At 41.2% G+C, this 144,179-nt stretch overlaps 1 protein-coding gene and 1 long non-coding RNA gene across 2 annotated transcripts; one reads left to right on the top strand and one right to left on the bottom strand.

Moving 5' to 3' along the window:
* Positions 1 to 14,311: 14,311 nt before the first annotated feature.
* On the top strand, positions 14,312 to 20,709 carry LOC126188241 (uncharacterized). Its single transcript, XR_007537837.1, has 2 exons — positions 14,312 to 15,000; positions 20,245 to 20,709. It is a non-coding gene; the product is annotated as an uncharacterized LOC126188241 (long non-coding RNA).
* A 42,874-nt stretch (positions 20,710 to 63,583) lies between these two features.
* On the bottom strand, positions 63,584 to 124,620 carry LOC126187558 (integrin-linked protein kinase). The gene is made up of 9 exons (XM_049928712.1): positions 124,333 to 124,620; positions 118,497 to 118,662; positions 111,810 to 112,002; positions 92,198 to 92,278; positions 89,318 to 89,513; positions 88,953 to 89,196; positions 87,223 to 87,322; positions 72,717 to 72,847; positions 63,584 to 64,179 (listed from the first exon to the last, which is right to left on the bottom strand). The coding sequence occupies exons 1-9, from the start codon at positions 124,419 to 124,421 to the stop codon at positions 64,033 to 64,035; spliced, it is 1,347 nt and encodes a 448-aa protein (XP_049784669.1). The 5' UTR covers positions 124,422 to 124,620; the 3' UTR covers positions 63,584 to 64,032.
* Between the last annotated feature and the right edge of the window lie 19,559 nt (positions 124,621 to 144,179).

Here is a 144,179-nt window from a genome sequence, read left to right as displayed (position 1 = left end):
CGTCTAGATACGGCATGGGCAACTTTCGGTGATTCGCGGGCCTGATTCATTTTTTTTTTTTTTTTTTTTTTTTTTTTTTGGTTGGGTTTAAGGGCGCTCAACTGCTGAGATCATTAGCGCCCAGTCACTGTTGTTAAAGCACATGGAATCTGGTAAAACTCAAGGGGATGGAGGGGACACAAGAAGGACCTGTCAAAGATGCAGACAAAATAAGTAAAAAGATTAAATGTCTTTGGACAAGCCAGTTAAAGTTATAAAACGCAGAATACGAGCAGCTGCTCGAGCGTCATCAGCTAAAACATCCGGTAAAGTAGATGGCAGGGACAGGACAACACGAAATTGACTAAAACGGGGACACGACAATAAAACATGGCGCACTGTTAATACCTGACCACAAGGGCACTGCGGGGCTGGGTCACCGGAGAGCAGGTAGCGGTGGCTAAACCGGCAATGCCCAATCCGCAACCTGGTCAGAAGGACCTCCTCGCGCCGAGATGGTCGGGAGGATGTTGTCCAAGCAGTTGGTAGCGGTTTCACTGCCCAGAGCTTGTTTCCTTGGAGGGATGACCAAGCATCCCACCACAACGACACAAGCCTCTTACAGACATCCCCACGAACGTCGGATGACGGGACACAATGGGAGGCTGGCCGAGGCAGGAGGACTGCAGCCTTGGCCGCAACATCTGCAGCCTCATTCCCAGGCACTCCCACATGTCCGGGAACCCACAGAAAGCTGACAGAACCACCGTTATCAGCGAAATAATAGAGGGACTGCTGTATCCGTTGAATCAAGGGATGGACCGGATAGGGAGCTCCAAGGCTCTGAAGAGCACTGAGTGAGTCAGAGCAGAGTACATATGATGAATGGTGGTGGCGGCGGGCATACTGAACGGCCTGATGGAGAGCAAAAAGCTCGGCCGTAAAGCTGGAACATTGGTCGAGGAGCCGGTATTTAAATGTGGCGGCCCCGACGACAAAGGCACAGCCGACACCATCGTCAGTTTTGGAGCCATCGGTGTAAATAAAGGTGTGACCGGCAAGTCGAGCACGAAGTTCGGCAAACCGTGAGCAATACATTGCAGCCGGAGTACCATCCTTCGGGAGTGAGCTGAGGTCGAGATAAATATGAACCGGAGCCTGGAGCCAAGGTGGTGTCGTGCTCTCACCCTCTCTGAAGGTGGTAGGGAGGGCAAAATCCAATTGTCGAAGCAGGCGACGGAAGCGGACTCCGGGGGGCAGCAGGGCAGACACATATAACCCGTACTGATGGTCGAGAGAATCGGCGAAGAAGGACTTGTAAGAGGGGTGGTCGGGCATAGACGACAGCCGGCAGGCATACCGACACAGCAGTACGTCGCGCCGGTAGGTCAACGGTAACTCGGCAGCTTCAGCATAAAGACTCTCGACAGGACTAGTGTAGAAGGCTCCGGTCGCAAGACGTATCCCCCGATGGTGGATGGAGTTGAGCCGGCGTAAGAGGGACGGCCGAGCGGACGAGTAGACGAAGCTCCCATAATCCAGCTTCGATCGGACTATGGACCGATACAAGCGAAGCAGAACAGTGCGATCCGCTCCCCAAGATGAACCGCTAAGAACTCTGAGGACATTAAGGGAACGTGTACAACAGGCCGCCAAATAAGAGACATGTGGAGACCAACACAGTTTCCTGTCCAACGTGAGCCCTAGAAACTTTGTTGTGTCCACGAATGGGAGAACAACGGGACCGAGATGTAAGGATGGCGGAAGGAACGCTTTATATCGCCAAAAGTTGATACAAACCGTCTTTTCTTCAGAGAACCGGAAGCCATTTGCCACGCTCCATGAGTAGAGGCTGTCTAGACAACGCTGAAGGCAGCGCTCCAGGAGGCATGTTCTCTGGGCACTGCAGTAGATCGCGAAGTCATCGACAAAGAGAGAGCCTGAGACATTAGGTGGAATGCAATCCATAATTGGATTGATCGCGATGGCAAAAAGGGCTACGCTCAAGACGGAGCCCTGAGGCACTCCGTTCTCCTGGAGGAAGACGTCGGACAATACGGAGCCCACACGTACCCTAAACTTTCGATCCGTTAAAAAGGAATCAATAAAAAGGGGCAGGCGACCGCGTAGACCCCACCTGTGCATAGTGCGAAGAATACCTCCTCTCCAACAGGTGTCATAAGCCTTCTCCAAGTCGAAGAACACGGCTACCGTTTGGCGCCTTCGCAAAAAGTTGTTCATGATGAATGTCGACAAGGTCACGAGGTGGTCAACAGCGGAGCGGCGGCGACGAAAGCCGCATTGGACATTAGTAAGTAGCCGTCGAGATTCAAGAATCCACACTAACCGAGCATTAACCATGCGCTCCATCACCTTACAGACACAGCTTGTAAGAGAAATGGGGCGGTAACTAGAAGGAAGGTGTCTATCCTTCCCGGGTTTGGGTATAGGAACAACAACGGCGTCACGCCAACGCATGGGGACTTGACCTTCGGTCCAGACGCGATTGTAGGTACGGAGAAGGTAGCTTTTGCCCGCCGGAGAAAGGTGTGCCAGCATCTGAACGTGAATGTCATCCGGCCCCGGAGCAGAGGACCGGGACAGTGCAAGCGCACGTTCGAGTTCCCGCATAGTAAAGGGGGCATTATAGGTTTCCAGATTCAGCGAGTGGAAGGAAGGTCGCCGAGCCTCTTCTGCCTCTTTCCTGGGAAGGAAGGCAGGATGGTAATGGGCGGAGCTTGAAACCTCCTCGAAAAAGCGGCCAAAGGCGTTGGAGACAGCCACCGGATCAACAAGGACCGCATTACCTGAGGTCAGGCCAGGTACCGAGGAGTGGGCCTTAATGCCCGACAGCCGGCGCAGGCTACCCCAAACGACGGAAGAGGGAGTAAAACTGTTAAAGGAGCCGGTGAAGAGGCCCAACAAGCTTTTTTGCTGTCTTTGATGACTCTACGGCATTGCGCTCGGAGTCGTTTGTATTCAATACAATTCGCCAGCGTAGGATGGCGGCGAAAGGTGCGTAAAGCACGTCGTCGAGCACGGATAGCGTCCCTACAAGCCTCGTTCCACCAGGGGACGGAAACGCGACGTGAAGAAGTAGTACGAGGAATGGAACGTTCGGCAGCATGGATGATAACAGCCGTGAGGTATTCGACCTGACCGTCACAACTGGGAAAATCGTGGTCCGGAAAGGTCGCCAGGGATGAGTAAAGTCCCCAGTCAGCTTTCAGTATGTTCCAGCTCGAAGGACGTGGGGATGGGGTGTGGTGCAGGAGACGAACGACACAGGGGAAGTGGTCGCTCGAATAGGTGTCAGAAAGGACATACCACTAGAACCGACGGGCAAGAGTGGTAGAACATATCGAGAGGTCCAAGTGGGAGTAGGTATGAGTGGAGTCCGAGAGGAAAGTCGGGGCGCCGGTATTGAGGCAGACAAGATTGAGATGGTTTAAGACATCTGCCAAGAGTGAGCCTCTTTGACAGGATGCAGGAGAGCCCCAAAGGGGATGATGGGCATTGAAGTCGCCAAACAATAAAAACGGTGGGGGAAGCTGAACGATCAGGTGCATCATGTCAGCCCGACTAACAGCAGACGACGGTGGAGTGTAGATGGTACAAACTGAAAAAGTAAAAGCAGAAAGAGTAATGTGGACAGCTATTGCTTGGAGTGGGGTGGTCAATGGGATGGGATGGTAATAGACGTCGTCCCGAATGAGCAACATGACCCCACCATGAGCTGGGACACCGTCCACAGGGGTGAGGTCATACCGCTCCGAGGTATAGTGGTTAAGGGCAATACTGTCAGTCGGGCGCAACTTGGTTTCCTGGAGTCCAAGGACGAGCGGACAGTGCAGGCGGAGGAGCAGTTGTAATTCCTCCCGATGAGATCGAATACCTCTTATGTTCCAATGAAACAACGCCATCGCTAGTCAAACAGCCGGGGGAACGAGACGGGGAAAGGGCTGGTCACCTCGACGGCCGCGGAGGGCCAGGTTGCGAGGGAACAACGCTACAACAGACGGGAGGCGGATCCGGTTCCATCGACTGGTCGCCAGCTGCGGCCGCTGTCCCTGGTTGTGTAGGAGGGGCAGCATCATTTGCCGACAAAAGGCCAGCTGAGCGCCTGGCAGCAGAGCGTCCCGGCGAAACTGAGGACGGCCGGGAGCGGCGACTCACGGATGGAGCGTCAGTCGAAACGCGCCGGGGTGGAGAAGGGGATAGAGACTTCTTCTTAGAGGCCTTCTTGGAAGGCCGAGGAGGCACAGGGATGGTGGGCTGGACCCGAAGAAGGTCCTCACGCGCGGGGTCCGTTTTGGAACGCCGGACCTCGGAAGCCGGGGTCCGGAACGTTTCCCCGATGGACGCCTGAGAAGAGGATCGCTTCTCAGGTGGCGTGTGGGGAGAAGGAGGAGGAAGGGTGGCCCCTGGGGCAGAGGGGGTGGGGGCCACGGGGGGGGAGGATTTGGAAGGGAGGGATTTGGGAGGCGGAGGCAGAGCCCCCTGATGGGCGGAGGAGGCGGAGGGGGGACAGGAGAGGGGTGAGGATACCGCGGAAGGAGTGGACACAACTGAGGCAAACGAAGTGGTCAATGGCACGGGATGGAGGCGGTCATACTTCTTCCTGGCCTCAGAATAAGACAGCCGATCCAAAGTTTTGAGTTCTTGTATCTTCTTCTCCTTCTGATATGCGGGGCAGTCTGAGGATCTAGGCGAGTGGACGCCAGGACAATTTACGCACCGAGGTGGTGGGGTGCATGTATGTTCCTCACGAAGAGGACGTCCACAATCGCCACAGAGGGGCTCAGCCTCACACCGTGACGACATGTGCCCAAAGCGCAAACACCTAAAACAGCGCATAGGAGGTGGAACGTAGGGTCGCACGTCACACCGGTAGCACATTACCTTTACCTTCTCCGGGAGAACGTCCCCCTCGAAGGCGAGGATAAAGGCCCCAGTGTCGATGCGACGGTCTTTGGGGCCGCGCTGGACTCGCCGGACGAAATGCACGCCTCGGCGCTCCAGGTTGGCCCTGAGCTCCTCATCAGATTGTAGCAGGAGGTCACGATGAAAAATAACCCCCTGCGTCCTATTGAGTGCAAGATGTGGGACAATGGAGACTGGGATGTCCCCTAGGCGGTCGCACGCCTGGAGCGCCGCCGACTGTGTGGCGGACGTGGTCTTGATAAGAACGGACCCTGAACGCATCTTGCTGAGAGCCTCGATTTCCCCGAAGATGTCCTCAATGTGCTGAACAAAGAACATGGGCTTGGAGGTGGCGAATGTCCCCCCATCGGTTCGAGAACAGACCAAATAGCGGGGGAAGTACTTCGCTCCAAGCCGGCGGGCCTGTCCCTCCTCCCATGGAGTGGCCAAGGAGGAAGGGGCAGGAGAACCAGAACTAGAAACGGTACCTTTTCTTTTGAAAGACTCGGCCGCAGAGCGACCCGATACGTGGTGACGTTTCATCTGCGAAACGTCCGCCCCGATACCACCCACTCCGATCAGGGGCTCTCCCCACGGGCGCCACCCAGCCGCAGCAAGGGCCACCTGGCAGGATGACCATTGCCGGGAGTCCTGATGCCCCAAGGGGACGGGCATCTACTCCTTGGCCGACGTGGGGAGGGTGCAGCTCAGGTATCGGCAGTACGATCCCTGTGTTGTCAGGGGGCTACAACCTAGAGGATACATGACGACCCCACCACAACGGGCTGGCTACCGTGCTGGATTTCTGGTGCCATGGAAAGTCCATCATGATCGCTGGTGCAGATGGAGACGCACTATGGGCGTAACTGGGACAACCCAAAAGGCGTTTAGGCCCAATTTGAGTAATAGTGGGTATGGTTACAACGCCGGTGCAATGCTGAGTGCCAAGGTCTGAGTGCACTTAGGACCAGTGGTACACCACGTAAGGTGTCCTTCCCCAAAAGGCTCGTACTTCTGTAGAAATTTAGAAAAATGGAGGTCAAACCCCAAGGGGGACCATCACATGGAAGGCCGAAACGGTTGAAACTCCTTTTAGTCGCCTCGTACGACAGGCAGGAATACCTCGGGCCTATTCTTACCCCGGACCCGCAGGGGGGGGGGGGGGGGGGGGGCGCCTGATTCAAATGCTTGCAAGCTCGGAGCTCACCTCGTCACGTGACTCGACTATAGTGTCCGTGACAATAATGTATATGGGTTAAGGCACCCATATTAACGGCACCCTTTCCTCGACACACTACGCCAACAAACTATGCTTCAAAACATGCGTTTACGAGGGAACAACCATTACGTTCACCCCAACTTCAAATGTTTACATTTCAGCATCATGGACACTGTTTCTTTACTTACGACGTTTTACAGTAGCTGCCTTAAATATTTCTGTTGCAACATTTTGCAGCGTCATTAGTAGAGAAACAATGTTCCTTTTAATGACTAATGCTAATAATTCGTCCGTTATGTAGAACACATCTACACCACGAACAAAACTGCTAACTGAGCTTTGTCTGACAAACCAAGGCGACCGCAAATGCTTCGAATGTGGCTGCACGATCAGGCTGTTTTTAATGTCACCAGCCATCATACCAATTCGGCAAACAACTATTCGTCTCGATAAATTTATTTGTTAGAACTTCTTAAAAAACAGATGGGGAAATAGTACATCTGCAATGTCCAGGCAGCTCTTCAACAATAGGATTTACCGGTCTGGCAATTTTTCTACTCGCTATAAAACTAGCTTTAATCGAATTGAAGCACTGTGTTCTCGGTCTGACAAACATGTGCTGTTACTTGCTTAAACTGGAAATTAATACCGTATTTTAATTTTGCCTTTCCAGAATTTCCTGTAAGCTGTTACTGAGCAACTTGTTTAGGATAAAATTATCTTTCCATATTATATTGCCTCACAACAGGTAGTGAGTGACTATATGACAAGCAAACAGGTGTCTCTTTGTACACGGTAAAGAAATAATCCTCCGTCCATTTGTCCAGGAATTGGCGACATTTATCATACACTTCTCCCTGCTCCCCTTCAAGACAGTAAGCTGTTTCCCTCACTCATCGCACACTCATGAGCACATAGGCCATAACTTCGCGCTCACACTGGAAATGTGTCTCTCTCCGTCGTTCAAGTCCTGTGGCGGCAAAATGGCACTGCTTATGTACAGATTAAGCAAACTTTCAGTGACCAGCGTCATGGTCTGCAAACCCTAGGAGAGCCGAACTTCGACGCACATTTCAGGTGTGTCCCGGACTGAGTACAAAGCGAACGCCTCGCTACCTCTCCCAAGAATGTATTCCACAGGCTGCCGGTTGCCCACCCATAGTCGAGATACGTGTACGCTATCGCCTGCGATCGGTAGCGATATAGCTGCACTGCAAACGTCGAGCAAGTCATCGACACACACACACACACACACACACACACACACACACACACATACGTATCCACACACACTAGCCTTTCATTTCTTGTATTGGGGATAACGTCTCAGAATTAAATTAGCATTACTTCTCATTCCCCAGTCCCGACCAAGGTTTTTCAGAGATATCCATTGATTGTAATGCAAGTGCCGGAATTGGAAATCCCCTTCCAAAATTTTTCAATTCGGACCACCTGTGTCACCGTCAGTTCGCCTCGTATTTGGCTGCACAGTGACTCATTCACACTACAGTCCGTTGTAGCTCCAATAACCTGTTCTACCTAGAGAATGAAAACAAAATGATTTTAGCGAAATATACAACTGACGAAAAAGAAATTCCGTCATCAGCTGCAATGGCGCACTGAAATAAATTCAATGGCGACAAGTGAAAATTTGTGCCGGACCGGGATTCCAACCCGGATAGGAAAAACCGAGACGTTGCCTCAACAGCCGACTATCCGGGCATGCTTCCCGTCCAGCTCAAATTCTCTTATGACGCACACTACAAACGTAGTGTCCCCTGTCCATTATCCTCATTGCCCGCATCCTCACCTGATTTCCGAAAGTTGTCGAACGAAGAGCGCAGCCACACTGAAGGTATCATTATTTGCCGCCAAGGCGCATATATTTGTATGTGTGAAGTCTGTTCTTTCGGGGGCTTCTGAAAGAACAGACGCCACAGATAGAAATATACAACTGTTATTTTATGGAGGGGTTAAAAAATTACGGGACATTGGGAAGTGCGTATCGCTAAAAACTGGGCTACATCGAACAATAATTAGTGTCTGAAAAAATGAAATCGTCATTCTTAAGACAGCTACTACCGGCAAGGCCCCGTATGAAAAGTTCCGTCCAGCTTACTTCCCGCTAAAATGCGTTATTCTTGAATGCAGGTGCACCGCCCTTCTCCTATACTTCAAGTGGACTTTCCTCATACAGCCACAGATCATAAACTGAATAATGACACTTTCATCAAAGACGAACACCCCAAGAGAGGATACGGAGGTGCAGACATCTGCAGAATCAGATCACACAACGCTCACGGCGAGACGTCCCAGAGTGGAGTCCTGTTGCACTGACGCGCGACGCGCCGTCAGCATTGCACACGCGCGGTGCGTGGTCCTTCTACCACGGCACTGAACACGTCTCAGCCGTGTGTAGTATAGAATCTCTGACTTTCCATGTGCCCAGAGATTCAAAACCATGATTTCTGGCAAAAAAAACATGGCATCAAGGTTTTGGGATCGAAAAGGCAACATTTCGCTCGAATTTCTGCCTCAGGGGGAAAGCATCAATGCACAACGACACTGTGAAAAAAGAAAAAGAGGAGCATTCAAAACAAGGATGAGAATGCTGACTACAGGAGTGCACTTGTTGTGTAACTACGCCCGTTCTCAAACAGCTTTATTCAAGAAGGTGCTCTTGGACTCATTTGGTTGGGATGTTTTGAACCCTCCCCCCAATATTCCCCTGACTTGGCGCCTTCTGATTATCATATTTTGACGTCCCTGAAGCCACACACAAGTGGAATTAAATTTTCAAACGACGAGCAGAGGCAGGAGAAGGTTAAAAAGTGGGGGAAGGACCTTTCGGAAGAGTTCTTCGAGGAGGGCACAAAGAACCATGCGTCACATATCACCACATGCACTGCACGGGATGGCGATCACGTAGGAAAATAGTGAACAAGTGTATCAATAATAGTCTGTAATTTTTTTTTCAAATATACTTCAAAAAATTAGTACATTTACTTTAAGGGGGCCGCGTATTTTGAAGGCTCCAAAGTAACTATAGTGATTTATTTAGAAATGTAGTCTTACATCCAATTTAGCCATGGCTGCTCAGTAAGGAGAAGCGAACAGAAGCGTGCCCACAACCATTTCCTACCCGTTCTACGGCGTGCGACGACCAGTACCGCGCGTAGCGCACGGATTACACCAGCGGTGTTTTCCTGCCCAAGCAGCGTCCGGTACGCCAGCTAGCGATCCGGAATGCGCTACCTTCTTGATTGTGTATTTCCTTCAATTGACGTTGACAACTACTGACTCTCCTACCAATCCTTTCAAGCTCTTTTTGTTTGTTTGTGACGGACGCCTTGTTACAGTGCAAGTAAACTGCTAATGGAAAGTGACTGACACTACAGTTGTGTGTGTACATCAGTTATCTGAGTAATGCAGTTTATCTCTCTAGGCTATGCTTGCATTAACGAAAAACGTATTGCTGATTTATCTTATATTGGCTGCTCTTACATGTTGGTATTAAGTTAAAACCACAGTGACTAGAAATACGTCATATTTAGGTGGTGCTCAAAAGAGAAAATTAAAAGCCTGCCCATACGAAGTTTGTTAAAAGCACAAAGACAAGCAAGGTCTTCCAGCGATCAACTGCACACCCAGAAAAGATATGTACTAAGACTAGTAACAAAAGTGAAATTTAAGAAATGTCAGACTCTTAAAAAGTTGAAAGTGAAAGTCAGTACAGTTGCAAAAACGAAATAGGGGAAGATTCTGACAGTTCGCGATTTCATAGAGCACATGAAAATGGATCAGGTGCAAATTCTGAGATACACAATTTGAAAACGGACTACCACCAACAGATTGTTCTTCTCAACTTCAAGGCAATCAGCAAACTGCACCTTTTTAATATTGATAGGTCTCGTAAAAAGAGCTGAAAATACCACATATGAAGAGATCAAATACAAGTAAAACCAGGGAATCGTGTAGTCCAAATAATGGTACCAAATTAACTAAGTCATTTCCTCTCGAACCCTTGGCAGGGATGCACTCAGTTTGTACACAACAAGCACAGCTATGGCTCGTCGAGCTGAAATCACAATCATTCAACGGTCCACCGACCAAGTTTGACATGCATCATTTGCTCAAGTTCATGTCACGAATCAGGCGGTGTTGGAACAATATACAGCTTAGGCAATGAGTATAGGCAAACACAGCTACATAACGATGTCAACCTTAGCTGTAATTCTTAGGCTTAATAATTTTAAACTTAACTACATCGACACCAGGTTGTATTTTGTAAGACTGAATTACTGTTACATCGGCTGAGAGACTCGGGTAGGGTTGTCCAAACAATGGAACAATAAGAGCGTGCAGAATGGCTGCACAGAATAAACTGAGCCCTTTCGAGTACCATGTGAGGTCGTAAGGTCATAGTTGCCCATTATGCTGCAACTTTAACGTGATTCTGAGAGTGATACGGCATCCAAGAACCATGTTCGGATCCAAGTCAGAGCTCTCTTCAAATTAATGAAGTATGGCCGGTTCGACTTCAATACTGGGCTCTTTGATGGGCTTAGGTGGCTTCATTAACGACACCTGTCTCCTGGAATCGTTGATTAACTCTTAGAAAAACAGCGTATGTTGGAATCAAGTAGCGTGGAAATCGTTGCTGATCACTTCGACAGCTTTGCCACTGCATTCGGCTTAGAACAACAACAGTACAAGTTTTCAGAATGAGATTTTCACTCTGCAGCGGAGTGTGCGCTGATATGAAACTTCCTGGCAGATTAAAACTGTGTGCAGACTGAGACTCGAACTCGGAACCATATAAGTTTCATATCAGCGAACACTCCGCTGCGGAGTGAAAATCTCATTCTGGAAACATCCCCTAGGCTGTGGCTAAGCCATGTCTCCGCAATATCCTTTCTTTCAGGAGTGCTAATTCTGCATGGTTCGCAGGAGAGCTTCTGTAAAGTTTGGAAGGTAGGAGACGAGGTACTGGCGGAAGTAAAGCTGTGGGGACTGGGCATGAGTCGTGCTTGGGTAGCTCAGTTGGTAGAGCACTTGCCCGCGAAAGGCATTGGTCCCGAGTTCGAGTCTCGGTCCGTCACACAGTTTTAATCTGCCAGGTAGTTTCAGTACAAGTTTTCACTAAGAGAGTTAATTTCAAGGGTGGCACTAAAAAGAAATTCGAATGTATAGAATGCAAGCCCATTAGCTAGGTGAGTACTGCTTCAGAAAACCGCTTCTATCGCTGTTCGGACCTCTTCTAATACAGTTTCATACAGTTTGCGGGTTGTCAGTATTTGACCAGCACGTATGACATGTTTTAAGATAACGCAGATTATCTCGCGCTGCTTGTTACATATGGCTGCCTGGTATCTCACATCGTAAGCTGCATACTGCTGCAGCATAAACAGATGTAACTCAGACACGGCAAAATCGACCGGACGGGTTGGTGCAATGGTGAAGGCACGAAGCTCGTGTGCTTCAAATACCCGTCCGCGCACGCAGATTGGTTTTGCATGTTACCGTGTAATACACTGCTGACCAATACTGGGATAGTTCTTCCGGCGAATGATACTTCCTCGAATCTTCTCCAACTGAACTACGGCTCCGACTCTATTGACCACCGTCTCTAATTAGAAAAAGCGCAAATGCAAAACTGTATACTGCTCTAATTTTGATAAATATTAGTAACTTCAAAGTAAAAATAAAAAATCGTTCGACGATGCCATAGCAAAGATGAATCAAGTTTGCTAAACATACAGAAATCTCTGGAAGTCGTAGCATCCCAAACACCGTGATACACAAATATGAAAAAACTGAGTGCAGCTGCAGATGCACAATACTAATGTGTTGAAAATGTGTAACCAAGTGTTAGTATTGCAACTTCCGTCACGAAAGTCTGTGGCTTCAAAACTTGATTAAGGCAACTCGTAGAAAGTACACACAAACGCAGTCTTGTGTTCTGGGCAAATCTCGTGACCATCTGTCTAAAGTCAAATGATTCTGCGGTGTTTCTTTAGGGGATGGATGGCATATAGGGTCCTTACATACAGGCTATGCAAAATAAGCTACATCTTTATTGTAATACGTAATTTCTGCGTGGGATGAACTCAGTTTCGGAAATGAAAACTTTCCTGAAGGTCTATGACATTCGTGGTTGGACAGGAAGTGAAGGTCAATTGCAGGATTTGCTTGCCACCTTGATGATATGCCGACTTGGTGGTGCCTCGGCAGTCTTCCCTATTTTTTGTTTTTATGTTTAACGTTCTGTCGATCCCATCATAATTTCGAACGAAGCCTGACTCAGCCACTGCAGGCAGCGACAATGACCACGAAGAAGCCACCGTGAGTATCCCTTCATTGCTTCAAGTCATAAGGGATTCACATAAGAGGTACAAAAAATTGTAATGCAGAGTGGTAGGGGAGGGATGATATTTTAAGTAACTAAATCAAAAATATTCAGGGGGAGGGGCGGAGGGAGCGCACTATACTATACTCAGCAAACTTTTTGGGCGGTGAACCACTACGTGCGATGTAAAGATAAGGTCTTATGGAGTTACTAAAGTGAAGAATTAACTCACTTGTATCTAGTTTCGAGAAGCGTAAACTATCTTATGGCGTATATCACTATTAATAATCATGTCTTTATACCGATCCACAGTTGCTTGAAATTGCAATAAATGCATTTCACGTGTTACAGTTCTGCAGTGAATACTACAGCACGTGACTCGTCAAATTCGTTTGACATGGACCACGAACAAGCGAATGGATTATGGTACCAATAAGGCTATAGCAACTGATGTAACAACGTCGCCATAATAGGTGAACACACAGAAATTTAGCAAACTGACTCTCACGTGGTACAGTCATACTAATAACATTATTGGGTATCATTCGTAGTGTTCGTAGATAATGCGAAGCATTAAGTATATGAAACAGCTAATTTCATTGAGTGACAAACTTAACAACCGTTAGGTGAGTCTGGCTGGCATGAAATGTAACTCAAAGAAGATGAGTATTAAAAGAAGCGCAGGGCTCTTCACAATATCAACATTGACACTCTCAGTACTGCTTCCTAAGATTGACAAAATATCCTTTGGTCATTATTCACAATAGCTCCTGGAAGCTATTCTGCCTACAACAAAAAGCTGTCGGGGAAAGGTGCAAGTTGTGTAGATAGTGTCGGTAAACGTGCATGTAGCTCAAGATAATGCTGAAGGACAGTCTATAATGAATGCAAAGTGCACCTTCATTCGAGGCGGAAGTTACTGCAGTTTTTCGTTGCGTCGCTCATGACTAATGGAAACATTAAACAAACCAAGTATTCGGATCTACGTTACTAGGCACAGAACTGGTAGCGTTCCCTAACTCCATGAGCAATAAAGGCGCTGTTAATCGCTGGCAAAACGTCGCAAGCATGATGGGTTTTCATGAACTATATACTATTAACGTATCATCGAATATGCACAAAAACATCTCTGCTGGTAGTCAATTATCACTGGGAAACCACTGGCGCATCAGTACACGTGTTTAGTCGATTTACCGGTATCCAAAAAGCGCATTTTGATATACTGATGATCCAAGGAATATCGCAAAATCAACAAGAGAAACTTCACTTGTAAGTCCATTGTCGCCACTGTCCTACAGCCAGAGCCAGAGCAATCGTCATTCGTAAAACGCAATGTATCGGTGGCGCGTGCTTGGTAATTGTCTTGAAAAACGGGATTTGTGGTTGTTATGTTTAGCCAAAGTTCTTTTCAGAATGGGCTTCTAAAATCCGACAAGGCCAACAGCAAGCAACACATCCAGTTCATTACTAATTTGCATACGGTACTTAAGCTGCATATACCAGTTCCGGAATAATCTTCGTTGATGAAATGATAAAATCACTAAATATGTAATATAAACAAGAGACCACTGATCTATCATCATACAAACAACACAAAGATAGATAAACAACTGACAGCAACCAACTGCGTCTTCAGCAGTCGTGAACGCACCGCTCGCTAAACTCATGTTTGGTTGGGATGACACACACAGATTTGAGAATAACAATTCACACTAACATTCCCATGTATCTTTTGTGGTTGCCTTGAACAGATCTCGATGAATTGTGCTCGTGGTAGCTGCACATGTACAGTAATTTCCACTCCCATGCACTGCATTACAAGCAAATTCTGTTTTACTTACCAATTAATGGGAGTATACTGGACTGTTCCAATAGTAGTTTCAAGTTACTCTGCACAATAGTAGGTGTGTCGGCTTCCTTGTCGCTCATTTCACGCTTTTCTGTGAGTTGTTACCGTTCACTTACGGAATAACGTAAACAAAAACACTCAAGACGGCGAACACGCAGCTACGCCTGTAGCAGAACACCGACGAGTAACTCGACTCTCGTAATTCCTTTACAGTGGTGCCAACTGCAACACTCCCAGGGTTTTTTAGCCAAACGACGTATTCACATTATCGGTCTGTAACATGCCAAATAGTTCCTCTTGTTTCCCACGTGATGTGGCTTTCAGGCCTATTTAGGTCCATGCAGTTGAATACAAATTTTAATTAAATAATTTTGTAATAGAACCCAGTACAAAAATATTGCGCCAAACGTTTCTTCTGTAGTGATCTTGTAATGGTTTTACTTCGTCGAAAATAGAAATATCGGAGGACATTTGCATTAGTTTACTCTACAAAATTAACACGTTAACGAAGAAAAAGGCAAATTATTATGTTGTATTGACAAATCTGTTTGTGACTTACTACCGCAGTTAGTGCGCACAGTCATTAATGAGAAATGTTACAGGTTACGGCATCAGAAAATGCTAATCTAAAATTCACACGCTGCAAGAACAGCAGGGGCGTATGCGTGATTAAAAGAAAAGGTATTCTACGAATAAGTCTATTTCTATTGCCCATACTATTCACTAATGAGGTGGTGTTTGTTGCCCTCAGTGCCACCCTTTGATTTCTCATGGTGAATAGAAAAAAAAACTTTGGACAAAATGCTTGTTGTGATTTGGTGTTTCTGTGTAACAGGCCAGTATTAAACCTAGCAATGGTGTAGTGTACTTTATGCCCACCTTTTGAAAATATTGTAATTTAGTCATGTATTATAGTTGAAAATAATTTTGAAAAAAATATTAGTTTTTAATGCATTCTTGTACCAAATTGCATAATTGTATAAATTTTTGGGTTCTCTCTCTCTCTCTCTCTCTCTCTCTCTCTCTCTCTCTCTCTCTCTCTCTCTCTGCCTGCTCTTGGTAGTACATGTTACTGAAAAGATGTTGGTCTTTGCTAAGTGTGTGTTGAAAAATATTTTCATGTTCTGTAGCCCACCTGCACATTAGTGCCTGTGTAAAAAGTATGTCGTAACAAAGAGTTAACAGTAATTAACGACATTTTTGGTTGTGGTCGTAAACTACCACCCCACCGTCTTTGTAGAACACATTGAAAATGTGTTGGTATTGCTTGCATTATTCAGGGTGGCTCCATTAAAAAATAACACAGACAAGGTAGACATGTAGTTTAAATTTAATGACAATCATTTACAGAGTCACTCTTATAACCAACGTTACTCAGGCTACTAGATCATCATTTTCACTTTCAGGCATTTGGTGTGACACCTGTTTGATCTTAGTGAGTCAGTCTTCTTTGTGCCATCTCATTTTGGTTCTTCCATGACTCATTCTCTGTGGCATACATTTCATTGACACTGCAGCTATCTTTCCAAATTATAATTCCTTATATATTTTAGGAATGACATACATTCTTTGTTTTTTTGTTACAGGTCCAGCACTATGACAGTTTTATAATTTGATTTCCAGGATAGTTAGAACATAGTGCTTGCACTACTATCTTGTCACAAGTGACAATTTTTGATTGTATATGTTCAACTCCTTACTTTTGTCTTATCAGTAGTGATTTGACAACTAATTCAACTATAAAATCCAAAGAAATTTCACTTCTAAAGGCAAGTCCTGTATCAAGAAAGTCAGTATAACAGACAAATCAATCCATAGTAAACTTTTAGACTGATGCCACACCTCACACACTTGCTGAAAAATTCATTGAATACTGACTTTGCCATCAGTAATTAACTCAATATAAACAAGGTCTCAACACACTTTTTGTTTAGTTAGCTATGCAAAGTTTAATGTATTTTATTTGTTTATGATAAACTACTGTGACGGAAAAAAACGAGTGGAGAGTTTTTCAATAACATGGCTTACCAATGATCACATGAATATTTTACCTAGCTTATTGCACAATAATAATACTAGGTGGAAATCTGGATCCACACCACCTTGCTGTTACACACAAATATGGTATAAAATGAAAATATTAAGCAAATTTACTCTTACCCTCCTGTTGATCTGCTGTATTAAGAAACAAAAATGCTTCACTGATGTAAGATCCAGTGATTTTTAAGTCTACTGGTCCTGATTTTCGTATAATCACTTGTTTCACTATTGGAGAGGAAGGGTGCTTTATAATTGTGAGTATATTTCTGCTAGTAGTAAAAGTATTTGTATAACATTTCTTCATTTTCAGACAATATTTATAAGAAGTTGTTACAAAGGTTGTATTTAACTAGAAGGTTCACATAGTATAATGACACCATCATTTTAGATATTTTGACTAGAGAAAATAAGGAAAAGAATAGACATGTACCAACGACACTGTCAGTAAAATATTTTCTTGTTCTCTTCTTTGAAAGACAGAACGACACTGCCTGTTACAGTACTCTTGTCATTTGCACAGAATATGGCATGTGAACACAAGCTGTTTAATTTAGACGCAACTACATAACGTCTTACTATCAGAAGACAACTTTCAAAACAATTGATCAGATCAATCTGAGAACTATAATGCTAGGTGTAAACCGTCATCCTACATTCCCTCATTTCACTGTTACTTCTTTCATTGCATGTCACTTACGTAATTCTCCTAATGGTTATTCAAAATTCTTTCCTTCCTTCCTCTGTCAGTATATTATGGTCTCATAGTTTTACAAATTTCCTAAGGAAGCTCTTATTTTTATGATATTTTGTAACATTCTACACTGCGAGTCCCCTAAATTCTCCTCGAACAACAGTATTTCCTCTTGTATCACGGAAATAGATACATGTATGTAATTAGGGCCTGCTTCCATCATTTCATCCATAAATATACAAAGACTTACGTGAACTCTACAGTTAACAAGATTTACTCTCTTAAGTAGTTAGTTTCTCACTTGACAACCAACAGTACACAGTGAAGAGTCAAAAACTAGAACAAAGAGTAAACATAAAGCAAATCCAACTTGTCACCCAAAGAATAATACATGTATTCTCAATTACTGTCCCAGTTCAGTGCTTCCCACACAGAATCCCCACCCCCCTTTGGTAGAGCGGTGCTCCTGGGTTGTGCAGGAATTTTGAATTTTTGTTATACCCTTCGACCCACCTTGTGACAAAGAGTGTGCATAGCACATCAACAGTGCAAAGTTGGCAGCGTGCATTCAACCCAGTAGGAGACATTCCTGAGACAACAGGCCATTTCTCTCACATGCATATAGACTTCATGAGTCCACTTTTGCCATCAGAAGGATATATAATAACATCCTTCTGATGGCAAAAGCGGACTCATGAAGTCTATATGCATGTGAGAGAAATGGCCTGTTGTCTCAGGAATGTCTCCTACTGGGTTGAATGCACGTTGCCAGCTTTGCACTGTTGATGTGCTATGCACACTCTTTGTCACTGGCGAAAAGTCTTTTTTGTACTTAGCCATACAAATTTCTCCATCATCAGTTGAATGGTGGCATTAACATTAGAATGGGCAAGGTTGTGAACACTGTCAAAAACCGCTCTTTGTAGCATTCTGGGCATGAATGATCTAGATGAGCATCTAGACACTACCAAGTGAGGTCCTTTGCATCTAGCAATTTCACTTGTTTGAGCTGAAGAGCTGTTGAACCATCGTGCAGGCATTGTTGCAACTGCTTGTCTGTAGCTTGTGCAGCCCCAAGTTGACTGTAATTCATTGTGAAAGAGATTGCGCTGACTCGTCATTTTATTTATTCTGTCAAACACTAACTTGAGGTGTTCCTCATGTAATTCAGCTACCAAAAATGTCTTACAGGTAGACAAAACATAGATCAAAGCCCTTTGTTACTTCATTTGAGTGGCATCCTTGAAACCAAATGGCACGTATAGGTATTCGAAGAGACCAAAAAGCTCTTATTATGGCAGTCTTTGGAATATCTTCCCTTGTGACAGGACTCTAATTATAGCTTTCATGCAATCCAACATGCTGAAAGTTGTAGCTCCAGCTAAAATGTTCATGAAATCCATTATGTTAGGTACGGGATGGCAGTTGGGGAATTGTTTGTGCGTTTAGATTGAGGTAATCCCACGGCACCTCCAGGTGTCATTCTTTTTAACTAGGTGTAACGGTGATGCCCACGGGCTGTCAGATCTTCGTATGATTCCCACCTGTAATATCTCTTCAGATTCTTTTGTAGCTCCTGAAAAATGGTCGGGTGCTAGTCTCTGTGCCTATCGATAGACTGGTTATCATCTTCATGTGGTGCAACATGGTATGCAATACTTTCTGTAATTGACCGACCATCTCATGTCTGGCTTATGAACAAACCAAACTACTGGGTGAGGCGATGGAATTTATTAGCTACCTCGCCAATATGATAGGTGCGATAAGCAATCACATTATGAGAATCAAAACTCCAACCCAGTAGCAGTAGGAGCACTACTACCAGTTCCTACAATGGCAACAGTACACCAACTATTACCATGAGTAAAAGTATCATTGTTAACAATACTAAAATTAAATTTACAGCCCAAAAATACAAAAACCCCCATCAAGACAAACACTCAAGTGCCACTTTTCATTTCTTTATTTATAACTGACTTGATGACAGTAGCATGATGATGCACATGTCGACAATGCCCCTAGGGCAGCTTGGCTCAGTAGCTCCATTCAATGCAGTTGTCTGTGCAGCAGCTGAGTGATTCACTTCCCCAAAGGAGAAGCTATTGAACCATGCCACACTATGGGTGTCATCGACGTGCATGTTATCGCACTACTGTCTTCAAGTCAGTTATAAACATAGAAATGATGAATGGCACTGAAGTGGGTGTCACAAAAAATAAATTGTAAAGAGCTGCTTCTCCCTCCATTGTTGATGACCCTTCCTGATTTGTGGGTTGTAGTTTTCATTTTAGTATTGTTAACAATGATACTTTTAGTCATGATGACAGTTGGTTTACTGTAGCCATTGTAAGAACTGGCAGTGGTGCTCCTGCTGCTGCTGAATTGGAGAGCTTCGATTCTCATAATATGATTATTATTATTCTCATAATATGATTATTACTATTCTGATAAGGCCATGACCCTCTCCCCTGCCTATTGTAACAGTTATCACTTCATTGTTACTAATAATTTGTGCCATACTTAGCTTTATCTTCAGTCCTTAGTGAGTATGAACCTCCACTTGAACTACCTACTGAAACTCAGGACCAATGTCACATTACATGCGTCATAAGTTGTAATGGGTGAGTTGTTACCTGCTGTAAGGTGGAGAGTTGCACCCATTGCTGCAGTTTTACTTTCCTTGATGGCAAGGCACTTAAGCCCGAGCCCGAATCAATAAGATACCAGCTTTCCGCCTTCTTGTCTTTCACATACAAATGGCACGATAATGTGAGCTTTACTGTGTGTGGATGTGGTCAGTTTGCGACAAATAACTGGATCAATCTGGAGTGCTAGATCTTAACAACTCCAATTGTCTCTGCAGGTGTCTACAGAAGTAGCGACAACTGCTTCATCTACACTTTGGCACTGTTGTGGAACTGTGCAGCCTGCTGCAGCTACTGTCCATTTGCGAGTGAGAAGGAAGATGTGCATCTCATGAGCTGATTCCAAAAATGCTTGTGGTACCAACATATCCTGTGATTTTGTCCTCCATGTACCGTCTGGCTGCCTGTTTGATTCTGCTGGGTTGATGTATACCCCTCTTTATTATATTTCCTTGTGCAGTGCCACCAATTGTTTCTGCATTGTGTCCCTCTTGTATTCCAGATTACAGAGCTGCTCACTGATATTTGTCTGTTGCTTGTGCCATATAGCTACTGCTGTGTCATCCAAACAAGAAACAGCCAGGGGAAAAGCACCACAGGCACAAAGATGTGAGCGGGTGCCAGTGCCATAGAGACTCACCACTTCTGTGAGTTCTGTCATTGCCACAGGCAGCGCTGAGGATGAAGACAGGCGGCGCTGAGGATGAAGGTTTCGACTTTGCCTTGGCCAATTACTGGCAGAGTACAATTTGCCAATGACCATATGACAACGGACAGAAGCCTAACTTGGAAGATAGAAGCACAGCTTTGGCCCACTCGGTTATAGACCAGCGTCCGGGGCTGACTTAGACAGGGAATGTCATTTGTTGTTAATTGCATTTCCTATGTACCGCAAAGTTTACCTACAATTATTTGCACTTAGCCATTGAGGGTCATTTTGTGTTGTATTACAGGCAGTGTTGCAGACTTAATTATTCAACAAGTCACAAAGATAAATAAAGTTTTTAACTCATTTGTTTGACTTTGTTACTAATTTGTAGAACCTTCATTTTTCTACCTTGTTACCTGACCATGGGGCATAGCAGTATAATAGTGGCATATAGAAATTGTCTTACAGGTGTTCAGCACCAGAAGCCATTTCCTGAGCTCACAACCTTGGACTACTGTAACAACAGTGGCAACGCGGCCTCCACAGCAGCAACAACGAAGGTTTACAAAAGCTACGGTCTCCACAGTGATGATGTTGGTAGCTACTTGTATTATTGCCGAGGTACTTGCCTGTCCCACTGTACCACACACATTTTCTGCTACTACCAAAACAGAATTAATATCATTCTTCCTGCACCTCACCACTGCCATTTCACAGAAAGTGATAGCTGCAATAGCCATACATGTCGTAATATTTGATCTGACATTTCTTCATCTTCCACCAGAACTCAGATGACATTCTTTGCTTGAACTAAAGCATTTGTTGCATTCATTGGTCCAACGACTTTCACACATGTTAGACCAAAGTATCCACTTAAGGCCCAGCAAGCAAACTGTCTGTCATATTTAACATCAGTTGGTATAAATTTATATCATTTTGCACTGCAATTTCATTTTGCAGATCCCTAATCTACAGTCTTTTTGTAGACATAAAAGCTGTTTTTGTCTGGCTTCACTTAACATCACTATGCGTAGTCACTGTTCCACTCAATAGATTCTTTACAGTCTCTGCTTTTTCACGTAATTTTGGAGTCACCACTTTATAGCCTGCTTCTATCATTTCAGCCAAAAATCTCATAATTAGATTCTCAGTTGACAACCTACAGTAAACAATGAACTGTTGAAAACTCGAACTGAGAATAAACCCAAAAACAAAGAAAACCCGGCTGGTCAGCCAAAGAATAATTCATGTGTTCTCAATCACCGTTTGAATAGAGCACTTTCCAAATAATTAATCCCTGGCACACACTGTTCCCACAGTATCTCAAACTACATCAATTAAACACTTTTTGGGTATTTATTTCAATAACACAGTAATTAAAATAGTGATATAAGAATCATAGTATTCATTCACCAAAAATGGTGCACTCTCTCTACTCCATTTCTCTTCGAAAGAGAATAGTCAACTATAAAATCAATAGTGTGAGAGTTATAAACTTTTCTATTTATGGGAAACCTATCTTTTTAAATCTTCTCACGTTCAATTAGAATAAGACAATACCTGTGGAAATGTCCAGACATAAAAGTTTGCATCGCTCGCTCTCTCTCTCTCTCTCTCTCTCTCTCTCTGTGTGTGTGTGTGTGTGTGTGTGTGTGTGTGTGTGTGTGTGTGTGTGTGTGTGTGTTATACTTATTTTAGATGTGCAAACACTTGGTGTGAGGTCCAACTTAAAATGAACAGATTCATAAGAAAAAAAATTTACAAGACCTAAAGATGACAGCAAAGTCCAGTTGTTTTAAATAATGAAATATTTATGCGATCTTGGCTTTAGAATGTTTTTAGCAACTTTAATGGATTGCTCCTTCTGTCTTCTCAAAATGGGAAAATTGTCACATGTTATAAGACAGTAGCAGATCAAGGTGTATGTTCAGTATCAATGTTAAAGAACCGGTGTAGGGAGACCTGAAGAAATTTAACATTAAAAATGAAGACAGTGATTATTTGGTAATCACAATCTTCTTCAAAACTTAATGAAACAATTTTTTGGAGGAGGGTGTGTGTGTGTGTGTGTGTGGGGGGGGGGGGGGGGGGATCTGTCATTTGACTGTAAATTATTATTCTTCTATTTGACAATGTTATGATTTCAGCTTTATAGCCGTTCTCAAGTGCAAATTGAAGTCTCACAAAATGTGAGACTTGCCTAAATGATGCGTGAAATAAATAAATAGCAACTTACAGTTGAAAGTCAGAAATTTATTTCGAAAATTTCTACATGAGGGGTCCCACACACAGGAAAAATCATGACTGAAAACTAATAGTACTGGTGGCAACACTTCTAGAGGAAGTTATGGCCACTAAGTAACAAAACTACTCTACACTGGACTTCGGTCCGTTAATTTATTATTTTCATGAAGTGAGGTTCTGAGAGTTAATTTTTCATTTGTGATATGTAGGTTTTTGGTCAGTATATTTATACATTTCAGAGGCTAGGTATAACATATTTCATATATCAGTGTGGTTTTGTCTATTTAAGCCAGTTTTGTAATAATACAGATTTACATAAAATTATATTTGTCTAGATTTTATTCATATACTCATAAGATGAATGCACTAATTCATTTTGCAACATCATATACTTAAATTGAACTTTTTTATTGTTAGGTTGAAGTTGATGGTCTATTAAAGATCAACTGTGTTGTTAATATAGAAGTTACAATGTGAAGAAATGTGAGAAGTTTTTTTCTGTTCAACAGTAGATATAATGGTCAGGTGGTTCAAATGGCTCTGAGCACTATGGGACTTAACATCTGAGGTCGTCAGTCCCCTAGAACGTAGAACTACTTAAACTTAACTAACCTAAGGACATCACACACATCCACGCCCGAGGCAGTATTCGAACCTGTGACCGTAGCAGTCAGGCGGTTCCAAACTGAAGCGCCTAGAACCGCTCGGCCACAGCGGCCGACGGTCAGACATAACTGTGAGATAATGTGCATTAATCATCTATAGTACACAAATAGAAGGCTTCCATGGCAAGCATTCTGTTAGCCTTTGATGTATATCCAAAGACAGGTTACAGAAGATATCCATGTGTAAGTTACACATTTTCTTTAAATTATGAGATATTAGTTAGATTAGATTCAGATTTCGTTCCATAGACCCGAAAATTTGATGATTCTCGTGGGTGTGGGACATGTCAGAAAGTATAACATAAAAACCATAAATATTTGAATATAATAGTTACTGCCCTGATCATTTGTCAGGAGATTGTCAAAATAGGTGAATACATTGCAGTAAGCTGGAACTACTAATATTTACAGAATTAGTACACTGCCAGAATAAAACATTGTTATGCATTTAATAAATTTATCATACACAAAAATACCTAATCTTCACTGTTGTGACCAAGTGCTGTCAAAACTGAAATATAACAGACATTTTTAGTTAAGCTTGTCTAACAGTCTCTGTTAAGATATTTATCCATAGAGTAGAAGGAATGCTTATCAAAAAGTCTTTTAAACACTGTTTAAACTGTGCTTCATCTGAAACCAAGTTTCAGAGCTAACTTTGTGAGTTATGTTTGACCTGAAATTTCAGATATGGCTCTCCTGTAACAAATTTCACTGGCACAACTGGAATTAACTGTGCTCCTCGAAACACAGAGATGTGACACTGGCCTTACTATGTGCACAGTTGATCCTCTGAAAATCTTGGGAGGATAAGTAAGCTGAAATATTTTGAATATGTACATTCAATAATGTCCTATGGAATAATGTTCTGGGGTAGCTCATCTTCAAGAAAGATAGTCTTCATCGCACAAATAACATGCATGAAGAATAATATGTGGTGCTCCCCCTCAATCATCTTGTAGACATCTGTTTAAGAAGTCAGGCATTCTGACTACTGCTTCACAGTATATTTATTCCCTCATGAGTTAGTTGCAAACAATCCACTGAAGTTCAAAAGAAACAATGAGGTACGTAATTACAATACCAGAAGGAAAAATGATATTCATTACTCCATATTAAGTTTGTCTTTAGGACTAAAAGGAGTGCGCAAGGCTGCAACAAAAATTTTTGATAGCTTACCTAGTGTTATAAAATCTCTGATAGGCAGCAAAGTAAAATTTGTTAATAAAGTGAGAAAGTTTCCTCTTGACATCTCCTCATATCAAAGAATTTCTATTTGTGTTATGAGTAAAAGGTGGTGAGTAGGAATTACTAACAAACATCTGTATATCTTTCTTTCTTTCTTTTCAGAAAAAACGTAGCCATGTGTACAAATTAATTTGTGATGTGAATGTAAAATGACTCGTTCTACATCACTACGATGTATCGTGCAAAGTGATCCATGGGACATGTAACTAACTATGTAACTGAAAAATGCTATGTCCAAAGGAAGAAGACAACATCCATGAGACATGCAACTGGTCAGCTGTAATTTTCCTGTAGGTCACCATTTTCACTATGCTTTGTTTAACCATCATAGGTCTCAGCGACTACAGTACAATACTGATGCCACTAGTGTGTTTATTTCCTGCACACACTGTCTTGACTAGTCATTCTTCTGGGATATTAAACAGACCAGGCAACTACAGCAATTGTAAATGATGATGTAGTTGGAACAGCCATGTGTGTGTATCCCTGGATGCTAAAAATCACCTGTGAAACATGCAACTGGTGTGCTCTAAAGCTTTTGTACCTCTCTTTGAATTACATTTGGCTGACAGTTTGAAACAGATTACTAACTATTGTACTTTACAGAAGTCACAGCAGTTTCAACATAATTTGTTTACCAACAAGAAAACATCTCAAGAGAGGTTCTTGATACTAATTACAATGCACAATGGGGCCTCCATTATCTGCCCTTTCACAAATTCCCTTAAGTCTTAAATTTTCAACATTCTTAACACATGGGTTTTATGTCTCAACAACATTAGGGTCATTAAAGGTGGAGCATGAATTTGATGGATAGATGATTCATATGATTTCGTGTTTGTTTTGAATACAGTCAGAGAGAGTCCCTTTAGTCAGCCATAGTGCCAGTAGTGCCAGTGTTTGTTTTGAATACAGTCCAGAGACAGGTAGTGCTATTTTCATTGTTTTCTACAAGAAGTGTCTAGTAAACACAGTTTAGTAAACTATCAGCCGCCTTTAGTGAATTAGCAGTCTGGTTAAAAGTTGATTAACTCTCTACAGTAAATTGATTTCTTAGGATGGATAGGATGTGTGACTGCTGTGTACGGACGCAAGAGGAGCTGGCCACTGTTTGCGAACAGCTGAGCGTGTTGATGGCCGCGGTCAGCCGTCTTCAGGCTGCTGCCTTGGAGTGTAGCGGCAGTGGGGAGTCTGGTGTGTCGCATGGTACACCCCAGGTGTTACATGCTTCACGCACTGTCCCTGCTGTTCAGACGTCTTCGTGGGTACCACCTCTCCCACCCTCTCCCCAAGGGGAGTGGCAGGTTCAGCGGCATTTGCATCGCACGAGGCGGAGGGTCAATGTGGAGGCTGGCCGTGTGGCATCTCCCGCTCTGCCTGTGAGTGGACATGTGGCCGCTCCTTCAGCAAGGTCCGAGCAGGCACACAGGGGGTGGGGTTTATTAGTGATTGGGAGCTCCAATGTTAGGCGGGTGATGGAGCCCCTTAGGGAAATAGCAGAAAGGTCAGGGAAGAAGGCCAGTGTTCACTCTGTCTGCTTGCCGGGGGGTCTCATCCGAGATGTGGAGGAGGCCTTGCCGGCTGCTATAGAGAGCACTGGGTGCACCCGACTGCAAACTGTTGCTCATGTCGGCACCAATGACTCCTGCCGTCTGGGTTCAGTGGTCATCCTTAGTTCATATAGGCGGTTGGCAGAGTTGGTGAAGGTGGAAAGCCTCGCTCGCGGGGTGGAATCTGAGCTAACTATTTGTAGTATCGTTCCCAGAACCGATCGCAGTCCTCTGGTTTGGAGCTGAGTGGAAGGCTTAAACCACAGGCTCAGACGATTCTGCGGAGATCTGGGGTGCAAATTTCTCAACCTCCGCTATCAGGTGGAGAAATGTAGGGTCCCCCTGAATAGGTCAGGTGTGCACTACACACAGGAAGCGGCTACAAGAGTAGCGGAGTATGTGTGGAGTGCACATGTGGGTTTTTTGGGTTAGAGAATTCCCTCCCTAGGCCCGACAAGACGCCTCCTGAGACGCGGCAAGGTAGGAGTAGGCAAAATGCAACAGGGAATAACAATATTAATGTGCTAATAGTAAACTGCAGGAGGGTCTATAGAAAGGTCCCAGAATGGCTCTCATTAATAAACAGTCACAATGGCCACATAGTACTAGGGACAGAAAGTTGGCTGAAACCAGATGAAAACAGTAATGAAATTCTAAACTCAGATTGGAATGTATACCGCAGAGACAGGCTGGACAGTGAAGGGGGAGGCGTGTTTATAGTGATAAGAACTGCAATAGTATCGAAGGAAATTGACGGAGATCCAAAATGTGAAATAATTTGGGTGAAGGTCACAGTTAAAGCAGGCTCAGGCATGGTAATTGGATGTCTCTATAGGCCCCCTGACTCAGCAGCTGTTGTGGCTAAGCACCTGAAGGATAATTTTGAGTAGATTTCCCCACCATGTTATAGTTCTGGGTGGAGATTTTAATTTGCCGGATATAGACTGGGAGACTCAAACGTTCATAACAGGTGGCAGGGACAAAGAATCCAGTGAAATTTTTTAAAGTGCTTTATCTGAAAACTACCTTGAGCAGTTAAACAGAGAACCGACTCGTGGCAATAACATATTAGACCTTCTGGTGACAAACAGACCCGAACTATTTGAAACAGTTAACACAGAACAGGGAATCAGCGATCATAAAGTGGTTACTGCATCGATGATTTCAGCTGTAAATAAAAATATTAAAAAAGGTAGGAAGTTTTTCTGTTTAGCAAAAGTGACAAAAAGCAGATTTCAGAGTACCTGATGGCTCAAAACAAAAGTTTTGTCTCAAGTACAGATACTGTTGAGGATCAGTGGATGAAGTTCAAAACAATCGTACAATATGCGTTAGTAAGTGGTAGTACAGTTCACAGCCCAACTTTTTATTATATACGTAAGTTTTGAGTGCAATATATTGCCCGCACGTTTTTCTGTGAAATGCTAAGTAAAGTGCTGTATGGCAGCAGGGAGCCAAGATTTTTGTGGTGGTACTTAAGTGCTATGGCAATCGAAACATTGCTTTGAATATAGTCATGTGACAGCTCAAACTACGGTGATTTTCATAACAGCATCATTGTAGGTTGTACAGTTGCTATTAGGTATATCAAATTAATGTGTGGTGTAAATTAAAAAGATAATACACAGGCATTCTTACTCTTTTAGTTTGGTTGATTGTTCAACTTTTGAAGAAGAGTTACTGTTTTTGCATTTTTAGAAATTCCTGTACAGAATAAAAATTTTACTTTTATAAGGAATTCCTTTAGTTTTCTGTTAACTGGTAGCTCTGAAGCAATTTATTTATTCTGGTGTCTTGTTCAGTATTATGCCTCGATGGATTACACTTTGCTAATAGCATGGTGATCTGAAATACATTTGGTGGAAATCGGGTTGCCCTCTGAAACCATAATTGTGTGTATCCTTGCTCTGCATTTAATTATCTATTTCGTAGTCTTACCTTAGTGAATCAGATTATTTCAAGGATAAACAAACGTGAAAAATTTATAATGCCAAGATCAGGTAATTGAGGTTTATAAGTTACCACTTTTTAAGGCCACAATTTATCATCTATGATCTTTTTTTCATTCTAAAGACATTGATGAGCGGAGTGGCATTTCACTAGAAAAATTTATTAGCAAAGCATTCAATAGAACTGTGCGTAATGTGCCTGCACTTCTGTTTACATGTTGAAACTTTCAGTAACCTCAGAGTTTACACCTTACCTTACAGGTGTATCCTTTTTTCAGTCCTGTGTAACCCCTAGAAAACAAAGGAAATAATAATAATTTAACACTAACAGTTTCTATGCTTTCTGCTTTTAATCTTCCTTGGATATGTTTTTTCTTCTATTGGTGAGATTAGTTATAAAGTTGAGGTGTACAATACTTTTAGCATTTAACTACAGTTTTTGTATAATCATTCTGCAAGCACTGACAGTTTTTGCTGTTGAATGCACACGTCGTTTACTGGATGCAGAGAATCATACACTTCTATCACCATTGAAGGGAACAGATTTTTTAGGGGCTCATATGTTCTCCTAGGTCATCCACATAAATCAGAAAGAGTGATGGGTCCAGGATCGAACCTCTAGGGCTTCATGTTTTATTGATAGCATCTCTGAATACAAACTGTGTCCAATTTTGTTGAAACATTTGACCTATCTAAAGTGATACCTTCTGTCTGTGCTTTCCAAGATATGAGCATAACCAGCTGTGTGCTACACCTCTCATATTGTGTAGTTCTAATTTTTCAAGGAGGATTTTATGATACAAGACATCAAAGGGCTTTAAAAGTTGTAGAAAAATTCCTGCAGAGTGTTCATGTTGGCCAAAAGATTTTCAAGCATGATCTAAATCCTCAAAGATTGACCTGAAGTGGAACTTATCTACGTTCATACTACATGTGACTGACTTTGCCATGTCTAATACACTTTTTATTATAGAAACTAAAACTGCAAAGCCAGTTCAGAAAACCTACAGAGCTTATTACCTAAAAAAGTCTGACAAGTACTTTGGTCATATTATTTAATGTATCATACAAACTATGAATACTTTGAAGTCTTACCTTGGTAATTTGCAGTTGTCTGATGGATAAGCTGACTGTTTTAGTCATTAATTGTTGTCCTCACTTTGTCTCAGTTCTGTTCGGTTTGAACCAGCCCCATAGATGTACAGTTACATAAGACTAATTAGATCAGTTGTGTAATTTTTCTTAGTATGTGGTTCTGTACATATCTTTTTCCCCAGAATGAATTTAGTGTTGGATTTTTCCAGAGATTACAGTGTAAATAAATGCTGAGGTGATTCCTTTGAAAAGATATGTCATGCCCAATTCAGCTTATATGCTCAGTCTAATAACCTTGATGTGAATATATAAAGCTCTAGTCTTCCTGCATTTTCTGAATTCTTATTTTTAGTGGTAGAAATAAAGCATTCATAGGTAACAATGGTGGAGTGAACATTGTTTCTGTAATACGAACATTGATAAGATAGGGTACAACGTCCTGGTTCTTACTACTTAGAAGCCATAAACATTGAAGACAATGGAAAAATGGCAGGTGTAACAATAATCTAAATTATTGAATATAAAATAAAGTTGTCCAACAGCATGCTTTACCTTAATTCTGGAATCTGAAATGAGGCAGTGAAACAAATTTAAGAGGAAATAAATTTTTTAAACGGAAAGAAGTATCGCAAAGATTTCTCTTTCAACATATTTTTGGACATGTCATCAGCTACACTCTGTACTTTCAGAATCTAGTTTCAAGCAAGGGAACGAAAACAAAGGAAGTAGGTTACAGTACGCTTGTTTGCCCACTGCTTGAATACTGCTCAGCAGTGTGGGATCCGTACCAGATGGGGTTGATAGAAGAGATAGAGAAGATCCAACGGAGAGCAGCGCACTTTGTTACAGGATCATTTAGTAATTGCGAAAGCATTACGGAGATGATAGATAAACTCCAGTGGAAGACTCTGCAGGAGAGACACTCAGTAGCTCGGTACGGGCTTTTGTTAAAGTTTCGAGAACATACCTTCACTGAAGAGTCAAGCAGTATATTGCTCCCTCCTACGTATATCTTGCGAAGAGACCATGAGGATTAGATCAGAGAGATTAGAGCCCACACAGAAGCATACTGACAATCGTTCTTTCCACGAACAATACGAGACTGGAATAGAAGGGAGAACCGATAGAGGTACTCAGGGTACCCTCTGCCACACACCGTCAGGTGGCTTGCGGAGTATGGATGTAGATGTAGATGAGAGTGTACCAAGCAAGATCGTAAGAGATGGAAAAGAGCCACCGTGGTACAACAACTGAGTTAGAAAACTGCTGCAGAAGCAAAGGGAACTTCACAGCAAACATAAACATAGCCAAAGCCTTGCAGACAAACAAAAATTACGCAAAGCGAAGTGTAGTGTGAGGGGGCTATGCGAGAGGTGTTCAATGAATTCGAAAGTAAAGTTCTATGTACTGACTTGGTAGAAAATCCTAAGAAAATGTGGTCTTATGTCAAAGCGGTAGGTGGATCAAAACAAAATGTCCAGACACTCTGTGACCAAAATGGTACTGAAACGGAGGATGACAGACTAAAGGCCGAAATACTAAATGTCTTTTTCTAAAGCTGTTTCACAGAGGAAGACTGCACTGTAGTTCCTTCTCTAGATTGTCGCATAGATGACAAAATGGTAGATATCAAAATAGACGACAGAGGGATAGAGAAACAATTAAAATCGCTCAAAAGAGGGAAGGCCGCTGGACCTGATGAGATACCAGTTCGATTTTACACAGAGTACACGAAGGAACTTGCCCCCCTTCTTGCAGCGGTGTACCATTGGTCTCTAGAAGAGCGTAGCATTCCAAAGGATTGGAAAAGGGCACAGGTTATCCCCGTTTTCAAGAAGGGATGTCAAACAGATGTGCAGAACTATAGACCTATACCTCTAATGTCAATCAGTTGTTGAATTTTGGAACACGTATTATGTTCGAGTATAATGACTTTTCTGGAGACTAGAAATCTACTCTGTGGGAATCAGCGTGGGTTTCGAAAAAGACGATCGTGTGAAACCCATCTCGCGCTATTCATCCACGAGACTCAGAGGGCCATAGACACGGGTTCCCAGGTAGATGCCGTGTTTCTTGACTTCCGCAAGGTGTTCGATACAGTTCCCCACAGTCGTTTAATGAACAAAGTAAGAGAATATGGACTATCAGATCAATTGTGTGATTGGATTGAAGAGTTCCTAGATAACAGAATGCAGCATGCCATTCTCAATGGAGAGAAGTCTTCCAAAGTAAGAGTGATTTCAGGTGTGCCACAGGGTAGTGTCGTAGGACTGTTACCATTCACAATATACATAAATGACCTTGTTGATGACATCGGAAGATCATTGAGGCTTTTTGCGGATGATGCTGTGGTATATCGAGAGGTTGTAACAATGGAAAATGGTACTGAAATGCAGGAGGCTCTGCAGCGAATTGACGCATGGTGCAGGGAATGGCAATTGAATCTCAATGTAGACAAGTGTAATTTGGTGCGAATACATAGAAAGAACAATCCCTTATCATTTAGCTACAATATAGCAGGTCAGCAACTGGAAGCAGTTAATTCCATCAATTATCTAGGAGTACGCATTAGGAGTGATTTAAAATGGAATGATCATATAAAGTTGATCGTCGGTAAAGCAGATGCCAGACTGAGATTCATTGGAACAATCCTAAGGAAATGCAATCCGAAAACAGAGGAAGTAGGTTACAGTACGCTTGTTTGCCCACTGCTTGAATACTGCTCAGCAGTGTGGGATCCATACCAGATAGGGTTGATAGAAGAGATAGAGAAGATCCAACGGAGAGCAGCGCGCTTTGTTACATGATCATTTAGTAATCACAAAAGCATTAGGGAGACTATAGATAAACTCCAGTGGAAGACTCTGCAAGAGAGATGCTCATTAGCTCGGTAAGGGCTTTTGTTGAAGTTTTGAGAACATATCTCCACTGAGGAGTCAAGCAGTATATTGCTCCCTCCTATGTATATCTCGCAAAGAGACCATGAGGATAAAATCAGAGAGATTAGAGCTTACACAGAGGCATACCGACAATCCTTCTTTCCACGAACAATGCGAGACTGGAATAGAAAGGAGAACCGATAGAGGTACTCAAGGCACCCTCCGCCACACACCGTCACGTGGCTTGCGGAGTATGGATGTAGATTTAGATATGTCATGAGCATTATTCACAATCTTGAAGTGAAAGTCATAAGCAAAAGACAGTAAAATTATGAAATATATGTTTGGACAAAATATGTAAATCAAAACTTAGCTGACAACCTGGAAATTTGTCATAAATGACATATAATATTAAAAGAAAACCTTTTTCCACCTTGTCTAAGATGTTTTGACAAGCAAATATATGCTGGAAACAGCTTCTAGAGGTAATTACTTGCTGTTAGCTATTAGGATCCAGAAGTATGGTCTTGCAGTCTCATAATTTCATGAGTATATATAACGCACACTAACTATAAAATGATGTGTATTATGTACAATCTTTTGAGTTAATAAAGTTACATTTTCTGCTGTGTTTAAAAAGATAAAGAAGGCTGTTCTTTTATTGCAAATAACCACATAAAATTCTCATTGTGGGTGTGGAGTGTAGTTTTAAGGTTGCCCTTGTAATAAGTGATTAAATCTCAATGAAAAGTCTCAATGTGTTGTCTTTAGAATCGCCACAAAAAACGCAGCATCAGCTATCGTTTATGTGAACATTCTACTTTTTCCTGTATTTAACACAAGATGATGTCAGGTTCCATGCAAACTAAATTCCACGTTGGGAAGCTCACTGGGTGTGAGTTGGAAGTTATCAGAACAAGAATATTTAGAATATGTTCCGCTCTTGATTGTTTGTGCGGTACCAGCACTGATCCAAAGAAGATGCCAAGGAAAAATCGAGTTTCTTTTATAACTAGATCTGATCAGTTAACCTCCTGCGAGTCCGGGGATTAGAATAGGCCTGAGGTATTCCTGCCTGTCAGACAATGCGACCAAAAGGAGTTTCACATGTTTTGGTCTTTGTTTGATGGTCCCCTGTAGGGTTAGACCTCCAGTCTTCAAAGTTTTCCCGAAGAGCAAGCCAATTGGGGAAAGGCGCCTTACAAGGTGCATTGTGTCCGTTATGCATTGAGATCTTCAGCCCACTTTCTCGTCATCACATTGCAGTCCTGCCTGTTCTCCATCTCTTGGGCGAGGACACCTTCCTGGGTGCGTTTTCAACCATGCACTGTCGATTTCTGTGTCGACGATGAACATGGACATATTTCCACCTGATATCCAGCACGGTAGCCAGTCCGTTGTGGTGGGGCCGCCATGTACCCTGTTGGTTGTATCCCCCTGACCACATAGGGATTGCTCTGCTGATGCCTGCGCTGTTAACTCCCCACATATGTCAAGGGGTAGATGCCCATCCCCTGGGGCATCAGGACTCCTGGCAATGGCCATCTTGCCAGGTACCCTTTGCTGTGGCTGGGCGGCGCCTGTGGGGACAGCCCCTGGTCAGAGTGGGTGGCATCAAGGCGGATTACATGCAATGAAGCGTAGCCCATCATCTCTTGCTGGTGGTGACACACCAGCAGTCTCTAAGCGATCACGAGCTCAATTCAATGCACAGAAGTACGACCCCAAATCGTTCCCCTCCCTGGCCATACAATGGGAGGAACGTCAGGCTAAGGATGGCAGCGGATCTTATTCACCCCGGTACCTTGTATGTTCAAGGGCTGATTGGGAATCTTTCATGACGATGAAGCCTCAGTTTTTTGTTGAGCATTCAGAGGACGAGTTCAGGGAGGTGGAGGGCTTGTCAAAAATGAGATCTGGGTCAGTCGTGATCAAAACAGCATCCTCTGCCCAGTCACAGGAGTTACTCACTTGTGACAAGCTGGGGGATGTTTCTGTAACCATCACGCCCCATAAGAGCTTAAATATGGTCCAGGGTATCATAGCTCACAGAGACCTTCTTTTGCAGTCTTGCGATGAGCTGCACACCAATTTAGAGCAGTGAGGTGTACATTTCATTCGGCGTGTCCACCGGGGTCAGAAGGATAATTAGGTTGCCACTGGTGCCTTCATCTTGGCAATTGAGGGTGATACATTGCCCGAGAAGGTCAAGGTGATGGTCTACCAGTGTGATGTAAAGCCCTATATCCCTCCCCTGATGCGGTGCTTTAAGTGCTGGAAGTTTGGTCATATGTCTTCCCACTGTACTTCCAGCGTCACATGCCGAGATTGTGGAAGCCCATCACATCCCAATACTCCATGTGCCCCACCTCCCATCTGTGTCAACTGCGGAGAGCACCATTCGCCTTGCTCGTCTGACTGCAGGATTCTCCAGAAAAAAAAGGAAAATCATGGAGTACAAGACCCTGAACAGACTGACCTACACTGAGGCTAAGAGAACATTTGAACACCTGCATCCTGTGCATATGACATCATCTTAAGCTGCCGCTGCAACAGTTCTGGCACCAACAGCTCCGCCAGCCCAGGTCACCTCTCAGAGCCAGAAGACTACAGCTGCCCCCTTGATGATCGGGGGCATTTTCCTGCGTGTTGCTCCTGCACCAGCTACTTTGGGAGAAACACCCCCCACCCCCAACCACCGGGGACATCAGTCCCCACATCTATGCCAGAGAAGCATAAGTCTTCTTCGGCTTCTCTTGCTAGGAAGGGGCCCCTTGGGTCATTCCCTTCCCAGGTTTCTTCTAGTGGGAAAGACGACACCTGCCAGTGGCTGAAGAGCCCAAGAGCAGCTGGTCGGTAGGGCTTCATGTTCATCCTCAGTCCCAGAGACTGAGCCAGTGAAGTCCTCCCAGCCAGGGAAACCCAAGGAGCAGTGAGAGAAATCCAAAAAGAAAACCCCTAAGACCAAGGAAATTGCGATGGCACCCACACCACTGCTACCTACATGCTCTGTGGCTGAGGATGGGGTGGAGATTTTGGTGTCTGCTGAGGACCTAGACAGACCCTCAGACACAATGGCTATCGACTGCTCAGGCAATAAATCAGTGGCAGCAGGTGACTCTGACAAGGGAACCTCCCCATCTCACCCCCCTCAGATTTAGTTATAAGTTGGCACAGTGGATAGGCCTTGAAAAACTGAAAACAGGAAGAAGTTTTGTGGAACTATGAAAAAAATAAGCAAAATATACAAACTGAGTAGTTCATGCGCAAGATAACCAACATCAAGGAGCATGTGAGCTCACGAGTGCCGTGGTCCTGTGGTTAGCGTGAGCAGCTGCGGAAGAAGAGATCCTTCGTTCAAGTCTTCCCTCGAATGAAAATTTTACTTTCTTTATTCTCGCTAAGGTATGATCAGTCCGTTCGTTCATTGATGTCTCTGTTCACTGTAAGAAGTTTAGTGTCTGTGTTTTGCGACCGCACCGCAAAACCGTGCGATTAGTAGACGAAAGGACGTGCCTCTCCAATGGGAACCGAAAACATTTGAGCTCAGGGTCATAGGTCAACCGATTCCTCCACAGGAAAACACATCTGATATATTCTATACGACACTGGTGACGGCATGTGTTTCACATGACAGGAATATGTTGTCGACCCATCTAACTTGTATACTTCGCGAATGGGTAAAAAGATTCTTCTACCTTGCCCGATTTAGGTTTTCTTGTTGATGTGATAATCACTCCCAAAAAAGTGATGAAAACATAAGAGTTTTTCACATAAACTGCAACAAATGAATGCAACAGTTTTACAGTCGCACAGTTTTCCCTGTGCTCTGTCAAAACATATGTTTTCAACGTTTTCAATCTTTTTCCGTGTGTAGACCGTCAAATCCTGCATATGTCCAAGCAAATCTGAACATGCCCTGGAATTTTGGAGTGCAAAGATGATTATGTGTGAGTGCCTGAACTTTGATAATTGTCTGAAAATAAGAAATTAAATGTTTCATTCAAGGGTAGACTTGAACCAAGGACTTCTTCTTCCGCAGCTGCTCACGCTAACCACAGGACCACGGCACTCCTGAGCTCGCACAATCCTTGATGTTGCTTATCTTGCACATGAACTACTCAGTTTGTATATTTTGCTTATTTTTTTCATAGTTCCACACAACTTCTTCCTGCTTTCTCGATTGATCTGTATTCAGTTTTTCAAGGCCTATCCACTGTGCCAACTTATAACTAAATCTGAGGGAGGTGCAATGGGGAGGTTCCCTTGTGAGGTGTAAACTGACTCATTGAATGTTCCATGCCCACCCAGTCTCACGATGTCATCCTCCAGTGGAATTGCGGCAGTTTTTTCCAGCGCCTGGCTGAGCTACGGCAACTGTTAAGCTTTGCACCTGCTATCTGCATTGCCCTCCAGGAAACCTGGTTCCCAGCAATGCGGACCTCTGCCCTTTGCAGCTGTAAGGGATATTACAGTAACTGCAGCGACTATAATCGAGTGTCAGATGGAGTTTGCATTTATGTCCTAAACTCGGTCTGTAGTGAACATGTGCCCCTTCAAACCCCTCTTAAAGCTGTGGCTGTCAGAATAAGGACAACGCAGGAAATAACTGTCTGCAATGTATATCTTCCTGCAGATGGTGCAGTACCCCTGAATATATTAGCTGCACTGATTGATCAACTCCCTAAACCTTTCCTACTTCTGGGAGATTTTAATGCCCATAACCCCTTGTGGGGTGGTACCATGCTTACTGGCCGAGGCAGAGATGTTGAAACTTTACTGTCGCAATTCGACCTCTGCCTCCTAAATACTGGGGCCGCCACACATTTCAGTGTGGCTCATGGTAGTTACTCGGCCATTGATTTATCAGTTTGCAGCCCAGGATTTCTCCCGTCTATCCACTGGAGAGCACATCACAACCTGTGTGGTAGTGGCCACTTCCCCATCTTCCTGTCACTGTCCCAGTGTCAGGCACATGGACGCCTGCCCGGATGGGCTTTAAACCAGGTGGACTGGGGATCTTTCACCTCTGCTGTTATCACTGAATCTCCCCCACACAGTAACATCGATTTAATGGTTGAGCAGGTGACTAGCACAAGAGCGATCCCTCGCTCTTTAGGGTGTCCGAGGTGTAAGGAAGTCCCTTGGTGGTCGCCAGAAGTCTCTGAAGCAATTGAAGAGTGTCAGCGAGCTCTACAGCGGTACCCTTCCCTGGAGCACCTCACAGCCTTTAAATGGCTCTGCGCCCATCTTCGCTACCTTATCAAACAGTGGAAGAAGGAGTGTTGAGAGAGATACGTCTCCACCATTGGGTGACACATGTCACCTTCCCAAGTCTGGGCAAAGATCAAACGTCTTTTCTGGTACCAGGCTGCAACAGCTGCCCCCAGTGTTACCATAAATGGCGAGTTATGTACGACACAAACGCGATTGCCGAGCACTTTGCTCGAGCCTGTGTGTCAGAGAATTACCCCCCAGCCTTTCGCACACTCAAACGGCGGCTGGAAGGGAACATTCTCCCATGCACTACACGCTGCAGTGAATCCTATAACGCCCCATTTACAGAACGGGAGCTCCTCAGTGCCCTTGCACATTGCCCCGACACAGCTCCTGGGCCTGACCACATCCACAGCCAGATGATTAAACATCTCTCATTGGACTACAAGCGACATCTTCTCATCATCTTCAAACAGCTCTGGTGCGATGGCATCTTTCCATCGCAGTGGCGGGAGAGCACCATCATTCTGGTGCTCAAACCTGGTAGAAACCCGCTTGATGTGGATAGCTATCGGCCCATCAGCCTCACCAATGTTCTTTGTAAGCTGCTGGGTATGGTATGTCGGCAGTTGGGTTGGGTCCTCGTCACGTGGCTTGCTGGCTCCATGTCAGGGCGGCTTCCGCCAGGGTCCCTCTACCACTGATAATCTTGTGTCCATCGAGTCTGCCACCGAACAGCCTTTTCCAGACGGCAACACCTGATTGCCATCTTTTTTGATTTACATAAAGCATACAACACGACTTGGTGACATTATATCCTAGCTACATTGTTTGAGTGGGGTCTCCGGGGACCACTATCAATTTTTATCCAAAACTTCCTGTCATTCTGTACTTGCTGTGTCCAAGTTGGTGACTCCCATAGTTCCATCCATATCCAGGAGAATGGAGTCCTGCAGGGCTCTGTATTGAGTGTCTCTCTATTTTTAGTGGCCATTAATGGTCTAGCAGCAACACCTTCTCTGTATGCAGACGACTTCTGCATTTCGTACTGCTGCTCCAGTACTGTTGTTGCTGAGCGGTGCCTCCAGGGAGCCATCCACAAGGCGCAGTCATGGGCTCTAGCCCACAGCTTCCAGTTTTCAGATGCGAAGTCATGAGCCATGAACTTCTGCCAGTGTCGTATCGTTCATCTGGAACCCACACTTTACCTTAATGACGATCCACTCACTGTAGTGGAGACATATCAATTCCTAGGACTGGTTTTCGACACTCGATGGACTTGGCTCCCTCATCTTCATCAGCTTAACCCTCGCATTACCAAGCGGGGTATTCTGACTACCCCAGGTTGAGTTTTTCACTATAATAATGTTATCTGAAGAACCACGTGCTTGTGGTTTCATGACTTTGTACTAAAACAATTGATGTTGAATTGACACTCACGACTGTCTAATTTTTTTGGCTTTATCATTGTTATTCAAGTCATTTATTGGTGGGATTTTGAGACTACCCTGCTTGGTATGAAATGTCTTATTTTCTTATTGGTAGAAAAAGAAGATTTTGGGAAATATGTGTGTCATTCATCTTCTTTGCTGAGTTTTTCCATAGATCCAATGTTTGTTATTGTTGCTGGTTACCATTGTTGAGTTGAATTTGACATTCACTGTTGAGCTGACATTACACGAGTCAGTATTTCATCTCCAAGTAAGGATGTCCAAAGGACTTTCTAGCGAAGAGATCATGGAAATTCTATACAATTCTGATGTCAGTGACGATGAAAAGGACATTGATAATGAACTGAATGAATATATGGAACCTCTTGACAAAGACCATATCATAGCATCAGATGAAGATTAGATTAGATGAAGCTGATGATGAAATATCAGAAGACACTGCTCATTCATGTGAACAAGTAGAAGAAGAAGAAGAAGAAGAAGAAGAAGAAGAAGAAGAAGGAGATGAAGACACTGGAGATTTGTTTGTTTCTAGAAGTGGACTACAATTTTCTAGTGAACCACCAAAAGGTGGGCAACGTCGACGTCGCAACATTTTGAACATAACACCTGGCCCAGTGAATGATGGAAAAACAATCAAAACAATAACAGAGTCATTTTTATTATTTATCTCACTGGAAATCATGAACATCATTGTAGAAGAAATGAACAGGGAAGCCAAACGAGTAATTTCTTTGTGGAATGCAGCTCATTCTTCGAACAAAACGACATGGAGGGATATAAATGCAACTGAAGTGTACGCTGTATTAACAGTTCTAATAGGAGCTGATCGAACTCAAGGACATTGCACAAGTGCTTCCGATCTGTGGGGAGGTAATGTTGCCTTTCGGCAACAATTCTTTTCTGCTGCCACATCGAGAATCCAATTTTTGTCTATACTGAAATTCTTGTGATTTGACAACAGAGGCACAAGAGCACAGAGGACTGAAGAAACCAAGAAAGATCTACAAGCCATCTGGGTAGTGTTCGACAAATTCAATCTGACTTGTGCAAGAACTTGTATCCTTATGAATCCATGACTATTGATGAACGATTAGCAACGTACCGAGGAAACTGCCCTTTTAGGGTTTATATGAAGAGCAAGCTTGGCAAGTATGTCATTAAAATTTGTGTTTGTGCTGATGTGAAGACATCTTACTTATTACGGTTCTAAATTTACTCAGGAATGGCGGACGATACTCGGGAAGTGAATCAAGGACAGAGAGTTGTTTTGGATCTGATGGAACCATTTCTGAAAAACAGTCATGGTGTAGCAACTGATAATTTTTTCATCAGTTTTCCACTGGCTGCTGAACTACTAAAACGAAACACGACATTGGTTGGTACCTTGCATTCCAATAAGAAAGAGATTCCAAAGGAATTCTTGCTGAACAGAAAGAGAGAAGTTCACTCTTCAATGTTTGGTTTCACAAATGACTTGACCCTAGTTTCCTATGTTCCAAAGAAGAGAAAGGAAGTAATACTACTCTCTACTCAGCATAATGAGAGACGAGTGAGTGGTGAAGAAAGTGAACACAAACCCAAAATCATACTGCACTACAACAAAACCAAAGGTGCTATAGATAATGGGGACAAAATGACAAGAGAATACAGCTGTGTTAGAGGAATGAGGCGGTGACCACGAATAATCGTCGTGGAAATGATAGATATTGCAGCACTGAATGCACATATTCTGTACACTCAAAGATTTCCTGAATGTCAAAAGAATAACCGAAGCCGATGTAAACTCTTCACGACTGAACTGACATTTGGACTCAGCAAAGGCAACAAGGAAGAAAGAGCAAAAAAATACCAACGGTCTCCATAAAGATGTACAAGATGCACTGAAATCTTGTGGTATAGCAATTCCTACAGCAGTGATCCAGACCCAGTGTTCCAAGTTACCAATGCCGCAAGAGAAACGAAGATTGGAAAACAAGATTCTGTTGTGTAACGTGCAAGTAACCTATTTGTAATATACACAGAGAAGAAACTGTTACTGTGAAGTGCATGCAGTGCAAAAATGTACTTGACTGAAAAGTTGAAAAAAGTCTTGTGTTATTTTACTGCTGTGACTGTTGAGGTACATAGATTATTAATTTTCTGTTCGTTGAGTGCTGAATTTAGTGAAAAATATAACAATTTTTTGTACTTTGTATCTGTGATCTGATTAAATACTTCTAATAACCTGAAAAGCTGGTTTTCAATACTAAATAAACCCATTCAATGGAAGTAACGAAGTCTGAGAACAAATATTACAATAAAACACAAAACTCTTTTGGGGTAGTCCAAATACCCCGCTTGGTGAAACAGAGGTGTGAAAAAGCTTGGTAACGGGAGGGTTAAGCAGAAGTGCTGACAGCACCTCAATGCCCTCCACTGCCTGAGCAACACCAATTGGGGTGCAGATCGCTGTACGCTGCTGCAGCTCTACAGAGCCCTTGTCCAATGCTGAATTGACTATGGGAGTGTGATTTATGGTTTGGCAGCACCTTCAGCATTGCATTTACTTGACCCTGTGCACCACTGTAGGGTTCGATTAGCGACAGGAGCTTTTAGGACGAGTCCGGTGACCAGCTTACTGGTGGAGGCCAGTGTCCCTTCACTGCAGATCAGACATGCGCAACTGCTCACCAGTTACGCAGCACACATTCATAGTTCCCCTGAGCATCTGAATTACCGTCTCCTTTTCCCGCCTGCAGCAGTCCACCTACCACATCGGCAGCCCAGATGTGGGGTAACGATTGTGGTTTGTGTGCAGTCCCTTTTCTCCGAACTAGAGTCCTTCCCTTTACCATCTCTACTTGCGATCTGGTCACGTATGCCTCCATGGTGTATGCCTCGGCTGCAGCTTCATCTGGAGCTTTTGCATGGCTCTAAGGACCCCCACTGTCACTTCCTCTCGATTCTTGACGTGTTCCGGGGCTCTGAAGTGGTTTACACCGATGGCTCAGTGGCTGATGGTCACATAGGCTTCGCTTATGTTCATGGAGGAAATGTTGAGCAGCACTCCTTGTCAGTTGGCTGCAGTGTTTTCACTGCAGAGCTGGCTGCCATATCTCGTGCTCTTGAGTACATCCGCTCATGCCCTGGTGAGTCATTGCTGCTGTGTATTGACTCATTGAGCAGCCTACAAGCTATCGACCAGTGCTACCCTCGCCACCCTCTGGTAGCGTCCATTCAGGAGTCCATCTATGTCCTGGAACAGTCCCGCTGTTCCGTGGTGTTTGTGTGAACCCCAGAACACGTCGGAATCCCCAGCAACGAACTTGCCAATAGGCTGGCCAAACAGGCGACGCGAAAAAGCTTCTGGATATAGGCATCCCTGAAGCTGACCTGCGTTCCAGTTGTCCTCTGCCGGCTCTGCATTGGCCATACACGGCTAACGCATGGTTACTTACTCCATTGCAAGGACCCACCTCAGTGTCGCTGTGGCTCCCAAATGACAGTTGTCCTCCTCTTGCTGGACTGCACACTTTTAGCAGCTCTGCTGCAGACTTTTAACTTTCCCAGCACCCTGTCTTCGATGTTGGGCATCAATGCCTCCACCGCAGCTTTAGTTTTACGTTTTATCTGTGAGAGTGGGTTTTATAGGTTTTAGCGCATGTCCTTTGTCCCTCTGTGTCGTCCACCCTAGTGCTTTTAGGGTGGGGGTTTTAATGTGTTACAGAGTGGCTGGCTTTCCCTTTTTATTCTCGTGGTTGGGCAGCCACTGTATTTTACTTTCATGTTTTACTCTCTTCTGTTTCTAGCGCCTCTCTGTTGTTTTCTTGTCGTCTTTTGTTCCTTTTAGTGTTCGTTGCCTTCCCTTCGTTCTTGTGGCTTTTCCTTTCTTTTCGATTTGTGTTATATGTTTCGTCCGTTTTATTCTCACACTTGTGGCATTGTTTCATTGGGAACAAGGGACCAATGACCTCATAGTTTGGTCCCTTCTCCTGCCTTTAAACCAACCAACCATCTGATCAGTTATGTGCAGATGCAAATTGCACACATATAGCTAATGAGGTCTGGGAGAAACTCAAACAAGCTTATGATCCCAGTGGTTTAAGCAAACAACTAGCAATACTAAAGGACTTATTATCACTACTTTGAAAAGTGTTGAAGATTATGCATACAAAATCATGTCAACCACTCATGAATTATGAAATATTAAATTAGATGACAGTGAAAAGTGGCTGGGAAGACTGACATCTGTTGGTTTGCCTGAAGTATACAGACTGATGATAATGGGAATTGGAAACTCGAGAATAAAAATCAATGCAGACCTTACAAAAAAAAAAAAAAAAAAAAAATTGCAAGACGTGAAAGACTCTCAAGTGCGAGCATTCACGTGAAAAAGGCATGTTCAAGGAAAACAGGTGCACAAGCAAAATACAGTGAAAGGCAATAACAAGCTGCAACTTTTCAATTGCAACAAATGCCACACTGCCAGACAGTATGATGTAACAAATTAATAGATAATACATAAATATGAAAAAGATTAAACTTATGTCTCAGATTTTACAGCTTCTTGATGTGACTGGATGTATGATGTGCAATGCCCACCGATACCTACCGTAACTGTTACCTGCAATACAACACTTCACATAGAAAGTCTGGAAAATTTCAGTCTGATAGTGAATAGTGATGAAAATAAAAGAATTCAGGTAAGATATTTATAATATGTACAAAAATGTGCTATTAATCTTTTGTCAACTAGTACAATGCTCAAAAACAGATGCCAAGTAAATTTTTGGCACGTTGGCTGTGATATGTACAACAGGGAGGAGATGTCTGTGTGTTCAGTAACACCGATAAATACTGTGTGTGTACTGAACACACACAAAAATGAGCACTAATCTAAAGTGTCCTTATAATTTAAATTGTGTTGTCCTGTGACATCTGCACATGGGACATACAGGCTGTAAGTTTGTCTCCTGCTGGTCATAAAGAATTTGCCACATGGAACGACATATCTCAAAGCTAAGCAAACCAGGCTATGATTCGATAATGCTGATTTGAGAGCTCCACAACCATTACAGTTGATTAACAGTAACGTGGTCCTGTGGACACTGCATCACTGGAAGATGCTTTTTCACAAATGTGCATCTGCATTTTCTAAAAGATGCACTCAGTATATTAGGAGATTTCAACACTTACAAAAACCTAATGGAAAATGATCTAGAGAAAGAAACAAGAAACGTTCTTTCCGACAATGCTATGGAATACATATTGCAACAAAGATTTTGAAACCTTTTTGATCAAAAATGGTATTAAGCATCAGACAACTACTCTCTAGTCTCCTCAGCAGAATGGGCTTGCAGAACGTATAAACAGAACATTGGCGGAAAGAGCAAAGTGCATGATATTTGTTGTTAGTTTATCTAAACAATTCTGGGCAGAGGAAGAAGCTGTAGCTGCTTGTATCAGTAAAAGCAAAAGAAGGGAAGATACCACTAGATGGATATTCAGGCAGGAAACCTTTTTTTATCAGAAGTTTAGACTTTAATTCCTAAGGAGCTACCCCTGAATTCTGGCCCAGACAGGCAACTGGGAATAAACCAGTTGCCTTGCTGTCCTCTGCCAGTGGCGTCATAAGCCTGCGATGTGGAGGTCATTGGGCCTACGATGTGGAGGTGATTGGGTCAGTACACCACTCTCCTGAATGTTATTGATTTTCTTGTCCTTGGAACCGCTACTTTTCACTCAAGTGGCTCTTTGACTGACATTGTTAGGCTGAGTGCACTCCTTTCCAGTCCTGTCATCAAGGAAAAATCCCTGGCAGTACCAGAAATCGAACCAAGATCCTCTGCATAGCAACCAGACACAGTGATCACTGAACTACTGATTCATAAGGGAAAATGCCAAATATAGGACTCCAAGTCCAGAAATCTTGTATTTGTCAGCTATTGTGAGTCTATCAAAGGGCACCATTTGATTGATCTTGACACATAATCATTAAGAGTGGAATTGTAGTATTTTTAGTCATCTACAGCAATTAAACAGAAGAAATCAAAAGAGAATATAGAAGAAACACAGAATGTGTAATTCCACAGATGATAGTTTTACCACAAGTTTCAGTGATGATGTTGAATGATGATGAAATGATGATGATGAAATAGGACTAAAAAGGGTTAAGAATTGATCCCTGTATATATTACTCTGTTGATATACCTAAAAACAAAGATGATGTGACTTACCAAATGAAAGTGCTGGCAGGTCGACAGACACACAAACAAACACAAACATACACACAAAATTCAAGCTTTCGCAACAAACTGTTGCCTCATCAGGAAAGAGGGAAGGAGAGGGAAAGACGAAAGGATGTGGGTTTTAAGGGAGAGGGTAAGGAGTCATTCCAGTCCCGGGAGCGGAAAGACTTACCTTAGGGGGAAAGAAGGACGGGTATACACTCGCACACACACACATATCCATCCACACATATACAGACACAAGCAGACATATTTGGTCTTTAAATATGTCTGCTTGTGTCTGTATATGTGTGGACAGATATGTGTGTGTGTGCGAGTGTATACCCGTCCTTCTTTCCCCCTAAGGTAAGTCTTTCCGCTCCCGGGACTGGAATGACTCCTTACCCTCTCCCTTAAAACCCACATCCTTTCGTCTTTCCCTCTCCTTCCCTCTTTCATGATGAGGCAACAGTTTGTTGCGAAAGCTTGAATTTTGTGTGTATGTTTGTGTTTGTTTGTGTGTCTGTCGACCTGCCAGCACTTTCATTTGGTAAGTCACATCATCTTTGTTTTTAGGTATATTTTTCCTTCGTGGAATGTTTCCTTCTATTATAACCTTACTCTGTTGATAAATTGAAAATGTTATTTCTTACAGCAAAACGAATAGTATAATATTTACAGATACTCCGATACAAGGTTATAGCTTACAGAAGCAACCTACAAAAAGAGATTATTCTGTGCAGAGAGAAAGACGTGAATGATGTCAGTTTATTTTACCAGTTCCATGTCAGAATGGTTCTCAGACTGCTGAAGGTGCTTAATCATCAATGCAATTTGATCAGTGAAAGAAAGTGATGGATGAAGAATAGGTTTGCTTGATGAACAATAAAACATGGTCATTGGTAGATCTTACTCAAGAAAAAAGGGTTTTACCTTGTAAGAAGGCATTTAAAAAGAAAGAAAAATGAGGAGGAGGAATTAATGTGGAATAAGGCAAGATGTGTTCAAAGAAAAGCTGCTGATTATGAAGAAGACTGCTCACCATTGTGAGGTTTCTTATCTACTTGCTTTGGCTGCTAAAAACAATCTTGAGGTGTATAAGATGGATACAGCTAAGTGCATTTCTCCATTGGGACAATGACATTGAAATTTTCATCAGAACCAAGGACATACTCAGAAGAATGCAGGTATGTTTTTTACATAAGTTTCTGTATCATTTGAAGCAGGTTAGCTGATAATGGAATCTGAAGTTGAATAAAATACTGTTTGAAATAGGACTAAAAAGGGTTAAGAATTGATCCCTGTATATATTACTCTGTTGATAAATTGAAAATGTTATTTCTTACAGCAAAACGAATTAAAATCAAGAAAAGCTAAAAGATAAATTGTGTCTGAAAGTTATTGGTGAAGTGACATAATGTATTGAAATGAGCATAACCAGAAATTATGAAGGAAGTGTGATTGAGCTAGACATAAGAAGTATATTGCTGCAAGCTGTAGTGCACGCAGTGTGGCGTAACTGTGGGCATTGCTGGCTGGCAATTCAAGTCTAGCCACCAGCAATTATTTGTTATGTAGTATTTACCATTTCTAGAATGTTCTCAAAATTTCTTCTTTGAATATTCTGGAATATACAATGTTTGTATGAATAGCAGCCCTCTTCATCCAGGAGTTCCGTTCCGTTCTGGCCGTATGTTGGTGTCTGTAATAAAAGTGCTTCCAGTGCTAACAGTTGCACTTGGCTGATGACCTTGCTTTCGGATTTGGACTTGAGTGTAATTATGAAGTGACAATATCAGTGAAGTATTGGATCCTGATTTTTGGAATATGCAAGTATAAATGAAAAGTTGAGGCCCTTCTCTAGAGTTTACTACATGCAGATATTTACAAGATTCATGAAGTATTTCATGATTAAAACACAATGCAATCCATAATTCAAATTTGTTTTACATGCTGTTTCTCGCACAAAGTTCAGCAATATTACTGAAAAACTTATAAGTTATCCACAAAATACCATCCGTTAGCTTCCGAGACACTGAAATTAAGATGGCAGCTGCATGATTTACTGCTGTCAGCCAATCACAGGAGCACAGGACACATGATCTAGCTAGCCAATTACAGTAAGCACAGCAGACATGATCTAGTCAGCCAATTAGAACATATTTCATAGCGCACACAAAAAATATAGGTACAATATAGAAATAAATAGAACTATGGCTTCATGTATAATTTGGTCTGTTTGAAAAATTGGCAGCTTATTTTTTCAGAGCTGTGGTTCGACTGTGATGAAAGTCTTAAATTGCTGTGTGTGAAGCAATGACACTCCTATTCTTGTTTGCAGGAAATATTGGGCTGTTTTATTCTGAATATGTTGCAGTTTGCTAATTACAATTTCTGAGGGTATGATGCAACTTGTACATACAAACACAACTTAAATTGTTGAGAGCGAAGCAGTGACATTGATATTCTTTGTTGTTGTAACAGATTGATCTGTAGCATAGCCAGAGGTGTAGGTTAGGTTGCAAGGTAACAGTTTGGTTGTTGTTAGAGCAAAGAAATTGGTCGTGGTGACAGATCAATCTTTAGCGCAATCCGAGGTCTTGGTTACTTCGGAAGATACCAGTTTGTTTGTGAGTTGAAGAAACCTACAATCATGAAAGCGAATAACCTGGTTGTGGTGACATACACTCCTGGAAATTGAAATAAGAACACCGTGAATTCATTGTCCCAGGAAGGGGAAACTTTATTGACACATTCCTGGGGTCAGATACATCACATGATCACACTGACAGAACCACAGGCACATAGACACAGGCAACAGAGCATGCACAATGTCGGCACTAGTACAGTGTATATCCACCTTTCGCAGCAATGCAGGCTGCTATTCTCCCATGGAGACGATCGTAGAGATGCTGGATGTAGTCCTGTGGAACGGCTTGCCATGCCATTTCCACCTGGCGCCTCAGTTGGACCAGCGTTCGTGCTGGACGTGCAGACCGCGTGAGACGATGCTTCATCCAGTCCCAAACATGCTCAATGGGGGACAGATCCGGAGATCTTGCTGGCCAGGGTAGTTGACTTACACCTTCTAAAGCACGTTGGGTGGCACGGGATACATGCGGACGTGCATTGTCCTGTTGGAACAGCAAGTTCCCTTGCCGGTCTAGGAATGGTAGAATGATGGGTTCGATGACAGTTTGGATGTACCGTGCACTATTCAGTGTCCCCTCGACGATCACCAGTGGTGTACGGCCAGTGTAGGAGATCGCTCCCCACACCATGATGCCGGGTGTTGGCCCTGTGTGCCTCGGTCGTATGCAGTCCTGATTGTGGCGCTCACCTGCACGGCGCCAATCACGCATACGACCATCATCGGCACCAAGGCAGAAGCGACTCTCATCGCTGAAGACGACACGTCTCCATTCGTCCCTCCATTCACGCCTGTCGCGAGACCACTGGAGGCGGGCTGCACGATGTTGGGGCGTAAGCGGAAGACGGCCTAACGGTGTGCGGGACCGTAGCCCAGCTTCATGGAGACGGTTGCGAATGGTCCTCGCCGATACCCCAGGAGCAACAGTGTCCCTAATTTGCTGGGAAGTGGCGGAGCGGTCCCCTACGGCACTGCGTAGGATCCTACGGTCTTGGCGTGCATCCGTGCGTCGCTGCGGTCCGGTCCCAGGTCGACGGGCACGTGCACCTTCCGCCGACCACTGGCGACAACATCGATGTACTGTGGAGACCTCACGCCCCACGTGTTGAGCAATTCGGCGGTACGTCCACCCGGCCTCCCGCATGCCCACTATACGCCCTCGCTCAAAGTCCGTCAACTGCACATACGGTTCACGTCCACGCTGTCGCGGCATGCTACCAGTGTTAAAGACTGCGATGGAGCTCCGTATGCCACGGCAAACTGGCTGACACTGACGGCGGCGGTGCACAAATGCTGCGCAGCTAGCGCCATTCGACGGCCAACACCGCGGTTCCTGGTGTGTCCGCTGTGCCGTGCGTGTGATCATTGCTTGTACAGCCCTCTCGCAGTGTCCGGAGCAAGTATGGTGGGTCTGACACACCGGTGTCAATGTGTTCTTTTTTCCATTTCCAGGAGTGTAGTTGTTTACAGGATGCGGTGCTGCTGTGAAATGTGTAGTCTTGCTTGTCATGAATAATAAAATTATAACCTAGATTACAATTGTGCTGCTTCACAAAAATCTCTTTTTTTAGCACAGTTGTAGCTTATTGTGACTAGCTTGCAGCAGATCTCTGGTGGTCTCTTGGGATGAGTCAAATGAAATGTTATCGTCCAACCAGTGTTCAAGTGCTGTGACATATTATAAAATTTGGGCCCATTCAGTGGGAAGTATCACCTGCTTAGCCATAATTCAGTCTTCAACACGGATTGCCCTAAGTGCTTTCTAGGTGAAGTAGCTTTTCATAAATTAATGAAAGTAGCCTTACGGTTGGCAGAGCACAATGTGCTACCACAAGCAATGGAATGCTCCAGGTGCCATATGCAGGTAATTTTTTACCCAACAAGGATTCTTTCTGTTGCTAGCGCCAATGGATGGTGCTGAAGGGTAGTCGCATGGTCAGTGTGTAGTGCACATTTAAGTGTAATGTCTGGATCAGTACTTGGTTTGGTGATTTGCATATGATGCCTGGAAAATCTCTGACTTCTGTACCGTGTGGGAGTCCATGTGTTATCTGATGACAGTGAGACGTGTCACAAATTTCAACATGTCTACATGTGTAGTGACCGACTGATCTTCCTTCTATATTTATTGAGTGAGTGATAAACAATTCACAACAGTCAGAGGGGCCAGGAGTCGTCGTTGAAATAGACTAGGTGAAATTTGGGAAAAAGGACACACAACGAAGGCCATGAAATTGTAGAAAATTGGGTGCAACATTTCGCGGATTACCTAGCTGAGTATATCTTCTGTTGAACACTTCTGAAAAGAAATATTTCACCACTTGTTTGTTGATGTGGCAGTACTGTGATCAAGTAATTATTTCCAAAATTGCTGCAAGCATGACTAGTGACTACAATTCTGTGCTTTTTGAGGAAACTGACCTCAACACTAAAGATATGTTGCAGCACCAATTTGATTGGTACTGTGCACTTTGTATATTACTTTGAAAATTACTTTAGGTAAGTTCCATGCTTGAATTTTTTTCATTGTTTGTGTATTCACATATTGAACATTTGATTGGCCGATTACAAACCATGTAATGTGCTTTGATTCACTGAGGAGATCACGTCTTGTACTCAGATTGTCTAACAAAAGAATGTCAAACAGCAAAATCTTGATTTCACAGTTTCCGGCGCTATCATGCCATATTTGGTAGAGTTTGTATTTATCCCTGCACATTCCAAAAATAACAGAAGAGATAACACACCCTACAGACAAGCAGTACAAAGTTTGCCATATCTCACACTAGTGACAAGACTGAATATTTTATGTATTGTAAACAAGTCAGTACTACAATGACCCACAGAACCTACACTGGCTGGGTGTAAAGTGAGTTCTTAGGTATCTCCAGGTAAACAAGGATCTGCAACTATGTTTTACCAAAGAAAACTCTATAGAAATAACTGGTTATTGTGACACAGAGTAGGCCAGTGTTCCAACAGATAGGAGGGCCTGTCTGGATAAATTTCTCAGTTCCAAAAAGGTAGCAATGCACAGAATTTGTGGAAATAGTGAGCTATATAACTTTCTACGGTGGAGGTGATATACATGCTAAGGTGTCAGTAGCTCATGACGTTCTGTAGCTTCAGCATGCTCTGTAGCTTCAGCAGCTACACACTGAACTCTGAAATACAAATTAAAATAATTATCTTTATCAATCACTTTTATTTTCTGCCATAATATATATCGAGAGCTTACATCCTTATCTTCAGGTGGATCAGTGGATTATTATTACATTTTTGTATTCTGGATGTAGCCAGAGGTTTGTTTTGTTGTTTTGTGTCTGAATGCCATCTAATAATTTAAATGTATATTTACAGTGTACCTCAGGTTTTTTTTCTGCTGGAACAATTCAATTCAATTTTTATCTAAAAACAAAGATGATGTGACTTACCAAACGAAAGCGCTGGCACGTCGATAGACACACAAACAAACACACCAAATTCTAGCTTTCGCAACCAACGGTTGCTTCGTCAGGAAAGCGGGAAGGAGAGGGAAAGACGAAAGGATGTGGGTTTTAAGGGAGAGGAGAGGATAGTAGCAGACTGGACCTGACATGGCATATCATTAATATAATACAGAAAAAGCAGTGGCCCTAATATTGAACCTTGTGGAACACCTAATAGAGTGTTTTTTCAGCCAGAGAGAAATTTCTTGCCGTTGATGTTAATAAGTACTCTTTGTTTTCTGTTTGCCAAGTAAGGTGACATCCAGCTAAGAGATTTGCCTTGAAAACCATAGTGTGCCAATTTTTGGAGAAGCAGGTCATGTGTCGAAGGCTTTGGACAGGTCACAAAAGATCCCTGACACACACATTCTATCATCAAGACATCTGCTGACTTTTGTGACTAATTCATTTATTGCATGGATTGTGCTGCGGTCTTTTCTGAAACCATATTGATTGCCTAAGATAATGCTGTTAGATGAATTGTGATTTTCGATCTGATCAAATGCAGCTCTTTCAAATATTTTTGAGAAAATTGGTAACAGTGAGATTGGCCTATAGTTGCCCAATTCATCTTGTTGGCCTTTTTTATGTATGGGCCAAACTTCTGCATATTTTAATCGATCTCGAAAACATCCCTCATCAAAAGATTGGTTGATTATGAAAGAGAGTGGATATGCAATACTGTGACGGACTATTTTTATTATTTCAGTGGGGACCTCATCCCACCCCACAGATTTTGAATTTTTTAGGGACATTATGATTTTCATGACATCTGAGATCGAAACACGAGAAAACTTAAAACATGGGCAATTGCTATCTGTCATATTGGGCTTTGTTTTTGGTGGTGAACAGTCACCAAATTTGTTACAGTTTATGAAAAAGTCATTGAATGATTCACAAATGTCACTGGGTTCTGTAACAGCTCTACCATTTATCACTATTTTAGAAGGGCATTTTCTCTCTACCTCACTGCCAACTTCGCTTCTTATAACAGACCAAACAGCTTTTGATTTGTTTTTCAAAATGAAGTTCAAAATAGACAATTGGGTAATCACGGAAACAAAAATGTAATGTTATGTATTAATAGCAATTGTAAAATTTTGTGAGAGAAAATAAAATTATTTAATAAAGATAATTGTTTTAATTTCTCTTTTGTAATATAAACAGTCAGAATTTCAAAATCACTGCCCAACATCACAGGCAAATTCTGTACATTGTTCCTTTAGTCAGTCTGTCAGACACCACGTCACATCCTTTGATGAACACAAATTTGATATATGAACGTGTAACAGTTTCACTGAACTCTGCTATTCAGGACAATTGAAAAACACAATCGAGCTGGCATCTAAAAACTGAGGGCAAAATAAACAGTTATCCCTCTGCACTTTAGAGAGAATGTTACACAGTCATAAAGCAAATTTGCGTTCATCGAAGGATGTGTTGTGGTGGCTGACAGACTGACTGAAGGAACAATGTACAGACATCATCTGTACTGTGCCTGTAAGGACGTTACATATTAGAATGCAATCATTATACTCCGATTAAAATTACTTTGTGATTGATAGATTGCAGTGGCAGGGAGTAACGTTGCTGGTGCGCAGACAGCCACAGTTCACAAGTTGCTGCATGTACCTACAAAACAGGCAACAAAGGGAGCATGTGGTGCTCGATAAAGGACTATGACTGACATTTGTGGCAGGAACCACCTGCCGGCCAATCACACAGTCAGCTAGTCTCACAGTAATTTTTATCAGAATATATTTATGCTCCCACAGTCTAATGAAATTGTGGAGATAGATATGAATATTCACTGACTGGGAGATTATGTTCACTGTGATGTATAATCTTTGGAGTTAATAAAGTTAATTTCCTTCACTTGTGATGGCTGCTGATGCTATTACCTCAGTTAGCACCAATATAATAAATTTTGTTTTTATAACACTAGCTTATGAAAATCATATCAGAAACTGTTATTCTCTATTTTGGTTACCCAGACATGTTTTACCAATCATGTTCTATATGCGATGACATCACGGTCCACAAAGCTCTCCAGGCCGGCTACATTTGGAACTCCAGATCCACCTCGTACTATAGCAACAGTCAACCATCCGTTGCCATGTGTGAAGGAGTCGTTGATGTCAATGCTGAAGTTGAGTCGGCATCCACAGAACACTGCTGGTCCATCCAGTAGAGAGTGTGCTGCAACAGACTTTATAGTATTCTTTTTCTTGTCTGCAGCAGAGGTTACCATTTCGACGTCTTCAATTGTTTTATATATTGTCTGTCTTGAACGTCGAGGGAGCATGTGGTGCTCGATAAAGGACTATGACTGACATTTGTGGCAGGAACCACCTGCCAGCCAATCACACAGATTGGGACTCCAGATCCACCTCGTACAATAGCAACAGTTAACCATCCGTTGCCATGTGTGAAGGAATCGTTGATGTCAATGCTGAAGTTGAGTCGACATTCACAGAAGACTGCTGGTCCATCCAGTAGAGAGTGTGCTGCAACAGACTTTATAGTATTCTTTTTCTTGTCTGCAGCAGAAGTTGTCATTTCAACGTCTTCAATTGTTTTATACATTGTGGAGGCGCTCAGAGAGCTGACGTAACATGCTGTTCTCGCTCTATGGCCGACAGATTCTAGATGTACATATACAGGTTCTCAGCTACGCTACAGATCAATTTATTTATGAAAATACAAAGTACAATCACCAACAAACTTTACATATTCACAAGTACCTTTGCCTTTGATCCAAATAAATACAGTTTCATTAGATGATAGCTTACGTCTATTTCGAGTATATAAAGTAAAGGGAGAGGGTGACATATAGGTAGATTTGCCAAAGTCTTTATTAGCGTTCTCAGTAACATGGTAGGTTCTATATGCGATGACATCACGGTCCACAAAGCTCTCCAGGCCGGCTACATTTGTACAATCACCAACAAACTTTACATATTCACAAGTACCTTTGCCTTTGATCCAAATAAATACAGTTTCATTAGATGATAGCTTACGTCTATTTCGAGTATATAAAGTAAAGGGAGAGGGTGACATATAGGTAGATTTGCCAAAGTCTTTATTAGCGTTCTCAGTAACATGGTAGGTCTTCAATTGTTTTATATATTGTCTGTCTTGAACGTCGACGACATCTTCTGTAGTAAGGCATCGTGGCAGCGTTCAATGCAGTTGCCTGTGCAGCAGCAGCAGCGCGAATGAGCTGCTGGGCAGCGCTCGCTCGCTTATATAGACGCGCGATAGCGCGTGACCTTGATTCGGACTTAGCGTATTTCACAGTGCCAGCGGAGCGTTATCCCGTACGCGAGCACTAGTCGTTCTAGGTGTTCGCGTAAGCTGTTCGCCAGTCTTAGCCGCTGGCGCGCTGCCATGATTGCGCGGCCGGCCTTATCGGCCGGGGTCAAAGGTCAGGCGCTCAGAGAGCTGACGTAACATGCTGTTCTCGCTCTATGGCCGTCAGATTCTAGATGTACATATACAGGTTCTCAGCTACGCTACAGATAGACAGACAATATATAAAACAATTGAAGACGTTGAAATGGTAACCTCTGCTGCAGACAAGAAAAAGAATACTATAAAGTCTGTTGCAGCACACTCTCTACTGGATGGACCAGCAGTGTTCTGTGGATGCCGACTCAACTTCAGCATTGACATCAACGACTCCTTCACACATGGCAACGGATGGTAGAGCGAGAACAGCATGTTACGTCAGCTCTCTGAGCGCCTGACCTTTGACCCCGGCCGATAAGGCCGGCCGCGCCATCGTGGCAGCGCGCCAGCGGCTAAGACTGGCGAACAGCTTACGCGAGCACCTAGAACGACTAGTGCTCGCGTACGGGATAACGCTCCGCTGGCACTGTGAAATACGCTAAGTCCGAATCAAGGTCACGCGCTATCGCGCGTCTATATAAGCGAGCGAGCGCTGCCCAGCAGCTCATTCGCGCTGCTGCTGCTGCTGCACAGGCAACTGCATTGAACGCTGGCACGATGCCTTACTACAGAAGATGTCGTCGACGTTCAAGACAGACAATATATAAAACAATTGAAGACGTCGAAATGGTAACCTCTGCTGCAGACAAGAAAAAGAATACTATAAAGTCTGTTGCAGCACACTCTCTACTGGATGGACCAGCAGTGTTCTGTGGATGCCGACTCAACTTCAGCATTGACATCAACGACTCCTTCACACATGGCAACGGATGGTTGACTGTTGCTATAGTACGAGGTGGATCTGGAGTTCCAAATGTAGCCGGCCTGGAGAGCTTTGTGGACCATGATGTCATCGCATATAGAACCTACCATGTTACTGAGAACGCTAATAAAGACTGGCAAATCTACCTATATGTCACCCTCTCCCTTTACTTTATATACTCGAAAGTTGAAGACGTCGAAATGGTAACCTCTGCTGCAGACAAGAAAAAGAATACTATAAAGTCTGTTGCAGCACACTCTCTACTGGATGGACCAGCAGTGTTCTGTGGATGCCGACTCAACTTCAGCATTGACATCAACGACTCCTTCACACATGGCAACGGATGGTTGACTGTTGCTATAGTACGAGGTGGATCTGGAGTTCCAAATGTAGCCGGCCTGGAGAGCTTTGTGGACCGTGATGTCATCGCATATAGAACCTACCATGTTACTGAGAACGCTAATAAAGACTTTGGCAAATCTACCTATATGTCACCCTCTCCCTTTACTTTATATACTCGAAATAGACGTAAGCTATCATCTAATGATCATCTAATCTTCAGCATTGACATCAATGATTCCTTCACACACGGCAACGGATGGTTAACTGTTGCTATAGTACGAGGTGGATCTGGAGTACCAAATGTATCCGGCCTGGAGAGCTTTGTGGACCGTGATGTCATTGCATATAGAACTTACCATGTTACTGAGAAGGTTTCTTTTAATTTATGTAGCAATATTATACAATCTCAAATATAATCATTTCAGGCCTCAACTAGTGATACCAAAACAACTGCACATTTATTAGTTTAGCATAACACGATAATATTCAAAGGCACAAAATAAGCAGAGACTGTATTAAATTGCAACCCAAAAATAATGTTGGACAGGCACAGACACATGTGAGTTGGGAGGGGGAGGGGGGGGGGGTTTGGATGGATAGAGACAGAAGGGTGGAGGGGTTGTTTATTTTGCTGTGCATGAAGAGGACTTGTTAAACACAGAATTTAGCTTCTGGAAAGCCAAATGTAATTTTCACTCTACATACAGGCACAGAAAACCACCAGTGTTCACAAGGACTGGAGCATTTGAAAAAACTAAAAAAGATTCTAAAAGAAGATACAGATAGTGAAACTACAAATGTTTGACTTTCTTGTTCATATTAAAGAAGAATTACTTTGAGAAGACTATAAAATTATGAGACAAAATTGCTGGCTAGTCCCTACCTCTAAGGACCACCACACACATTCTGGTATACTTGTCAGGTAAAACTTTACAGGTAAACAGGAGCGTGTGTGCCAGCTATTGCAGGCCAAACTGTACAGGTGTAGCGACCTGCGCTGGCAACCAGAGAAGAATCAAAAAATTCATTCTACCTGCACGGGCGTGTCGACCTGAGCATGTGTGTCACTCCAGCACGCTTGTACAAGTTTTTGATTAGCTGGGGCTAGCTCTGAGTAGAGAGCATCAGTTGTCTTTGTATTTACATGTACAACAGTGTTGACTAGTGACTACATGCACAGTAGTGCTCATCTCTTGTGATCAACATGTCAAATTGAAAATGGAATCCAGTGATAGAAGAGTTTATTGAAACGTATAGATTGGAACCTTGCCTGTGGCAGGTGCAATGTAAAGAGTACCACAACATGCAGTTTATGAAAGACTTGTTATTAAATTAAAGGGGTCAGAATCTGATGCTACAAAGCAATCTGTAGTTTAAAAAATAAATAATTTAAGAAGTAATGTACGTAAAGAGAAGAAGAAATGGGAGATGTCACTGAAATCTGGAACTTCAACAGACAACGTCTACATATCAAAATTGTGGTACTTAGATTTGTTCAATTTTCTTGGCAATCGAGATACTCCTGGTGCATCTCTGTCAAACCTGGATGACTAGGATGGATGTGAGACTGGTGAAGTACTCAGACTATTTATAATTCTCATATAATTTAATTAAACTACATTTTGTACTTACAAATAGAAAGTTTATATTCAAAGTCCAGATTTTTTATTAATTAATACAAAATATTTTGAACTGTATGAGTTAATAACTTACTCAGACCAAACTACTTCTTTTAGTCTATTTTTTGTTTTGATGACTCCTATTGTCTTGCCATGGAACTTTGCCTCCATTCATGAAGTTTGAAGTGAATCCATTTCTAAGCTGTTTAGCAGCAGATGTAATGTTCCTGTGGTTCAGATGTTTCAGTGTGGTCATATATGATTCTGAGGTATCCAAACTTGTAATGGCAGTAGTTCCATTGCATGTCTCCTAATAGGTACTGTTTGGAGGTGCGTAAAAGCTTGGATGTTGCTCCATCAAAAAATTATGCAATGCACATGTTGCCATCACCACTTTTATTACATTCTCTGGTTCCAAATTGATTTGAGTATGGAATACATGAAATCTGGATGCAAGTATTCCAAAACAATTTTCAACAGTGTGTCTTGCTCTCGAAATGTGGTATTTGTAAATTTCTTTACTAGCTGAATCTAGTTGCACTTGTCGAAAAGGCTTTATAATATTTAGTGTTAGAGGAAAGGCGTCATCAGCCACAAAAATGTAAGGGACGTTTTCAAAATTTTCTGTAACATTGCATGGCTTAGGAATTTTGAGCTCATTACTCTCTAACTTTTCATAAAATGTAGTATTCTGAAGAACGTCTCCATCAGTAACACGTCCATTAGTTCCAAAATCCACTAACAAGAACCGATAGTTACCATCTACTATTGCAAAAAGTACCATACTGTGTCTGGCTTTGTAGTTGAAGTAAAAAGATCTGGAATTTGCTGGGGGAACTATGTCTATGTGTGTACTACCCACGGCACCAAGACAATGTGGGGAATTCCATCTGTCTTCAAATGCTTTAGAATAACTTTCCATTTCTCAGTAGTCAGGAAACTGAAACAGCAGCAAATTAATAGTATTTTTTCACACTGTGGATGTATAGCAATGATGACTGCAACAAGCTTTATAAATTTCCTTTTACAAGCAAAATAAAAATAACATTTAAAATAGCACAAAACCAATGCTTGTTTAAAAAGCTGGGTTATGAAGAAAATATGAAATAAAATTTTGAAATACTACAGTAAAACTATTTGTTTAATATATTTTTAAAGAAGTTATGTGTTATTTTTATCTTATAGTTTTGTCTTATTTTAAATTATATTCTTGATGTAAACAATAAAGCTAGGGTAAATGACTTTTAGGGTCTAATAATATGCTTCCTTTTGGCAAAAAAAAGTGTGGAATTGGCCAATGAAGTCCTGCTACCAGTGAGAGATCATTTTAAAAAGTCTTTGCCCCATGATGACAGGTATGATCTATTGGGAAAATCTATTGCAATGAGAATGAGGACAGTGAAAAATACTAGCGTTTGATTGTTGAAAAAAGAATCATTGACCTACTGCACGGCCTGCCGCTGTGGCCGAGCAGCTCTAGGCGCTTCAGTCTGGAACTGTGCGACTGCTACGGTCGCAGGTTCAAATCTTGCCTCGCGCATGGATTTGTGTGATGTCCTTAGGTTAGTTAGGTTTAAGTAGTTATAAGTTCTAGGGGACTGATGACCTCAGATGTTACGTCCCATAATGCTCAGAACCATTTGAACCTCCTGTATGAAGCTGAAATGGGAATGCTTAAAGTGCAAATGAGTTCATACACCTCTGAATATCGAAGCAGTCCCAGCTCAAGTACAAGCTCGAGTCCTAAAGCAGCTGCTTCATATGATCACTTTACACAGCAAACAGTGCCTGTAGGATTTGTAACCTATGAAGAACTTCCACTTCCAAACTCACCATGTACTTTTTTAGCTACCTTCAATAATATTTGAATTTTGAGGCACTTTTAATTTTTCTATGGCCTTAATTGAGGAATACTACCAAATTTTCAATTGGTTTTCTAATTTCATTTGTTGTTCATTATTACCCCCAGTTAAATTTTTTTCTTTGAATAGTAAAACAAGTTCTAAGAATAAAAAAATGTGTGTATTTGTTATACATACCTGAAGATATACTCCTTTCAGCATATTGTAGGTGGTGTCACATGTCTCTGGAATTATTTTGCCAAGAGCTTGGGGTGGTATTATAGCAGAATGTTTGAGACATTCGTACCATCGACCCATTGCAAGAAACCTCAGAGTGACTGTCAGTCTTTCACGGGCAGAAATAGAAGTTTTCATAACTGTATTTTTCATTTGTAGTAAAGGAGTCACAAGCGACAATAGTTTTGTGTAGGCATCTTCATTCATCCGCAAATAATTACAGTAATCTGAATTTTACTAATCTCATATGAGTGTATTCATTTCTCTTTGTCAGCCATTCTTTACACCACATTTTTTGTTTTTGCTTCTTTTTACACTTCATGGCCAGTAACAAACTGACCAACACGATTGCGCCGTCTTCTTGCCTGCTCCCCATTTCTCAATTGATTGAGTTAAAATATCCGGTTTACCATAGCATGTGTGTGCCCCACCCTGCACAGGTATATCTTTCCAGTATACCTGTGAAGGTTTACCTGGCAGGTATACTGGAATGTGTGTGGCAGGCCTAAGAGAGATGTCAGTACTGTCAATAAGTAAAAGTACATACACTACCCTTGTTTTGGTGCTAATAGTTCTCTCCTAAGGGAAAAGACAGGGCTATATTGGGGAAGGTTAAAAAGGAAGGTTAGGTCACTCTGACACCAGGATGACAAGGACCCACCTGCTGTGCCCAACCTTGACTGTGTTACTTCTTCTTCAGTTATTTTCTTGCTTTCATATACTATATCTCATCATCTTCTGCATTGAGCTCTTAAGGTGTGCCATCCTCCTTTACAATGGGCTTTTCCTATACACCATCTCTGAATAGCATGTTGTTACGAAATAAGCAGAAGTGAATCATAAATTTACAATTTGTAAAAAATTACAAAGCGTAATACATACTATAGAGCAAAATTAAAAATTCTCCAATAAAGTATACAAAACTGCCTTCTTGAGGACACTGCTATTTTGAATGGGTAACAAGTTTGTACTATAAGTAACAGAGTATTAACTAGTTTCTGCCAGAACTTAGCTCTAATTGCCACTTCCTAACTGTTTAGTCTGAAGTACTGCTTGGAAATTATGAATTCTATCTGACACAAGTTTCGTGAACACTGTGCCTGCAATATATACTCTCAACAAACAGGAATTAACTCCCATTCTGGGATTTGGATCCATTTTGAAGATACTACACGCAATGTAAGGAACTAAAATAAATGAAGATTACATGTAGTTTAAATGTGTATTTACTATGGAAATGATTCTGAAATATATAATTTAAAGCTAACACTAGGTTAGCTTGGTTACAAAGTGCCTGTGTTCACAATCAGTATTTATAAGTAGTTCTACTTATTTCTTAGATGTTTCACTTTGAAATTGTAACAAAAAAATTAATAAATATGGCTTCTGGAGAAAAACTAAAAAGTGAGCCTTTGTAAGCTACAAAATCCACAGTATCACTTGTAATGCATGTTGTCATATGTGAACCCTTATTTTATTGTGCTATGTCAACAATAAGATCCAAAGGTAATTTAAATTAATAGATGGGGGCCAAAAAAGTGTAACATTCCACAGAATGCTATACACTTCACCCAAAATAAGTCTAATTTTCGTACAGCTTTGGCTAGTGTTTAAATACTGAGGGAAATATACTCATCACAAATCCATAGTAATAACTAATATTCACAATAACAATGAAATGATACACTTCAAAATTATGTTAAATGTTACAATGGTAATACATTATGTGTTTTCAAATAGAAACATAAAGACATCTCTTCAAGCAATTAACTTCATTAATAAATTAATATTTTATAGACAACAATGTAAACAGAAAATAGAACATCAAAAGTAAGATTATAATACTCCAGCTAATTCACACAAAGATAGGGAGTTTAATATTAAAACGTAATAAACATTATTAGATACAAAAAATAGCCATTTAAAGTGGAACGAAATTTGACAAATTATACATACAATCTTCACAAGATACCCAGAACTACACCAATATCTCCATAAATAAGAATTTTCAAAATGTCACATGCTATGCTACGATGCAACGTTTTGAGATTCCACACAATCAATGCAAGCTGCCTAAATGCTGACATATAATTTCACACAAGCATGTGGGCAGCAGATACTGAATAATTTTAGGAAAAAATGGACACAAAATAGCAAACATTCCCAAGAGAGCCAACATATGTTTACCAGTATAATGGGCTGAAATTAATGTCCTTGACATCAGGTAAGTATGTGCTGGACTGCACCTAATCCTCCACATCCAACGAAAGACATTTCAAATTTAAGTCTTAGTCCAGCATATGGTTCAATTTGTCACAAATGCTCAGTACAGCAATTAACTGCTACGGATTTAGCACTGAGAAACACAAAATGGAATTTAAAATGTAATACAAGAAATGAGTGTGAAAAGCATATAAAAATAACTTGAAACTAAAAACAAAAGGTTTATTTTCAAGTTTCTTACTGTTACACAAAATCACTCATGTTTTACTTAAACATTCTCTCACAAAATGATGAAACAAATCAGCTAACGGACAAATAAAATATCAGCCACAAGCTTGTAATGCTTCTTAAACAGAAACCAAAGTGCAACAATCTAAGTACCAACAAACACAATATTTTAATTCCTATGTAAGCTTAACATTGTACTTAAGATCTGTTACTTATCATGAATGCACACACATATGCAATTAAAAATATCTGAAAATATGTATCTTCTTGTGTTAAGGACATGAAGAAGTTGCAGTGACTGGATATCACAGCATAAGAGGCAGCAACATGCACTGTCTTTTGTCTCAGGAAGTAACATTTCCACAGCTGAGGAGAGGAAGGAAAAAAATGGGTATTCTAAAGATTTAATGGAGTTTCATTTTTACAGATATGTTATACTTAACATCCTAGTGCTACACTACATTTCAAACATAAATTAGGTAGCACTGTACAGGGGCATCTACACTCTGACTGAAAAATGACCCACTCAAATATAAACTTAGTAAAAAATGTGAATAACATAAATCAGTTTCAAGTGTGATACAGGTTAATGAACAACAGCAGTGAAAACTCTAGGAGCACATGAAATGACTGCCTCTCATACTGCAACAGAACAGCTTCTGGAACACGTCTTCTGAAGGAAATAGTGTATTACGGAAAATATCAACCAATAAGTTACTGACTCTTATTGTTGACTGAAGTATAAAAGGAACACGGGATGAAAAGGAACACGGGATGAAATAAGTCAAGACTAACAAACACTCACACTCTGTGTGTAATATAACTGAAATGATGCCTCATTTTGTAAGAAAATTACAAAAGATAGCATTTATGGTTCTATAAGTGTCCATATTCTGTAACCATACAATTTTATTATCTGAAACATCAAACAAAATCGAGAAAAGGCAACTACTCACTAACAGCTGATTGATGTTTGACACAATTAACTGCTCATAAAACTGCACCATGTGCCTGCAGCTGCCTTTCCTCATTTCCACAATCCGAAATACTGCTATTCTTTAATATCACGTGTTGATGCTGACACTAAGACAGTGCATCCAAATATTCAAATGAATTATGTGCATGACAAATGTTTTAATGTTAATGACATTACCAATGAAATGAGTATTATTAAATAAACAAAGAACTTATGAGATTCTAATATGATAAAAAAAACAAAAAGCAATGACAAAATACTGACAAAACTATGATAAAATAAGACTACTGGCAAGCCTTCTGTGTGCACTAAGTTACACTCAATTAGGCACTTATGGGAAGAACAAGAATGTGCGCATTTCTTTCGACATCCAGTTTTAAAATATAATACGTGATATTACTGTCTTTACTAGTAAACAGTTTGTACATGGAAGTCTAAACAACAAAAATATGATCCTTCTTTATCATAAGATTTGATTTGTCTCTTGATACAACATAGGTAAATTGATATGTAAATATAAACACATCCTCAAAAACAAGGCACTTCATATAGAAACTATGAAAAGTGTATGGTGGAAGGCATATCAACTTTCTATATTGGAGAACTCACCTTCTGAGATCTAAAAATACATGGCAGTGTTTGCAATAAAAATTCTAAAATGCTAAGCAAAATTAGGTAGTTTGTTTCATAAATGTGCTATCAATGGCATACACCTATGGTACAATAAGGCACTATTATCAGACTAGTGATAAACATCACTGACAAGCAGCACCAATAAAGAAGCCACTTTCTGCAATTATGCTTAGGAAACCTTATGGTTATGTAAAAATAAGAAACTGCACTCACTTCTTATATCTCTATCCTCTGTGTCAAATTTGAATAAAAATTAACCCCCCCCCCCCCCCCCCCCCGTGTACACACACACACACACACACACACACACACAAAATATTGTGTGTATCAGCCCTTAGCTATTCAGTGCTACTCAAAATTTCTTTGTGATATACTGTGGCGCCTTGTTACAATAGAACTGCTGCAAAATAAAAGTCATCTGCATTGCAGCTGTACATGAACACTGCCATCAAAACTTTTGTGTCACAACAGCATACCCACTTCCAAATTTGGTGAATATTACGTTACCTGGAGCTATGCTATAATTCTGTATTGTCTTCTTGAGTAACTAAAGTAATTTTGTGACACAATTTTTGCTAACATGGTTGTTGTCAATGTATGTTAGATGCTATGCCTTATCAGCACAACCCAGCAACAATGACTGACACAGAAAAGAATCTGCCACTGTTCACAAAGTAATTCTGAATAGGGTGTACACTTGAACATGTGCTGTAAAACAGACGATGTGCCAATTATCGTTTCATTTTATCAAGAATAGGCAAAACCATATCAAAGGTTGGCCTCTTCCCTGGATCTTCATTCATACATATTCTAATCAATTTAGCTAGATGTGATGAAATTCCTGGTGGGATACTGATACGTAAACCTTCCAAAGCAATCTGAAACAAAATATAAAAAAAATTTCTACATTATTGCTCAAAACAAACTTTTGAAATTAGCCTTAATATCTTGGTTATCATTATACAAATAAGAGATAAAACATGTGAACCACAACAAAGTGTAAAAACAAAAATAATATCTGTAAAACTGTAGTATGTAGCTGTGATTAACATGTACTATTACTTGCAGATTATATCCACTGAAAAACCAATTTCAAATAATGTAACCAAAAATACATGACAGAAAAGAATAATATAAGACTACAGTAGAACTCATCAACAAAGTAAATCCTCAACTGTGTATGCTGGTGTAGGGGCAAAGAGGAAAATGAACTCCAAAATTCAGTCAGCAAACTCCAAAATTCAGTCAGCAAACTCAAAAATTCAGTCAGCACTTTCAGTAGCTATCACTATGTACTGGATATGTGAGAATTATTGTAATACGAAACCTTCTCAATTGTTTTGAACTGTAATAGCATAGAACAAAATAGTCTACGAGGCAAATTGATAGGTGAAAAGAATGTGAAATGATCCTGAACAAAACATGGGTATGTGAGCAAAGGACCAAGAGAGACAACATAATACTAAAAAGGCAGTACGTGAACCAATACCTGTCAACTCTTAGAAATGCTGCAACAACAGGTGGACCTTTTTTAACAAGTCTGTGATGATGTGTAATCACTTCAGGGAAAACATGATGTTCTGCCGGGTTTTTGAGTTTGATATGGTCACGGCGACTAAAATATGACAAGTCTATTCTCATGTCAGACGTATTGGAGAGATTCATAGCAAGCTGTCAAAGCCTGCACACTCCTGGCCCATACATTTGTTCTGATAAGCAGTTGCTCCATTCATGTGTAGCTGTCAGTTCATTCAGTTCAAGGCTTCAAAACCTGACAAGTATGAGTAGAAATGCTGGATGACTGTCGGTAAACATTCCAAATATATACTAAATATTTTCCCATGCATTGGTAAATATGAAACTCGTCCTAGTTGTGAATGTCTTAATGAATTTGTAGTGAATAAAGTTATAGGTAAAGATCTAAATAAAGGAAGGAATGTTATTTCCGACAACTTCTTCACCTCACTTTCACTAGCATGAGATCTGGAAAAAACCAAACAAGCTCGCTTGCTTGGTACAACGAACAAAATCAGAATTGAAGTGTCTGAGTGCATGAAGAAAGCTCGCAAGGTCCTATGTGTAACTTTCAAGAATGCTGATACGATCCACACAGTGTATCAAAGAAATTCATGAAAGAAGCTAATAATTCTGTTCTCTGCATCCAGATTTACAAACTGGGACTGTTATGAGGTCAGAGCCTGACACAGTGTCACTGTAGAATGAAACTAAGTCAGGAGTAGATATTATTGCCCATATGACTGGACTGGCATTCAATGAAATTGCATGAAGACAATGGTTTGTTGATATTTTTTATAATATTCTAGACATAGCAAGCATGAATGATTGAGTAATCTACAAACAAATAAGAAACCTTCTCAAGCTCATAGTTGAAACTGCCAAAGATTACACAGAAATGAGATGTAGGTGGAAGTCATTGTCACTGCCAGGTGCAAAAATCTCACAAAGAAAGGAAAAGTTCATATGAGTGAGCAACATGTGACAAACCAGTTGGCAAGGAATGTGCTATTACTGTTTTCTTTGGCTGTGCAGATTGCAAAGCTCAGTCTACAGAGGACAATGATCGATAGGTACCTAAAAACAATATATTTACGCAAATAGCTGTAATTTTTACCTTTAGATAATGTTTATCAAGGTGTAGACCAATGTACAGGTCCTCTGTATCCAATGAAATGATTTGGAAACAATTTGTGAAGACATGCTTTAGTAATTTGTGCACTATGTGCTGGACGTCCATGAAGCTGGCATTATAGATTCCTCTTAGTCTGCAGAGGAAAATCTTCTAGCATCCGTACAAGATAGTCTGTTAGTAGGCTGCAATACTTGTGCATGTTCAGTGTTCTGACTTTGAAAAACGGGCCTTTGAGCTGATGGTTCACTGTCTCACATTGCATGCTTACACTCCATTAATGCTGACGTTCCACTTGACAAAACCAACAGACCAATAATGCATCATTTGGCGATGACTGGTAAATGTGGCTTCATCATTAAACTATGCTGTTTGTAGTAGCTTATCCCCACTCCTATTTTTTTTTATTAATTAAAGAAGTAAGTACAAAAATGTTCAGGGAAATTTAGGAATACATAAATACAGGTCACTGAGGAATGATATAAACAGGAAGAGCTCGAAAGCTAAGAAGAAATGGCTGCATGAAAAATGTGAAGAAATTGAAAAAGAAATGATTGTTGCAAGGACTGCTCAGCACACAGGAAAGTCAAAACATCCTTCAGTGAAATTAAAAGCAAGGGTGCTACCATTAAAAGTGCAACGGGAATTCCACAGTTAAATGCAGAGGAGAGAGCGAATTGGTGGAAAGAGTACATTAAAGGCCTCTATGAGGGGATGTCCGATGTGATAGAAGATGAAACAGGAGTCGATTTAGAAGAGATAGGGGATCCAGTATTGGAATCACAATCTAAAAGAACTCTGGAGGACTTAAGATCAAATAATACAGGAGGGATAGATAACATTCTAGCGGCATTTCTAAAATCATTGGGGGAAGTGGCAACAAAATGACACATTAGTGAGTAGAATGTATGAATGTGGCAACATACCATCTGTCTTTCAGAAAAATATCATCCACACAATTCCGAAGACTGCAAGAGCTGACAAATGTGAGAATTATCACACAATCAGCTTAACAGTTCATGATCCAAGTTACTGACAGGAATAATATACAAAAGAATGGAAAAGAACATTGAGGATGTGTTAGATGATGATCAGTTTGGTTTTAAGAAAGGTAAAGGCACCAGAGAGGCAATTCTGACATTGTGGTTGACAATGGAAGCAAGGCTAAAGAAAAATCAAGACAAGTTCATAGGATTTATTGACCTGGAAAAAGCGTTCGACAATGTAAAATGGTGGAAGATGTTCAAAACTCTGAGAAAAACAGGGGTAAGCAATTTGTGCAAGAGCCAAGAGGGAATAATAAGAGTGGACGACCAAGAATGAAGTGCTCCGATTAAAAAGGTTGTAAAGGAGGGGTGTAGTCCTTCGCTGTTACTGTTCGATCTGTACATCAAAGAAGCAATGATGGAAATAAAGAAAGGTTTAGGAGTGGGGTTAAAATTCAAGGTGGAAGGATATCAATGATACAATTTATTGATGACATTGTTATCCTGACTGAAAGTGAAGAACTACATGATCTGCTGAATGGAATGAACAGTCTAATGAGTACAGAATATGGATTGAGAGCAAATCGAACAAGGACGAAAGTAATGACAAGTAGCAAAAATGAGAACAGCAAGAAACTTAACATTGGGATTGATGTCCATGAAGTAGATGACTGAAGGAATTCTACTACCTAGGCAGCAAAATAACCAATCCTGGACGGAGCAAGGACGACATCAAAGGCAGACTACCACTGGCTAAAGGGGCATTCCTGGTCAAGAGAACTCTACTAGTATCAAACATAGGCCATAATTTGAAGAAGAAATTTTGAGAATGTACGTTCGGAGCACAGCACTGCATGGTAGTGAAACATAGACTGTGGGAAAACTGGAACAGATGAGAATCAAAGTATTTGAGATGTGGTGCTACAGACTAATGTTGAAAATTGTGTGGACTGATAAGGTAAGGAATGAGGAAGTTCTGTGCAGAATCAGAGGAAAGGAATACGAGGAAAACACTGACACGGAGGAGGGATAGGGTGGTAGGACATCTGTTAAGACATCGGGGAAGGACTTCCATTGTACTACAGGGAGCTGCAGAGGGCAAAAGCTGTGCAGGAAGACAGAGATGGGAATACAGCATTCAGCAAATAATTGAGGACATAGGTTGCAAGTTCTACTTTCAGATGAAGAGGTTGGCACAGGAGAGGAATTCATGGCAAGTAGCATCAAACCAGTGAGAAGAGGGACATTCATCTGTTCCAGAATCCATTTGAGTGTAAACTTGGTGACATACTAGTTGAGGTACAGTCGGAGCTTATTGATTTGCTAGCAAAGGACTTGTTGAGAAGAACAGAGGTGGAAAACTGAATTTTACCACTGCTTATGTGATGCTGAGTTTCCAAAACAGAAGAAATTTGCTGCTGTTATGGCATCAGTATTCAAGAGCAACTTATGTCTGTGAGGAAACATTAAAAAAAAAAAATGAAGAACGTGAAGTCAGCACACAGAATGAGATTGAGTGATGAACATTTGAAAGGAACTCTCTTGATTGGATGCAGCAAAACTAAACAAAACAATTGAAGATATCTTGAGAGCCACATGTTGGTTTCACAAATCTCACTAACAGTTTCCTACTGCTTAGATTGATAGATTCGGAAATGTGCACACTACGTCTGGTGTAACTATTTTTTGTTAACTTCGCATTCTTTACTAACTTTTCTGTAAGGAAATAGGTTGGTTGTTCTTGTCTTTTGTGCAATCCCTACCACTCACTCATTGTTAACACAGAATGCTGAACTTAGTTTCTTGCCTTTTTCCATGGAGCTTTTGTTCTGGCCTGTAAGTACTGTACTGAATAATGTTGTGACTCTCACTTGTCATTTTGTCAATTATCCAACTCACCGTGAAGAAAGTTTGGTTATCTCTGAGTTAGAGTAACAACTCTTTTTCAATATGCTATACTAGCAGGAAACGGTGAACTACAATTCTCAATTTTTTTACTTTATAAAATAAATGATAATATTTAAGAATTTCCCTTTTTGTGTAGTCATGTTTTGTCTATGGCATTAACTAAAAATAGTAACTTTTGAATATAAACAATTTCCTCTTCATTTTGGATGCTGCCTTTAAAATGACACACCAATTGGTGATTTTACATGTGACTGCTTTACAAGGCCTAAAAACTTCAAAATTCTGATAATGGGTATGTAATTAGCATATTGGAGCTCAACACTCTATTTAAGGAAAAAGTAGTTTGGTTCCCTGAGATACATTAAAAAGGGATTTTACTACGCAATGTTATTTTTTTCTCCGTGAGCTGTACCTCCCCTAACACATTTATCTTTAGTTTCCTTTAAACTTGCTCTATATACCGATTAAATAACATGGGGGGGGGGGGGGGGGTTTACCACAAAACTTACTCACTCCCTTCTCTACTGCAGCCAATCTTTCATGCCCTCTGAATCTTATAACTACAGCATGGCTTTTGTACAAGTTTTAGATAACCTTTCACACTCTGTATTTTATCCCAAGTACCTCCAGAAAATCAATCAGTGCATTCCAGTCAATAGCTTCAAAACCTATTTCTAAATCTACAAATGTTATAAATACGGATATGGGGTCTGCTTTACTTCAACCTATCTTATAGGATAAATCTTATGATCACCACTGCCTCATGTATACGAACATTTCTACAGAATGCAAACTGATCCTCCCCCATGTCAGCTTCTTCTAGAGTTAATTTATGTTAGTATTTTGCCACACGACTTATTAACAGTACAATGAATGGCATACTCTTATCATATTCTGTGTAAGACCACAAGCCGCTGTCTTCATGTTAATACAGTGCCACATTTAATGGTTAACCCCAACCCAAAGATAAAAAAAAGATCTCTGCCAAGATACACAAGTCTCTTTGCCATACATTGGAAGAACTACCTATCACTGAATATCGTGTGGCTACCAAGTCATCTGACAATCCAGTTTCAAGAAAGGTAATTGGTCAGGATCATAAAAGTTGGCCAGAGCATGTCTGTTCCTGCACAAAAACTGTTTACTGGGGATAGTTTTTACCATGAGATCAGTTGTCAGTATTCTCGGGAGTTCTATTGTTAGATGCAAAACGCAAATCCCACTTGATTCTGATCCTGTCTAGACTCTGCAAGAATCTTCTTTACTTCTGCTCAACGTGGCAGCACATAAATGAAAGTCTCAGGGCAAAATGGATTCTACTGTCTGGCCACTGATAATTATGACTCCTTATGAAATTATGTCCAGAATGTATCACAGCAATCTTCTCTACCACCATGATAGGCAATGATCTTATTTGTGTTGGCTCTATTTGCAGAGTTCCATGCTTCTGAAATCATTCAACACTTATTCACCTCTCTGCTGCATTCCCCAAACAAATTCTGAGGTGGGCAAGGACATTCAAGATCCCTCCAAACAAATTCTGAGGTGGACATAGACATTCAAGACTGCAACACAGAATCTCTCACATTCTTTCTTACAAGGAAACCTCCCCATCGCACCCCCCTCAGATTTAGTTTTAAGTTGGCACAGTTGAAAAACTGAACACAGGACAATGGAGAAAACAGGAAGAAGTTGTATGGAAATATGAAAAAATAAGCAAAATATACAAACTGAGTAGTCCATGCGCAAAATAGGCAACTTCAAGGACAGTGCGAGCACAGGAGCGCCGTGGTACCGTGGTTAGCGTGAGCAGCTGCGGAATGAAAGGTCCTTGGTTCAAGTCTTCCCTCAGGTGACATGTTTAATTTTTTATTTTCACACAAATATTATCTGTCCGTCTGTCTGTCAGATGCAAGGTAACTGCGCCGTAGTTTGGGGATGCTACACCTAAACAAACATCGAAATCGTTGACTCCAGCGCATGGAAAAGATAGTATTCCGGCTAACGAGGCTGCCTGGCTGGCAGTTGACTGTTCGCTACTTTGGATGAGACTGCATTAGATACGTGAGATGTATTCCGTGGGCAATATGAATCCAGCAAATATAGCTCGCGACTTCAATAACAAGGTCAATGAATATTTTCCGAATTGCAAGTTTGCGGTGTGGTCGCAAAACACAGACACTAAACTTATTACAGTGAACAGATACGTCAATGAACGAACGGACAGACAATAACTGTCTGAAAATAAAACATTAAACTTTTTACTCGAGGGAAGACTTGAACCAAGGACCTCTCGTTCTGTGGTTGCTCACGCTAACCACAGGACCACGGCGCTCGTGAGCTCACATTGTCCTTCACCTTGCTAATCTTTCGCATGGACTATTAAGTTTGTATATTTTGCTTATTTTTTCATAGTTCCACACAACTTCTTCCTGTTTTCTCAATTGATCTGTGTTCAGTTTTTCAAGGCTTATCCACTGTGCCAACTTATAACTAAATCTGAGGGGGGTGCGATGGGGAGGTTCCCTTGTTAGCAACTTTACATCAATGCCAATAGCTGGGAAGACCCGGGTGGAACTGCTGCTTGGTTGCCCTCTCCTGACTATGTGGCCACACCCAAGGTCACACTTAAGATGCTGCAACATGCCAGAAACAGCAAAGTGGACACATTCATTCAGCGGATATCCAGATTTGGCCCCTGGCACCACTGTAAGACATCTGGGGTATCATCTGTACCAGGTGGTGACAATTGTTTCTACTTCCACAGGTGTTAGAACAAGCTGTCTCTCAACAACAACAACAACAACAACAACAAATGAGTCACCAACCTACAACCTCTTCCATAGGCTGCAGTAACATGAATTCTTCAGCTCTTCATAGTTGCTATGGGCTAATCCACAACATTTTGTTCATTCCTCCTAGCAGCAATAGGCACCTGCACCTGGCTACAATCTCCACTCTACGCCACTACATGGGCTCCTGCCCCTGGCAATGCAGCAATCTCCTCCACACTGTCTTTGCTCCATGTCATTCTCCATGGATGGCGGACCCAGCAAATCAGGAAACACTGTCCCTGGAAATTTTGCAGCCTGTACTGTCTCCAGCCACGATGAACACTGAGATGTCACACTGTCCTGAGTCGTACTCTCAAGGTTCCCCAACACTGTCATCAGCACAAGACAAATCAGTTCAGGATAGAAGGGATGTAATATCTGGTGGCAATACCCACAGCAAAGAGATCAAGAAAGATAGCAATGAGGCTGTAAGCTGTGTTCTCAGTGTGCCGTAGTATCCCAGGAGGGTGATTACAGAGGCCAATCCAATTGTCTCCAGAATGACTTAAGACACTACATGGGGTAACGAAGCAGACACACCTCTATGGCATCCTATGTCCAGAATTACTAATGTTGATGCTAGATCTATTATGAAGACTTTGGCTGTGGACTTGTACTGTGTTTGGTTTTTTATCTGTCTTTGCATGCTATTCTGTTAATGAAAGCAAGCAGGTGTAAGATTGGTTTTGTAAAGCATATTAATGTCAATTACATGCTTCCACAAATAAGAAGCAATTATTTTCATTTTAATAAAAAGTATTCATGGTTCAGAACACATACACAGCATCTGTAACTACAAGTACAGACAGAAAAATCTAATCACAAGAAGAACAAGCTATGATGTTTCATTTTTGAAGATAACGTTAAATTACTGGAGATCCAAACAGATCTCTCTTTTCCCTTGTAAGTTATGCCTCCAAAATAGCTATGATCAATAACATAACATTTTGTCACAAAACAAAATTTTAGGATCCAGTACTTGGCAATTCTGCATTGTGTTATTTGAAGGAAGTTAGTAACATTCGTCATAACCATCTTACCTTCATACCCACTTCCATTGGTGAGTAATCCGCAAATGGCACTTCCCGAGTTGCTAACTCCCACAGTAAAATTGCATAGCTCCACATATCACAAGCCTCCCAGTTTCTTTCACTTGGTTTCTTCTGCAGTGCTGAAAAATGCAATGTGTTTTTAAACATACAGGGATAGCTGTTACAAATTCTTAAAAAAAAAAACCTACAAACTTAACTCTTTAAATGCTCTGGACGTGTTAATGTGCGTGCCTTTGTGCATGTCCCTGCGTGTTCTGAATGTGTTTGTGTGTGCCACCAGTCCTTCTACCTGGTACTCTGAATGTGTCTAAGCATAAACACATTCGTTCAGAGTACCAGGTAGAAGGACTGGTGGCATGCGTAAGCATGTTCAGAGCACAGGTACAAAGGTGCACACGTTAGCACGTCCAGAGCAGTTAAAGGGTTAATAAAGCATTTGAACCTTAGCCTCTTTGCAAGAAGTGCAGGGAGAACATTGTACTGTACACTGTCAGTAAAGGAGCATTCTAACTACATAAACTGTGCTAGAAAAAATGATAATTACAAATAACATATTTTAAATATGTCTGCTTGTGTCTGTATATGTGTGGATGGATATGTGTGTGTGTGTGTACGAGTGTATACCCGTCCTTTTTTCCCCCTAAGGTAAGTCTTTCCGCTCCCGGGACTAGAATGACTCCTTACCCTCTCCCTTAAAACCCACATCCTTTCGTCTTTCCCTCTCCTTCCCTCTTTCCTAATGAGGCAACAGTTTGTTGCGAAAGCTTGAATTTTGTGTGTATGTTTGTGTTTGTTTGTGTGTCTGTCGACCTGCCAGCACTTTCATTTGGTAAGTCACATCATCTTTGTTTTTAGGTATATTTTTCCTACGTGGAATGTTTCCTTCTATTATAACCATATATATAAATATATATATATATATATATCACCGACACCCCGCACCCCTACCTTCTACCTTCTTCATAAAATTCACAAACCCAATCATCCCGGCCGCCCCATTGTAGCTGGTTACCAAGCCCCCACAGAACGTATCTCTGCCTACGTAGATCAACACCTTCAACCCATTACATACAGTCTCCCATCCTTCATCAAAGACACCAACCACTTTCTCGAATGCCTGGAAGCCTTACCCAATCCGTTACCCCCAGAAACCATCCTTGTAACCATTAATGCCACTTCCTTATACACAAATATCCCGCACGTCCAGGGCCTCGCTGCGATGGAGCACTTCCTTTCACGCTGATCACCTGCCACCCTACCTAAAACCTCTTTCCTCATTACCTAGCCAGCTTCATCCTGACCCACAACTTCTTCACTTTTGAAGACCAGACATACCAACAATTAAAGGGAACAGCCATGAGTACCAGGATGGCCCCTTCGTACGCCAACCTATTCATGAGTCGCTTAGAGGAAGCCTTCTTGGTTACCCAGGCCTGTCAACCCAAAGTTTGGTACAGATTTATTGATGACATCTTCATGGTCTGGACTCACAGTGAAGAAGAACTCCAGAATTTCCTCTCCAACCTCAACTCCTTTGGTTCCATCAGATTCATATGGTCCTACTCCAAATCCCATGCCACTTTCCTTGATGTTGACCTTCACCTGTCCAATGGCCAGCTTCACACGTCCGTCCACATCAAACCCACCAACAAGCAACAGTACCTCCATTACGACAGCTGCCACCCATTCCACATCAAACGGTTCCTTCCCTACAGCCTAGGTCTTCGTGGCAAACGAATCTGCTCCAGTCCGGAATCCCTGAAGCATTACACCAACAACCTGACAACAGCTTTCGCATCCTGCAACTACCCTCCCAACCTGGTACAGAAGCAAATAACCAGAGCCACTTCCTCATCCTCTCAAACCCAGAACCTCCCACAGAAGAACCACAAAAGTGCCCCACTTGTGACAGGATACTTTCTGGGACTGGATCAGATTTTGAATGTGGCTCTCCAGCAGGGATACGACTTCCTCAAATCCTGCCCTGAAATGAGATCCATCCTTCATGAAATCCTCCCCACTCCACCAAGAGTGTCTTTCCGCCGTCCACCTAACCTTCGTAACCTCTTAGTTCATCCCTATGAAATCCCCAAACCACCTTCCCTACCCTCTGGCTCCTACCCTTGTAACCGCCCCCGGTGTAAAACCTGTCCCATGCACCCTCCCACCACCACCTACTCCAGTCCTGTAACCCGGAAGGTGTACACAATCAAAGGCAGAGCCACGTGTGAAAGCACCCATGTGATCTACCAACTGACCTGCCTACACTGTGATGCATTCTATGTGGTAATGACCAGCAACAAACTGTCCATTCGCATGAATGGACACAGGCAGACAGTGTTTGTTGGTAATGAGGATCACCCTGTGGCTAAACATGCCTTGGTGCACGGCCAGCACATCTTGGCGCAGTGTTACACCGTCCGGGTTATCTGGATACTTCCCACCAACACCAACCTATCCGAACTCCGGAGATGGGAACTTGCTCTTCAATATATCCTCTCTTCCCGTTATCCACCAGGCCTCAATCTCCGCCAATTTCAAGTTGCCGCCACTCATACCTCACCTGTCATTCAACAACATTTTTGCCTCTGCACTTCTGCCTCGACTGACATCTCTGCCCAAACTCTTTGTCTTTAAACAAGTCTGCTTGTGTCTGTATATGTGTGGATGGATACGTGTGTGTGTGTGCGCGAGTGTATACCCGTCCCTTTTTCCCCCTAAGGTAAGTCTTTTCGCTCCTGGGACTGGAATGACTCCTTACCCTCTCCCTTAAAACCCACATCCTTTCGTCTTTCCCTCTCCTTCCCTCTTTCCTGATGAGGCAACAGTTTGTTGCGAAAGCTTGAATTTTGTGTGTATGTTTGTGTTTGTTTGTGTGTCTGTCGACCTGCCAGCACTTTCATTTGGTAAGTCACATCATCTTTGTTTTTAGGTATATTTTTCCTTCGTGGAATGTTTCCTTCTATTATAACCATATCATTAATTTGAACCCAACAATTACAGTTGTTATTGTCGCCTTTGCATTTCGAAATCTTTCCTGTCGTCCTATTTCTCTTTTTTCTCTTTATTTTCTCTTTCTGTTTTTACCAGTAGTTTCACTTTGTATTCACCTTCCCCTTTTTACTGTAATCTACTATACAATTTTATCCCGCCTATATATGCTCAACAATACGTAACCCACTTCCAAACCATAACCAAAAAAATTTTATTTTCTGCTTTCAACACTACCGCTGCTATAAAATCCACCGTTTCTAGTTCAATAACAGCTGCTTTCACGTATTAAACAACCATTTCGGCTAGTTCTAATAACTTTAACTTTATTTCCACTTCCGTTTTTCGCACATCACTGATCTTTTTAGCCGCTCCCCACAGGTTTTAACGTCATTATTTCTACAATTGTTAGCCCCATTTTCGTAATCTTTCACCACAACACCACTCCTTTAATACGTTTTTTCGAAATTTTCTCGAAATTTTCCCGAATTTCTCCGTCCTTTAACGTGATTTAGCGGCAACACAACCACCTAACCTTTTTGCACATCGCTGTCTACCAACCCAAGTTCACCACAGGATCAACTTAATCAACACTTTTTCGCCTTTTTTCATACCAGATCTCCAATTGCTTTCTAGTTCACCTATATCTCTCCCCATATATTTCTATCTTTCTTTTTCATGTCAACCTCATGTTAAACTTTCCACCTTCTAATACCATGTCACCCTCACAACACCCCCACAACGACCCCATTAAGTTTTATTTACATTCCCTCCGCAAACATGCCTTCACCCTAGCCAGATTACGCTCACATATTTTATTTTCTCAGGCTTGTCTGACATTTGGCATAACCCCCAAAGGCCTCACACTTAAAGTTCCCATCTCTGGCTGCAACCCTTCTTTCCATCAGTCCCTATACCAGTTCCAAACTGAACAATCCATTGCCCTCATCCACCTAATCCTTCAAACCTTCCCTCTTTCCTGACGAGGCAACAGTTTGTTGCGAAAGCTTGAATTTTGTGTGTATGTTTGTGTTCGTTTGTGTGTCTGTCGACCTGCCAGCACTTTCATTTGGTAAGTCACATCATCTTTGTTTTTAGGTATATTTTTCCTTCGTGGAATGTTTTCTTCTATTATAACCATATCATATATATATAGGGATATGTGTGTGTGTGCGAGTGTAAACCTGTCCTTTTTCCCCCTAAGGTAAGTCTTTCCGCTCCCGGGATTGGAATGACTCCTTACCCTCTCCCTTAAAACCCAATCCTTTTGTCTTTCCTTCTCCTTCCCTCTTTCCTGACGAGGCAACCGTTGGTTGCGAAAGCTAGAGTTTTGTGTGTATGTTTGTGTTTATTTGTGTGTCTATCGACCTGCCAGCGCTTTTGTTGGGTAAGTCTCATCATCTTTCTTTTTATATATATATATATATATATATATACACACGTTTATATATATATATATATATATATATATATATATATATACACACACACACGTCTGTCTATATACAGGGTGTATACGGGGACAAGGAAAAAAAATTCCCGGATTATTCCCGGATTTCTCCCGGATATCCCGTTTAAAAAATACGCTTTTTCCCGGGCGAAAATACACTTTTTCTGTGCTAAGTAACAGATTTTCCGTAGATTTTCCCTCGGAACTGCAAAACTTATCAATTCTTTGAATGGTTAACGTTTTATACAATCGCGTAGAACGTCCCGAAAAAAAAAGAAGAAGAAGAAAAAAAAGACGGGCAGACAAGTTTTGGAGAGAATTTTAATAAAAAATAAAAATAAAAAAAATAAAAGGAGAGAAGTGTTGGAAAGACCTTTGATTTGCAGCAACACATACGTTGCATATTTTCTTATTACGAAAGTATAAATTCGAATTGCACCAAACACAGCGCGTTAGTTTGCGGAGCGTTGAAACCGAGGTTGCGAAGTCATTTTGTAAGCGAGTCATATCTCAAGCCACGAGATCTCGTCAGCCGATGACAGCAGCTATTCAGAGCATAGGACACATGTTATAGTCAGCCAGTAGCAAGATCAATGGTTAAATAGCGCGAACACGCAAGAGGAAAAGTTAACGGTTTACATTAATGTACACAGTACCGTATATCTACAATAAAAGCTAAGCTTTCACGTATAATATTAGTCTCTAAGATTAACACGCTACAACAGAAGCTTAGCTTTCACATGTAATATTGATCTTTTTTGCGTGTGTTATACTTTAAGATACATCACACAAATGTGCCAGTAAAATTAATATTATGACATAAATGTCTCGGCTCGAAATTCTTGTAAGTGGCTGGTCCTCAAACTGTTCAGTTTCGAACGCTCTGTGATTTAGATATCCATCCCACTTTCTCACACGTAACATAATTCATCTTGCGTAAAAAGAAATTTGCTTTGAAAGTAACGCTTTTCTAACAACCGTTCGCAATACTATCCGAAGACTGTTAGAAATAGGTTCGATTTACCAGTTTCCAGAGAGCGCCAGAAAACAGGCATTATTGTGCGTGTGCAACTGCAGTGGTGTAGGAATCCCGTATGTTCGTGTGTATAAAGCACTAAAAGAGCTTACATTACACCATAAAAGAAACAGGGCATCATAGGGTATTCCAAAGAGCATTGGAATTTCGTAAACCATACTAAAATGCATAATTCGGCTTGAAGTGCGAATTGGCTTTTTCCAGATTCACAATGAAGTATGTCCCATCTGATACTAAGCTTTCCAGTGTGGTTTTTGGGATGTAAATTTTCTTGGAGTACCAGTACTCTACGATCTCATTTTTGGTTCTTTATTATGGCATAATGCCATGTATGGCAGAAGATGATAACGTGCACTTGAAATTCAGAGAAAAGTTGGAACTAGCCAATACTGTAGAATGAAACACTTCGTTTCAAATAAAATGATTGCCTCAGCGGAAAGATTAATAGAGCCAAATTTCTTTAGCAAACTTGCAAAAATAACTTCACTGTTCTGCAAGGCGATTAATGCTTGACTGCTACTAACTTGGAAATAAAATAAAAATCGGAAAAGTGAAATTAATAATATATTTTTGCCCTCCATAATTATGTGAATGTATTTTAATTCACTTGATAGCTCCCCGGGCACAGAAATCCGTTTTGTTTTCATTTGACTTGGGAGCTGTACACGAAGAGAAGCAGCGAAATCACTTAACGTAAACACGCGTTACGTGGAGGTTAATCCCCTCCCCACTACAACTCGGACAACTCTGTGCAAGCGTGAATCTGACAGCTATGGCACGCGAGAAAAATTTTTCTCGTTTGCATCTGGCTGCTTGCTACTGTTACCGACACAGTTAACAGTCAAACTTCAAGTAGCGGGAGAAGGTACTGCTTATACGCGAGTCAAATGCGCAACAGACCGCTGGCAATTGGTCAAACGAACCAAATGTGAACAGTTGTGACGTCTTACTCATAGCAAGCAGTTTATTGTTACGAAGAATTACAGTCTGCGCCCTATGGCCTTCGACATATTTTTGCTATTTGCAAACGCTTGTGCGTGCACGGTTTTTTGTTGTTGTAAATTGCACATTTCCTTTGTCACTAAATTTTTATTTTTTTCCCCTCTCGTTTATATTTTATTGCTGCAGTATCATTCTCCAGTAGCAGGATACAGTAACATTCTTTGCTAGAGAATCAATTCTGCAGCCAAAATTTAAAAAAATTTAACTGAAAGCTAAAACAATGAAAAATTCCCGGAATTCCGAAAAATTCCCGGGTTTTTCCCGGTTTTCTCCCGGATGAAAAAATTCCCGGGTTTTTCCCGGATTTCCCGGTTGTCCCGGGTCGTATACACCCTGATATATATATAAAGAAAGATGATGAGACTTACCAAACAAAAGCGCTGGCAGGTCGATAGACACACAAACAAACACAAACATACACACAAATGTCTGCTTGTGTCTGTGTATATGCGGATGGATATGTGTGTGTGTGTGTGTGTGTGCGCGAGTGTATACCTGTCCTTTTTCCCCCCCTAAGGTAAGTCTTTCCGCTCCCGGGATTGGAATGACTCCTTACCCTCTCCCTTAAAACCCATATCCTTTTGTCTTTCCCTCTCCTTCCCTCTTTCCTGATGAGGCAACCGTTGGTTGCGAAAGCTAGAATTTTGTGTGTCTATCGACCTGCCAGCGCTTTTGTTTGGTAAGTCTCATCATCTTTCTTTTTAAATATATTTTTCCCACGTGGAATGTTTCCCTCTATTTTATATATATATATATATATATATATATATATATATATATATATATATATATATATATAGAGAGAGAGAGAGAGAGAGAGAGAGAGAAAGAGAGAGAGAGAGAGAGATTTGATGAGTTCTGTCGTGTCATAGTCTTCATTGAATCAGAAAATTAGTTTCAAGCAGCTCTCCATACTGGTCTATTCTGTGCAAGCCTCTTCATCTCTGCATAATTATCACAATCTACATACATTTGAACCTGCTTACTATATCCAATCCCTGGCCTCCCTCTTACAATTTTTACCCCGCACTTTCTATAGTCAAACAGAAAATTCCCTGATGCCTCAGGAAGTGTCCATAAACCAAGCCCTTAATTTACTCAAATTGTGCCATGAATTTCTTTTTTCCTCAATTTGATTTCTCATGTGGTTATTCAATGACGTTTATGCAGGTGATCTATCCCATATCACATCAGTCATATTAATGAACACTTCCAGAAACCAAATCAAAAATTAAATCCATTGATGAAATTTCAGAACCATTCTTAATTAAAACAGGAGTAAACAGTTTTAGACAAAGTAATGAAAGAATGGAAAATGGAACTAAGAAACAAAAACTTTTGGAAGCCAATCTAACTAGGAAGAGGTCAAGGAAAATTGAATGTTCCATACTTAGTGTTTGCAGATGACTTGGTGATTCTAACTGACAGTGAAGACACAGCAGTAAAACAAATCGAGACCCTCAAAGAATGTGCAGAGAAGCTTGGCCTGAAGATCTCCTTTGAGAAGACTGAATTCATGTGTTAAGTTAGATATTCCAAAACAAATTATGGTGAAAACAACAGAGTCAAACACTTTAAGTACCTAGATCAAATTATTGAACCAACAGGATTTGAAAAAATAGCACAAAAAACAGATTGCAGAAAATCAAGAAAGTGTCTGGATTTGTTTCAAATTTGTATAACAAAAAATGCTTGTCAAAGGGCATTAAAATCAGACACTACAACACAATAACCAAACTGACAGTTGCATCTACATCTACATTCATCTACATTTATACTCCGCAAGCCACCCAACGGTGTGTGGCGGAGGGCACTTTACGTGCCACTGTCATTATCTCCCTTTCCTGTTCCAGTCGCGTATGGTTCGCGGGAAGAACGACTGTCTGAAAGCCTCTGTGCGCGCTCTAATCTCTCTAATTTTACATTCGTGATCTCCTCGGGAGGTATAAGTAGGGGGAAGCAATATATTCGATACCTCATCCAGAAACGCACCCTCTCGAAACCTGGCGAGCAAGCTACACCGCGATGCAGAGCGCCTCTCTTGCAGAGTCTGCCACTTGAGTTTGTTAAACATCTCCGTAACGCTATCACGGTTACCAAATAACCCTGTGACGAAACGCGCCGCTCTTCTTTGGATCTTCTCTATCTCCTCCGTCAACCCGATCTGGTACGGATCCCACACTGATGAGCAATACTCAAGTATAGGTCGAACGAGTGTTTTGTAAGCCACCTCCTTTGTTGATGGACTACATTTTCTAAGGACTCTCCCAATGAATCTCAACCTGGTACCCGCCTTACCAACAATTAATTTTATATGATCATTCCACTTCAAATCGTTCCGCACACATACTCCCAGATATTTTACAGAAGTAACTGCTACCAGTGTTTGTTCGCTATCATATAATCATACAATAAAGGATCCTTCTTTCTATGTATTCGCAATACATTACATTTGTCTATGTTAAGGGTCAGTTGCCACTCCCTGCACCAAGTGCCTATCCGCTGCAGATCTTCCTGCATTTCGCTACAATTTTCTAATGCTGCAACTTCTCTGTATACTACAGCATCATCCGCGAAAAGCCGCATGGAACTTCCGACACTATCTACTAGGTCATTTATATATATTGTGAAAAGCAATGGTCCCATAACACTCCCCTGTGGCACGCCAGAGGTTACTTTAACGTCTGTAGATGTCTCTCCATTGAGAACAACATGCTGTGTTCTGTTTGCTAAAAACTCTTCAATCCAGCCACACAGCTGGTCTGATATTCCGTAGGCTCTTACTTTGTTTATCAGACGACAGTGCGGAACTGTATCGAACGCCTTCCGGAAGTCAAGGAAAATGGCATCTACCTGGGAGCCTGTATCTAATATTTTCTGGGTTTCATGAACAAATAATGCGAGTTGAGTTTCACACGATCGCTGTTTCCGGAATCCATGTTGATTCCTACATAGTAGATTCTGAGTTTCCAAAAACGACATGATACTCGAGCAAAAGACATGTTCTAAAATTCTACAACAGATCGACGTCAGAGAGATAGGTCTATAGTTTTGCGCATCTGCTCGACGACCCTTCTTGAAGACTGGGACTACCTGTGCTCTTTTCCAATCATTTGGAACCTTCTGTTCCTCTATGCAAGTGAAACACTCTCATTGAGTTAAAAACGAGATTTACAAGAAATTAAGAAAGTAGTAGTAGTAGTAGTAGTAGTAGTAGTCGTAGTTGTAGTTGTTGTTGTTGTTGTGGTCTTCAGTCCTGAGACTGGTTTGATGCAGCTCTCCATGCTACTCTATCCTGTGCAAGCTTCTTCATCCCCCAGTACCTACTGCAGCCTACATCCTTCTGAATCTGCTTAGTGTATTCATCTCTTGGTCTCCCTCTATGATTTTTACCCTCCACACTGCCCTCCAGTACTAAATTGGTGATCCCTTGATGCCTCAGAACATGTCCTACCAACCGATCCCTTCTTCTTGTCAAGTTGTGCCACAAACTCCTCTTCTCCCCAATTCTATTCAATACCTCCTCATTAGTTATGTGATCTACCCATCTAATCTTCAGCATTCTTCTGTAGTACCACATTTCGAAAGCTTCTATTCTCTTCTTGTCTAAACTATTTATCGTCCATGTCGAAGTAGAGAGGATATAATACATAGAACGGCAAGGAAAGTGTTTCTGAAGAAGAGACGAATATTGATTTAAGTGGACCGAAGAAAGAAAGAAAGAAGGCCTTTGGGGAGAAAATGAAGAAATACTGGGAAAATAAGAACCCTAAGAAAGATTGAAAATCACCTGCTTATCGTTCTCCAATGGGGACATTCACTAATAATAATAATAATAATAATAATAATAACAACCCCCCCCCCCGCTCTCTCTCTCTCTCTCTCTCTCTCTCTGTGTGTGTGTGTGTGTGTGTGTGTGTGTGTGTGTGTGTGTGAGAGAGAGAGAGAGAGAGAGAGAGAGAGAGAGAGAGAGCTAGTGTAAGAAAAGTAGCGACCCGCTTGGGCATCGCAAGGATAGTACTGAGCACTTACAGCAGGATAACCGGCCTTGCTTAGCAGTAATTTTATTTACAAGGCACTGCATAGAGTTATGATTAAAATTCAGAGAAAAACATTAGATAAAAGAATGGTTTTGGTTCCATCTCTGGAGTAAACTTCCACTTATCAATTTTGCTTCTGAGCGTTTCTGAAGAAGAGAAATTTGTTAACATCGAGTATAGATTTAAGTGTCAGGAAGTCGTTTCTGAAAGTATTTGCATGGAGTGTAGCCATGTATGGACGCCCCACTAAATCAATAACAAATCATAATGTTGAAGCTGTGAAGAAAATTCTTTTTGGAAAATCATTGAACTACCGTGAGAAAGTTGCTGACGATGATGGCATATCGATTGGCTCGTGTCATACAATTTCTTCAGATGTTTTGGGCGTGAGACGTGTGTCAGTGAAGTTTATTCCAAAACTTCTCAATTTTGATCAGATAAACCGTCGTTGAGCACCGCTGAGCAGCTCTTGAATAACGTCAATGATGATCCTGGTTTGCTCAAAAGCATCATAACTGGTGACGAAACATGGGTTTATGGTTACGACATCGAAGCCAAAGCCTATTCCAATGGAAGTATCCCGAAGAGCCAAGACTGACTTGGCATGCTTTTGCATGCCACATTTGATCAAATGTCGAAGTTTTGTTCACTGTTTTTTTTCAATTGCCGTTGTGTAGTGCATCACAAGTTTTTGCCTCAAGGTCGTACGGTTAACAAGGAGTATTACCTTGACGTTATGCGCCACCTGCGAGAAGCAATATGCAAAAATGTCTGGAATTGTGGAAAAACAATTCATGGCTTTTGCATCGTGAAATGTATCTGCTCATTCATCATTGCTTGTGAGAGATTTTTTGGCGAAAAACAACACGACAATCATGTCTCAGCCACCATATTCACCAGATTTGGCACTTTGCGACTTTTTCCTGCTGCCAAAATTGAAGAGACCTATTAAAGGACGAAGATTTCCTACAATTGAGGAAATAAAATCTGCATCACTGGAAGTACTCAAGGCTGTACCAAAAACTGCTTATGAGAAGTGTTTTGAGGATTGGAAGAAGCGTTGGCATAAGTGTATTGTATTTGAGGGGGATTACTTTGAAGGGGACAAAATGAATATTGATGAATAAATAAATATTTTTTCATAAAAATATAAAGTAAACTTACTTTTTGAACATACCTCATATACTGATGAATGTCCTTAGTATATTGATCAACAAATGAGTTTCAGACCTAGTCCTCCGCATGTGATCTAAATAGATTTTGTAAAATTGAAAGAAGACAGACACACTGTCAGCAAGGATTTAGGGAACATCCTTCTTGTGAAACACAACTGGCTCTTTACACACACGAAATGCTAAGTGCTATTGACAAGGGATTTCAAATTAATTCTGTATTTCTAGATTTCCAGAACACTTTTGACACTGTATCACATACTCAACTTGTGATGAAATTGTATGCTTACAGAAAATCATCTCAGCTATGTGACTGGATTTGTGATTTCCTGTCAAAGAGGTCACAGTTTGTAGTAACTGATGGAAAGTCATCGAGTGAAACAGAAGTGATTTCTCGCATTCCCCAAGCATGCGTTATAGGCCCTCTACTATTCCTTATGTACATAAATGATTTAGAAGACAATCTGATCAGCCATCTTAGGTTGTTTGCAGATGATGTTGTTGTTGTTGTTTATCATCTAGGAAAGTTATTAGAAGATCAAAACAAACTGCAAAACGATTTTGAAAAGTTATCTGTATTATGCAAAAACTGCCAATTGACCCCAAATAATTAAAAGTGTGAGGTCATCCACATGAGTGCTAAAAGGAATCTGTTAAATTTTGGTTACACAATAAATCATCAGATCTAAAGGCTGTACATTAAACTAAATATTAGGAATTACAATTGCGAACAACTTTAATTGGAAAGAACACATAGAATATGCTGTGGGGAAGGCAACCCAAATGACTGAGTTTTGTTGGCATAACACTTAGAAAATGCAACATATCTACTAAAGAGACTGCCTACATTACGTTTGTCTGTCCTCTTTTGGAGTACTGCTACACAGTCTGGGGTCCTTCCCAGATAGGATTACCGGAGTACATCGGGAAAGTTGAAAGAAGAGAAGCACGTTTTGTATTATCGCAAAACAGGGTAGAGAATGTCACTAACATGATACAGGATTTGGGATTGATATCATTAAAACAAAAGGCATTTCTTGTTGTGGAATCTTCTCACAAAATTTCAATCACTAACTTTCTCCTCTGAATGCATAAATATATAAATTTTCTCCATTATGGAGAAACGATCGTCATAATAAAGGAAGGGAAATCAGAGCTCGCACAGGAAGATACCGGTGTTTGTTTTTTCTGCGCTCTATTAGAGATTAGAATAATAGAGAATTATTGTGAAGGTGGTTCGATGAACCCTCTGCCAGACAGTTAAAGTGTGATTTACAAAGTATCCATGTAGATGTAGATGAACAGCTGACTGAAACTTTCTTTTGGGGAGCTGAGGATGGGGGATTTAATTCCAAGAGCTGTACAAAAACACATTTAAATATACAAAACTATTCTTAGGTTTCGGGACTGTAATTCCTTTCTCAGGGAGAGAAGAGGGATATGTTGGGGAAGGCCATAAAAGCGGAGCACATCACTCGAGGTCAAGAGAGAACCACTTGTGGTGATGTGGGCCCCTATCAACCTACATAAATATATTTCTAAAAACAAAGATGATGTGACTTACCAAATGAAAGTGCTGGCAGGTCGACAGACACACAAACGAACACAAACATACACACAAAATTCAAGCTTTCGCAACAAACTGTTGCCTCATCAGGAAAGAGGGAAGGAGAGGGAAAGACGAAAGGATGTGGGTTTTAAGGGAGAGGGTAAGGAGTCATTCCAATCCCGGGAGCGGAAAGACTTACCTTAGGGGGAAAAAAGGACGGGTACACACTCGCACACACACACATATCCATCCACACATATACAGACACAAGCAGACAGGTCTTTATGTCTGCTTGTGTCTGTATATGTGTGGATGGATATGTGTGTGTGTGTGTGTGCGCGAGTGTGTACCCGTCCTTTTTTCCCCCTAAGGTAAGTCTTTCCGCTCCCGAGATTGGAATGACTCCTTACCCTCTCCCTTAAAACCCACATCCTTTCGTCTTTCCCTCTCCTTCCCTCTTTCCTGATGAGGTAACAGTTTGTTGCGAAAGCTTGAATTTTGTGTGTATGTTTGTGTTCGTTTGTGTGTCTGTCGACCTGCCAGCACTTTCATTTGGTAAGTCACATCATCTTTGTTTTTAGATATATTTTTCCTTCGTGGAATGTTTCCTTCTATTATATACATAAATATATTATTTCATTACATTTGGCTGATTTATTAAAAGTGTGGAGACTGTTTCCTGGAAAGTTTTTTATGCTTATTTATACTGTCAACTCGGGAGCAAGAGGAGGAGGAGGAGGAGGAGGAGGAGGAGGAGGAGGAGAAAAATGAGTTGGGGCACTCTGAGTTCTTTCCTTCATATCTGTAGTTACGCCCCTGACCTCAGACCTTTCCTCACATAGATTCAATAGTAAAGTCTCTGAGCAACCACACAACTCAATGGGGGGGGGGGGAGGGGGGGGAGGGGGGGGGGAATAAAATAAAAAAAGTCTGAAATACCTGCAAAAATGATTTGTCAGTGAAGTGAAATGCATATTGACAATCACTAGCTTTTCATGACACTCATACCCATCATCACCTTTGGAGAATTTCTGTTTCTGAACTAAACCATAGTACAACTTGAATTTTCATCTCCATTTATCTTCTACACACATCATCTTCTCGATGCAGCACACCAGTAGAGTAATGAAGTGATCTCTTATAGTCCAGAAGAAGATTTAAGATGATTCATTCATCAACTTTGGGAAAAATATATTGAAAATTATCCAACTCCTTCTGCTCTATGGAGAGACAGTATATAAATAATAAACATACCTTCAGGAGACATCCAAGCTGGGTAGTAAACTCTACCCTTTTCCTGAAATGAGAACTTCGCATCAGCCATATTAATTCGTGCCGTCAGATCATCATCTATCTGTAAATGTAAGAGAATGTAACTGCATTACTCCATTATAAATACATACATAATATAGAACAAACATTTTCAGATAATAACCATATTTAAGCCATGATTTCAAATATGTACTATTGATAAAGATTTGGTAAGTCTCCATAGGAAACAAAAAGGTGAGTTTTTCTGAGATTATAAGCTACCTTTGACCTGTGAGGTGATGAAAACAGGTAGAACGCCTGCAAAAATTATTTGTCAGTGAAGTGAAATGCATATTGACAATCACTAGCTTCTCATGACACTCATATCCATCATTACCTTTGGAGAATTTCTGTTTTTGAACTGTATTTTCATAACATTAAAGCTGCTCTTATGGTTCATAGATTTACAACCCTTAATTTGTCTAAAACATACTTTTCTTTCATCCCCAAACACTGTTCCTCTTTCACACTGACTTAATTTATTTTAATGTCAAGCAATGCCAGCATGGAGGATGTGGATCATATCTGAGGTTTGTTTTGAAATTTTTATGTTTAAGCATTGTGTTTGATGCAAAATTTGAAAATTAATATTTTCTAATCGGCTGAAATCAATTAAGCTTAGCTCATGCAACAGATATTATCCATTTATAAACCTGAACACAATTGTTTGTTCGTCTCTCCAACAATAAAATGAAAATTTGACAACCTAAATCATTCTTACGAGTTGGCTCTACAGCTTCCATACTTTTCTAACAAATTAAATCATTTTAACTAGGACTGTGGTGGTATGTATTGATATTTTCAACACTGCTCCGAAAAGTACCAAATAAATGTAACGCAGAAATGCTGGGTGTGACTCATGTGACAAATGTTGTTTCAATGAACAAAGTACTCAGAGTTTTATTTTAAATATAACAGAAATAACAACTTAATTTTAAGCATTGCATTTAAAATATGAATTACTTGTGTAGAAACTCTATTAATACTTGAAATATTCTCTTACCTCGTCTTTTTACTACAAGTGCCCATCCTATTCTAATACAGTATGACTTTTCTTGGGAATGCGAACTTCAAACTATGGGTAATATTTTAAATTGTGTAACTCGTTGTTTCAGAGGAGGTTGAAGAAGCCCTCCAGTGGCTGAGAAATCTCCAATGAACTATTTGACTGTACTGTGTATATCTGACCTCTTTAATAGACCTTTTCAAACTTAAGTCTTACACATTCACAATGTTTTGTGCTTTTCAGTTCGTATGTGCTACCTGTTTGCAGCGTGTGCGGTGTGTTTTCCTATCTATTTCATATTTTTTTTCTTATATGATATTCCCCATCACTACTCAGTTTCTTACTCTCACTTTTAATCAGTTTCTTCATCCGAACTATTATCTTTTGACCATTTGTTTCCCCATTTTTAAATTTTCTCAAATATTATGACGGGGGAATGTGTAACAAATACAGTGTTTAATAGGAATAAGGCAACAAGTGGGAACACAACTGAACTGTATATCTGTCTGATGAGGTAGAAGTGACCAATTTTAAACAAGACAGATTTACTTACCACTCTCCTTTCAGAGTATTTATTCTCTTTTTGCCTTTTTATCTTTGCTCCACTGTCAGTAATTGGAAAAAATGGAAAGTTATCACAATAATTCCTTTTTGAAAAAACACTTACCATAACATGACGACTATTCAGATGGTACTGAGGGATAATACGTTCCAAGCTGTGCAGAAATGCCATTCCTCGTGCAACATCCAAGGCAAATCGAATTGCTTGTGCTGTATCCACTACTATACCAGTACCTTCATGAAGAAGTGTATACAGGGATCCCCAAGGCATATACTGACTAATAACAACCAAGTTTGGTGGGGAATTGCAACAACCAACTACTGGTAGTACATTTGGATGGGAGAATATCCTATAAGAAAAACAAAACTTCTGTAAATAAATAACAGAGTGTAACTAATACTTTATAACACTAAATACTTGTCCCAAGGCATGGAGAAACTTCCAACTTTTTTCAAGCATTATATTCATACCGTAATTTTGGGAACTCTTCATTGAAATCCCTCGAAATTCGAGACGTACACTCTCGAATAGCTAGAATTTTTGCCACAATTTCATTCTTCTGCCAGCGGCCACGCCAAGTCTCTCCAGATGGTGAAGTTGCTATTTTTGTATGCAGTGCCAAGTCTGCAATATTGATGCCCTTGTGACGAGATAGAGTAGCATCTCCTGTTGGTAAAAGTTAATGTCAGTACCAATGTTAAAGATAAAACACAAGTATTGCTACATGAGAACATGAACACTGGTCACTATAATTAAAAGATACTGTGAAATGAGCAATACAGTTTATGTAATCTTGAGAGTGAAAAATGCATCACAAAGGAATGTTAGTAGAGAATGAAATACACACATCAAAAAAAGTTTTGCATCATCCTAGTTCCCAGTACTCCTGAAGATAGACATTGACTGTGGATATTGTACCACAGACACAGCCCCTTTGACCGTACAGAGATTTTACTAAACTGCCCAAAGATGTAAACAACCATGCATGAGCAGCACCTATTAGACGGAGGGGGTCTGACAATAGAATGGTTCCAATCATTCCATCAGGAAGGAGATACACGGCTCGTGTTGTCTGTAGTTCAACCATGCCTGGACGGTCAATACCGCGGTTCGATCGTGTCCTCATTGTTACTTTGTGCCAGGAAGGGCTTTCAACAAGGGAAGTGTCCAGGCGTCTCGAAGTGAACCAAAGTGATGTTGTTCAGACATGGAAGAGATACAGAGACACGAACTGTCAATGACATGCCTCGCTCAGGCCGCCCAATGGCTATTACTGCAGTGAATCACTGCTACCTACAAATTAGGGCTTGGAAGAACCCTAACAGCAACGCCATCATGTTGAATAATGCTTTTCGTGCAGCCATAGGACATCATGTTACGACCCAAATGGTGCGCAATCAGCTGCACAATGCGCAACTTTACTCTCAATGTCAATGGTGAGGTCCATCTTTGCAACCACAATACCATGCAGCACGGTACAGATGGGCCCAACAACATGCCGAATGGACCGCTCAGGATTGCATTACGTTCTCTTCACCGATTAGTGCTGCATATGCCTTCAACGTCGAAGACGTGATTCGAGGCAACCCGGTCAGGCTGAGCACCTTAGACACACTGTCCAGCGAGTACAGCAAGGTGGATGTTCCCTGCTGTTTTGTGGTGGCATTATGTGGGGCCGACGTACGCCGCTGGTGGTCATGGAAGGCACCATAATGGCTGTACGATACGTGAATGCCATCCTCCGACCGATAGTGCAACCGTATCGGCAGCATACTGGCCAGGCATTCGTCTTCATGGACGACGATTCGCGCCCCCATTGTGTGCTTCTTGTGAATGACTTCCTTCAGGACAATGACATCGCTCAACTAGAGTGGCCAGCATGTTTTCCAACCATGAACCCTATCGAACATGCCTGTAATAGATTGAAGAGGGCTGTTTATGAATGACGTGACCCACCAACCACTCTGAGGGATGTACGCCGAATCGCCGTTAAGGAGTGGAACAATCTGAAACAACAGTGCCTTGATAAACTTGTGGTTAGCATGCCACAACGAATACAGGCAAGCATCAATGCAAGCGGACGTATTAGAGGTACCAGTGTGTACAGCATTCTGGACCACCACTTCTGAAGGTCTCGCTGAATGGTGGTACAACATGCAATGTGTAGTTTTCATGAGCAATAAAAAGGGCAGAAATAATGGTTATTTTGATCTCTATTCCAGTTTTTTGTACAGGTTCCGGAACTCTCGGAACCGGGGTGATGCAAAACTTTTTTTATGTGTGTATATTTTGAAGTAAAATAAAGTTTCTCTTCTGGTGCCCTAGTATCCCTAAATATGGGTGTCAGTAGCTAAGAAAACATTGATTTTTTTAAAAGATCTGACAAGTCATTTTGATTATATCACTGCATAAAATATAGTGCACAACACACTATAAACATGACACAGGGCACACATATATATGGTGAATACAGAAGAACAGCAAATGAAAGCAAAAGAAAAACATGATCAAAACACAACAATGTTGTACAGTGCTACATTAATACAGAACATATAAGAACTATTGCTATTTTGTCGAAAACTGACATTCTGAGCCCATGGCTGTGTATAAAATAGAGGCTGATTCTTACGGAGGAGACAACAGCAACCAGCCACTTCTTACAATGTTATTTATTTATTTAAATAGTGCCATTACCGGTTTCAAACTGAAATGTTGTTCTTCAGATGGCTAGTTCATGTTAAGACACATTTTACATTAGCTTTCACTCTTTGTTTCCCCAAATGATGGAATTTACTCGGGGTGGTGGTGTCCTACAACTAAAGCAAGATGTGAGACTATGTATTTTTAGCTGCATGAGGCCCAATTACAGTTAAAAAGACATTGTCTCGCATCTTGTTTTGGTTGTAGGATGCTACCACCTCAAGGAAATTTCATCACTTGGGAAAACAAAGAGTGAAAGCTTATGCAAAATGCATCTTAACATGAACTAGCAGTCTGAAGATGAATCTTTCAGTTTGAAGCCGGTAATGGCACTATTTAAACAAAGAAATGGCATTGTAAAAACTGGCTGGTTGCTGTTGTCTTCCCTGTAAGAGACAACCTATATAAGAACTACTACTACAAAAAGAAACACCACACACACACACACACACACACACACACACTTGAAAATAGAAGACTTCTTTAAAAGCTTGAACTACCAACTTCTAGACCTGACACAGTATTTCTTCTATCCGCAACATGCCCTACACGTATTTCTGAAATATAGGGCACATTTTGACCAAATGTAACAGATTTGACAATCACTTATAACATTTAATGCAAGCCAAATTTCATTGAAATCTACTTACTACTTCTCGTCTTCAGTCCAAGCCAGCTTTGATCTTTAAAATTTATCTTCTTGAGGTCTTGGTTATTTTCCACGGCCAAATCTGGAGCAAATGAAATATTCTAATGATAATACACTGGTTAATTTTTTTAAACACGAATTTCTTTACACCATGTAAACAACTTGACAAAATATGTGTTGAGTTTTTAATAAGACAGTAAACCTCATTCTAACAACAATCATCAAGAAGAAAGAAGTTTTCAGCAGAAAAAAAACTGCATATCAAAATTACAGTTAAAGTCCCAGTAATCACAAATATACAAATTGAAACATGGTTCAAAAATGAATGGAAGCATTTAACAGAACAAGAATTAAATTAAGTTTGAAAAATCAATTATAATATGAGTAAAGTAATGTAAAATCAACACACTAAAAAGAAAATTTTATATCTTAACAATGAAGTCAAAAAAGACATTGACAAGTTTTTGTATCTATGGCAGTTGAGGACAATGAATGCATCAACAGCAAAAGATACAAACAAAAGGGTAGATATGGCCTGGATTGCTTTTGGTAAACTAAACAGTGTCTTCAAAACTAAGCTTTGATGTGCCTGAAAAGCAGATGATTATCAGGGCACACAACAAGTTTTGACTAAGGACAACGTGAAAAACATTTCAAAACTGAGTTCTTCTCACTGAGAAACTGTAATATGAATACCTGCGAACACAAGGAAAGCTCACACTAGATTTCTGACATGTTGAGGCTACAGTCAGTCTCCGAGATCTCGTGACATTATCTTTTGAGAAGATAACACAAAGCTCCACGTTGCCCACGCAGCCCTGACCTACATTATGTAATCAAAAGTATCCGGATACCTGGCTGAAAATGACTTACAAGTTCATGGTGTCCTCCATTGGTAATGCTAGAATTCAATCTGGTGTTAGCCCACCCTCTGCCTCGATGGCAGCTTCCACTCTCGCAGGCACACGTTCAATCAGGTGCTGGAAGGTTTTCGTGGGGAGTGGCATCCCATTCTTCATGGAGTGCTACACTAAGAAAAGGTATGGATGTCGGCTGTTCTGGTCTGGCATGAAGTCGGCGTTCCAAAACATCCCAAAGGTGTTCTATAGGATTCAGGTCAAGACTCTGTGCAGGCCAGTCCATTACAAGGATGTTATTATCATGTAACCACTTCACCACAGGTCGTGCATTATGAAAAAGTGCTTGATTGTGTTGAAAGACGCAATCACCATCCCCGAATTGCTCTTCAACAGTGAGAAGCAAGACGGTGCTTAAAATATCAATGTAGGCCTGTGCTGTGATAGTGCTACACAAAACAATAAGGAGTGCAAGGCCCTCTCCATGAAAAACACGACCACAGCATAACATCACCGTCTCCGAATTTTACTGTTGGCACTACACACACTGGCAGATGATGCTCACTGGGCATTAGCCATACCCACAACCTGTCATCGGATCGCCACATTGTGTACCATGATTCATCAATCCACACAATGTTTTTCCACTGTTCAATCGTCTGATGTACCGATGTATACTCTCCTTACACCAAGCGAGACGTTGTTTGGCATTTACCAGCTTGAGGTGTGGCTTATGAGCAGCCGCTTGACCATGAAATCCAAGTTTTCTCACCTCCCGCCTAACTGGCATAGTACTTGCAGTGGATCCGGATGCAGTTTGGAATTCCTGTGTGATGGTCAAGATAGATGTCTGCCTAGTACACATTATGACCCTCTTCAACTGTCGGCAGTGTCTGTTAATCAACAGATAAGGTCAGCCTGTACACTTTTGTGCTGTATGTGTCCCTTCATGTTTCCACTTCACTATCACATTGGAAACAGTGTACCTAGGGATGTTTAGGAGTGTGGAAATCTCCATACAGACATATGACACAAATGACAGCCAATCACCTGACCATGTTCAAAGTCCCCGAGTTCCGTGGAGTACCCCATTCTGCTCTCTCACCATGTCTAATGATTACTGAGGCCGCTGATATGGAGTACCTCCAGTAGGTGGCATCACAATGCACTTAATATGAAGAACTTATGTTTTTGGGGGTGTCCAGATACTTTTGATCACATAGTGTATGTCAAAACAAAGGGTGTTTGACATTTGCCATGGTCAGCACATTCTCCAGATCTCTTAACTATTATAAGTATCTCTTACGGGTTGCCTAGAGACTGGAATGCCACCATTTGCCAACCAAATTATCTGCTGGACTCTGACACAGAGCTGAAGCAGCCTGGAATGATTTACCCTTATCTACCATCCAAGCATAATTTGACTAAATGACCAGCCAGGTTAAGTAGGTGCCTCTAGAGGTGGCTGTTTTGTGTATTAAATTTTGCATCGCATATGCCCGAAACCATCTACAAACTTAAAAATTTAAAAATGTAGTTTTTCTACTGTACTGTATATATTTAGTGGCATTCCGGCCTGAGACACTGGAGTTGGAGGTCATGTGTGCATGCAATGTGCTTGCTTGTGTGTATGACTGACGTGTCTCTCCTTTACTGATGAAGGCTGTGGCTGCAAGCTTTATGTAAGTGTCTTTTAATTGTGCCTGGCTGCAACTTATGTGTCTTTCTTACAGTGAGTAACAATCTGTCTTTTGCTACTTTGTTTATAATGGAAGTGGACGGTTAGGGAAGTTAAACCTTCCATAGTGCACATATAACATCACTAAAAGGATTAGTAAAAGCTTACCATAAACAGAAAAAACCACATCCACTAATGAATTTGTACCATCACTGGCTCTGCTTAGTGGACATGTACAGTAACAGATTATTAATGCTTCGTCCAACAATGGTACCAGGCATGAATGTGTCATCAGTTGGTTATTGTTATGTTATGAACCACGGCCTTTTCAGTAGTTGCAGGGGCAACAGTCTGGATGATTGACTGATCTGGCCCTATAGACACGAAGCCCACGCCTACTACAGTAGTACAAGTTTATATGCCAACTAGCTCTGCAGATGACGAAGAAATTGATGAAATGTATGATGAGATCAAAGAAATTATTCAGGTAGTGAAGGGAGACGAAAATTTAATAGTCATGGGTGACTGGAATTCGAGTGTAGGAAAAGGGAGAGAAGGAAACGTAGTAGGTGAATATGGATTGGGGCTAAGAAATGAAAGAGGAAGCCGCCTGGTAGAATTTTGCGCAGAGCATAAGTTAATCATAGCTAACATTATGTTTAAGAATCATGAAAGAAGGTTGTATACATGGAAGAACCCTGTAGATACTAAAAGGTATCAGATAGATTATACACTCCTGGAAATGGAAAAAAGAACACATTGACACCGGTGTGTCAGACCCACCATACTTGCTCCGGACACTGCTAGAGGGCTGTACAAGCAATGATCACACGCACGGCACAGCGGACACACCAGGAACCGCGGTGTTGGCCGTCGAATGGCGCTAGCTGCGCAGCATTTGTGCACCGCCGCCGTCAGTGTCAGCCAGTTTGCCGTGGCATACAGAGCTCCATCGCAGTCTTTAACACTGGTAGCATGCCTCGACAGCGTGGACGTGAACCGTATGTGCAGCTGACGGACTTTGAGCGAGGGCGTATAGTGGGCATGCGGGAGGCCGGGTGGACGTACCGCCGAATTGCTCAACACGTGGGGCGTGAGGTCTCCACAGTACATCGATGTTGTCGCCAGTGGTCGGCGGAAGGTGCACGTGCCCGTCGACCTGGGACCGGACCGCAGCGACGCACGGATGCATGCCAAGACCGTAGGATCCTACGCAGTGCCGTAGGGGACCGCACCGCCACTTCCCAGCAAATTAGGGACACTGTTGCTCCTGGGGTATCGGCGAGGACCATTCGCAACCGTCTCCATGAAGCTGGGCTACGGTCCCGCACACCGTTAGGCCGTCTTCCGCTCACGCCCCAACATCGTGCAGCCCGCCTCCAGTGGTGTGGCGACAGGCGTGAATGGAGGGACGAATGGAGACGTGTCGTCTTCAGCGATGAGAGTCGCTTCTGCCTTGGTGCCAATGATGGTCGTATGCGTGTTTGGCGCCGTGCAGGTGAGCGCCACAATCAGGACTGTATACGACCGAGGCACACAGGGCCAACACCTGGCATCATGGTGTGGGGAGCGATCTCCTACACTGGCCGTACACCACTGGTGATCGTCGAGGGGACACTGAATAGTGCACGGTACATCCAAACCGTCATCGAACCCATCGTTCTACCATTCCTAGACCGGCAAGGGAACTTGCTGTTCCAACAGGACAATGCACGTCCGCATGTATCCCGTGCCACCCAACGTGCTCTAGAAGGTGTAAGTCAACTACCCTGGCCAGCAAGATCTCCGGATCTGTCCCCCATTGAGCATGTTTGGGACTGGATGAAGCGTCGTCTCACGCGGTCTGCACGTGCAGCACGAACGCTGGTCCAACTGAGGCGCCAGGTGGAAATGGCATGGCAAGCCGTTCCACAGGACTACATCCAGCATCTCTACGATCGTCTCCATGGGAGAATAGCAGCCTGCATTGCTGCGAAAGGTGGATATACACTGTACTAGTGCCGACATTGTGCATGCTCTGTTGCCTGTGTCTATGTGCCTGTGGTTCTGTCAGTGTGATCATGTGATGTATCTGACCCCAGGAATGTGTCAATAAAGTTTCCCCTTCCTGGGACAATGAATTCACGGTGTTCTTATTTCAATTTCCAGGAGTGTATAATGGTAAGACAGAGATTTAGGAACCAGGTTTTAAATTGTAAGACATTTCCAGGGGCAGATGTGGACTCTGACCACAATCTATTGGTTATGAACTGTAGATTAAAACTGAAGAAACTGCAAAAAGGTGGGAATTTAAGGAAATGGGACCAGGATAAACTGACTAAACCAGAGGTTGTATAGAGTTTCAGGGAGAGCATAAGGGAACAATTGACAGGAATGGGGGAATGAAATACTGTAGAAGAAGAATGGGTAGCTTTGAGGAATGAAGTAGTGAAGGCAGCAGAGGATCAAGTAGGTAAAAAGACAAGGGCTAGTAGAAACCCTTGGGTAACAGAAGAAATATTGAATTTAATTGATGAAAGAAGAAAATATAAAAATGCAGTAAATGAAGCAGGCAAAAAGGAATACAAACGTGTCAAAAATAATATCGACGGGAAGAGCAAAATGGCTAAGCAGGGATGGCTAGAGGACAAATTAAGGATGTAGAGGCTTATCTCACTAGGGGTGAGATAGATACTGCCTACAGGAAAATTAAAGAGACCTTTGGAGAAAGGAGAACCACTTGCATGAATATCAAGAGCTTTGATGGAAACCCAATTCCAAGCAAAGAAGGGAGAGCAGAGAGATGGAAGGAATAAATAGAGGGTCTATACAAGGGCGATGTACTTGAGGACAATATTATTGAAATGGAAGAGGATGTAGATGAAGATGAAATGGGATATATGATACTACGTGAAGAGTTTGACAGAGCACTGAAAGACCTCAGTTGAAACAAGGCCCCCGGAGTAGACAACATTCCATTAGAACTACTGACAGCCTTGGGAGAGCCAGTCCTGACAAAACTCTACCATCTGGTGAGCAAGATGTATGAGACAGGCGAAACACCCTCAGACTTCAAGAAGAATATAATAATTCCAATCCCAAAGAAAGCAGGTGTTGACAGATGTGAAAATTACCGAACTATCAGTTTAATAAGTCACAGCTGCAAAATACTAACACGAATTCTTTACAGACGAATGGAAAAACTGATAGAAGCCGACCTCGGGGAAGATCAGTTTGGATTCCGTAGAAATGTTGGAACACGTGAGGCAATACTGACCCTACGACTTATCTTAGAAAATGGATTAAGGAAAGGCAAACCTACATTTCTAGCATTTGTAGACTTAGAGAAAGCTTCTGACAATGTTGACTGGAATACTCTCTTTCAAATTCTAAAAGTGGCAGGGGTAAAATACAGGGAGCGAAAGGCTATTTACAATTTGTACATAAACCAGATGGCAGTTATAAGAGTCGAGGGGCATGAAAGGGAAGCAGTGGTTGGGAAGGGAGTGAGACAGGGCTGCAGCCTCTCCCCGATGTTATTCAATCTGTATGTTGAGCAAGCAGTAAAGGAAACAAAAGAAAAATTTGGAGTAGGTATTAAAGTCCAGGGAGAAGAAATAAAAACTTTGAGGTTCGCCGATGACATTGTAATTCTGTCAGAGAGAGCAAAGGACTTGGAAGAGCAGTTGAACGGAATGGACAGTGTCTTGAAAGGAGAGTATAAGATGAACATCAACAAAAGCAAAATGAGGATAATGGAATGTAGTCGAATTAAGTTGGGTGATGCTGAGGAAATTAGATCAGGAAATGAGACACTTAAAGTACTAAAGGAGTTTTGCTATTTGGGGAGCAAAATAACTGATGATGGTCGAAGTAGAGAGGATATAAAATGTAGACTGGCAATGGCAAGGAAAGCATTTCTGAAGAAGAAAAATTTGTTAACATCGAGTATAGATTTAAGTGTCAGGAAGTCGTTTCTGAAAGTATTTGTATGGAGTGTAGCCATGTATGAAAGTGAAACGTGGACGATAAATAGTTTAGACAAGAAGAGAATAGAAGCTTTCGAAATGTGGTGCTACAGAAGAATGCTGAAGATTAGATGGGTAGATCACATAACTAATGAGGAGGTATTGAATAGAATTGGAGAGAAGAGGAGCTTGTGGCACAACTTGACTAGAAGAAGGGATCGGTTGGTAGGACATATTCTGAGACATCGAGGGATCACCAATTTAGTATTGGAGGGCAGCATGGAGGGTAAAAATCATAGAGGGAGACCAAGAGATGAATACACTAAGCAGATTCAGATGGATGTTGGCTGCAGTAGGTGCTGGGGGATGAAGAAGCTTGTGCAGGATAGAGTAGCATGGAGAGCTGCATCATACCAGTCTCAGGACTGAAGACCACCACCACCACCACCACCACCACCACAACAACAACAACAACATACAGCAGTGCAGCTACAGTGGAATTAGTGAAGTTTTACAAACATCTTAGAGTGGAAGGGGAAACCTCAGATATAACTGTGTTTTCATGGACAGATAACAGTACAAGTCACTTATCAGCAAGGTTAAATCACTAAAATCTGGCCGAAAGAGGGACTGCAACAACTACAAGTTTTTGAAGAGACATGAGAGTTTGAGTTGACTGGAATAATGAAATTAATACAACTTGTTACTGAAGAAAGCGAAATTAAGTACTATGTTTATGATGAAGAACTGTACGATATTCTGCAGGATGCTCATGTAATGACTCGTCATGGAGGATGTAATGAATGATAAAATGGTTAAAATAAAAATACTGCAATATAACATTTAGAGATGTCTTGATATATCTTAGCTTATGTGAGCCTTACTTACAAAAACCAAAATGTCACAAGAAAGCAACAATAGTGAAGCCCATGCTGTTTAAAGAATTAAACTCCAGGTGTCAAGTTAATCTCGTTGACTTACAATCACAACCAGATGGAGACAATAAATTCATAATTTATCAGGACATCTTACCAAATTCATTGTCCTCAGGCCACCAACGTCCAAACAGCTGATGAGGTATGCGATAACATTATGATGAGGTATGCGATAACATTATTGACATTTTTACATTGTTAGGTACCTCTCAGTGTTGCAGGCAGACAATGGTTGAGAGTTTGTTAACAAAATAATGAGCACCCCAAATTTAATAATGTGCATCGTAAATCTTGACACAGCTAGAGCCACTGCAGTGTAGAGTGAGCAACTCAAGACCTAGAAGATATGCTGACTACATGGATATAAGAACACAACAGTGCAGAGGGGAGCCATGCACTAAGGTTTGTACAGTTAATGAAGAACAGTGCTGTATGTACATTTTGGAATTAAAGGTCCTCATACAGAGTGATGTTTTAATACCTTCAGAACATGGTTCGTCTTCCTCAAGTTTACCTCCTGAAACACTGGCGGACAGTCACTCTGAAGGCGACTTTGAAAATATAATTAATCAAGTGAAAGTTTGCAGTGACAAAGGAAGTGAAAAGTTGCAGGGTAATGAACATAGTAAATTAAAGATCACAGTAATTCTCCAGTGCAAGACGATAACACACCAACAGGAACAGCAGTTGAGAATAGAGGGAAGCATGTTCCAGACAACAATGAATACTGCCTGACTAGTTTAGACAAGTCAACTCATCCTATTTTTTAAAAAAGTAAAAATGAGGCATACAAGTGCTTCTGCAATAAACAAATTTTATATGACTACATTTTCAAATTGTAGCTCAAAATATACAACTTTTGAAATATGTCCATGTTTTGTTACTGCAACCATAGTGCACAGTCCTACCTCTTGGCAACATAGGTATACCTTCATTAGTAATGATTTACTGTCCCTAGTGAATGTGTTTTGTTTGGCAAAACTGGACTCAATAACCCACTTTCACAAAAAGGATATGCGAACGCACACCTTCACCAGTGATGGAACACCTTCCCTGAAACTTCCACTTCCACTCTAACACAACCACGTGATAAGTAAACTTCCATTATCTTCTATCCTTCCTGATGCTGCAGTGTTAATGGTTGGTGGTATATTTAGCCAACCTTCACTTGCCAATGATTGTTTTCTCAATTATGGAACCCAAAATGCACATACATCTGTTATGCTGCTGTTGTAGCCACACATCAATAGTTTCAACTGCTGCTTCACACTTTTTTTTTTTTACCACTAGAACAGATACAAATTGTTTTGAAGATTTATATTTTTAAAAATTCAATTTATTCCCCAGCTTAACATACAACATGATTACAATTTTCCTGTAATCATAAGTATGTTTTATTGCTTCTATGAGGATGTGTTAAAACTAATGCCTTTCTATGTGTAAACTCTTGAAGATTTTTAAATAAAACAAATGCTGTTAACATTCAACATCTTTATTGTCCATGTCTACATATTTATTTTTCGACATAGTCACCCTGGTGACAAACACATTTCTCCCAATGAAATACAGTTTGTTGATAGTATCACCGTAGAATGTTTGACTTTGTCGACTTACCCCTCACCCCTGCTCACACCACTTCACTGCTATCAACACGAAGTCCTCGATGTTCTTTAAGTTTTGGAAACAGGTGAAAATCGGATGGGGCCAAATCGGGACTATGTGGAAGATAACCAATGACAGTGACTAAATGGGATGGATTGCTGCAAATGTTGTACCACTTGCGTGTGTTCTGGCATTGTCATGCTAAAGGAGAGGGTGCTCTACATGTCGAACAACTCTTCGAATCTGAAGTTCGTTTACAGCAAACTACTTTTCATGCACTGACATTGTTGTTACATTACATACCGCCATGTTATGCACTACACTTCAGAGCCCTCTAGCGATAGCGACTACAAATATATCTGTGAAAGAGGCTACAAACATGTCAACATGAAGAATAAAGATGTAGAATATCAATAACAGTTGTTTCATTTGAAAAGTTTCAAAGGGTTTTCTCATAAAATATTTGAAGGCATTACTTTTCAGCACACCCTTATATCTTCTTATCAAGTGGAACTGCTACATATTTTCATATTAATGTTGTGATCTCCCCATATATAACATTTGTAACCAGATAGATAAAAAATCTACTCCCCAAGTGGTTGCAAGAGAACATACATATAAAAAAAGGTTTTATTTATTCAAGCTTTTGGATTCCATGGCTCCTTCTTCCAGCAAAAGGCTGAAGGGGAAGGAAGAGGGGTGAAGGGAAAGGGACTGGAGAGGTTTAGGAAAAGGAGTAGAGTTAGGAAAAGACACCCAGAACCCACGTCAGGGGAGATTACCAGACGGGATGAGAAGCAAAGACCGATTGTTGGGGACTGCACCAGATGAAATCTGAAAACCTGAGATCTTAAAGGTGGCAGACAGGGTAATATGCTAGGCAGAGATTACTGCTAAAACACTGGGCATGGGTTAATAGGAGTGCAAAGAAGTTAATAGTAATGAGAACCTAAGTAATTATATGTAACGGAGGTGGGAGGGGGGTGGGGGGTCAGGGAAAAGCACAGAAATCAGAAAATGAAAGGTTTAGAAAATTAAAATACAGTGAAGAAAGGATTAGTTACTGTGAATAAATGCTGAGACAGAAGAAATTAATGTACATTAAGGCCAGGTGGGTGGCGAGAAGCAAAGAAAAAGCTGTAGCGCTAGTTCCCATCTGCGGTGTTCTGAGAAACCAGTGTCTGGGAGAGGTATCCAGATGGCGCGTGTGGTGAGACAGGTGCTGAGGTCACGAGTGACTCTTGCTGTAGAGCATGCTCTGCAACTGAATATTGTGTGTTGCCGGTATGCACCCTCTGCCTATGCCCATTTAGTCTAACTGATAACTTGGTGGTAGTCATGCCGATGTAAAAGGCCAAACAGTGTTTATATAATAGATGGTATACGACATATTGTTTCACAAGTGACTCTCCCTTTGATAGTGTATGTTTTGCCAGTTGCAGGGCTGGTATAGGTGGTTGTTGGAAGGTGTTTAAGGCAAGTCTTGTAGCAGGGACAGTCACAGGGGAAGGAGACATAGGATAGGGAGATGGGTGCAGAAGGAGCATAGGCTCTGACAAGGACATTGTGGAGATTGGGAGAGTGACAAGAAGGTATTCTAGGTGTGATGGGCATACTCTCATACAGAAGGGATCTCATTCCAGGGCATGATTTTAGGAAGTCATAGTCTTGTCAAAATAGGTGATTAATACATTCAAGAGCAGGATAATATTTAGTGACAAGTGATGTGCTCCAAAGATATTTTATGGAGGGATAATAAGTACTAGGACTGGATGTGATGGCCTGGGAAATCTGTTTCTGAACTAGGCTGTTGAGGCAATTATGTCCAGTGAAGGCTGAGGTAAGAATGGTGGTGCATTGCTGTGAAGAGTCTGCATCCAAAACAATATGTTTACCTCGAATGCCAAAGTTGTGTGGTAGGGAACATTTGACATAGACTGGATGGCAGTTGTCAAAATGTGAGTACTGTTGATTGTTGGTAGATTTAATGTGAACAGAAGTGTATACTGGGCCTTCAGTGAGAATGAGATCAACATCAAGGAAAGTGGCATGGGATTTAGAATAGGATCATGTGAAATTTAATTGGGATAAGATATTTAGAGATTCCAGGAAAAGGTCAGGCTCATCATGAGTCCATATGGCAAAGATGTCACCTACGTATCTAAACGAAACCAGGGGCTGAGGGCTTCTGGATCCCAGGAAAGCCCACTCCATGCGACCTATGAAAAGGTTGTTGTATATCTGCCCCTCAAAGGTGAAGTAATCGGTGGTAAGTGTAAAAATGATTAAGGCAAGCAGGAAGGATTTCATAGGTTTAAGAGTTAGATGGGCATTGACTGAGGAAATGTTCAGCAGCAGACAAGACCTTGTACTTGGGGGTATATTGGTATAGAGGGAGTTGACATCAGTGGTGACAAGCAAGGTATGTGGTGGGAGTGAGACTGGCACAGATTCCAGACAATCTAGGAAATGATTGGTGTCCTTAATCTAAGAGGTAAGTGTAAGTACTATGGGTTGCAGGCACCAATTAACTAAGGCAAATAAATGTTCAGTGGGTGCTTTGAAGCCAGCTGCTATAGGAAAGCCAGGATGATGGGGTCCGTGGATCTTAGGAAGAAGGTAAAAGGTGGGAGTGCATGGTTTGGGTAGGTAAGAAATTATATGGATTGAGATGTTAGTTCTTGTGAGGTGCCAGAGGTTTTAAGGACGGAGTGTAGGTCAATTCGAATTACAGGGATAGGATTTTGATGGCAGATGCTGTGTGCAAAGTGTCACACACCTCACTTACACCTTCACTAACATTCTCCTGTCGGTCAAGTACCTTATTGGTACAGATCCTTTGTTTGCTGGGAGGATAATGATGCAGTCATCAGCTTTTAGGGACCACATAACCTGGAATTATACAGAGTACAGGTTAGGATCATGTTGTAAGGCCCTGAGGAAGGATTGTGAATCAGTACTGAATTGAACGAATTCTTGGAAGGCTTGTAGGGATGATTTTGAGGTAGTAGTGGTGGATCTAGTTGGGATTGTGGTTGGAACTGTTCAAGGAGGGTTCAATATTAGGCTTGTTGTTGGAAAGGTTTTGGAACTGGGCTGAAAAGCGATATTCCCAGTTGATTTTATGTGTGAAGGAAAGCAGGTGATTCACCAAACCAGGATGATTAAATGCAGGTTAGGGCTGAAAGTGAGACCCTTGGATAATACAGGTAATTCAGGAAGGGCAGATAACTGCAGGATTTTGTAGAAGGAGAGAAGTCTGATGGAGTGGAAATTCAGGGTGTATACGTGGACAAGGAAAAAAAATTCCCGGATTTCCCGGTTAAAAATACACTTTCTCCCGGGTGAAAATACACTTTTTTCCGCGTTAAGTGACAGTATCCTTTTCCTCAGAACTGTAAAACTTATGAGTTTATCGATATTGCAACGCGCTTTTGTAAACCAGTCGTAGCTCAGTTTATCGAGATTGCAAAGCGCTTTTGTAAGCCAGTCATAGCTCATGTCACGTGATCTCGCAGCCGATACAGCGGATATTCAAAGCATAGGACACGTGATGTAGTCAGCCAATAGCATTATCACTGTTAAGTGGTGCATACCACAAATAGGAAAAGTTAATGGTTTAAATTAATATACATAGTGTTGCTACAAGAAAAGCAAAGCTTCCACATACAATATTGATATCAACAATTAATAAGCTGCAAGAGAAGCTGAACTTTCACATACAACATTGATCTTCTTTGCGCGTGTTACACTTCACGATACATCACACAAATATGCCAGTGAAATTTTTAATAACGACATAAATGTCTGATCTTCGGGGCTCGATTTTTAAATGAGAGCCAAATGCTCTGTGAATACAGAAATTCATCGCACATAGTTCATTTTGCGTAAAATGAAATTTACTTTTAAAGGACTGGTTTTCAATCAATTATTCGCAACATTTTCCCCGTGACCTGCTAGAAAGAGGTTCGTTTCAGCAGTTGCCAGAGAGCGCCAGATAACAGGCATCACAGCGCCTGCGCAGCTACGATGACACAAGAAGTCCGTATGTTCATACGTGTAAAACATTAAAAGATCTTACGTTATTTCATTTAAAAAAAAAAAAAAAAAAAAAAAACAAGACATCAGAGGATATTCCAAGATCATCGGAACTTCATGAACTATAATAACGTGCATTTTCGGTTTAACTATAATAACGTGCATTTTCTGTTTAAACTGCACAGTCGTACGTCCAGATTCCGCTGTAAATTTTCTTGGTGTACCAGTACTGTATTATTTCATTTTTGGTTCTTTATTATGGCATATGCCATACTTGAAAGAAGACTAAAACCTGCTGTTTTGAAATGCAGAGAACAGTTGAAACTAGCCAATAGTGTGGAATTAAACATTTTGTTACAAATAAATTGACTGCATCAGCGGAAAAGATTAATAAAAACCACATTTCTTTAGCAAACCGACAAGATTAACTTCACTGTTCTGCAAGGCGATTAATGCTTGACTGAAATTGCCGCCCGGGGCAGATATCCCAATTTGCTCCCAGTGAATATGGCAGCTTGGGCACGACAGTAAAATTTTTCTGAGTAGCATCTTGCTGCTACTGCTTATACAGCTAACAGCCACACTTTTGTAGCCAGAAGTGGGAGAAGGTACTACAAATGCTCGACTCAACTGCGCATGCGCATGGGCCTGCACGCAACTGCTCACACGAATCTAATGTAAACAGTTGTGACGTCACCCTCATCGGAGGCAATTTCGCATTTCCTTTCCAACTTAAGTTTTATTTTAATTTTTTTCTCTTGTTCTTGTTTTATTGCTGCAGTGTTATTCTGCAGTAGCGGGATACAGTAATATCCTTTGTTTGAATATTATTTCTTACCAGTCAAAATAACAAAAATTTAACTGAAAACTAAAACAAAAAAATCCCGGAATTCTAAAAAATTCCTGGGTTTTTCCCGGTTTTCTCCTGGATGAAAAAATTCCCGGGTTTTTCCCAGATCTCCCGGTTGTCCAGGGTCATATACACCCTGAAATTGGCACTTGAGTCATACAGGTTACAGATTCGCTAGGTAAGTTCAAGGGACTGCTGTACTTGAAACTGTGAACGAGACACTTTGAATGTTAGGCCTTTTGGAGTAGCTCCAAGGGACAAGCAGGTTTCAAAAACAGAATGTGGGATGTTAGTTTTGATAGTGCAGAAGCATGTTTTAGAAGGGAACAGATGTAAAATGTGGTGGGATTCATCATGGGAAGAGAGGACAGTTTGGAGTGTTAGAAATGGTGGGACTGGCAAAAAAGAGAAGCAGAGGATGGAGAAAGATAGAAAAATAGAAGAAAAGCAAGGAAAAAATTCAGAAAAACCAGAAAAATTAGACCAAAAATCATGTGAACAGACGGTGTTTAAAAAGAAGTAATGAGTGGGTGAAAATTTCTCACCATAAAAGGTCTCTGAATCATTTTAAAAAATGATTGGAAACAAAAAAAAAAAAAAAAAAAAAAAATCAACAGTGAAATACATGAAAACAGACAATGTTTTAAAAACAGGACAAACAGACAAAGTCAAAGGAAAAAATGTAACATACTTCGCTTGGCAAATAAATTAATGTCAATGAGAACAGTTTGGCGAAAAACAATTCCACAACAATATGAAAGAATTATGTGCAAAAAGGTAAGTGGAGACTGGGAGAGAAAATAATCGTAAATTTGCAAATAAATCGGCGAGAGACAATCAGGAGAAGACCCTGCAGTGTAGTGAACCGTAAGAAAATCGTTATGGGCAAATTCATAAATAACAATGAAACTGTTATATGCAAATACATAAAAGACAATGGACCCATCTATATGCATGAAAATCACAACTAGAAAAGATGTAGGGGCAATGTGTTGATTAATCTGGTTGGTACAGATAAATACATGAAGAGACTAGCACAGAAGGTCGAAAACAGACAACAGTTTGATCAAGACAGAAGACAGCAAAGACTGTCAAGAGTGTTATATAAGATGGAATGACGGCCACATGGGCTAATGTAACTATGAAAATAATCAGTTTTTGACAATATAATGAAATTTGACAGATAAAAAATCTAGTCACCAAGTGGTGGCAGGAGCACACACGCAACAAAAGACTACTTATGCAAGCTTTCAGAGCCAGTGGCTCCCTCTTCTGGCAGAAGAGTTGAAGGTGAAGGAAGAGGGGTACGGGAAAAGGACTGGAGAGGTCTAGGAAAAGGGGTAGATTTAGGAAAATAGCACTTTGCAATCCAATTCCAAAACCTTTCCAACAGCAAGCCTAATACTGAACCCTTCTTGAACTGTTCTGAACACAATCCCAATTTGATCTACCATCATACCTCACAAAATCATCCCTCACAAGCCTTCCACGAATTCTTCATATCCAGCACTGTCTCACAACCATTCCTCAGGGTCCTACAACATGACCCTAACCTGTCTTCTACAGAATCCAGACTCTGTTTTCCTTGAAAGCTGATGACTTGATCATTATGCTTCCAGCAGACAAAGGACCTATCGCAGTGGTACCTGACTGACAAGAGTATGTTAGTGAAGATGTACACCAGCTGTCTGACACCTCTATACAGCATCTGCCATCAGGATCTCATCCCAGTGAATCAAACTGACTGCACTTCCTCCTTGAAACCTCTGGTGCCTCACAAGGACAACTATCTCAATCCATAGAACTTCTTACCAACCCAAACCACATGTCCTCAACTTTTACCTTCTTCCTAAGATCCACGAATCCAACCATTCTGGCCTTCCTATAGTTGCTGGCTTCAAAGCATCTACTGAAAGTATATCTGTCTTAGCTGATCAGCACCAGCAAACCAATATACAAAATCTTTCCTCCTATATTAAGATACCAATCATATCCTAGATTATCTGAAATCTGTGCCAGTGTCACTCCCACCATACACCTTGCTTGTCGCCACTGGTGTCACCTTCCTCTACACCAATATCCCCCCCCCCCCCCTCCACATACGCGGTCTGTCTGCTGCGGAACAAACCTCAGCCAATGCCCATCTGATTCCAAACTTATGACATCCTTCTGCTCACCTTAATCAACTTTATACTTACCATTAATTACTTCACCTCTGAGGGGCAGATATACAAACAGCTCAGGGGTATGGCCATGGGAACTGGGATGGCTTCTTCCTATGGCAAACTTTTCTTGGGTCGCATGGAGGGGGCTTTCCTGGGATCCAGACGTATTCAGCCCCTGGTTTGGTTTAGATACATTGGTGACATCTTTGCCATATTGACACCATGGGAACCATAAGCATTCAGCCCCTGGTCTGGTTTAGGTACATTGATGACATCTTTGCCGTATATAATCATGGTGAGCCTGACCAGTTAAAATTCCTGGACTCTCTAAATATCTTCTCCCAATTGAATTTCACAAGGTCCTATTCTAAATCTCATGCCACTTTCCTTGATATTGATCTCATTCTCACTGAAGCCCAGCTACACACTTCTGTCCACATTAAACCTACTAACAATCAACAGTACTCACATTCTGACAACTGCCATCCAGTCTATGTCAAATGTTCCCTTCCAAACAGCTTTGGCATTCGAGGTAAACATATTTTTCTTTTTTTGATGCAGACTCTTCACAGCAATGCACCACCATTCTCACCTCAGCCTTCACTGGACATAATTACCCCAACAGCCTACTTCAGAAGCAGATTTCCCAGGCCATCACATCCAATCCTGGTACTTCTGATCCCTCCATGAAAATAGCTTTGGAGCACACCACTTGTCACTCAGTATTAGCCCGCTCCTGAATGTATTAATCACCTATTTTGTCAAGGCCATAACTTCCTAAATCTTGCCCTGAAATGAGAACCACTCTGTCTGAGTGTTTGCCCACCACATCTAGAATAGCTTTTTGTAGCCTTCCCAATCTCCTCAATATCCTTGTCAGTCCCTATGCCCCTTCTGCATCCATCTCCTTACCCTATGGCTCCTACCCCTGTGACCACCCCGCTCCTAGAGTTGCCTTATGCACCCTCCAACTACCACAAATACCAGCCCTGTAACTGGCAAACCATATGCTGCCACAGGGAGAGCTCCTTGTGAAATTACTCATATCATACACCAGCTGTTATGTAAACACTGTTCAGCCTTTTACATTGGCATGACTACCACAAAGATGTCAGAATGAATGGGCATAGGCGGAAGGTGTATACTGGCAACACACAATAACCAGTCGCAGAGTATGCTCTACAACATGAGTCATGAACTCAGTGCCTGTTTCAGCAAACATGCCATCTGGATCCTTCCCCCACACACCAGTTTCTCAAGAGTTCCGCAGGTGGAAACTGGCACTACAACGCGTCTTTGGTTCTTGCCAGCCACCTGGTCTTAATGTATGTTAATTGCTTCTGTCTCAGCATTTCCTCACTTCAACTGCGCCTCTTAGTTTTAGTTTCCAACATCTTTCATTTTCTGACAAGTCGTTTTTCACCATTCCTCTCTCACCTCTGTCACATACGTTCACAGCTCTTCACTCCTATTAACTTGTTCACAATGTTTTAGCATTCCCTTCACTCCTAGTTTTGGCATTCCCTTCATTCCTCTTCTTTCCCCTTCAACCATTCTGTCAGAAGAAGGAGCCACTGGCTCTGAAAGCTTGCATAAGTAAAACCTTTTTTTATATGTGCGTTCTCCTGCCACCACTTGGTGAGTAGATTTTTTATATATTCAACTACAATATATTGTCAAAAATTTATTATCTTCATTATTACATTTGGTAAGGCACTGCTTGAATGCCGGCAAACAACTAAACTAAGACACAAAATAACAAAGATACTGGTGTTTTGTAAATACGCGTATTGACTTCTAACTGTTGTAGAAAGAGAACATCTATCATCACTGTTACAGTGGCTTTTCTCTTAAAGTCGCTGTCACAAAGTCCTTGGATGGGCGACTAAACTGGAATGACATGTTAAAGTCTCCTTCAATAATATCAATAAAGTCCCAGTCCAACTCATATGAAGGTTGAAGATTGAACTTCACTTGTCCACTGTGATCCACAGATAATTAAGACAGGATCACTTCATTTTTGCTTGAATAATCAGGGTTCTACTGAATTTTCTGATTTTGCCTAAACTCTGAATTGAAATGTAGTGGACTGAATTATTAAAATACAGGCCTCAATCTGACAGGTTTCATTGGGAAACTGTGTAAAGAGGCATGATTGTAAATATACAGGGTGTCCATAACAAAAGTTCCAATTTCAAAATGCCACAGAAACACAACCACTGTCCACAACGATATTAAATTTGAATGATGTTATTGATGCAGGGGGAAATGTCATTGGGAGGGGGTTAAAAAAAATAAGCAAGAGATGGTGCTTTAACCATCACACTATGCACACATGCACAGCAATAGATGTGCGGCACACAGATCGTACTGCATGCTGCTGGTAAAGCTCTTGACTGTGTGCTGGTAGCCCTGCATAGGCTCCAGACACTAAAGAGTATGAAAAAAGGCATTGGTCCAATGTCTGCAAGGGGTCTGAAGAAAATGATTACAAAATTCAAAAAGAAAGGTTCATCTGAAGTAGTTTTGAACACAGCTGAATTGAAGGCAAGCATTGTGTGCTGCATTCTGAACATGAATCCCAAGACACACTGATGTGTTGTGGAACATCGTCTTTCTTGATTTCAACTAGTGGCAGAAAACGCTTGACAGCATCTTGGACATGTCTTGTGCCAGTCTCACGGCAATTAGAAACTGATGAAGTTTTCCTTTTTATGTGATTTTTGGCCCCAGGACAATTAAAAACTGATGTGATTTTACTTGTTGTCTGGTTTCTGGCCTCAGGATGACTAAAAACTGATTTTTCCTGGTACAACCTTGCTGTGGTGGGCAGGCTTACCTAACCAACAAGGCCACAACCGCTAATTGCTGAATTTTTGCAGTCATGCACACTGAACAATACAGATACGGTAATGTGCAACTCAAAGCCTAGCTGTTGTATTGTGATTCATTTGTCATTGTAGCACAGCCCATTTACATTAAGACGCTTACAGCACCATCTATTGGTAAAATTTTGTTCCATAACATTTCCCCAGGCGTCAATAATATGCTGTTCAAATTTGATGTCATTCTGAGCAGCAGTTTTCTTTTTACAGCATTTTGAAACTGGAACTTTATTCATGGACACCCTGTAAATCACTCAAGTGGTCACTGGAAGAAAGTGCTTGTCCACAAGTGTGTAACTTGAGTTACTGTGTGTTATATGTTTGGTTAAATTCAAAGAAAGAACATAAACACAATGAGTCAAAATGAACTGTATAGTAGGGAGCACTACATGTGAAAAAATCTTGTCATTTGAAAACACAACAGACAGTGTGATCAGACTAACGCTTATTACACTGAGGGAAAGCACTATCTTCCTTCGACCCCTTCAATTTCTTATAGGGTAGAGTTTAAGCCAGTATGACTGCTTCTTCACATTGCTAGTGAGAAGATTCAAAATGACATTACTACTCACGAAAATAATGTTAACAGAGTTTATTTCTAAAAAGCATCAACAGTATTAGCCTGTAAACAAACAATAACATTTCAAAGCACATACCATGGAGACGTTTTGCTAAGGATCCACGAGCCTTGTCGAGTGGAGTATCACCATCCTTGTTTGCCAATGAAACAAGAGCACCACGCTGAACTAGATCTTGTGCAATTTCTTGGTAACCCCAAAAACATGCATAATGCAAAGGAGTATTTCCATGTTCGTTTGTGAAGTTCACATCTGCATTATTTCGTAATAACTGTAACAAACCAACACTACTGTTTTACAACATATTAACATTCTCAGAGTTAAAGCTGTATTTCAGTTAAATATTTACGGTGTCGTTCAGTAACATACTGCTTACAACTGCAAACAGAATAAAGCAGTCAATGAACACCAATCACTCTAAAGTGAAGGCGTTGAGGAGTGGAGAAGCTGAAAGCTCTAGCTCAGGTCTTGAACTTGCACTCCACTACAGAGCTCTGAACATATGGGTAATGGTTGTCTTTACTGATTCCACTGTTTGTATTCCATCCAAGATTTTCCATTATCATATTACAATAACTCAGTTATGAATAGAAGGATTGGTATGAACATCAAAGTGCGTCAGTAGGCATGGTCTCGTTGGAGATATAGTAAAGCCTACCTCCAATCAATGAAACACTTATTCAAGGCATTATATGGACAACATACAGCTCAAATTTCAATCTAAACCATGGCACTGCTTCATATTTTTCACAAACACAATGAATTAGCTTTCTAAAGAGGTTACATTCTAAAAGTATGTATCATCAGTGAGTTGGTTTAACTAGTGGTAAAGCAGGCTCTGTTCATGATAGAAACTTCTAAAATCAGTATAATTAAGAATGCTGAGAGGGCACATTTTGTGTAAACATAGGCAAAAGGAGGGACATTTTATTAACAGTAAATGGTATATGAGAATAACTGTTACAGCTGGTGCACAGATTTTCATCTAGAATAAAACTAATCAGTGCGGGAGATTCATACATAGCTAAATGCACCTGCATAGCACTTAAAGTATGTATGTAAAGATGGAACTGCAATCGCCAAGAGAACTGCACTGCTGGTGATGCTGGTGTGTTCTTACTAATTTCTTAAGATTTAAACTGTAGGTTGGCAACCTTCCAACTGAAAAACATAGTGAGTTCACAAAATAATTTAAGAATAAAGTCTAATCAAATACATCTTTTCAATCCATATTCTGAACAAGAACATTTCCTTACTGTGCAGGCAACAGTAACTTAGGCTATCTGGGAATCTTGTCACCTTTTCAATGTATATTTTTGTGTCAGTGTCAATGAGTGTTACATGTTCTTATATATTAACCACAATTAAGTAATGATTCATTTCACACAGATGATTTACAAACCATCTCTAGTTAATTGGTTCAAGTCCATCAATGCTTGTTATTTTCTTCAGACATTCCTTGCAATCTGTTGACATCTTGGCTTGTCAGATATTCTGGTAGATATCAGTGACATTCAGGCACGATATTTTGACAATGTGGTGACTTGTTATCTTCATCAGGTGCTACCTGTGACTGCTTGTTGAGTGTAACAGGTCCAGTATGTATACCTACATCTACATCTACATTTATACTCCGCAAACCACCCAATGGTGTGTGACGGAGGGCACTTTACGTGCCACTGTCATTACCTCCCTTTCCTGTTCCAGTCGCGTATGGTTCGCGGGAAGAATGACTGTCTGAAAGCCTCCGTGCGCGCTCTAATCTCTCTAATTTTACATTCGTGATCTCCTCGGGAGGTATAAGTAGGGGGAAGCAATATATTCGATACCTCATCCAGAAACGCACCCTCTCAAAACCTGGCGAGCAAGCTACACCGCGATGCAGAGCACCTCTCTTGCAGAGTCGGCCACTTGAGTTTGCTAAACATCTCCGCAACGCTATCACGGTTACCAAATAACCCTGTGACGAAACGCGCCGTCCTTCTTTGGATCTTCTCTATCTCCTCCGTCAACCCGATCTGGTAAGGATGACCACACTGATGAGCAATACTCAAGTATAGGTCGAACGAGTGTTTTGTAAACCACCTCCTTTGTTGATGGACTACATTTTCTAAGGACTCTCCAACTGAATCTCAACCTGGTACCCGCCTTACCAACAATTAATTTTATATGATCATTCCACTTCAAATCGTTCCATATGCATACTCCCAGATATTTTACAGAAGTAACTGCTACCAGTGTTTGTTCGGCTATCATATTATCATACAATAAAGGATCCTTCTTTCTATGTATTCGCAATACATTACATTTGTCTATGTTAAGGGTCAGTTGCCACTCCCTGCACAAAGTGCCTATCCGCTGCAGATCTTCCTGCATTTCGCTACAATTTTCTAATGCTGCAACTTCTCTATATACTACAGCATCATCCGCGAAAAGCCGCATGGAACTTCCGACACTATCTACTAGGTCATTTATATATATTGTGAAAAGCAATGGTCCCACAACACTCCACTGTGGCACGCCAGAGGTTACTTTAACGTCTATAGACATCTCTCCATTGATAACAACATCCTGTGTTCTGTTTGCTAAAAACTCTTCAATCCAGCTACACAGCTGGTCTGATATTCAGTAGGCTCTTACTTTGTTTATCAGGTGACAGTGTGGAACTGTGTCGAACGCGATCGCTGTTTCTGGAATCCATGTTGATTCCTACAGAGTAGATTCTGGGTTTCCAAAAACGACATGATATGTGAGCAAAAAACATGTTCCAAAATTCTACAACAGATCAACGTCAGAGATATAGTTCTATAGTTTTGCGCATCTGCTCGACGACCCTTCTTGAAGACTGGGACTACCTGTGCTCTTTTCCAATCATTTGGAACCTTCCGTTCCTCTAGAGACTTGCGGTACATGGCTGTTAAAAGGGGGGCAAGTTCTTTCGTGTACTCTGTGTAGAATCGAATTGGTATCCGTCAGGTCCAGTGGACTTTCCTCTGTTGAGTGATTCCAGTTGCTTTTCTATTCCTTGGACACTTATTTCGATGTCAGCCATTTTTTCATTTGGGCGAGGATTTAGAGAAGGAACTGCAGTGCAGTCTTCCTCTGCGAAACAGCTTTGGAAAAAGGTGTTCATTATTTCAGCTTTATGCCTGTCATCCTCTGTTTCAAGGCCATCATCATCCCGGAGTGCCTGGATATGCTGTTTCGAGCCACTTACTGATTTAACGTAAGACCAGAACTTCCTAGGATCTTCTGTCAAGTCGGTACATAGAATTTTACTTTCGAATTCACTGAACGCTTCACGCATAGCCCTCCTTACGCTAACTTTGACATCGTTTAGTTTCTGTTTGTCTGAGAGGTTTTGGCTGCGTTTAAACTTGAAGTGAAGCTCTCTTTGCTTTCGCAGTAGTTTCCTAACTTTGTTGTTGAACCATGGTGCGTTTTTCCCGTCCCTCACAATTTTATTTGGCACGTACCTGTCTAAAACGCATTTTACGATTGCCTTGAACTTTTTCCATAAGCACTCAACATTGTCAGTGTCGGAACAGAAATTTTCGTTTTGATCTGTAAGGTAGTCTGAAATCTGCCTTCTATTACTCTTGCTAAACAGATAAACCTTCCTCCCTTTTATTATATTCCTATTAACTTCCATATTCAGGGATGCTGCAACAGCCTTATGATCACTGATTCCCTGTTCTGCGTTTACAGAGTCGAAAAGTTCGGGTCTGTTATCAGTAGGTCCAAGATGTTATCTCCACGAGTCGGTTCTCTGTTTAATTGCTCGAGGTAATTTTCGGATAGTGCACTCAGTATAATGTCACTCGATGCTCTGTCCCTACCATATGTCCTAAACATCTGAGTGTCCCAGTCTATAGCTGGTAAATTGAAATCTCCACCTAAGACTATAACATGCTGAGAAAATTTATGCGAAATGTATTCCAAATTTTCTCTCAGTTGTTCTGCCACTAATGCTGCTGAGTCGGGAGGTCGGTAAAAGGAGCCAACTATTAACCTAGCTCGGTTGTTGAGTGTAACCTCCACCCATAATAATTCACAGGAACCATCCACTTCTACTTCACTACAGGATAAACTACCACTAACAGCGACAAACACGCCACCACCGGTTGCATGCAATCTATCCTTTCTAAACACTGTCTGTGCCTTTGTAAAAATTTCGGCAGAATTTATCTCTGGCTTCAGCCAGCTTTCTGTACCTATAACTATTTCAGCTTCGGTGCTTTCTATCAGCGCTTGAAGTTCCGGTACTTTACCAATACAGCTTCGACAGTTTACAATTACAATACCGATTGCTGCTTGGTCCCCGCATGTCCTGACTTTGCCCCGCACCCTTTGCGGCTGTTGCCCTTTCTGTACTTGCCCGAGGCCACCTAACCAAAAGAAACGCCCAGTCCACGCCACACAACCCGTGTAGCCGCTTGCTGCGTGTAGTGGACTCCTGACCGATCCAGCAGAACCCGAAACCCCACCACCCTATGGCGCAAGTCGAGGAATCTGCAGTCCACACGGTCGCAGAACCGTCTCAGCCTCTGATTCAGACACTCCACTCGGCTCTGTACCAAAGGTCCGCAGTCAGTCCTGTCGATGATGCTGCAGATGGTGAGCTCTGCTTTCATCCCGCTAGCGAGACTGGCAGTCTTCACCAAATCAGATAGCCGCCGGAAGGATTTCCTCCGATCCATAGTGACACATATCATTGGTGCCGACATGAGTGACTACCTGCAGATGGGTGCACCCTGTACCCTTCATGGCATCCGGAAGGACCCTTTCCACATCTGGAATGACTCCCTCCGATATGCACACGGAGTGCACATTGATTTTCTTCCCCTCTCTTGCTCACTCCCCCCTCCCCCTCGCCCCCCATGGTAGGTTCCATGCAGTCTGTCTGCAGTTTGCTCCTGCTAACAGCGTCTTAATATGTTACATCTTTGGTCTGGGGTGTTTGCCTGCATATTGGCATTCTGTTTTTCATTCTGTGCATTTCTAAGTACTTCCTCTAGGGCCTGCTCCTGCTAGAAGCATCCTGTGAGATTCTTGTCTGGTGCTCTGCCTGGCTGATTTTGGAAGAAATAGTCATAGTCATAGAAATAGTCAATGTCATAGTCTTTGGGTCATCTTGCTCTTCTTCTAGATTGTGTGACGTAGTGGCCAGTTGAAAGCTTTTTGAATCTGTTTTGCCATGTATCTATTCTTGCAGAACACTGATCATAATAGATGCTCTAATTCTATTGCCAAACTATCTGGGTTTGACAAGGTGACAGCAGGATTCTCAAGAAGCATAACTTCAAGTATGTGTTCTGTCCAGCTATGAAAATAAGAAGGCTACTGGGAAATGCAAAAGATGATGTGGAACTACGGAAACCAGGAATTTATAATATACCTTGCCAATGTGGCACGTCGTACATTGGCCAAACAACTAGGACAGTGAACATCAGATGCAAAGAATATCATATGCACACCCAACTAAGCAAGGCAACTAAATCAGTCATTGCCAAGCACTTCTGGAACTCAGTCATTCCGTGAAAAATGATGAAATGAAGGATCTAGCACAGAGCCCCAGATACTGGGACAAAGTTATAACAGAGTCTACAAAGATAAAAGTGATGGAAAATCTCATGAAGTGTAAGACACTGGGTACTAACTCAGGCGAATTTGGGATCCTGTACTGGAGTTGCTGAAAATACAATAGCGTCAGCAGTAAAACTCCACAAAAGGAGATGGACATGGGGAACAAATACCAGACACAGCACCAGGTCGACAATACCTAGAACCATGCAGGACCGAAATTGGACTGCCAGTGTGCAGACGGAAGCACTGGACAATACACCAGCAACCGACTTAGCCTGGTGCAACAGACCAAATACAGAATGCCTAAGAATGTTTCTAGTGGAGGCGGACAACAGAGGGAACACCTGGAACTGCAACAGACTGAAAATGGATTGCCAGTGCATGGAGGAGTGCACTGGACTGAAGAAGGAATGACTAAGGCTGCTGCTAGTGAAAGCGAACTGCAGACAGAATGCCTGGAACCAACCATGGAGGTGGAAGGTCACAGATATAAATCCTGGGCCTATTCCACCCAATGAGCAGTTCTAAGATAGCACCTCATTAAAATCATCAAAATATTGTGCATGAACAATGGTAACACCTAGGAGAATGCCTGACGCCACAAGATGTCAAGTATTAAAAAGTTCATCCCCACTAAGACTTGATTAAATTTCAAATATCGTTATATCTATTGGTGGGATTCCTAACATGCGAGGAAAAACATAAGAATTCTGCTAAAATAAAACAAATAAATGCTGACAATTAAAAAAAAGGTCAACGAAACATAAAAGCTAACATTAATGGATAAACTGCTATTGTATCACCATTAGTGTCACAAAAGGTATTTGCAAATAAAAGGTCTCAATCAAGAAGTCCAGTAAAATGAAATTTATAATTCACCAACAAAAGGGAACAAATACATTATAAATTTTTTTTGCACTATTAACTGAGCATGTGAAAGATACAAAAATAATTTGTTTCCTATTTGCACAGCATTGCTTATAAAAAGTTGTCTCCGATGTTAATGATACCATGCTTTACTTGTCTACAGCTATATTACTAGCATTAGTAGTAATGGTTTACGTACTGACTACATATGAAATTAATTCTAACAACAGCTTGATCTATCAGAATAAATTAAGAGATTCATCATACAGCCAATTTTACAGTAGCCAATATTATATGTCTACAAGTGCTTACCAATTGAACTATATCGCGATGACCATGTGCAGCAGCTAAGTGTAAAGGAGTGTCATCTCCTCGATTGGTTGCATTAATCCGAGCTCCACGCAGTATCAGTAGGTCAACTATTTTCAAGTGCCCTTCCTTGGATGACCAGTGCAGTGGACTAAAGCCATGGTCATCTCTAAAAGCAAAGGAAGACTGCATTTAATGCAAACCGATACTACAAACTTGTTTTGAATGTTTGTGTTGGCTACATACAAAGAATTGTCAGCATAAAGAACAAAAAGTAAATAATTCCACTAATGTTCTTGTTATGAAGAACAGTTCACGCAAGAAGTGAAGCATTCTCCTGCGGTTATGTTAGCTGTATGTAAGTTAACAAGAATCTAGACTACAGTACACAGAAAATGTGATCTGCATCGCTGCTCAGTTTCCTATCTAGGGCTATCCTCACCCACATTCCACAGCATTCAGCATGTCAGTTTTAAATCTTAATACAGTATTCACAGACTTATATTTTTACACAATACTGTACTATACACCTTTCCAATGTGGCATGTCATACATTGGCCAAACAACTAGGACAGTAAACATCAGATGCAAAGAACATCAGAAGCACACTCAACTAAGCCAAGCAACTGAATAAGCCATTGCCAAGTACTTCTGGAACTCAGTCATTCCGTCATTTCTCAAAACTCCACAGATGGGAACTAGTGCTACAAAATGTCCTTGGTTCTCGCCACCCACCTGGCCTAAATTTACGTTAATATCTACACAATGACTACACATTTCTTCACTCTGTTTTAGTTTTCTCCATCTTTCATTGTCTTAACCATCTATTTTTCACCCCCCCCCCCCCCCTCCACTGTTATGTACAATGCACTTAGCTTTTCACTCTTACTATCTCATGCATGGTTTTCAAATCTCGTCCAATGCAGCCCCAACAATCAGTCTTTTCTTCTCATCCTATATGGTAAGTCTCCCCTGACCTGCAGTTCTGCTGACTTTCCTAAAATCTACCCCTTTTCCTAGACCTTTCTGGTCCTTTTCCCCCAGCCGTCTTCCTTTCCCTTCAACCCTTCTGCCTGAAGATGGAGCCACTGGTTCCAAAAGCTGCCCTAATTACAACCATCTTTTACGTGTGTGCTCTGCCACCACTTGGTGAGTGTTTTTTTTTCCTCTATACAATTAAGTTATTTTGTTAAAAATTGATTATTTTTGTTGTTATATGCATTTATATTGAAAGTATAAGATTTAATTTTAATTATGAAAGCATGTGCTACTATATGAATTAACTGAAGGTTTTGATACCGCTTTACCAACTCATAATCAAAGTCGCCTTCAAACCTAATCTAGAACATGGGCTACACTTGTCACCACAAACTAGCTTCCTAAAACTAACACAGACAAAAAATAATATTGTTTGTCTCCTGTTTTCTTTTTGTCTGCACAAGCAGGACATCACAAATCATCATCATATTGTGGGACAAAGCCCATCCAGTACCAGTGAGATCAGTTGGCTTCTACAAAACCATCACAATCAAGGTACCAATCAAGTCATGGGAGCTCATCCTCTAGAAGTAAAAATTAAAAAGTATTACAAGACTGAAGTTTGACTTGTACATCACAGAGTTTTACTAGGCATGGTTCTATTGGACAACTGGCAGAAGGAGGTACACACTTCATTTCTTCGGACCAGAATACTGGTTCGGAAAACAGTTACAGTGAACCTATGGTTCAACATTTAATGCAAATAATGTTGTCACTTGATTTTAAACAGCCATAACACACTCTAGTAGAGCTGGATGTCACTGTAACTGCTAATAAAATTGTAGGACTAAACTCAGAAAGAACACTAGCTCTTTCCATTTCTGGGTGTCACTTGCAGGCACTAAGTGACCAACTAGATCAGGTAGTAATGCTAATTATACGCTATAAACTGCATTAATACAAACAGCTCTACATAACAAATATAGTTAATAGCAAGCCTTGGTTATGAGCTGTGAACAAATAAATGAATTTAAAACAAACAACATTACTGTAAGTCTATAAGTTGCTTAAGTTGGAATTTGACAATTGTTAAAAAGGTAGGAAATATTACAGTATAAAGAGAACTTTACAAAACAATTTCACAAGTGAAATCAAAAGTGGGGCACAGAAAACACAAACAATGTAAGTTTCTTATTATTCAGGTATCAATGCTGTTTCATTGGTGCCATGAGAACAAATGCTAAAAATAGCAAAATTTGAGCACACAGACCAATGAGGTAATTGCTACTATTTGTTTTCCTTCATAAGAATGCCTGTCAATGACACAGTATGCTGCACTTAAATATAGAAGGCTCTCAAGAAACATCCCTCATTTGATCCACATTTGCTACCATTTGATTCACAACCATTTCAAATATAATTGAGAAAATCAGAATATTGCTAATTTTAAGTCAGTAATTAGGTTGAATTAAAGCTGACCAAAGAAAAAAACATCCTTATATCACACGACATTTGGATTTTTTCTGGGATAAAATATGTCCCCTTACAAATCTTTGTATATATATTGGAAATAAAATGTTTACTTTACAATATGAGTTGGCCTCATCCAATCATTGGTGATATCACACATATGCATGATTCTAACCTCTCTTCCCCTGTCATCATTCATATTGTTTATTCTGACTAGCCAGACACAATGTTTTAATTTCTCACGTTATGGATTGTCACATTCATATAGTCTGGTGCAATGGTACTCAACATGCTCCAGTGTAACACAAAGCAGGAAATGGAGAAACTCTAACAAATCAAAACAAAATTAGAAACCTATCTCACTTGCCAGTCCTTCCGGAAATGATCTATATTACAGACTGAAAATTCCTTTCAGCTACTGGTACATGGCACCAGCACTCGTTTGCAAATGTCCATGGCAAGCAGCAAAGTATTATAAACAGCACTCATTTGTTACAAATATGGTAAGGGAAGCTCTGCAAAATATAAACAATTTAGGAGCAGAGGAAACAATTTTTCATCTGGCACAGTGTAGCAGGTGTGTGTGTGTGTGTGTGTGTGTGTGTGTGTGTGTACACAAATAAGGATAACACAATGGTCACAGGTTTCTTTCACTCACTGAAAGGATTGCAGAAATGCTAAAATATTTGAATAGGCAAAGCCTTGAAGATGGACACTATTTTGCAAAAGCCCGCTTATGAAGTATAATTACTGTTGTAATATACTGCATACTGCTCCCACAAGGGCTGCTGAGACAAGATTATACCAGTTACAGTGCACACACAGGAATTTAACAAGTCACTCTTCCCATGCTACATACATGAATGTACTGGGAAGAAATTCAGTATGCAATACAACGGGAAATATTCTCTGCTATACACATCACTATGGTTTGCAGAGTGTGGATGTAACTGTAGATGTAAATAATAGGACGATAAGGAATGAATAGAGGAGCAAACAGTTACTTGTTTGGCTCCCCGCCTCCCATACAAATAGTGGCTTTTCTTCTAAATTACTAGGTTAAATTTAGATGGTCTTAGCATAAATAATATTAAGTCCCTTGGCAATAGTTTATTGTTATACAGTATACAGAGTAACTTGTTACAGTTTCTTGTCTTTTGTTGACATACAGCTTGAAGCACCCCCTTTACTGAAGTTTCTCCTCTTGATGGGATCTACACAACAGGATGAAGTTATGAATAAAATTGTCCTGTTGGGAAAATGAAACAGTCAACTGTGCCAGTAATAACAAATATGTTGTGGTACCAAATGATGTATATTGTAAAAAATGTAGAATCTCATCACTGATGTAAACAAAGTGATTAAATGACTGTCACAATACCATCTTGCACAAACTGAGAAGATCACAACAGGGGTGTGTATTTCTTAGTTTCTTTATTGTGTATGATGTGAACTGCAGCCATTTCTAGTAAATCTGCAAACAATTCTCGTTTATTTCAGTAGATGACAATGTAGTGATGTATGCAGGTGAAATTTTCCTCACTGTTAGAAATAATTGAAGACTGACAGTATTACATGAAAAATCATTGAACTCACAAAAACTGGCATACAAATGCCATTAGGCCCATACAAAAAACAATACAGACAGATAAAATGTGCTAAAAACTAATTTTTCCCACATTTAGTATACTATATTCTGACATGCCGTCAAATCTTGTTCAATGTAAAACACAATACTGGAATGACATATTCCAAAATACATACACCAAGACACTTTAAAGTGTCTGTTTTCTCACTAGGTAATAGGTCCCGATATAGATAGGAGCAAAATCCAAGTTTTTAATTTTAAAGCAATAGGCCTACTGAGTGAAATACAGTCACTACATTTAAATAAGAACGATTTGGCATCCATACATGGCTCTGAATGCTGCTCAACAGTTCGGGGGCAAACATTTTAGTGAAACTTTCTGGCAGATTAAAACTGTGTGCCGGATCGGGACTCGAACTTTGGACCTTTGCCTTTTAATGGTTCACAGGAGAGCTTCTGTGAAGTTTGGAAGGTAGGAGATAAGGTACTGGCGGAATTAAAGCTGTGAGGGCGGGGTGCAAGTCGTGCTTGGGTAGCTCAGTTGGTAGAGCAATTGCCAGTGAAAGGCAAAGGTCCCGAGTTCGAGTATCAGTCCGGCACACAGTTTTAATCCACCAGGAAGTTTCATATCAGCGCACACTCTGCTGTAGAGTGATAATTTCATTCTAGAAACATTTTAGTGTTTTCATTCAAGTGCCTGCCTCAGTCAGTTTATTATATTGGATCACAAATGGCCAAAGTTAAGCTGGAAAAAAAAGAAGAATCTTGATGATTGGAACAAAGCTGAAATTCCATTGCTTCAACTTCCTATAGTACACACATATAGGATTTTTGGGCATGATATATTGTTACAATCTATAGTAGAACAACAACCCATCTACTGATTACAGTATTGGTGATGTGTATAGTTAAAACATTGGAACATAATTTGAATTGTATCATCACTTCGATGAAGTTAAGGATTTACAACATTTAGTATGTATAGGAAATAGACAAAAAATTCATGGGTACAATACTGCTGCTGGCCTCAAAACAAATACATGCTTGAATAACGCACAATTTCTTCATAATGGGCAGCCTAATCTCACAATTGACAACGGGGAATGTGGGATGTGTTTGAAATTGTGGCCTATTATGGATATTCATAGTTTTCTGAAGATTCAAAACCCTTATCCCTGTTCCTAAAAATATATGGCAAAGTGGTAATCAAGTGAAGTTACTCTTAGGAGAACCAGCTGATGTACATAAAGTTAAAAATACTACGTAACATTAATGCTACGTGATATCTGACAAATTCAGCATCAAATACGATCTATGAAAGCATAGAAAACTTACAATGCTCGGCTTCAGTAGCCTAGAAATTATCCTACATGCTTCGTTTGTGTACATGTGATAAGTACTGTACTGCTAAATTGTGTAAATAAATATGTTTGAAATTATTGACTTATTCTTAAATCTAGGAATATGTGTAAGAAACAATAACATATCATACAAACAAGTACACATATATCATGTGTACTTGTCTTTCTGACGTGTTCCATTCTAGGAAATTTGCTAAGTTTATAGGAATGCAGGTGTATCTAATCTAATATAATCTCCTTAAAGACACAGCCCACGCAATACAAGGGCAACTTTCATTTGGCAGTATGTAGGTTCTTGCCATTTTTGGTAGCAGATGAAGGAAGTGGGCGACTATCTTACGTCACTAGTCACTGACAGGAAACGGGGCGTGGTCGCTGGTTAAGTGACGTATTTTAAAGGTTAAGACGCTACACTCCCATAAACAGTTCATACATTTCTTACCCTTGATTCATGTCATGTTCGGTGTCGTCAAGCCACACACGAACCTGCATAGCGTTACCTTCTCTGCACCACTGAAATATATCTTCCATTTTGGTCAACTGAGTACGCTATGTACAGGCCGAAGGAAAAGACGCTTCAAATGTGCAAAGATTCGCTTAAGGATAATGAGATTAATTGCCAACAATAACTCAATTACGCTTTAAAATTGACAACACTTCTTGTAAACAACAAACACTTCAACTGTACACACAGCAACAATGTTAACGTAAACTACTTAACATCCAAAGATTACACTCTTGAGTAGCAAAGTGTATATATAAAGCCAAAGTTATGGCGAACGTTGTTTTCGATGATGGCTAAATCATAAACATATAAACGCCATATAAAACAAAAATAAATAATGGTCAATATCTCAACCAAGGACGTATCTTGCTGTGTTGACATTTGGGTGAATGGAAATCGATATTATATGAGCGTACATTCTTTTCCTGGCCGCCACTAAAGTGCTGTTTACACACGCAATAACAGTGCCGCCACAGCTAGTGGCACACTGCAGATGTAATGCAGTTGCATGTGTAAACTCCCAGTTTTCAGTGGCGCAACTTAAGAGACGCAATTTCTGTCTTGCCACAAAAGTTGAACTTGGTTCTACTTTGTTGCGCCACTTTTCTTCCACCACTGTTCACTGGTGGCAGTTATTTCGAAACACGAGCAGTCTGTCTGTCTTAGTTATCATGGAGCAATTGCTGCTGTACTCCGTTCGATTCCAGTGTGTTCTCATATTATTGTGCAAAAAAGTGGAAACAGCGGTCGGCAGGTACACTTTCGCAGCTTCTGGAACTACTAGAACAGCAGCCTATGTTTAATTTTCTGCAGCAGTTTGTGTGTGTGTGTGTGTGTGTGTGTGTGTGTAAGAGAGAGCGAGAGAGAGAGGGGGGGAGGGAGAGAGAGAGAGAGAGAGAGAGAGAGAGAGAGAGAGAGAGAGAGAAAGAAAACCAATGACGTATCCCATAATCTTAAAAGATTTTTGGATGAATAAATAAATAAACTTAATATATGTACCGTAACCAAAAACGCGAGTCTATAAAATTCGCGATTTGTGAGACCAAGCAGTCTATAAATTGTGGGTTATATGCAGAAAATAGTTCCTAAGTGTGATGTGGCAGCTTTTGAACTAAAAATTACTTATTTGAAATGCCTATATTATGAATACAGCAAGATTCTAAAATTTTGGAAGATTGCTGTGTCTGTAGCTGATATTCACATGGCAACTTTTGGTTATTTTGCCACTGCATACAGCATTTTCGTCTCTGAGTGTCATTTCTTTTATAAATGCGTTTGTGGCCATGATTTATTCCTGTGCGAAATCTATTTATTCAACTTTTGTTACAGCTCTAATACCACAACCTGCAGTATAAAATTCATACCCTCACATATGATTTCAGTTGACACTGTATTGAAAGCTGTGTAACTATGTAGTTTGTGGCGTCCTATGTAAATGTTGGCTAACGATGCCAATACAGAAAGCCGCAAGCTGTGGCGCCACATTAGTTTTGTGTGTGAACCTGGCAAAAGTGCTTCGTTCGAGTTTGGATAAGCGTATGAACAATCTTTCGGTCTGCCGATCACTTTATCGATATGCTACGACAATGCTGTTAAATGGGAGTACACGCATGTAAAATCTGTTGCAAGACAGAAAACTGTCGGCCTACCTTCATCAGACGGGGGGGTTGAGCCTATACCTATACTGTTGCACGTCCGGTCGCGCAAGAATTGTTATTAGGCGGTCGATTGGCACGCCAAGTGTAAATGCTTGAAAATAAAAGTGGAAAACAATACAGGCCCACTTATTTCGTTACAAGAATCTCGACATACGTCTTACATTAAAAGGTTGAACAGTTGTGGTGACTACCAATTAAAAGAGTATTTATGATGGGAAATCTTGGATGGAACTAACTTCTGGAGATGAAATACAAATGCCTTTTTGTTAGTGCTGGTAAGCACATAATCATACCCAAAGTAAATGAATGTACTTATTAGCAATTCTGTTATTACACACATGGAAAGAATGTCGAAATATACAGTTCTTTTAGGTTATGTAAACATAACCAGAAAAGCATGTATTTGACATATTACTATGCAACAGATCCTTCTGATGAAGTAAAGTATTCAGAAAAATATTTGTGAACTTTGAGAACCACCTGTGAAGCAAACTTATTTGTTGCAGAAATACTTATGTGCAGCGTTATGCGCAGTATAACACTATGTGCAAGTGATTATTATTTTTAATGATTAAATTTGGCGCAGTCGCGGACTTATATTTTATCTTCGTTTTATATACATTTTATTCTGCTGTTGAATGTCCTATTAAATGGAGTAATATTACTTACAGTTTAGTTTTTACATTGCAATAAAGTTAATTCATCTAGCCCTGCAACAACTGGTGACCCAAATGTGATCTCTGATGGTCACTGACTTGAAATTCGATGATCACTAGCACTTTGTATCATGCCATGTTGTGCTACATGTAAACTTACACGTTAACTGCATTGCACATCTTCCATGTCCCAGTTTACTAGAACTCCACAATTTGAGACCTACCACCAAATGTTGACCTGTCTACTGGCACAGTAATTAATTGCATGACAGTGAAACTGACACAGTTTCAGCAACAGAATCCTGTGCTATGGTTTGTGCAACTAGAAAGTCATTCTGTGCCAGTACTCGTAACAGCTGATGACACAAAGTACAGTTGTGTCGTTGCTGTGCTCAATAAAGATACAGCCACAGAGTTACAAGACATTCTGATGTCCCACCAAGCACTGATCATTACATCAAGAACACTCTGGTTACCCAGCTCTTGAAGTCAGACATGAAAGAGATTGGAGAAGCTACTTCTCACTGAAGAGCTGGGCAATTGCACCCCATTACAGCCATTATGCCTACTGCATGCATTAGCAAGCAATACAGTCACTGAAGAGGTTCTGCAGAATATTTAGTTGTCATGCTTGCTATCGAATGCACAGAAGATAATGACAGTGTGTGTTAGCGATCTAGATGTACTCATGCAAACTGCGGATGACTTAGCTAAAATGTATCCATCCGCATATGTCACAACAGTTTGCCCACAGTCTCAGGGAAATAACACCCTCGCCACACTAGGAGCACAGCTTGCTGAGCTCACTGCGCAAGTTGCTGCATTACCCATCCAGACTACCAGTCGCCGATCTCATTGCCACCACAGCCACTCATCTTCATCAGCAAGAGTCTGCTGGTACCACCGACAGTATGGTTCTGAGGTGCTGAAGTATAGCCTGCTGTGTGAAGAAGGAAACTCAGCAGAAAGTCAGTGATGATGGTCACTGGCTCTCCACATGATAGCCATTGACTGTGTGTAATGGAACGTGGCACATAGTTACAGTTTTGGTAGACACAAATATTGATGTGTCAGTCTATGCATGTACCTGTCTGCCACTTAGCAGACTGTCACCTTTTCGCTGCAATGGTTCTTGGAGTGGACATTTTATCATTTTATGGATTCCTGCTTGACCTCCAACACTGATGACTTCTTGACATTACCACCAACCTAGGAAGCCAAGGGCGAGTGCATTGTGTGGAAGACACAGCAGTACAGACGATTACAACTGATTATGTATTCATAGACATCCTCAGACAGTTCTTACAAATTATACAACAGGCTCCCAAACCAACATCTGTACAGCACTGGATGGTGCACTATATTTTGACTACACATGCATCACCATTTCATGCTGAACCACACCACTTGACACCCCAGAAACTGAAGATAGTGAAGCATAAATTCTCGTCATGCTTGCACAAGGGATCTGCTGCCCATTGAGCAGTAGTTGGTCATCTCCACTACATGTGGTCCCAGAGAAGAAAATGGATGATGTTAATGTGGTGACTATAGACAGCTCAGTGTCAGAACTATTCCAGATTGATATCCAGTACCACATATCGAAGATTTTACTTTCAGTGTCCACGATAAGCACATATTTTCTACATTGGACTTCTTTCATGCATTCGACCAAATACCAGTGGCACCAGACGACATTGCTAAGACAGCCATTTGCACACTATTTGTTTGGACTATTTAAATTTACCTGAATACCTTTTGGACTTTAAATTATAAAGAATGTTGCAACCAGTCGCTGGAACATAATTTATTTATCTTGTTGCAAATCGATTTCGACTAATATCAGTCATCATCGGTGCATTTTTCTAAGTGATACCACCCATGAGTAAAAGGACTGTCCTTGGCAGATTTCAGTCATGAAGCGATTTTGTAATGGTGCCAAAACATTTCAGTGATTCATAGATGAAGTCACATGCTACTTACATTTCTGTTATGTGTATATAAGGACATCCTGGTCATTTCAAACTCAGAGGCAGAGCACCTGTTACAGTTACAACAGATCTTCACTCGTCTATGTGAAAAAGGTCTGTTCATCAACCCATCGAAGTATGTCTTCAGAGCACCTGAAGTATAGTTCCTAGGCTATGCTTTCAACAGACAAGGCATATGGAAACCGCAAAAGAAAGTAGGAGCTACACTTAATTTCTGCAGCCTAGAAAAGTTAAATAATTACTACAATTTTTTCGCGCAACCAATTTTTACTGTCGGTTTGTTTGAGAGGTGGCATGAGCCCCCTCTCATATTTCTATCTTACGATTCTCCTCTCTAATTGCATGCGGTGGAAAGTTGCCATTCCTTCACACGCGGACTTCCCACGCAGCGTCTCTCGTCACCTGGGTGGTCCAGTGACAGGCGGGCTCTTTTTGACTTTGAAAGGGTAAGCTGACAGGTGTGAGGGAGTCGAGTGAATGCTTCCCGCCGACATTGTCAAGAGGCACGCCCGCAGGGCCTGAAGTAGCGGCTGGGCTAGAGGTTCCGTTACTTCGCAGAAACTTAGCGAAAACACTTTCTGGCGGGCTACCAGCGAGGCGTGGGAATGACTTGTGTACCGTGTACCCAGGTAGCTGTGGCGGGAAAATTCCCGCGCTTTCTGCAAAATGGTAACTGTGATTGGCTTGCTCAGGGCATAGCTCCGTGACGTAACAAGATCGGCGCAGAAATTGGCGCCAAGAATCTCCATTGGTGGAATGGTAGCGTTCTGGCAATGGAGTGGAATTTTCCGCCGGTTTTCGAGTTGCTGATTGGAACGTTTAACCACGGCCACTGTCGTGGGGGCGGGAATGTTCTGTGTTCGGTTTTGTACAGGTGCTCTTGTGAGTAGTCGGCTCTGGCCTTTCGGTCGAGGACGTCGAAGCAACCAGCCAACGGCTCCAGTACGCCAGATCGTGTCCTGGCAGTCAACAAGACAGTCTGGTAATGTATGTCCGCAGCACCGGCAGATAGGGATTTTCCTAGGTGATAATCAGAGCTCAGCAGAGCGCGCCTGTTCGTCTTTTTTCTAACTTTGTTCTGTCTTGGGTAGCAGCAATTAATGTTGGGTTGGCTATGTGTTTTCTCTAAGATTTGAGTTGCAAGGAATTGGCTGCACATACCACTTCGTCATAATCCTCACAATCTAGTTTAGGGACAACTTCACATTCACAGCGTTTGTATGAGTATCCAATTTGAGCCAATTTGATGTATTGTTTCATGTGTTTTTGTTTATTATTTTGTGTTTAGTCTTAATAAATCATAGTGTTATTTCGGACAGAACTTTCATTTTGTTACTCGGTAGAGCAACCCCATCATTCCTCACTATGTTAATGAAACCTTCGTTTATTTAACTTATTTATCAAATTAAATTATTGCAGGTGCCAAACTCTCTTCTACTCCACTGGCAGGGTTGATTAGAGTCAGTTCGCGTATTTTTTTTTATCCTTGTGCAACAGCAAAAGTTGGAGTTAGAATAGGGGGGGCTTAGAGCATCATGTACATATGTAGATTCTAGAAGAATTGAGTGTTAAATACACTGCTACCCCGGCACCTCGCATAAAATGGCGACCCTTAGCCTCGGATCTTTCCTGTGAATTGCTGATAAGCTAGCACTATTAGTAGTAGGGACATTCAGAATTTTTTTGATTAATTTTTTTTATTGATTAATACCCAAGTTTTTTTCTGGTAGTTCCGCGTTTAGTTTTAAGTAGCGGCGCATGATTACAGTTTTTGTTTTCAGTGTATATATTCTTTTGTTCATTGTTTTTGTGTTCCTTTGATGGTGTGTCCGTATCACATCACACTTTGTCGGGTTTGTGTGCGGTTTCTGTACCACAACAAATCGTGCGTATAATTACAGCGTTGGAGAGGCGTTGTTGAAATTTTATGTCTATGTGTAAAAAATATATGGAGTAGATTTATTTTCTTGTGCATTTTAGATAAATTTGTTTTTCATGAATGTTAACGAGAAGGAAGGCACGACTATTATCGAGCGAGGCTAAAACAAAAGAGGATAGCATAATGGATAAGGGGCAGTTTACTGACGGGAATAGGTTCGGAGATGAGATGGGCACATTTTTAGCAGGACAGGACGACAGACTCATTGATGAGGAGGGTGATTTGGACGCGATCATAGAGCAGCGTCGCGGCCGTGATTATGATAGTGAATTGGAGGATGGAACAGAGACAGGCACACAGGTCAAGACGGTAGCAGAAGTTTATAATCAAACGATCGAGAGCAGACAAGGGCCAGCTCGGCCACGTCAGAGCTCTAGCGCCCAGGTGTCCAGAGTTACATCACCCATGTGTGACGAGGATCAAAATGATGACATTAACCCAATACTGAGCTTCCTACGATCAATGAAAGAAGAAGCTGACGAACAACATAAGAAGGAGAAGGAAGAAGCTGACGAACAGCGTAAGAAGGACACTCAGGCAATAATTTCGCATATAGGGAAAATTCGTGGGGAATTACTAACAATAAAGAAAGAATGTGAAGAAGCAAAACAAATGTCAATGGTAGCACAAAAAGTATCAGGCCTAGCCAAAACGGCAGCAACAGGGGCAATGAAAATCGCAAAAGTAACTTCTCAACTAGCAGGGCGCTTGCGACGTGCGACACAAGCAAACTCAAAATCCCTAGCGGTCTTAAAGACTCAAGGTAATATTGTGGTTACGAACATCACGAAACGAATGAAAGAAGTAGAGAGTCGGATAGCAAAACTAGAGCGAAAAGGGCACACGAGCACTGCGCGTTCGGATACCAATGATGGAGTACACAGAATTGTGTCTCCGAGGAAAAGTCCGCCGTGCTCTAGCCCAGTGACAGAGTGCGGAACTAACAATGCACACGCAGAAACAGAGAGTAATAGCTCCAATAACTGCAGCCCACTTTGAAGAGTGAATGCTGAATGCCACTTCCACTGTGATACAGACGTAGCACATCACAGTTATCAGCAAGATAGATCAGGACATTCAGCAGACGTGCAAGTATCGGAAATGAGTGACAACACCAGTGCGAGGATCGGACAGAATTTTGATCACAATCACTTCCTGTCGATACTAAAATTCCAGAAATTCAAAGATAATGGAGGGTCGATGCATCCGAAGAGCTGGGTGATGCAATTTACAAATTCATTACCGTCGTCATGGCCAACCCAGGCCAAATTAGAATTCATGTGTGGACACATCGAAGGCCAAGCTGCGGAAAAGATGTGGGGCGTGGCAGCGACGTGTCGGACTTATCAGGAATTTGTTGGTGCATTCCTGCGGACCTACTGGTCAAAGGAAACGCAAGCCAGGATTAAAGAGGAAATAATATTTTGTCCTGAACTGGAAGTGTCCGGGCATAGAAGCGCAACCAAATTTTTTGATGATTTACTCAAGAAGAATCAGTTTTTAGATAGTCCATATAGCAACGGAGAAATCATTAAATTTTGATTTTCCAAATTGCCTGTTAGGTATCAACAGACACTTGTCGGGAAGTGTGGATCTGACATAGAAGCATTCAAGAGTCTATTGCGCGAACTCGAAGTAGTCTTCGATAAACAAGACGCAAAGGACAGGAAGAAGGCGCAAAATGACAAATACCACGGGCCCGCAAGGGAAGACGACAACAGATCGCATAATCGCACTTGTCAGTTAGGAAACCAGGGTTACGGAAATCAAGGTTATGCTTTTCAAGCTTATAGAAACCAGAGACACGGAAACCAGAACGTCAGGGAACAGGGTCAATCTAGACAAGGAATCTGGGACAGGAGGAATAACGAACGGCAAAGCGACCGTAATTGGAGAGAACGAAATCAAGGACAACAGGAGAACCAGGAGATTGAAATTAGACCTGCAAATCCTAAAGCACGTCAGAGGAGGGGGAGTCTAACAAGGGATTGGCGCTAGTCCATAGGATTCCACCACATCTCTCACATAAAGGAGTCTGTGGAATAGTAGTAGTGTAATTGGTGTACATAGTAGAATGGGCAAATACATGAACCTTGCTATAGTAGTAGTGTAAGTGGTGTACATAGTAGAATAGGCAAAGATATGAACCTTTCTTCGGGGAACAATAATCGTTGCATTAATAGATTAAGATTGTTAAAGTATTAACACGCTGCGTTTTCTCGCATAAGAATTTACTGTTGTTAACTTTTTTTGTCTATGTTCGGGATCTCCTCTGTCGTTGCGATAAGAGGCACTACCTTTCCATGAGCAATGTTTTTGTCCTTTCCTATCTGGTGTCCATGTTAAGGGATAAAGATGAGTGACGAGATGTCGCACAAACGGGCGCATACAAGAACGTGCTCTTAGAAGCGTTCTGAGAAGTCGTGATACGCTCCATAGCGGCCACAACCAGTTCGTGAGACGTTCATACCAATGCTTGCAGGCACGCGTCAGTGCACTGCAAGATTGTGGTATATTGCGTGATTTCGAGGATGAATATGGGCAGTATAGTTTTTTTTGCAGAGCTGCGCCAGCTTTGTTGTCTTGCAAGTCGGGGTGAACCTGTGAGCGTTTGACTCCAATGGTGCCCTAGACGAGAGAAATGCGGGCATAAAGCCTACCATGCCAATGTGCTGGTTGGGGATTTAGCGTGCTGCTCGTGACTGTCACAGATGAATAACCAGGGACTTATACTTGGATATTCGTGACATACTGTGTAGCTGGCGTGTGTTGGGCGACTGAATCCGCAACAGGAACCAGTCCTGGCGTGGTCATATTACATTGCTTCTGGAAAGGTGTGCTTTGATCGCGAAAACCGCATCACATAGAGAAGGAAGTTGCAACTATAAATTTATTGTCGTGTATAGCCATGGCTAACCCAGTCTCTGGAGTTTCAGTGAGGCGTAGTGAGAACTCGCAGGCCAAGTCGTACGGCGCGCACATCACTGTCGTCAATAGCGGCGAGCAGCGAGACATCTCAGCGGAACAGGAATTATGTAAGAGTGTTGTATAAGGTAAAAAAAAAAATTATAATAATAATAGAGAAAGTACCATATACTAGGATAAGTTAAACTGTAGGATTTAACAATAACTAGATTAATAGTATGGCGGTTTTCTACCACAAGTCTTCAGCAGAGCGCGCCTGTTGAGATGCTATTTTTCAGGTCACCAAACCACAGACCCGAGATGGAGGGACGACGGGCGAGCGAAAGTAGCATAGTTGCATGTTCTTTATAGCACAGTAAAACTTAGACCTGCATAACAACATAATTTAATTAAAAGACATAGAATGTAGATCGTTGGCAAATGGTAGTTAATTCTTGAGCATGTCTACTGTCGATCTGTATAATTAATAGTAATACTAGTGCGGGCCCACACATTTAGTTGTTCATCCTTATCACACACCATGTACAATACTGAGATCGGTCTCTACACAAATATCAAAATAAATTATTTCCATGTCTAGATTAGATACACCAAGATAGCTACAGCTAAATAACTATAAAAATAAATTAGAGTGTCTGAAATGACAGACCATCAATGTATCGTTATGTAAATTTATTATAACATAGAAGGTCATGGGGATAAGTGAGGCATAAGATTTTTGTAAGAATTGTGCAGATGACGGGGATCGTGGCAATGCAGAGGCCAGCCGGAGCAAAAACAGGAGGTCATTGGCTACCTGCAGAAGAGAGCGTCAGCGCGTCACCTGACGTGAAGGACGCGAGAGCATCCGGTCCTACAAGCTGACAGTCACCGGGCCGTATACCTGAGGGATTAGGCGGCAGACAGCCCTCGCCGGGCCACAAGTGAAAGTGAGGCTGGCCGTTGACACTGACACGCGACCCACACGCGACAGCCAGCTAGCTCTCCGGACGCGGCAGCCGTTTGGAGGGATTCCCTGCGGCAGATCACGTTGTCGTGAGTACACGAAGAAGATCACATATGGTGTCATAACCGGCGTCTCATGTGCCTCAGGACAGAAAGGGACGCTATATACTCACCTGTTTGGGTTTTTACAACTCACTAGCATTGGCCGATCTGCATACACAAAGCAGTATCGTGCCACACTAACAAATGTATGGTCTCATTTCTAACTTCTCCTCTCTATTAGAGAGCAGTTTTAGCAATCGTCGCTCCTAGTTCGATCCTGTATGGATGACCTCACACACTTGTGGAGTCACTCCACGTGCCATCATCTCTCGTCGAACTGCAATATTGGGAAACGTAAAGTACTGTCCAGCGAGAGAAGAGACCTAGACTAGTGATGTATCCCAAGTAGACCTCAGAGACAATTAATCGACGTGAGGAGAGCCTATCACTGTGTCTTCCTACCATACTGCCGTGATCATATACGTGGATCTGACTACAATCTCAACAGCGTACTGCAGACGCTCCAGCACTCCCTATTGCTGTAGCAACAACGTAGCAACAACACCCGATGTTTAGCCCTATGTGATGTCAGTACTGTGGCCCCATCCCAAAAGCCCCCCTCCAATGCTCAAGACATGGAACCACGTGCATCAATGCATATGACTCGACATACCAACCCTCTCAGAGAAACTAATGAATTTGTGAAGTGCTTCGAACATTTCTAACAATGTGATTTAGTGCCTCATTCTCAGCACAGTCGTGAACAGTGTGCAATGTGCACGCACAACTTAATGTCCCATGAACCTTGTTTTTTTTCTTAAATTTCTTTCTCTAGTGCTGTTTTTGTAATGTATGTGATACCTTGTATGTGTTTGTTTTACACTGTAATTCTTATTACAAATTACTGTATTGTTCTCCACACCATGTTTTTTTTGTATCTTGTATTTATTGTTGTGTGTATGCAATCAGTGTGCCTGAAGTCCCCATAAACTGAAGCAGATACCACCACTATCATTGTGAATGGACCATCAGTTCAGGGAACATTTTGTAAAGGTTATTCTTGCTGCAGGGAGACAGAATGAATCGGAGGTTGTAATTAGATTCTGATACTTAAATAGTATCATGTGTGAGTGAGTTCAGGTTAGTTTAATGATTAAAATTGTTGTAACATCTTGGGCATTTAATTGCGGAGCACTCCAACTCTGATTGTAAAGAATAAATTGCTCCATATTTGGCTCACATGTCCGGGCCATATTTAGAGAGTGAATGTCTGTGTGAATCGGTGTTTGGAAGGGGCTCCCTGGGTATGGATGTGTGATGTGAGTGTTAGTGTTCCATATTAAGAAGGTGAAGTTGGCTACATCATAAATAATCCTCCCTCTATGAGCTGCATTTTTCAGTTGCAGTGATTTTCTTTATAGAGTGCGGCATGTGCAGCCAGTTTGCGAGATTGTTCTTGGGCGATGGACTCACTACCTTGCTCCTAAGTGAGCCAACCGCTCACCAATTACAATCTAAAATGGCGTAGGGGCTATGGGAGGTGGCATGAGCCCCCTCTCATATTTCTATCTTACGATTCTCCTCTCTAATTGCATGCGGTGGAAAGTTGCTATTCCTTCACACGCGGACTTCCCACGCAGCGTCTCTCGTCACCCGGGTGGTCCAGTGACAGGCGGGCTCTTTTTGACTTTGAAAGGGTAAGCTGACAGGTGTGAGGGAGTCGAGTGAATGCTTTCCGTCGACATTGTCAAGAGGCACGCCCGCAGGGCCTGAAGTAGCGGCTGGGCTAGAGGTTCCGTTACTTCACAGAAACTTAGCGAAAACACTTTCTGGCGGGCTACCAGCGAGGCGTGGGAATGACTTGTGTACCGTGTACCCAGGCAGCTGTGGCGGGAAAATTCCCGCGCTTTCTGCAAAATGGTAACTGTGATTGGCTTGCTCAGGGCATAGCTCCGTGACGTAGCAAGATCGGCGCAGAAATTGGCGCCAAGAATCTCCATTGTTGGAATGGTAGCGTTCCGGCAATGGAGTGGAATTTTCCGCCGGTTTTCGAGTTGCTGATTGGAACGTTTAACCACGGCCACTGTCGTGGGGGCGGGAATGTTCTGTGTTCGGTTTTGTACGGGTGCTCTTGTGAGTAGTCGGCTCTGGCCTTTCGGTCGAGGACGTCGAAGCAACCAGCCAACGGCTCCAGTACGCCAGATCGTGTCCTGGCAGTCAACAAGACAGTCTGGTAATGTATGTCTGCAGCACCGGCAGATAGGGATTTTCCTAGGTGATAATCAGAGCTCAGCAGAGCGCGCCTGTTCGTCTTTTTTCTAACTTTGTTCTGTCTTGGGTAGCAGCAATTAATGTTGGGTTGGCTATGTGTTTTCTCTAAGATTTGAGTTGCAAGGAATTGGCTGCACATACCACTTCGTCATAATCCTCACAATCTAGTTTAGGGACAACTTCACATTCACAGCGTTTGTATGAGTATCCAATTTGAGCCAATTTGATGTATTGTTTCATGTGTTTTTGTTTATTATTTTGTGTTTAGTCTTAATAAATCATAGTGTTATTTTGGACAGAACTTTCATTCTGTTAATCGGTAGAGCAACCCCATCATTCCTCACTATGTTAATGAAACCTTCGTTTATTTAACTTATTTATCAAATTAAATTATTGCAGGTGCCAAACTCTCTTCTACTCCACTGGCAGGGTTGATTAGAGTCAGTTCGCGTATTTTTTTTATCCTTGTGCAACAGCAAAAGTTGGAGTTAGAATAGGGGGGGGGGCTTAGAGCGTCATGTACATATGTAGATTCTAGAAGAATTGAGTGTTAAATACACTGCTAGCCCCGGCACCTCGCATGTTCACAACCATGCCCTCCCAGCAGCACCACAGTAAATTCTTACATGGTTCACTGAAGCTGAAGGACAAACTTCAGTGGAACAGTGAGGCTGAGTTGGCATTTACTAAGCTGAAGACTACTATCACAGTGTCCAGAGAAAGAGTCACCACATCAGCTGCAACATCTCCACTGTATCAGACAGTTTACTACCAATATTGTTTATGTTGAAGGAGAACTGAATGTGTCAATTGACACTCTCTCTTGGATTGAAGGGATCACTGTTTATTTTTGAGCTCTCGTCACAGTGCAATAATCAGATAGTGAGCTATGAGAGTTGTTGGTGCAACCATCAAGCCTACAACTCCGCCATATTATACTGCCATTGTTAACTGCGCTGGTGTTTTGTGATGTCACCACTACCAGTCCGCGACCATTTATGACTGCGACTTCTGCCAAGTCAATCGCCTCTTTACACAATATGTCGCGTCCTGCAGTACAAGCCACTACAAACATGGTTAAGTGAGCTTTTGTCTGGACACACCTGGACAAATATTGCAAGCATGATCTGTGAATAAAGTTAGCCAGTATGTTAGGTAACTTATTGGCACATTTATTCCTCCAAATCATAGTTTTGAACATGTCCATCTAGATCTTGTAGGACCTCTTCAACCATCAGAAAGATACACGTTCTGCCTTACGACCATCGATGAGTTTACTCTCTGGCCCAAGGTGTTAACGATGGCCGACGTTACTGTCGAAACTCTCGCAATCGCGTTCTTCTGGGGGTACATCACCTGTTTCTATGTGGCTATAGGAATTACAACAGACCAGGGAAGATAATTTGAGTTATATCTGTTTAGTTGAACACAGGCACTGCCAGCTGAAAGTGTCACTGCAATGTCACAACTCACAGAGGTGGACAGAGACGTTACCCATTGTCCTCCTGCGTCTCTGTGTGTTGCTAGCATAAAACCCAAAAGCCACCATTGCAGAACTTGTTTATGGCCGGACAATATGAATACCTGGTCAGTTATTTGCCACCATACCAGACGACTGCATTGACCCTCCAGATTTTGTACAAAACCTACGTACATAAACCAGGCAACTATGCCCCATCACTCCAAGGGATCAGCAGACCCATTGCTCTTCTGGTTTTGATGAGCTATAGGAGTGCTATCATGTCTTTGTATGGCATGACGCAGTATATGAGCCACTGCAGCCACTGTGCGATGGACCTTACTGTGGTGTTGGTACTCACAACTGTGCGATGGACCTTACTGTGGTTTTGGTACTCACAACTCCAGATAATACCACAGCACAATCGATAAGTGGTGCTCGAAACATTTGTAGCACAGCAACTATTTGAGTTGGCAGTACAAACTATACGAAGGTCTGCCAGGGGCTGCAGCTGCCAACCAATGGGCATCATGTTCGTGGGTAGCAATTGGTCTATACCTTGTTAGATACCGGAGCACTGAGCTATGGCAGACAATGCTCTTGTGTACAGTCTCCAGTTACCACTGAGTCTACAAGCCACAGTGTTCGACTTTCGTCTCTGAGACTTAGCCTCCTTAGGCCCACTCTGGACACTATGTAGGCATCACTTAGAGGCACTGTGACATGACTTTAATATTTTAGAGGACTTGTATTAATTTCAAATCTCTAATTATGCTGAACATTTCAGAAGAAGAAACATCATTTAAGCTGATTAGTGCTTCATATGTAATAAATATCATTTTATTGCTGACTGTTGGGAATCTTTCTGATTAAAGATAACCTACGCCTTCCTTCTGCATTTCCAAAACATACCATGTTATCAGTAGGGAGGATGAGACATTCAAAGTCGATGTGATGTGTACATCAACCACCATCACTATCGGCAAGTTCCAATTAGCTTCGTGTGCACCCTACACTGGTGAGGACACAACCAACTACACACAATGCGGACACAACCAACATTTCAGTTGCTACACTGGCCATCAGAGATCAGCTGCAATGGACGTTGAAGGCTACCTCTATTTTACTATCAGCAGCCTTTACATAATGTGTTGTTATCCAGTCTCAACAACATGTCTGATTCAACAGAAAATATCATTGATACTGAGAGGGGAGTGGTGAAGTGCAATGCTATGTGCATTGTAGTGCTACGTGCAAATTGTTACTATTTTCAATGATTATCTTTGGTGTAATTGCTGACTTATGTTTTCTCTTTGTTTTATGTAAGTTTTCTTCACTGGCCACTGTGGCTGAGTGGCTCTAGGATCTTCAATCCGGAACCGTGCTGCTGCTACGGTTGCAGGTTCAAATCCAGCCTTGGGTATGGATGTGTGTGATGTCCTTAGGTTAGTTAGGTTTAAGTAGTTCTAAGTTCTAGGGGACTGATGACCACAGATGTTACGTTCCATAGTGCTTAGGGCCATTTGAACCATATATGTTTTCTTCTGTTGTTGGATGTGCTATTAAAGAGAGCTGTATGAGTTAGGTTTAGTTTTTATGTTATAATAAAGATATTTCATCTAGCCCTGCAACAATACTAAAGAAACATTTTTCTGTGGGAATGTTTCTCCTGTCTTCTATTTGTTTGCCATCAATGATGTGTTACATAGTTTCGAAGCATGTGAAACGACATTATTCTGTGTTGATAAAAATGAGGATTTGTGTGGAGGTGTCACTGTAATGTTCTATACATACTGGCAATTCCAAAACATGCGATACAATTCTGCGAGTTCTACATAGTTTATGAAAGAAAATTCATTCATGTTGCTTAAAATTACTTTTTACATAAGACCTTAACATGCGTTCTGATAAGCTAAATGCCTCACCACCAGAAAACACATACCCTATGGCATTGCTTTTCTCTATTTGTCGTCCATTAAACGACTTCTATCAGCAACTTTTAAATTGTTCTTTAAAAGTCATTTCCAGAAGCTTGTAGTTTTAAATATTTATGATACACTACAACTATTACACACTCCTATATGCTCCACAATAACCATTAGTACCACTGAACATTCTAGCATAGTCCCAAAATTTCGAAAAGTTGTAATGGAACATGAAAAATATGGTGCTACATGATCTCCTTAAATATGCTTGTGATATTTTATGCATTGACATGTCACCCCCACAACATATTTTGATATTCAAATTGTTTTTGTTTTACATAATTCATTCTGTAATGGTTTCCAGGTTCACCACATTCGAGGGAGAATAACTTAAGAAAGGAACAATTATTTCTTTATTACCTTTACAAGAAATCATTGTACTTATTTACTCGTCATTCATCAGCTAATCACCGTTTAGCCAGCTAAATGGTATTGACATACAGTGCAAACCACAAATTGATGACATAATAATGATACAAGTATAACAAAGAACTTTAGAAGCCTGCTGTTGATAGACATGCATAGTACAATATTTTAGGTTTTGATAATTGAATATAAAAGGTGTCAGAACAATGCAACAATATTAATAGTTAACAATGGTTCAGTGTCCCAATATCTATAGATTTAACAAAGGTGTTGGACATGTTATGTAAAAATTTTTCATAGTAGTTTCACAGAGTTAATTTTCCTGGCACCACAAGTTAATAAATAAAACAAAAAGAATAGGAGTACTAGAAATACAAATATTCAGAGTCTAAATTGAAATAACTATTCACATAAAACACATATTAATATGAAATGACGAATAATGTAGCTCCCAGTGCTATGTTATTACTACAAGGGTAACTTGGCAACTATAAAAATTCAAAAGGCTCTTTAGCATAAAAGGGGACAGGTTACGTAAAGAAAGTAGAATGGTAGCACTCATAGGAAACCCTACTTTCAGATGTCATAATTCTTGCAAAAATGATTTTCTGTGCCTCTACCGTTTTGACATACAAAGATGATGTGACTGATGTCACATTGTTTAGTGTTAGTGCAATCACAGAATGGGATTGGATAATTCTGATGTGTTGGAGGTGCATCAGAAAACGGCAGACAGAAATATCAGCGATCTGGGTAAGTGAATATTGCGAAACCAGGGTCAACTTGGAATAACAGGCTGAACACAGGAATAATATCGTCCCATGAAAAACTGAGATTCATTGCAGTCGTTTGACATTGCTGAAAGGCATTCTTGTGTGCCCAGACCATACAATTACAAACGCAAAAATTTGTGGACAAGAAAACTTGTGGCTTCCTTAGCAAGAATATCAACTTCTTTATTATGAACAATACTGCAATGAGATAAAACCCAGAGGAATTGTTTTGTCTGCCTTTTGATTTCACACTGTATGTATGTCAAGCATTTGATAAGATAAGGTTGCTGGGTACTGAATTCAACTTCTTATGTCTTAGAGATTGTAAAACCGATACAGAACTAAATAAAATGAGGACCTTAGAAACCTGAAGGGAGCTGACATATTTTAAGGCTTCTAGTGAAGCTACCACTTTTGAAGAAAAAAAAACCCTAAGTCCCCTTCGACAGTTGAATCATTTTAGAGACTTGTATTCCTGGACAAAGAAAAGCACACCCTACATTTTCTTGCTCTTGACTCATTGGTATATACATACAAAAAGTGTGGCCAAATCTGGTATACTATGCACATTACATGATGTCATGGTGTAGTTGTTTGATTTTTTTGCTACTCTGAGAACCATCGCTAATATTTAATTCAGTGCTCAGCTAAACTATGTGAATTTCTTGTTTTTTTTTGTATCACTTACATTTGAAATTAAAAGTTTTCCATCTCTAGAGAGGATGTAATGGATTTGGATGCAGCAAATATAATTTTCAAAAATATTTTTTCTTAAACTAGAGAATTTGATGTATGTTGTGTACAAATTTCATCTTCATAACAGCATTAGAAATGCCTTTAAAATGATTGATGCAAACAAAACACAAGAAATGAAACATATTCAGTTAAGCATGTGTTGCCAGAAACAGTTATGAAAGCAATTAAGCCTACATTCTAGTTTCTTGCACACCCTGATTTACAGTGTAAGTGTCTTAATGGGAAAACACAGAATGTTAATGAAAGTCTAAATAATTTAATTCGGTTTAAATGCTCAAAAAGTACAATCTGTGTACTTATTGGGCTAAAAACAGGTGTGTGTGATGCAGTTTTATATTTCACCGAGGAAAATACTGGAAGAATTGAAGTGCAGAAGAGAGTTAGTATAAATGCAGGTGTGTTTACTTGCAAATGGAGGATTTTAAAATACAGATAAGGCTCACTACATGTTGAAATATATGGACTATTTATTTATACTGCTTTTTTAGTTTTATATTTTTTGCATTATTTTTTATCAAAAAGTATATCAGCTAATGGCATGAAATTTGTTAAAAACACGGTGTCTCACTGAAACTAAAAATATAGTATTCTTCAATAAAATTCTAAATTGTTGGATTGCATGTTAGAAAGAATTCTTAATTTTGATTGTGCAAAATTCATATTTTTGCAACCATATTTTTAAACATAAATTAATGACTGTAGTTCAGTGATCGTATAATCCTCATAGTACTTGACAGCAAAATTTTCGAGTTAATTGCTTAGTTAGAATTTCAATTATGGCAATAAAAGTTTAATATTTAATAATAGTGGCAAAATGTTAATGCTGGCTCTTTTTCTGTATTTTCCCCTTAAAATACAGATCTTTTTCTTTGAAAATGTGGAATTTCAGATAACTAAATTACTAACTATGGCCATAAAGGTTTTTTTTAATTTTCAGCTACAGTTACATTAATATGGTCTACTTCAACATTGCTTTTAGGTAATTGCAGCAGCTGTCTGTTATTCATATTCAGTTGATAGCTCAACTAACCTTAGGAACGTCTAATACTGTTCTGGAAATATATCTTGGCAAACTATTTTAAAACCAGTATTTCATTTCTCACTTTCATAACTTTTTCCAATTTAAATACTTTTTGTAGCATATGCAATCAGTAGATCAAAATTTCCTCAATGTCTTGTATATGGCACCAAAGAACTGAAGAATACAAGAAATTACACCCAACAGGAGACAACACAGGCAGTTAACTAACATCAGTCGACCCATTAACACCTGGTCTGTTTGCTTAGGCCTTAGAAATCATGCCAAAGACATCGCCCATTTGAAGTGTGATACTAACTTGATATCAGATTGTGAGCATCTGTCAATAATGCTCCAGTTTATTCTCCTTGCACTGAACTTGTTGAGCAAACTTTTCAAAAGATCATGTAAGTTGTGAAGAATTCAGCGATATTCTGCAGCTTAACATCCAGAATCTAAAGGTTTACTGGATGGAAGTCATGATATATTGGTTGAACGTTTAAATTTTGTAACTTGCAATAGATGTCTTGGAGCATGAGCGTACTGTACAAAGCCGAAAAGTGTTCGATACTCTGTTTGGAAGAAAAATGAATATACCGGATGCTTTATTTATTTATTTTTCTATTTACCGTTCTGCAGTTGCACACATACAGTAAGTCCAAACATGCAATGTGTAAGAAAGTTAAAAAAATATTGAAATTACTCAGTGAATAATACAGAAAACAAAAAAAAAAAGAACGTCTCTTACAGTAAAAACAAAATAACGCGGACAGAAATACATCAGTTCCTTAATATCAGGTAAACTGAAGGTGTAAGTGGGAGAAAGGAAAGGCAAGGAGCTATTGATGACAGCTGCATTGGGACTTGATGCGAAGTCAGCGGCGACGAGTGAAAATATATGCCAGAGACGGATTTGAACCTGGGATCTATTGCTGACTAGGCAGCTGCGTTAACGACTGAGCCAGCCGTACGCAGTACTCATCGCTACTGCACAGACTCT

Source organism: Schistocerca cancellata, chromosome 5, assembly GCF_023864275.1.
Source record: "Schistocerca cancellata isolate TAMUIC-IGC-003103 chromosome 5, iqSchCanc2.1, whole genome shotgun sequence".
In the NCBI taxonomy this organism is placed as follows: domain Eukaryota; kingdom Metazoa; phylum Arthropoda; class Insecta; order Orthoptera; family Acrididae; genus Schistocerca; species Schistocerca cancellata.
Note: the sequence above shows the minus strand (reverse complement) of the source record. Positions and strands in the feature narration are given on the sequence as shown.

What these genes read in the sequence shown, in the direction of transcription:
- LOC126187558 (XM_049928712.1), bottom strand. Translation starts at nt 124,421, where the DNA reads ATGGAAGATATATTTCAGTGGTGCAGAGAAGGTAACGCTATGCAGGTT. An exon ending in CTTAGCAAAACGTCTCCATG is followed by an intron (nt 92,279 to 111,809) that starts GTATGTGCTTTG and finishes CATTTGCTCCAG; the next exon opens with ATTTGGCCGTGGAAAATAAC. An exon ending in AGCTTGGATGTCTCCTGAAG is followed by an intron (nt 72,848 to 87,222) that starts GTATGTTTATTA and finishes TGCATTTTTCAG; the next exon opens with CACTGCAGAAGAAACCAAGT.